This window comes from Lepus europaeus, chromosome 18 (assembly GCF_033115175.1).
Source record: "Lepus europaeus isolate LE1 chromosome 18, mLepTim1.pri, whole genome shotgun sequence".
NCBI classification, from domain to species: Eukaryota; Metazoa; Chordata; class Mammalia; order Lagomorpha; family Leporidae; genus Lepus; species Lepus europaeus.
In genome coordinates, this window is record NC_084844.1 from 71,372,226 (window position 1) to 71,516,404 (window position 144,179).

Below are 144,179 nucleotides of genomic sequence, written 5' to 3' on the forward strand. Positions count from 1 at the left end.
ATAACATATCATTTGATTTTATCCTTTTATTAGTGTATGTTTTATACTCTATGACATCTACTTTGGTAAGTGTTCTATGGTTACTTGAGAGTAGTGTTTTGAATTGGATATTCTTACTGAATTTCTTGTTTCTTGTTCTGTCATTTGCTGAATGACAAGTACTGGAATCTCAAATGATGTTTCTAAATTTTTAAACTATCTTATTGTATAGCATGCATTTGACTTTATTAGATGCATAAATCTTTAGAATCATATCTTCTTGGGTAATTGAACTCATAATTTTGAAATGAATTTTTAATTGCTTATGGGAGTATGGCTATGAAATTAACCTTGGTAAGGCTTGTGTTCCTCACTTTTCAGTTTTTAAGTGTTATTGTACTTACATATTATTGTAGTTCACCTTATCTGTCATCAAACTGGTTTAATTTCACAGTTTATTATTTGATTCTGCTTTATTTTAGATTAATAAATTATTTTATGATTTAGTTGTATATATATTTCAGGAGGAATTATTAACTGCAACTCTTTGTTTTGCTATGATACAGCTGCTTTACCAATGATAGTATATGATTTTAATTCATTAGAGTCCATCTGGAAGTAACTATACTACATTATTTGTGATACAATACAAATAGAATATACTTTAAGTCTAGGAAAAATTGCCATTTTTCCTTCATAACTTTCCTATGTCTCCATTTGGCGGGCTATCTGTTATTCACTTGAAGTGTTATCAAAGATCGACACAGTCACAAACTTATGCATTTTTTGTGATATATAATTTACATTAATGCCTATCCAGTACAGTGACAATTTCTGACACTTTAATTTATGTATTTATGAGTGTTAAGATAGTTTTAAAAAATATCTTCCACACTTCTACTTATCATTTTTGAGATTTACTTTTTGATCAGTTAAGCACCTTAAATACAGCTTGATCTTTTCTAGTCTTGCTTTCATGATTTGTTGTGTGGATCAGAACCATGCTCAGCCTATGTCTAAATTCCTAGTCCTAAGGCAAAAACTTTTCTCATTACTCTAATCATTGTCCCATGACTTGGGAGTTTTTCAGTCTGGCTGCTGAGAATGGATGTTTAATCTCAGCTCTCTATGGGCACAAGGAAGAATTTCCTCTAATCTTTATAGATGTCACACCCACAGTCTTAATTTTTTTTTTTTGGTGGGCATGCACTGTTTATTACTTCACCAAACATCCAAACAAGGCCCTCCAAATGTCTCCAGTGTTCTTTCTCATTACTCTGTTCCTCTCCAGATTTCCCTATGACAGCTCACTGACATGATGTTCCAGAATACCCAGCTTCATCACATCAATGCGGGAGTCTGTACACTCTACCTCAGTTCCCTCTCCCTGTGACAGGCCATGGGATCTCTCTGCTAGGAGCTGCAGAATTTGAGAGTTTACTTTATTTTTCTTTTATCTTTCATATATTGTGTTCTTTGCCGCAGGCCTTTTAGTATGAACATCGGTGATAAATGCTGGTTTTCTCTTTAGTGTCTGATTGTCTCATGTAAGGAGTTAAAGAACAATTTTTACTTCATCTTGGCTACAAGTAAATTTAAGCTGAGCTTCAGCATGTGGTATACACTGGTTGGAATACTCTTCATTCTTTTCTTAACTGCTATGTTTTAATCCTTTATGTCTCAGTGTACTCATGTTATTGTCAAGAAAATGTTCCCTAGACCCAGTGTGGATTGAATTTTATTATGTGATCATTAAATTGTTATCTTACTAAATCCATCTAAATTCAGAGTTTAATTTTATTTTAATTTCCTCTCCACTAGACTCTAATCCAAATAAGAACAGAAAATTTGTTTTATTTGCAGAGCCTAGTACAATAATGTCTTACACAGTGTGGGTTTTCAATATGTATTTGTACACTGCATGAATTAGTGGGAAAAAGAACATGTTTATATAAAATATTCATATATATTTCTCTCACTTTATTCTTCATATTATTTCAGAATATTGAAAATCCAGGCTGCATTTTTTCATATGCAATATTATTATAACTTTCTTAAAAATTGCTATAGAGTGCTTACTGAGAAACTTAAATTTATGAAAAATTAGAGAAATACAAAAATCTCTACAATAAGATAAATGAAATTACTTAGGCCATCAATAGTTAGGTGGGATCAAGAATGCTATATTTTGAGGTATTATCTCTTTACATTTCCTAAAATATCCTGGAACAGAGTGACAGAAATGTAGACACACACACACACACAGAGAGACAGAGAGAAAGAGAGAGAGAGAGGGAGAGAGAGAGCACTTATCCACTGATAAACTCCCCTAAATACCTGATGCCTACAAAATGTTGGGGAAAAGCAGTAGGAGATGGCCTAAGGGTATGGACCCCTGCCGCCAATGTGGGAGATCCAGGTGAAACTCCTGGCTTCATCCCAGCCCAGTCCTGGCCACTGCTGCCATTTGCAAAGTAAATCAGCAGATAGAAGATCTCTCTCTCTCTTTTTCTGTATCTCCCTCTCTCTCTCTGTAACTGCCTTTCAAATTCATAAGAAAATCTTTTAAAAAATACAGTGTAACTAGATTTTCCTCCTTCAGTGTAATTCTGAAACAAAATGGACTTATAAATTACATTTAAGCAAAGTGAGAAATATGGCCCTTTTGATGGCACCAAAACAAAGAAGCTCCTGCCTCTCCCTAAGTGGATGTTAAGACAAGTGTTTAGAAGAACAAGAAAACAGCACTGAAAGGTATCCACAGCCACCCGTGATGGAGAGACAAGGAGAGAGGGAGAGAGAAGGGGAGAGAGAGGGGGAGAGAGAGAGAGGGAGGGAGGAAGGGAGAAGGAGAAATAGTAGTAGTGGTGGTGGTGGTGGTAGAAGTAGAAGAGGACAAAGAGGAAGTGGAGGAAAAGGGAGAGGAGGAAAAGAAAAAAAGTAGGGAGAGAAGAAGGAAGGAAGGGATGAAGAAAAACAAACAAAACAGTGTAACTCCAGAGGAAGCTCAAAGATCCCTGAAAGTGCACCTCCAGGAGAAACAAGTTTGATCAGCATGCCTACATTCCCCCTGACAACAGAGCCTGCCATGAGGAAGACAGAAGGCCACACACAGTTATGTTTGTCGAGATGTCAAGGCCAGCTATCACCAGATCAGACAAGCTGTGAAGCAACTCTGACTTAGAGGTGGCCAAGGTGAATATCCTGATCAGGCTGATGGAGAGAAGAAAGCCTGTAATCAAACGGCTCTGGATTATGATTCTCGGATGTTGACAGCAAAATTGGGATCATCTAAACTTGGTCCAGAGGACTAATTGGAAATACCCAATTTCATCATTAACCAAAAGCAATAAAAATACAGCAAAGAGTAAGTTTGAGAATGTCTTCTAGATCATGGTAAAGGATTTATATTTAGTTCTGAGATAATGACAATCAGAAGATTTTTTTTTTTTTTTTTTTTTTTTTTGGCCAGGCAGAGTAGATAGTGAGAGAGAGAGACAAAGAGAAAGGTCTTCCTTTTTTCTGTTGGTTCACGCTCCAATGGCCACTGCAGCTGGTGCATCTCGCTGATCCGAAGCTGGGAGCCAGGTGCTTCTCCTGGTCTCCCATGTGGGTGCAGGGCCCAAGCACTTGGGCCATCCTCCACTGCCTTCCCGGGCCATAGCAGAGAGCTGGCCTGGAAGAGGGGCAACTGGGATAGAATCCGGCACCCCGACCGGGACTAGAACCCGGTGTGCAGGCGCCGCAAGGTGGAGGATTAGCCTGTTAAGCCACGGCACTGGCCCAATCAGAAGATTCTGTAAGTAGAATGACAGGTTTTAATTTCATCTGAAAGTAAATTACTCTATTTTCTATAATGATAATAAAACCAGATAGAGATAATTGAAAGACAGAAAACTATGCAATTGAAGTAAAGACAATAACCAATAATAAAAAAGGTGATTACACAGACCAGAGTGTTAGGAAAGGAGAGGGTCAAAAATTGTCATATATGGGAAGTATTTCAAAGACAGCAACAAGGAGGCATTATGTATTAATTAGTTTATGTGAAAGGAAGAGAGAGAGAAGGTGGTTGATGAGTTGATGAGGATTGCTATGATTGTTTTGAAATGAACAATTGAAAATTGAAATTCTCAGCTATTGAGATGAATGTCAGATTAGAGAATGTTCTTATTAAACATTTAAATGTGTTATTGTACAGCAGATTAATAGAGGTGAGTAAAAAGAAGAGGTCCAGATAAATATATAAATTTAGGATTTATTGGTACATAGCTAATTTTTGTTTAATTTTATTATTTTAAGTATTTATTTATATATTCACTTATTTGAAATGTAGAGTGACAGAGAAAGAGACAGAAAATGAGTGAGTGAGAGAGAGCTCTTTTTTTAAAAAAAAAGATTTATTTATTTATTTATTTGAAAGTCAGAGTTACCCAGAGAGAGAGGAGATAGAGACAGAGAGATAAAGAGGTTTTCCATCTGCTGGTTCACTCCCCAATTGGCTGCAATGGCCAGAGCAGTGCTGATCTGAAGCCAGGAGCCAGGAGATTCTTCCGGTCTCCCAAATGGGTGCAGGGGTCCAAGGACTTGGGCCATCTTCTACTGCTTTCCCTGGTCATAGCAGAGAGCTGGATCAGAAGTGGAGCAGCTGGGACTTGAACCAGTGCCCATATGGCAAGCCAGCACTGCAGGCAGCAGCTTTACCTGCTACACCATAGTGCTGGCCCTTAGAAAGGTCTTTAATCTGCTGATTTACTCCCCAAATAGCCATAAGAGTTAGGTCTGGGCTAGGCTGAAGCCAGGAGCCAGGAATTCCATTGTCCCACATGCTTAGTGGGGGCCCAAGCATTTGGGCCATTTTCCATTGTCTACACAGGTGCATTAGAAGGGAGATGTATTCGAAGCAGAGCAGCAGGGATTCAGATCAGCACTCCAACATAGGCTGATGGCATTGCCAGTAGCAGCTTACCATATTGTGTCACAACACAACACTGGCCCCTATTTTCATTATTGAAAAAAAAATAAGCTTAAATAAAAATTGTAAGTATGTATCAGATATCACATTTATTTCAACATATGCATATATTATTTACTGTCCAATCAGGGTAAATGTATCTGTCTTTTTAAGCATTGTCATTTACTTATGATAGAAACATTTAAAATAATTTCTTATAGTGTTTTTATAGAAAAACGTACAGTATATAATCATTACCTATGGTGACCTTGCTGTGCGATAGAATACCAGAACTTATTCATCCTATCTCTGTCATTGCATCCATTAAATAACCTTTCCTCACCCATAGATATTATTTTAAAAATGTGTTTATTTGAAAGAGACATAAAGAGAGCACATGAGAGAGTGTGTCTATCTCTTGGTTCACTCACAAATGCCCACAATAGCATTGTTAAGCCAGGAAAAAGTCAGAAATCAAGAGCTTCTGCCTGGGCTGGACGTGCAGTGGGAGGGGGCTCAGGGCACGAGTGCCCGACTTTCCACAGAGGCTGGTCCTGCAGGGAAACAGGATGGAGCCTGGGGCACAGGTGCCAGCACTGAGCCCCTTCCCAGAGAGGAGCCCACCTGTGAGATGGCCGGTCACACACAGCACCCCCGCGGGGCCGGCCGTGGGCTGCAGCCCTTGGCCTCAGGAGGGGCGTCCTGCCTCACTGCATCCCCTGAGGCCACACTCTCCTATCAAGAGCTCCTGTTCCACCCAGCAGGGGTCAGCCTTGCCACCACCGCCAGCAGGAGGAGGCTGTCCACCATCAGGGCATCCGGGCAGTCTTCAGCTCTCTCGTGCCCTGGGGAGGAACCGCACACATTGGCCCCAGAGCCTCATCAGCAACAAGGAGTGGGCTGGGGACCACTGGACTGCCTGGGATTCCTGACCCAGCCCCAAGGAAGAGACGAGACCCCCAGGCCCAGGCTGCTGCGATGGAGCCAGTGAGGCAGTGGGAGATCCACCTGCTGCTGGACAGTGAGGAGGCCATGCAGCACGAGCTGGCTGTCCAGGAGGAGTGAGTGCCTGGCCCCAGGCGGGGGGTGGGGCCCCACTCGGCTGTGCCCTCCTTGGCCTGGCCCCAGGCCCACGCCCCCTCACCAGTGAGGTGTGGGAGGTGAGGCAGGGCCCTGTGTGTCGTCCTGTGCTCCAGGACGAGGCTGCAGGCCTGGATGGGGCCTGGTGCTCACCTCGGGGATGTCTCTGCCGTCACAGCCCGGGTTTCCTTCCCTGAAGACAGATGCGACCCCTGCAGGAGGGCGGCCAGCTGTCTGGCTCCCGGGGTCCTCTGAGAGGGCGGGGAGCTGGAGCCATGGGCTGCTCTGGGCTCCGTTCCTTCAAACCCTCAGATCCTCGGGACCAGAGGGGAGGCTGTTGCAGTGAAGAAACACAAACCCCAGGGCACCGGAGCTGACCGGGCCTGGGACAGACGTGGCACCCTGGGCTTTGTGCTGAGGGAGGGGCGTGCAGGGCCCAGCTGCTGTGCCCAGCGTGGACTTGGAGCCGGGGCCTGGCTCCGTGACGGATGTGAGGAAGAGGAGACGGCCCCCTGGAGCCCCAGAGTCGCCTCCCACTTGTTCTTGTGAGGATCCACGACTCCCCTGCTCACTGAAAGGGCTGCCATTTGCTTTCTGCAGATGAGAGAGAGAGGTTCCAGGCCGGGCTGGCTGCTTCCTGCAACCCCGCTCCGTGTGTCTGCACGTGGGCTGGCTCCTCTGGGGCACAGGGTCAAGGCCGATGGCATAGTGGAGTCATAGGGCAACCCCACGGGAAACCTCAGCCTGGACTGAGAAACAGGCACCAAATCCCTCTGCGCAGGTCCCAGCCCAAGAGCCCCTCTCTAGGGAAATTCCCACCCCCTCCACACAGTGCCAGCTAGGGGCAGTGGCGAGCGAGGCCGCACCCCTAGGGCTGAGTCCCTCTCTGGTTGGCGGCTCCAGAGGCCATGGATGTCCCTCCAGTGCCTGGGCTGTCTGCTGTGTCGTGGGAACCCTCACAGCTCCAAGTTCTCCCTGCACAACTGTTCACTTTCTTCTCTTTTGTAACAGTTATGAATTGTCAAGTTACAAAACTGATGTATTAAAACGGTAAATTTGCTTTTCAAATGAGATTTAAAGTATAAAGTAGCAGAAAAACTGTAAGTGCATAACAGAGGTGCAGACGTCAAAGTAATTCTTCCCAATCCTTATTAAAAATAAAACTTCTCATGAGAACTGTTTCCAAAAAAAAAAAAAAAAAGTCAGAAATCAAAAATTCCATCAAGGTTCCCACATGTGTAGCAGGAGCCCAAATACTGGGTTGTTACCTGCAACTTCACAGGCACAAAGCCAGAAAGCTGAGTCAAACGTGTGAAATAGCCTGAATTTAAACCAGGCACTTCAATATTGGGTGCAGACATCCCAAGTGATGGCATAATCCACTTTACCACAATGTCTACCCTTATAGATGACATATAAAACCACGAGAATTGAAGATAGTATTCATGCACTGAATTAAGTACAAAGAAAAAAAATGAAAATAAACGCAGGAATATTTCAAGGGAAACAGAAATTAGAAGATGAGATTGGAGATAACTAAAGATAGAGAAAAATTAAGTAAATATGGATATTCCAGATGTTAGGTTTAGAGTATATTTGGGGGAGGCTATAATTACTAGCTCATTTCACTGCTAGTAACAGGCTGAAAAAGGAGAGCTGATAATTGCCAATTTGACTCTGCAATGGTTATGTAGATCATTGGTGACCTGGAATAGAACAATTTTGGTAGGATGACTGAGAAGCACATGATGTGAGTACATGCAAAGAAAGTGGTGAGAGGGAAAATCAAATCCAGCAAGTTAAAACATTTCCAGCTACTCTGTTGTTAAGGAATTAGAGAAATGCGATTAGTAAAAGAAGGTGTTAATGAATGTTGTGGACAAATTTTTAAAGAGACCCTCATGACACACAGTTCCTGGTATTTATGCCACTATATAAACCTCTCCTAATGCTTGTGAATTGCTTCAAACTTATAGTTATGATAAAAGTGAAGGGTTGTCGCTCACCTTATTACCTAATATTATAAAAGATTCTATTGCTTACAGATTCTTTTTAAAGTTACCTAAATACCCGAGTAGGCTTTTAAACAGGCTGATCCAAGGTGAGCACTTAGATGAGAACCCTGCCATGTCTAGCTTCTTGATTGCTGCTTTGCAAATGGCCAGCTCCCTCATACCCTGATCTGCTGACACAAAGAGTTTGTGAAATAACAAATTTATAAAACGTAAGCTTCTGAGTTTGTGATAATTTGTGTATTTCATAGAAAAATGAAAAAATAAGGTTGAGAGTTTTTTCATTTTCCCTTTTAGCATGAGATGAATTACTAGAAAATCACATCTATCAAAATAACAATATTATTATGAAAGAAAGGAAATCCAGGAGTATAGTGAAAAGTCAGAACAACTGCAAAAATCTACTGTTAATCTATAGAAACTAGGAGAGGAAATCAGAGTATATATTTTGATATTTTGTTATGTGATGACAGGAGTGTGAATTTTTCCTTATACATAATTTTCTTTTCTTTTCTTTTCTTTTCTTTTTTTTTTTTTTTGGTCAGTGTCTCCATGAAGTCTCATGTTTTCTCAAAGCATCATATAGGTGCAATGGATGCCTCATCTATTCTGTCCCCATATGTTGTGCCTCCAAAATTCACATGGCCCTTTATTCCATGCCCTTTATACTTTCTATCCCAAGTCATCCAACTGCCTGGATCCTCCTGCTAAACAGCATTAAAAAAACAGTAAAAATGCTCTAAAATAGCAGACATGATAGAGAAAAATATTGAACTTCTTCAAGTAGAACACCATAGGACAGGAAAAGGAGTCTAGGACTTTTCAGGTATGATGAGATGCTATTGAAGAGTTTTGAATATCTTTTCTTGAATATCAAGATATGTTTATATTAAATCATATCAGGCTGCTTGCTATTATTGAACAGGATAGATGTGTTGGACAACAATTCTACTGTTTATGGTCTTTATGGCCTCTGTATTTTCTTGGAATAACAGAGAAATTAAGCACCCATAATGTATAAAAGAGTAGATAATGTCCAAAAATATAGGAACATGGGAGAACTGAGTGTATTGAGGACAAATAGACAAAAACCTGAAACTTTGAGGCAAGACAAATAATAAAAAAATCTGGGTTTGCATCTGACTTTATTTATTTTGATTTTGAAGAAGGAAAAGGAGGAGAAAGTTATGAAAATTTCTGATAAAGCAGTAAAGAATATATTAAGTATGAGTGGTTGTAACTGATCATAATATAATGAAGAAAAGTTAATTAATGAAATATCTGCACATTCTAAAGTATAAATTATATAGAATAAAGAACAGCATTGACAAGAATAGATAGAATTAGTATCAAAATGGCATGTATTGGCTGTTTTTTATTATATTCTGTAAGACTAAAAGGTGACATTATTGCTGTACATTTCATGACTTTTAAAGGCATTAATTACTGTGCTGGCTAGTTTTTCATAAGGAGATGCACCTTACTAATTAATGTTTTTCAGCAAATATAGTATCGAAATTTAAGCTTTTAAAAAATGTGACAGCATAGGAAAGAAGATAGAATCCTTGTTTTGGCTATGACATGTATGAGCTTAAAAATTGACATTCCATGGGGCCAGTGCTGTGGTGCAGCGGGTTAATGCCCTGGCCTGAAGCACTAGCACCCCATATGGGTGCAGGTTCTAGTCCCAGCTGCTCCTTTTCCAATCCAGCTCTCTACTATGGCCAGGGAAAGTGGTGGAAGATGGCCCAAATCCTTGGGCAGCTGCACCTGTGTGGGAGACCCAGAAGAAGCTCCTGGCTGCTGGCATCAGATCAGTACAGCTCCAGCCATTGCAGCCAATTGGAGTGTGAACCAGTGGATGAAAGACCTCTCTCTTTCTCTCTGTCTCTCTCTCTGCCTCTCCTTGCTCTGTAACTCCTTCAAATAAATAAATTATCTTTTTAAAAAATTGACATTCTTGATTTTCTGAGAAGAGAGATTTGGAATAAATTGAAAACCAACAACTTTTCTCATAACCATCAGAGAACAGAGATCACAGGACAAATGTGCTTCTCGAAATCTAAAGAGACAGAGCATACTGAAAACAACCACTGAGATCAGTTTATCTGTGGAAGAAGATACTGGAGGTTTACACTGATAAGGACACGTTATGACAATTTTGGTGAATTGATGGAAGCTAAGTGTAGATTGGCTTGAGACTGAAAACTCCTTTGAGCCACAGTCTTGGGGTACTCCCCATTTTTGTGAATTTCAGTTCCAGGAACCACATCAGTTTCTCACAGTAAAGAGATGAGAAAGGTCTTATTCAAGCAGCAGGAAGGGGGAAACAACCATTTTGAAATATGCTACAAAGTTTCTTCATGACAAGCTCCTCCTTCCCAAGAGAAAATAAGTTTATCAGGACCTCACGAACCTGGAGGATGGCAATGAATTAATTCCAAATCGCTTTAGTCTTATTGTGTCACCCATAAAGATAAACAAAAAAATCCAACAATTGCAAAGATCAAATCCCCAGAATTCAATAACATCATGGAAAACTTTGCTCAGCCATATTTTATGTCACATCAACAGGACTCCTCTGGTAGAGCAATAATGAGTAAAAATGAAAAGAACTATGAAACAGAGACAGTATTTAAGAAAAAATTCTTGGGATAAAAAAAAGGATTAATCAGAAAAAAGACTAATGAAATCAATGAATAATATAAAGTAGAAGAAACAAATTTACACATTAGTTCCACATATTAAAAAAAATACTATAAGTCATATTAAAAGCCAAGAGAAATCTTAGTTTAAAAAGATAAAGTAAGAAATAGGACGAGATCTAAACAGGATATGTTTTTGGAAATTATTAGATAAGAAATACGTAATAAATAAAACTACATGTTAAGGACTGAAATGAAAACATGTTTGCAAATGCAAAGACAGTGGGTAACGTAAGCAGAGACATGATGATGTTAACAAAGAATCAGCAGAAAATACTGGACATCTAAATCACTGTACACAAATTTTTTAAAAATGCCTTGTTTTAGGCTTATAAGTAGACTGCACTCAGTCAAGTGGTGAAAAATATCAGTGAGTTTGAGACATGCCAACAGAAATATCCAAAAGACTGAAGATGGGTGAAGTTTTCCCAAATTAAAGACAGATTCTGAACTATGGATCCAGGAAGCTTACAGAACACCAATCAGGATAAAAGGTCTGCAAATTGACACAAGGTCAAATCATATTAAACTGTAGAAAACCCTAAATAAAGTGAAAATCTTTAAATAAATTGGAAGAAATGATTACATTAACCTTAAAGGAGGCCGGGGGGAACGGAATGTATTGGATTTCTCTTCAGAAGCCATGTAAGCAAGGAGTGAAATATTTAAACTATTGAAAGAAAAAGATTTAGAAATTTATGGATAATGAAATTATTCTTCAGAAAGTAGAAAAAAAGACATTATATGGCAAGAAAGTAGAGGAGGTTTATCATTAAATAAGTTATCCATAGAAAAGAAAACTAGTATAGGCATAAAACAAAGATTTACATAAATGAACAGTCAAGGAGGAAATGAATGAAAGTAAAAACAAATTTTTATTTCTTCTATCCTTAATTGACCTAAATGATAACACTTCAAATTATAATAGAAGAAACAGGTGATTTTAGTATATACAGAAATGAAATGAATGACATTAATATTCTCAGAGAAATGAGAGATGATAATATTGATAATATCTTGATATGTGGCATTTAGACTATCCAGGATATAGCATAGTGTTATTTAAAAGTGCACTTAGACTAGGCATTTTTGCATATCAAAAATTCTAGGGCAATCCCTAAAAATAATTTTTAAAGAAGTGTATTTGTTAAAATAGAAGAAAGAAAATATACTCACAAAATAAACAAAACCTGAGAAAGCAGAAATGAGATAAAGACAGAAAAGGGAAACAGCGAACAATAATAATGAATAGAAAAGAATCACAAACAGACAGGAATTAAACAATGCCAATAATCACTATAAATGTGACTATTCTATCAGCTTAAAGACATGGACAACCACAGGATAAGGAGACAGAAAAACAAGGTCCTCCTACATGTTGTCTCTAACAAAAGCCCTTTAAATATAAGGACACAGATGAAGAGAAAGAGCACAATAACACTAACCTAAAAACCACAACACTGGAATATCTATGCTAATTTCAAACAAAGGATATTTCAAGGCCAGGTAAATTATCAGATATGTTAAATAATGATAAAGGGGTTATGTCCTATAAGACAAAAGTCTCTTTAGTATGTCGGTAGCTTATATCAGAGCATCAAAATACATGAGGCCAAAACTGAGAGAACTGCAAGGAAGAATAGACATCATATTATATTTGGAGACTTCCAAACATGTATTTTAGTAATTTATAGATCCCGCAGGTTCAAACTCAGAAAGTATATTTGAAATGAACAGGATAATTAATCAAAAAGATTGAATTGACATTCATATAATATTTCATCCACCGACAGCAGAACATTCATTCTCAACTTCACATGAATAATGGAAAAAGATAAACCAAATTTTGGTGAATAAAATATACCTTAATAAATTAATGAGACAGAAATTATTCAGTTTACAGTTGATGGTGATTTAAACTTGTAATCAACATTTGAAATACAGTCTGAAAAATCTCAGTATATGTGGAGATTAACAACACATTTCTAAATAATACTTCTACATGGGTTAAAAAGTATTAGGGACAGGCCAGCACTGTGGCATAATGGATAAAAACCACCACCTGCAACACTGGCATCCCATTTATGTGCCAGTTTAACTCCTGGCTACTTCACTTCCGATCCAGATTCCTGCTAATGTGCCTTGGAAATGAGCAAAAAATAGCCCAGTCCTTGGGCCCCTCCACCCACATGGGAATCCCAAATGAAGCCCCCAGCTCCTGGCCCAGTTCTGGCCATTGCAGCCATTAACGGATTGAACCAGAGGATGGATGGTCTCTCTCTCTCTCTTTCTCTCCCTGTCTCCCTCTCTCTCTGCCTCTCCCTCTCTATAACTCTTTTTTTTTTTATTTTTGACAGGCAGAGTGGACAGTGAGAGAGAGAGACAGAGAGAAAGGTCTTCCTTTGCTGTTGGTTCACCCTCCAATGGCCACCGTGGCTGGCGCACTGCACTGATCCAAAGGCAGGAGCCAGGTACTTATCCAAGGACTTGGGCCATCCTCCACTACACTCCCGGGCCATAGCAGAGAGCTGGCCTGGAAGAGGAACAACCGGGACTCTATAACTTTCAAATAAAAATTAAAAAAAAAAGAATTAAGGAAACAAAAAAGCAGTCACAAAAGTAACAAATATAATAAAATACTCAGTAATATTATTAACCAAATAGGTGAAACATTTTTATACTGACAATTTCAAAATATTAATGATAAAATTAGATACACAAATAGGAGATCATCCTCTGATCATGATTTGGAAGAATTATTATTATTAAAAGCAAAATGCCATATAAACTGATCTATGCAATCCCTACAAGATTCAGATCCTTTATATAAATACAGAAAACAATTCTAAAATTCGTATGGAACCACAATATGATATAATAAGCACACAAACTTGAGTAAACACTGGAGGGAGATATAATTCTTCTTGATTTAAAAATGAATTACAAGGGTGGGCACTTGATGTAGTGGGGTAAGCCTGTGGTGCCAACACCTGATCTCATCCCTGCTGATCCTCTTCAAATCCAGCTCTGTGCTGTTGCCTCAGAAAGCGGTGGAAGATGGCCCAAGTGCTTGGGGCCCTGCACCCACATGGGAGACTCAAAAAAATGGAATGTCTCCTGGCTGTGGATCAACACATATATGGCCATTATGGCCACAGTGCCAGCCCCAGGACTAAGGTTTAAACAGCAGTTTTCCACCCACCCCTCCCCTACTCCTGTTCATTCTGCAAGTGCCAGAGGGAACTTCAGATTCAACATTGTGCACACAAGCCAGATCTGGCAGTAGGAGGTCATGTGATCCAGGCAGACTCCAGAGGTAAGCAGAGCAGTTGGGGTCTGAGCAGGGATGCTATCTGCTTCTGTCTGTCCCCTGGGGGGCTGTGACTGCACAGAGCTGGGAGCACAGGGATGGGGGTACCAGCCAGAGGAAGCTACAGGGACAGGATGTGTCTGGGACACTGGCTGAGAGGCTACAGGCAACTTTCACCAAAACAGGGTTGGGTGGGGGCTGGGTGCCATTCTGTATTTCCACATGGATCTGGGTGTGAGCTTCTCCCATCTACACCACAGCCTCTGGCCCAGAGCTGGCTTGGGGCCCCAGGCTTTTGGGAGGGGCATTCAGCTTTGTGAGGCAGCGTCCTTCCCTGACCCCTCTGGTGAGACCCTGGCTGCAGTGAGGTCGGAAAATCAAGGCAGGCCTCTCTCAATGATCTGATTTTCCAGCTGTCTGAATGACAGGTCCTGGCCCCGGACAACTGCACAGCCCTCATTGCTCCCACTTCTCAGGAGCTTCCTTGGATGTTCTGACACACCCTGTTAAGGCAGCTCGTGTGGATTCTGGCTAAGCCTGACCTTCCTCTGAACCAGCTTGCCCGAAAAAAGCCCCACCCAGCCTCATTTGGGCCCAAGTGGCTTTCTCTGAAGAGCCCTGCTCTCACAACAGGAATTGCTGGCTGTCCTGGCAGTAAACAGGAAACATCATTCTGTTGGGGAAAAATAACCCTCTCAGCACATAGTAATAAATAAGTGGCTAGCTTATATCCCATGCTAAACTGACCCGAGGCTGACTCTGCCGTGTCTGAGCAGAGCCTCAGGGGTGGACTGGCCAGGACCCTCCAGTGAGTGTCCCTGGTGTTTGGGAGGCAGGAGCAGCCCAGTGGGGAAGGGGAAGAGGGCAGAGGACACCTGGGTGGTCACATGGCAGGGGAAGGAGGAGATGCAGTGAAGTTTCTGGTCACAGCCAGAGTGGTGTCAGACACTGGGCCACCTCACTAAATGTGATGAAATGCAGCTTTCCACTCACATCAGGACCTGGGTCTCTGTGTCCAGCAGGTACAGTCCCATGAGTCCCCCTCAGATGGTTGCAGTGGAGGCCAGCAGGATGGGGAGGCCTTGGTGATGCCCACTAGGGAGCTGGAGACCAGGTTCCCTGGCACAGCTGCCCCCTTGCAGAGTGTGTTCAGGGAGACGAAGCCTGTTGCCCTGCAAGGAAAGAGACACGGACAAGGTTGAGAGGACACGATCAGCAGGGTCAGTCATGGTCACTGTCACTGACCCTCGCATAGGTCTTGTTGCACACACGGTTTTTCATAACACATTTCCATGGATGGTTTGAAGTCCTCTAAGCTTGGATTTCAAACATTTTCTGTGCCCAGGTAAACCCATCTTTTGATTCCATTTTCTATAGACTTGCTGCCATCTCCTTGGGTATCGCTGCAGCAAACAGAAATGGCTGTCAGAAAAGATGGCAGGGAAGCCAGGCTGCCAGAACCGCTCCCTCATCCTCTGCTGTTTTTCTCACTACCTCTGCCAGTTCATGTTCTGCCCAAAGCTTCAGATCTATCATGACTGGAGAAGAAAGGGAATTTTAGGAGTAAAAAGTCTTGGGGCTAGTGTTGTAGACAGCGGGTTGAGCCACCACCTGAAACACTGGTATCCCATATGGGAGTGCCAGTTGGAGTCCAGGCCGCTGTACTGCTGAGCCAGTTCCCAGCTTGTGCACATGGGAAGGCAGCAGAAGATGGCCCAAGTATTTAGGCCCCTGGAACTGACATAGGAGACCCAGATGGAGTTCCAGGTTCTTGGCTTCCTTTGGCCTGGCCATTTGGAGAGTGAATCGTGGATGGAAGAGCTCTTTCTCTCTGTTACTCTGCCTTTCAAACAAATAAAACAGAATCTTAAAGAAAAAATAAGAATCCTTTGGCACACTGATGTTGGAAGAAAGGGATCTTTCTCGAAGTTGGCGAACCCTAAAAGCTTCCATAGCCTTGGCAACTCATGACTAGAGCCTAGGGAGATTCCATAATCAAGAGTGTCAAATTGTTAAATCAACAATAAGAGTCACTGTGTACTTATGTCTCATGTGGGATCTGTCCTTAATGTGTTGTCCAATGTGAAGTAATGCTATAACTAGTACTGAAACAGTATTTTTACATTTTGTGTTTCTGTGTGGGTGCAAACTGATGAAATCTTTATTTTGTATATACTGAATCGATCTTCTGTATATAAAGATAATTGAAAATGAAAAAAAAACTTGGTTTTAAATTGGAAATTGCATAGAATCAATTTTTAAAATAATCAATTTTTAAAAAAATATCATGTAGGATCTCTGTCCTTAATGTATAGTACATTGTGATTTAATGCTATAACTTGTACACCTACAGTATTTTTCACTTTGTGTTGCTATGTGGGTGCAAACTGTTGAAATCTTTATTTAATATATACTAAACTGATCTTCTGTATATAAAGAGAATTGAAAATGAATCTTGATGTGAATGGAATGGGAGAGGGAGCAGGAGAGGGGAGGGTTGTGGGTGGGAGGGAAGTTATGGGGTGGGGGGAAGCCATCGTAATCCATAAGCTGTACTTTGGGAATTTATATTCATTAAATAAAAGTTTAAAAAAAGAAATGGATCTTTCAATTAAAACTAATTGTAACTGACCTAGAATCTCCTCTCAGGACAGAAGCAGGCATGGAGCAGGGCTCAGGCTGGAGAGGCTGGTCAGTCCCTGCTCAGATGCAGGTGTTGGGCCACCTCCCTCTGACTGAGGGAATTAGGACACCTCCCTCTGACCTAGGCCAGGGAGGGGGGAATGTGGAGTAGCTTCCTATCCTGGTCTCCTTACACGAGTGACCTGTGATTTTCCATTGTCAGTTTCCACAATTTCAGAAACATCCATGCATAAAAGGAGACTTAACTTTCACCCACAGTTAAAAAAAAAGATGTACAATGGTGACAATAATGTTAAAGCTTCTCTTGCTTTATTCCTCTTATTAGAGGAATTGATGTGCTAGGCTTCAAGTAATTAGGGCCCATGAAATTTTTTGAGAAACTGGCAGGCATGGAGTCTCAGCTCTCATCTCCAGGGGGCCCTGCCTTCCTCAAATGTTTTCAGCAGCAGGGACTGAGCACTGGGCAGAGATTCCCCACTGAGTTCTGGTGCCAGGTCTCAGCCTCCCCCCCCCCCCCCCAGAGCTCCCTGTCACGGTGAAGGGCATGGAGCCCAAGAACACCTTACAGGGAGACCAGACTGGGGCCTCTGTGCTGGAATGACAGTGAGACAGCCTTCGCTTATGGCAAAGGAAAGGGAAGGAAAGCTCATCCAGTCTTCAGCGGATGTGGATTGCGTGATTTTATTGATGATTTTGAGTCAGTAAAGTAAGCTTTGTGTGTGAGAGCACACAGACCACCACACCCATGGAGTGTGAGATCCCCTAATTCAATTCCAGTCACAGGGTGTCCATGTGTTAAAGGCACAATGAGCCCAGGTAACCTGTGGACACCTAAATCCCAAGCAGAAAGTGTCTTGCATGCTGCATCAGGGAGCATTTGGTTCTCATCTGTCTTTGATCCATAAATGCACTGGTGTCCTGAGGCCTGCTCCTCACTGCCTGTGCTGTTCCCAGCTGCCTTGCCCACAGGAGTCATCCCCGTATTCAGTGATGTCTGCTGTCTGCTGCGGTCATCACTCAGCCTCCCCCCCACCACATACACACACACACACACACACAACACAGGGAAGGACACAGTCTCCTCTAATGACATGAACTTGTTCAAGTGTGGCTGCTGGCCTAGACCACACCCAAAGCAGGACAGTGAGCCATGCTGTCCTCTGACTGAGACACCTGCAGAGAACAGGGAGTCTGTGGAGTGGTGAGGCTGCCACAATTGGGCATGGTGCAGAGGGAAATGGACACTCCGAATGGAGGAAATTTGAGCTCCATGGGGTGAGCTGGCCACATGGAGAGCCCTGGAACAGCAGCCCCGCTGGCTGCTTCCATAGGAATTGCTGGAGGCTATGTTTCACTCCTGAAGGAGCTCATGTGGAATGGCAGCATCACCAGCAATGTGCACCTGACACCCTGGGCTCAACAGACTCAACAGGCTTCATTATGTTGTTCTTTGAAATTAACAAACTTCCCCAGCAACTTCCAGAGGCTTAAAAATTGAGTAAAAAGGGGTGTTTGCACCTGCCCAGTTTCCCAGTTGTCTTGATTAAGAGTGTACGCTTGCTGCTGCTGCTGCTGCTGCTGCTAAGCCAGCACCCAGACCTGATAATGGCCATCTCCATGGTCCATCTGCACATCCTGCTTGGTGCTGCATGCCCTATCAGCTTTGAAAAGCAAGCAGCAACAGGTGTACTCATACAGGACCACAGAGGAGGATGGCATCACTGATCTGGGCACCCCCTGGGCTCTGCCAGTGCAACCCTGGAAACTCCTGGTCTTTTCCAGTCTCCATGACTTCACCTGTTCCACATGTGCTATGGTGGACATTATGTAGAGGGTACCCTTACACACCAGCTTCTCTCACCTTTTAAAAATTAGACTCTAGGGTTTTTCACTAGGCCTGAGGTGCCAGCATCCTGTATGGGTACAAGTTTGAGTCCCAGCTGCTCCAATTCCAACCCAGCTCCCTGCTGATGGCCTGGTAAAGCAGTAGAAGATGGCCCAAGTGCTTGGGCTCCTGCACCCACATAGGAGTCCTGGAAGAAGCTCCTGGTTCCTGGCTTTGAATCAGCTCAACCCAGCCATTGCGGTCATTTGGGGAGTAAACCTGTGGATGGAAGACCTTTATCTCTGTCACTCCCTCTCATGGTCTGCAACTCTACCTCTCAAATAAATAAATAAAATCTTTCAAAAAAAGAAAATTTACAGAATTTTCATCCAGTTGATGAAGACACAATGAAAAAGTTAACCATATTGGGCTTTTGTTCTCTGTACTAAGATTGGCTTACACTACAACATCATTGATGTATATATGACATAGAAATAAAAGATAAACAATGGAGGGCTGGCACTGTGGCATAGCAGGTAAAGCTGCATTCTGCAATGGCTGTGGCTGGGCCAGGCAAGCTTCTTGCAGGTCTGCTACTTGGGTGGCAGTGGCCCAAGGACTTGGGCTGCCTTCTCAGGCACATTATCAAGGAGCTGGATCAGAAGTGAAACAGCCAGGTCATGAATCGGCACTCATTAGGGATGTTCACACTTCAAGTGGCAGTGAAACCTTTTATGCCACAGCACTGGTCCTGGTTTTCTTTATTTAGAATTGTTTAATTTTATAATTATTTTATCAATCGTTTCTTTTTTCAATTTTTGATATATATTGTTCTCATTTTCAATTCATTTTTATCTAGTATGTATTCCCATTTAGTTTCATAAAATTTAACATGAGAATGATTTAGCAGTGTGCATTGTTTCTGTAACTTTTAAATTTTCATGAAACTTTAAGAAATTATAAGAATAGTATCAAGTGTTCTTGGTTACCCATTACCTAGATTTACAAGTTAATCCCTGAAATTGCTTGTTCTCTCTACATGCGCATCACACACAAACACACACTATACTTGTTTTATCTCTATTGTTTGGAAGTGAATTGCAAAGTTTTTGCCACTTTCCCCTTCAACTGTTCACTATATAATATTTTCTAAGAATGAGAGTATTCTCAATTCATAATACAGTAATTAAGAAACTATAACAGTTTGATAATAGTGTTACTTATCCCCAAACTCTATATCTGAGTTTTCCACTCATTCCAGTAATGTCCTTTACAGCAGTTTACTCTCTTCTATGTACCACTCCTGTTCCCATTTAGCATCACACATTGAATTTAGTTACCAAGAATTGTTGTCTTTCTTTTTCTTTCATTAACTGGATAAGCCAGTTAACTTGGATTTGCCTTATGATTCTCCACACCACATTCAGGTTGTGATTTTGTGTCAGAACTACCCCATAAGTGATATTGTGTCCTTCTCAGCACATTGGATCAGGAGATACATGATGTTGACTTGCTCTTTCTTTGGAGATGTTAATTTCATAATTTCTTAAGGTGATACCTATCATGTTTCTCTACTGTGGAATTGGTAGTTGTCTATTTGTAATAAATAGTGGTGAAATACTTTGAAACTGTAATTAAATTATTAGGAAAATTTCAGCCATCCATTTTAGTATTTATTGATAATTATTGTCTGGCTCTGTTATTACTAGCATGTTTTCTAACTGGCTGTTTTTACAGTTCCCATTATTTTGTTAGTATTAATTGGTTGTTATTATAATTTATTTTTTTAAAGATTGATTTACCTTATCTAAAAGTAAGTGGAGTCTTCCAACTGCTGCTTCACTCTTCAAATGGCCACAAAAGCCAGGGCTGAGTGAGGCCATAACCAGAAGCCAGGAGCTTCATCTGGGTCTGTCACATGAGTGCAGAGGCCCATGTAGATGGCCATTCCACTGCATTCCCAGGCACACCATTAGGGAGCTTGATTAGAAGTGGAGCAGCCAAGATTTCCATCTGTATTCATATGGGATGCTGCATTGCAGGCAGCAGTTTAACCTGATAACAGTGGTAGTCTTACTTTAATAAAAGTGTTCCCTTCTCCTCCAACTATTTATTCACTTTTATAACAATAGAAGCTAATAGCATTTTATTTTACTCAACAAATTAAAATGTGCTACTATTTAAATACTTGACTCCTGTATTTGACCATTGGTAGCCATTCAAGCTGGTTTCTGTATCCTTTTGAATTCTCTCCATTAATCTAATCATTTCCGTATTTATGGCATGATTAAATGTTCCAATGTCATTTCTAAATACTAGTCTCTTTCTTCAGTCTGGAAGAAATCATTGCACTATAAACCTGTTTCCTTGCAATGAAGAATCCAGAAAATAAGATGTAGGTGAAAGGATTACAGCATTTATTTTAGTCTAAATCATATTTAATCTTAATCCTATAATTCCTTCAATTCTAGAATATATAAGCATGTAGATTTAGGATGCAACATAAAACAGTGACGAGAGGTCACAGTTATATGAAGAGTGACACTGGAGCAAACACATGGGGTTTCCGGCACAGGAAAGAAGACATATGAAGCCTGGTATGGTTGCAGGCTCATGGGGATGGAGACACTGGGGCAGACAGGGTCTAAACTTACAGGGTTTGCAAATATATGAGAAAATTAAGGGGATATGGATACAGTGCTTAGAGAAAATTCAAATCCTTAAGTGAATATGTTAGGACACTGAAATCTCAGCTACTTCTCAAGAATTAAAGAGGAAAAATGCTGAAAGAATATTTAAATAAAGGCAGGACACAGATACAACAGACATCAATGAAATGTTTCTAGTCACAAAAGTACTACAGAAACATGTAAGGAAAACCATATTTTAAAAGTTAAGAAAATTATTAAGCCAATAACCAATTTCAGGAAATTAACACAGGGCCATTCTTTATAGAACATACAGAACTTAGCAAGACACTAAGAGGATATTGTTAAATTCTTAGAAGTAAAAATTTTACTCCAGAGTTCAAAATCTGTTACATTTTGAAAATCAGTCTCCCAAATCACAAATATAGCATGAAACAGAAAAACTTCTACATACTTAAATAAGATGATCAAATTTTTGAAAAGCCAACCAACCAAAAGTCCCACAAGTAAAATTTTGGGCCCAAACATATGGAATATTCTAAACCTTTAAGAAAGAAAAAAAATTAAATTTCCCAAATTCTTTCCAAGTAGAAAAAAACAGAGAATATATTTGAATTACTTTTGGGAAGTCAGTGTTTTATATATATATAATGCCAACAACATCAGGTTATGAAATTAATGAGCTTCTGTTTCATAAACAGGTGATATCTTGAGCAAAAAATTATATGAATTCAAGCATATAGAAAAATATTGTAGGTCAATAACAAGTGAGACATATTAAAAAGTAAAGGGCATTCAACACTGTCAAACAAACCTTGTAAATCATCCAGGTAGGTTGAAAATGTGAGATAATTACATGATCATTTAGATTAAGTGTTAAAGCATTTAACAAAATTCAGTATCCAGATGGAAAAAAAAAATCAACTTCTGGCAAAACTTCAAAAAAGAGAGACTTCCTGTATGAGATCAAGATAGTTTAAAATGGACCTACAGCAAACTACTTAACACAAGATCAGTGAAAGCTTTTCCCCTGGGAACAGACCTAGCCATGCCTGCCTTCTCCCCCATCTCTCTTAACAGGGAAATCCAACAACAAAAAAGAGCAAGCACCAACCCTAAATAAACCAGGAACTCTGTCAATGTACCCAGATGACACCATTACATACAACAATACAATGTCATCCCGAACTACATACAACTGACAAGTGAGGGTATCGAGATGACTGGGCAAAATGTCATGACCGGGGCATCGCATGTGGGCGCCGGTTCGAGTCCCAGCTGCTCCACTCTGACCCAGCTCTCTGCTGTGGCCTGGGAAAGCAGTGGAGGATGGCCCAAGTCCTTGGGCCCCTGCTCCTGCGTGGGGACCTGGAAGAAGCTCCTGGCTTCTGGCTTCAGATTGATGCAGCTCTGACCTTTGTGGCCATCTGGAGAGTGAACCAGCAGATGGAAGACCGTTCTCTTTTTCCCTATCTCTCTCTCTCTGTAACTCTGCCTTTCAAATATAAGCCTTTTTAAAATATTATTAACAGCAAGAAACACATAGGAAATATTAAAAAGACAAAAGACAGACTAGAAAACACGTTATCTACAAGAGAAATGGACCAAGAGGATTAATCACGCAATATCTTTAAACATTGTTCAAAGAAACATCACAGAAACTTCCCAAAGGAGAAATCGTTCGGGATATGAAGAAACACAGGATCAGAAGTCGATGAGTTAGCAGTGACTCACCTTGAGCAGCTTCTGCAGCTCAGGAACTCTGCAAGTCCTGAGAGCCCTGAGGCCACAGTGACCCTGCCTGGAAATCAGGCACCCAAACCAGTCCAGCACTCCGGTTGCTTGGCAACAACCTCCCCACGCCCACTGAGCCAGCGAGCGTGCTGATTGGCTATGGTCTTTGTGACGCCCCTCATGCCCGTTGGGTTTGCAGCTGTCCAATCAGGGGCCCCCCGGTGAGGGCGGTGGAGCACTTCATCATCTCGCGAGATCCCTGTGTCCTAGTGGTGTCCAGAGTACAGCGGGAAGAGCGTCTCCGTGGTGGCTCGGCCTTCTCTGCTCTGAGAAGAGGAAGCCGGAGACCTCGCGAGCGGGAAGTGGTGAGTGTGTGGGGCCAGGTTTCCCAGAAGGGGCGGTGGGCGGATGGATCCTGTCAGAACCAGCTACAGAGGGACCTGGACTTCCCCCCAGTGAGCTCTTCCATCCGCGGACCCACCGCTTAGGGCTGGGCCGGCTCCGGACACGGGCGACAGGCCCCATACCTGCACCAGCGGCCTTGGCTCCCTCCAGAGCCTCCCTACGTCTCCGTGCACGCAGTCCGCCTCCCCCCAGGTCGTGTGGAGAAAAACAATGAAAAGAAACACGATCATTATTCCAGTCAAGTCTTTCTGATTTAGAAAATATTTTGGGGCTGGTGCTGTGGTGCAGCGGGTCAAAGCCCTGGCCTGAAGCGCTGGCATCCCATATGGGTGCCAGTTCTAGTCCCGGCTGCTCCTCTTCCAATCCAGCTCTCTGCTATGGCCTGAGATAGCAGTAGTAGATGGCGCAAGTCCTTGGGCCCCTGCACCCATGTGGGAGACCCGCAGGAAGCTCTTTGCTCCTGGCTTCGGATCAGCGCAGCTCTGGCTGTTGCAGTCATCTGGGAGTGAACCAGTGAATGGAAGACCTCTTTCTCTGTCTGTACCTTCTCTGTAACTCTTTCAAATAAATAAAATAAACATTTTAGGAGTCACTGTGTACTTATGTCTCATGTGGGATCCGTCCTTAATTTGTTGTCCAATGTGAAGTGATGCTATAACTAGTACTAAAACAGTATTTTTACACTTTGTGTGTCTGTGTGGGTGCAAACTGATGAAATCTTTACTTATCATATACTGAATCGATCTTCTGTATATAAAGATAATTGAAAATGAAAAAAAAACTTGGTGTTAAATTGGAAATTGTATACAAAATTAATCAATTTTTAAAAAATATCATGTAGGATCTCTGTCTTTAATGTGCTGTACACTGTTATTTCATGGTATAACTTGTACTCCAACAGTATTTTTTCACTTTGTGTTGCTATGTGGGGGCAAACTGTTGAAATCTTTACTTAATATATACTAAACTGATCTTCTGTATATAAAGAGAATTGAAAATGAATCTTGATGTGAATGGAACGGGAGAGGGACCGGGAAAGGGGAGGGTTGTGGGTGGGAGGGAAGTTATGGGGAGTGGAAGCCATTGTAATCCATAAGCTGTACTTTGGAAATTTATATTTATTAAATAAAAGTTAAAAAAAAGATAGTATGTTGTTAATGCTAATTTGGCAACATTTCCCATGCACCAGACTGTAAACACAAATTGCATGGAATTGAGCAAAAATAACCCAGGTGCTGAGGGCTCTAGGTATAGACTTATAAAACAAAATCTTGAAATCTGGTGCCTCTTTTTTTGACAAAAGAATAGGAAACAAATGCTATCAGTTGTGTCTGGGGAAGACAAGTACTTTGAGGGGAAGTAAATGATGGCTTCTGTGCTTATAAGGAAGGCGGGGGTGTCAGAAATATGGCATTGATCACATATTTCCCTTTCTAAAACATCTTCCCTACAGGTCCAGAAACTGCTCAGGTGTGGATGTAGGTTGTTGAGCAACAGACATTCCTGCCTTCTTGATTCTTCACGAAGAAACAGGTACAGTTCATCTTCATGTTTGCATTGGTAAAGAGTTTCAGGGTATACAGTGCAAGATCTTGATTTTGAATGTGTTTTCTGTGTTTCTGTATGCATGCAAAAAGTTTTCGAAGTTCTCTTTTTTTCTGGTGTTAACATTTCAGCCATTTGAAATAGGTTTGCTGTTATTTCTACACAAAAACTTCATTGCCAACTGTAATGCATTCAGAACACTTTCCCCAGGCCTTTCGTTTACTGCTAACGTCTTGGGTCTTGTAAAACCTTTTGGGTTCTAGACTCTGGATGTATAAATTCTGTTCTCCCTGAGCTGTTCTTTGTGAAATGCCAATCTTATATTGCTAATGCTTGCATGTTACTGTAAGACTCCATTTACCTGGGCCACAATAACAAATGAGAAACAGAATGTTAGAGCTGTGACAAGGGAATGAGATATGTTCTTTTGATCAGGGGGCCCTTGCATAGGATTGTATACTTAGACGTCTGAGTAACTTTACAAGCTTGGATTTATTGGACACTTTTTTGTGAGTACTTTGTTGTTATTCCTACTTAGGTTTTGATTAATGCTTAGATAACTTGCTGGCAAGGCATGTTGTAGGGAAAATTTCATCTCCCAAAGGAGAGCACCTACTCACCACATTGCTAACTAGTCTTCACCTGATGAGCCATTAATCATGGAAAGGGGCAAGGAGCAACTTCGATAACTTCAGAGCAAACTCTAGAAGACAATCAGATATGTTCTAATTGCACTCAGCTTCCTCTCCCATGGGTTGAATGGAGGACATGGGAGAGGGAAATGCACCTTCCTCTACAACACCCAGACTGGACTCTCACTCCTTCACTGGAGCTGTGATTCCCAAGCTTCCTACAAATACAGACACTATTTCTTTCTCCTTCCCCTCTCTCCCTTCCATTCTCATTCTAACAAAAGCAGACATGATTTTACTGGAAACATTGATCTATCCTTAAACTTTTCATTATAAAAAATGAATTGACTGAACCCATTCAATCATATCTTATTCATACTTAGATTGGATTACCATATAACTATGCATACAACAACAAACCTAAATTATCTGTCTACCATCTTCTCTATTTCATGTTACATGGATTTGGCCTTTTATGAAAAAGTTATTTTTATGTTTCCAAGCCATATGATCATAAAAGTTAGCTGCCTTACCTCTCCAAGGAAGATGAGCACATTTAGATTAAGCTGTTTTGCATATTTTTTAGGCTGTTTGTTATTTTGTCTGAGCATCCCTCTGGTTTATTGGAGCCTCAACTACTTGCCAAGACATGTTCTTTGTATCAGAACACAAAAGAATAAGGTTGAGAAACATTTTCTCAGGTAGTGACAAGAACATCACAGTGCTGTGACCTACAAGACTTGTTACAGAAAAGTCAAATTTATAAACAAATGTTGAGTTTAGAAAGGAATGCCTGAAGCAACTAGCTAAATGCAGCTCTCAAACACATAAGCAGGGCTGCTACATAGAGTGGTTTAAGGACTTGTCAAGGGTCACACAGCTGATAATTGGTACAGGAGGAATTCAAGCTCCATTCCTCCTGATCCTGATAAACTAGTTCTTTTTTTTTTTTTTAAGATTTATTTCATTTGTTTCAAAGGCAGAGGCAGAGAGAGAGGTATTACATTTAATGGTTCACTCCTCACATGGCCACAATGTCCAGAGCTTCATCTAGGTCTCCCACATTGGTGCAGGGACCCAAGGACTTGCGCTGTCTTCTACTGCTTTCTCAGGCCATAGCAGAGAGCTGGATTGGAAGTGGAGCAGACAGGACTCAAACTGCTGTTCTTATGGGATGCCGGCACTGCAGGCGGTGGTTTTACCCACTATGCCACAGTGCTAGCCTGAAACTAGTTCTTTAACTACAAGGATAGTAATTTCAAAGATTCGCTGAGTGCTTCCTGTGAACCAGGTGCAGCTTCATAGGCAGTGACTTGGCAACCATGGCTTCATAGTGAAAGTACCCAGATTTTGTGTGTCTATACAGTATGTTAGCTCAGTTACAGCATAAATGGATGCTTGATGATCCTAAAGGACATGATGAGATTTTGACAGAGGACTGGGGACTGAGTGTTGGGCTGAGTGGAGATTTTTAAAGAGAACACCTGCCCTGTATGGATACTACCTCCATTCCACATCACTGGGCTCATCCTCTGCAGGGGCAGCAGAAGCTAGATACTTCCTCCCCATCTCCCATAACAGATTCCTTGATTTTTTTCTGTTGGGCACATCTGCTGCCATGATGTGTGACTCCCAGGAAATGTATTTTAAAAATTTTATTTATTTGAGAGGCAAAGAGAAGGAGACAGGTAGACATGGAGAAAGCTCCCATCTGCTGGTTCACTTTTCAAGTGTCTACAAGGGCTGGGATGGGACTAGTCCTAAATCAGGAGCAAATAACCCAATCCATTTCTCCCATGGGGATGAAAGGGACCCAATTACTTGAATCATCACTGCCAACTCCCTGGGTGAACATTACCAGGAAGGTGGAATTGGCAGCTGCAGCCAGGAGTCAAAGCTAGCCACTCTGATATGGGAAAGGTGCATCTTATCTGCGAGGTGAAATGCCTGACCCAAGGAAATATTCTATTGTCCTTCTGGATGGGATGGAGAGCAGGTGACTGGAGCTGCAGGAACCATTTGGTCCCATGAGGGAACCTTATGGATGAGGCAACAAGGCAAAGGAGCCCCTCCTGGAATGAATATCTTTGAATCCTTATATGTGAGAGAAGTGTTAAGCTACAGGTGGTTTTATTTTTTAGACATTATTTATTTAAAAGGCAGAGTTACAGAGAAAGAAAAGTCAGAGAGAGGTATCCTCCATCTGCTGGTTCACTCCTCAAATAGCTGCAGCCACTAGGACTTAGGCTGAAACCGTGAGCTAGCAGCTTCATCCAGGCCTCCCACCTGGGTGCAGGGACCTGAGTACTTGGGTTCTGCACTGCTTTCCCAGGTGTATTAGCAGGGAGCTCCAGCAGAAGTGGAGCAGCCAAGACTAGAACTGTCACCCTATGGGATGCCTATCATAGGCTGTGATTTAACCCACTATACCACAATGCTGGCCCCTAAGCTACACTTTTAAATATTTACTTTGTGTGCTACTCATAGCTGGAATAAACTCTAAAACACATGAGTCATTTTATTCCTTTGATACCGACAATAACCCTCTAAACAAGCACTGTGATACTCTCCATGGGCAGGTGAGAAAGTGGAGCCCATAGAATCTAAATACCTTTCTCAGGGCCACACAGCTGAGTGGGAAAACTGAGGTTCCTGCACCCCTTTTTAGGCACTGTAGTAAATTCCTCAAATGTAAGACGAATCAAACAGAGGAAATCCTGGTGGCTTTGTCCTCAGTTAGGACACCTTGTACTAAGACAAAATTATGAGTCCAACTCTTTAGTGGCCCATTAGGTGACCGTGGATAGTTTAGTTCAAAATCCTTCTCACAAACATCTTGTAGAGAGTACATGGTGTTTTCACTGGGATGTTTTTGAGTTCAGGTCACTAAAAGCCCATCTCCAACCAGCTTGAACAATGAGGAGAGTCAGACACAGTGGTCCTGGGCTCGACAAATTCCATGGCTGGAGATGTCAGTGAGAACATGGGCTCCTTTCACCTCTGCTCTGTGACTCACAGCACTATCATTATCTGAAGTTGATTCTCTTTGTGGCAAAAGGAATTAGGCTTGGAGCAAGCAATTGAGATTATCCATACTCTTATTTATGGGTAATAGAAAGAGAATGGAATCCCTTGTCTTTCTTTAAAAACTGAGGTGGGGGGTGAGTGCTTGGCCCAGTGGTTAAGACGGCTCTTGAGAAACTCATCCCAAATTAAAGTGCCTGGCACAAGTCTTGGCACACTTGCAATTCCAACTTCCTGCTAATGTGCAACCTGGGAGGCAGCAGATGTGGGGAGACCAGATTGAGTTCTCTGATCGCAGCCTCAGTGTGGCCCAAACCTAAAGATTTCAGGCCTTTGGAGAGTGAAATGGCAGATAGAAGGTCTCTTTCTGTGTCTCAAATAAATAAGCATATAAATATGTAAATAAATAAATAATATCAAAGTAGAGGGTGTTATGGTACAGTGGTAAGCTGCCACTTGGGATGCCCACAGCCAATATTGGAGGACCTGAAATCAGGTCCCACCTCTGCTTCCAGTTGAGCTTCTTGCTAACGCACCTGGGAAGCAATGGTGATAACCTAAGTATGTGAGCTCCTGACACCCGTGTCAGGGAACAGGATGGAATTCCTAGCTTCAGCCTAGCCCAGCCCTGGCTTTGCAGACATTTGGGGAATGAGCCAGTGATTGGAAGTCCTCTCTAATACATAAATCTTTTAAAACTGTAGGTTGAATTTTCTTGCCAATCACCTCCTGTCCAATAGCAAAGGTTGGAGGTATCATCTGAAGTGGGACATTAATAGACAAATGACCATCAAGGCCAGGGGAGTGGGTGCAGACAGGACTGTAATGTTTTAAGAGGAATGCTCCCTCTGGACCAACTACTCAGAGATCTTCCCTGCAACCTTCCCTCCCTGCCCCAAGACACTGCTTTCAGAGCTGTCTGTGGCCACAGAGAAGAGGTGGTCTGGAGAGTGGTCACTGAGGAGAGAGGAAGGGCGGGGAACCCCAGGGTCCCCTTTCTCCTGGTCTGGAGCCCCTTCCCTACATCACAGCTCTGCAGCAGAGCATGCCTGTCACCTCCCTCAGCCTGTGACACAATCTATTAGCATTTCCCATGGTTATGTTAGACTTGGGGACCACAGTGTGCTGTCCACTATGCCAACTTGAACTTCTAGGTTGGGGCTGGCACTGTGGGGTCATGGATAAAGCCACTGCCTGCAGTGCCAGCATCACATATGGGTGGCAGTTCTAGTCCTGGCTGTTCCACTTCTGATCCAGCTCTCTGCTGTGGCCTGGGAAAGCAGTAGAAGATGGCCCAAGTCCTTGGGCCCCTGCACCTGTGTGGGAAGACCCAGAGGAAGCTTCTGGCTCCTGGCTTTGGATTGGCACAGCTCCAGCCATTGCAACCAACTGGGGAGTGAAACAGCAGATGGAAGGCCTCTCCCTCTCTCCCTCTCCCTCTTTCTGCCTTTCCTTCTCTCTGTGTGTAACTCTTTAAAAGAAATAAATAAATCTTAAAAAAAATAACTCCTAGGTTTTCCATGAAAGTGACATCTGAGTGTATCTCTCCCAGGCAGCAAGGTTGGGAAGAGCTTGTCAGCTACAAAGACTAGGGAGGTGAGACCAGAGAGCTGCTAGCTGGTGAGAGCCTTATGACCTGACCTGTGTTTGGTGGGGGGGTGTAGCCTGTCCCCATTCCCTCCATCTGAGTGGGAACTGTTCCCCCAGCACAGTTCTAGAGGAAGTTGCTGTGTTTAGCTCCTGGCCCAATCACTGTTGTCTGGAAGGATTCACCAATTAAGCCTCTGCAGTGTATGTGTGTTGGGGGGGATGGTAAGGGTTTTGCTGTCCCCATTAAAATGCAGTAGTGGGGAAACTGTCCCCAGGCACTGCCAGGTGAGCTCCATACCTGCTCTGCCCTCTCTTCTGGAGATTCAGCCTCCCAAGATGCACCACTTCCATAGGCCCCTCCAACTCTTCCTTTATGTGGGGAGAGGGTGGGTGGCAGAAGGCTGCAGGCTCTGCCTGTTGCTAAGGGGAAGTAATGGCAGAGGACCAAAAGGACCATTCCCAGGAACACCAGGGTTCTGTGCCTGTTCCTATTACTATGCTACTCAGGCAGTTTTTCTCTGTTTCCATTTGTGCACCATGTGTCTATCATCTAAAGACTGGGAGTCCTACATCAGCTTCACAACACTTTGCTCAGGGCTCACTGGTTCAGGTGTTCTGCATTCCCCCGCAGCCTCCATGCTGCCCCAGGGAGTCCTACACATGTTATTTTGATAAGTATATCTCTAAAGCCATTTAAAATAATTTCTGTGTTTAGAAATGAAACAAGGTCATCATTACTGGCTGACTAGATGCCTGTCTAAATGACTAACTGTACCTTGACTTAATTACTGATCTCCCAGTTAGAAGTTAATACATAATTTAAGTTTTTTTTTTTTTTTTTTTTTTTAAGGATTTATTTTATTTGAAAGGCAGAGTTACAGAGAAGCAGAGAGAAAAAGACAGAGGTCTTCTGTCCACTAGCTCATTTCCTAAATGGTCACAATGGTCAGAGCTGGGCTGATCCAAAGCTAGGAGCCAGGAGATTTTTCCAGGTCTCCCATTTGGATGCAGGTGCCCAAAGACTTGGACCATCTTCTACTGCCTTCCTAGGCCTCAGTAGAGAGCTGGATTGGAAGCAGAGCAGCCAGGCCTCAAACCAGTGCTTATATGGGATGCTGGCACTGCTGGCCTTACTTACCCTCTAGGCCACAGCACCAGCCCCAATATGTAATTTTTAAACCAAAACTATCTATTAAACTCTAACACACCACTGCCTGCATTCTACATAAAAGCCTCTTAAGTGACCTTTCCAAACCACTACTTCTTTACCAAGGCATCCCTGATACCAGCACTTCTTGCACCTGAATCAGCATTTGCTGAACAAGTAACCGTGCACTTGGATTGCAAGAGGTCTTTTAAGTGCACAAGGATGTTTTTTAAAGATTTATTTATTTGAAAGTCACAGTTACAGAGAGATTTCCATTTGCTGATTCAGTCCCCAAATGGCCAGGCTGGAGCCAGGAGCTTCTTCTGAGTTTCCCACATGGTATAGGGGCCCAAGCGCTTGGACTGTCTTCCACTGCTTTCCCAGGCACATTAACAGGGAGCTGGATCAGAAGTGGAGCCAGGACTCAAACTGCTACCCATATAGGATGCTTGCCCTGCAAAAGGTGGCTTAACCCTCAAGAATTTATTTTGAATGACCATCTTTGTGACACAGCAGGGTAAGCTGCCACATGTGAGGCCAGCATCCCATATTTGAGTGCCAGTTGCAGTCCTGGCTATTTTGCTTCCTACTAATGCTCCTGGCAGAAGAGCCCCTACCACCCCTGTGAGAGACTCAGATGGACTTCTGGTTCCCATCTTCAGCCTGGGCCAGTCCTGGCTCTTGTGGTCATTTTGGGAGAACCAGAAAATGAAAGATCTGTATCTCCCCTTTTCACCCCCTGTAACTGTCTTTTGTAAAAATAAGCAAATAGTTAATTTTCCACCTGCAGTGTTGGCATCCCATATGGGTGCCAGTTCTAGTCCCAGCTGCCCCTCTTCCAATCCAGCTCTCTTCTATGGCCTGGGAAAGCAGTAGAAAATGGTCCAAGTACTTGGGCGCCAGCACCCACATGGAAAACTGGGAAGAAGCACCTGGCTCCTGGCTTCAATTTGGCACAGCTACAGCCGTTGCGGCCATCTGGGGAGTGAAACAGCAGAAGGAAGACCTTTCTCTCTGTCTCTCCCTCTCACTCTGTAACTCTACCTCTCAAATAAATAAAAAATTAAATATATTTTCTTTAAAAATTATTTTGAAATCATGTACCATTTTTTATAATAGGCATTTTCCATGAACTTTTTGAAGACCATTCACATGCATAGATTTCAAAATTTGTTGAATAAGCTAATCTTTTAATTTCATTTTCCACAAACTTTTTGAAACGCTCTCATATTTGCTTTTATTTCTATTTTTCTATACACAGTACATATATTTGATTTGAGGTCTTGCAAAACATGGATTACAATTCCTTCCTCATGCTATCATTCTAGTTTTTGTTTCCTCTTTTCTGTACTTGTAATCTGTCTTGCAGTTTCTTCTAATCTCTGTCTATCCTATGTGATCAGATCAGACTCCTTGGAGAACAGTTTTCATCTTGGTACTCTCTTGTACAAAAGTGGTTAAAAAAAAACACACATCCTCACACTTAAGAATGATATATGCCTCCTAATAGTGGTTTAACCTGCTGACCACGATGCTCATCCCTGACATTTTATTTGATGTTTCCCTGGCATTTTGAATTTTTTTACCTAATTTTTTTACCTAATTTCATTTGTTGGAGCCAGTGTTGTGATGCATTAGGATAATCCATTGCCCGTGATGCTACTTCCCATCCAGCTCTCTGCAGTGCATCTGAGAAGCAGCAGACAACCCAAATTCTTGAGTCCCTGCCACCATGAGGGAGACTTGGATGGAGTTCCAGATCCGAGCTTTGATCTGACCCAGTCCCAGCCATTGTGACCATTTGGTGAGTGAATCTGCAGATGGGAGATCTCTCCCTCCCCCATCCCTGTCTCACCTTCTTTATAACTCTGTCTTCCAAATAAATAAACAAATCTTTTTAACATATTTGTTTTTCAACCTTTTTTCTCCCTACCTTCTAGCATACTCCCTTGGTGCTGCTGCTCTCTGTGGACTCGCCCTCCTCAGCCTCTGACTAGAGCACAGCCACCTCTCCAGTGCTGACATCCTCTGACACACGTTTCACTCTGCTGTTCTCCCTAAACTGCAGACTCTGCTTGGGCAACCCAACTAACTCTCATGCATAGACACACACACCTGAGGACTCCAGAGCCTTTGATTTCAGGTCCAAATTAACTTTCATTTTCAGATGACTCATGAAAAAACAAGTCTGGAAGCCAGGGTGTAGCCTTGTGGTTTAGATACCTGTGTCCCATTTTGGAGTTTCTGGGTTTGATTCCCAGTTCCAGCCCCTGACTCCAACTCCCTGGAAATGCAAACCCTGAGAGCTAGCAAGTGATGGCTCAGATGATGGGGTTCCCTGCTCCTGGGCCAGCCCGGGCCACTGTGGACATTTGAGCAGTGAACTAGAGGGTGAATACCACTTCTCTGTCTACTTGTTTGTCTCTTTGCATCTCCAATTAAAAAAACAAAACAAAAAAGGATGTCTATATCTTTCATTAAAATAAATTCCTCAATGGCTAAAAATAGTTTCATTGTTAAAGTTAGCAAAAAATAATGCTTCTTGGTTGTAAATGATATTAGAATAATTTACAACTGTAAATCAGACTTCCATAGTGGATAAGGAAGAGAAAGATGAGAGCAATAATTTTTACTTCTGGCTTTGGTGCTTCTTTGTCATGTAACCTTGGAAAATTCATTTAAACTCAAGGAGCCCAAGATGAGTGTCTTTAAAATTGCAGGCTCATCTAGTTGAGGCAAGTGGCATAAAGCTGAGACCCTTCCTTGTTTCTGTACCAAAAGAGCTAAGTGACATTAGCAACTTATTTTACCCCTCTAGTTCTTCCTCCGCTGTGAAATAAGATTGTCTTTATATTTAAAGGATTTATTCTACACAGTACTAGGTTGTGGTAAGGTTTGCATGACTGTCAGGTCTTCTACAACTCTACTGTATTATTAGCAGTTGGCACTGAAGACAAAATGCTAAACAACATAGAACTGCTAGGACTGGGGCCCACACTGTGGCACAGTAGTTAACGCCCTGGCCTGAAGTGCCAGCATCCCATATGAGTGCCGGTTCAAGACCTGGCTGCTCCACTTCCAATCCAGCTCTCAGCTACGGCCTGGGAAAGCAGTAGAAGATGGTCCAAGTCCTTGGGCCCTGCACCTGCATGGGAGACCAGGAGGAAACACCCAGCTCCTGGCTTTGGATTGGTATAGTGCTGGCCATAGCGGCCATTTGGGGGTGAACCAATGGAAGGAAGATCTTTCTCTCTGTCTCTCTCACTGTCTACCTCTCCCTGTCAAAAAAAAAAAAGAATCAATATAGTTATTAAAATTTTTAATTATAATCACTGAGTATTGGTAATTACTTTTAAAAAAGATTTTATTTATTTATTTGGCAGGTAGAGTTAGAGAAAGGTCTTCCTTCCATTGGTTCACTCCCCAAATGGCCACAATGGCTGGAGCTGCACTGATCCAAAGCCAGAAGCCAGGTGCTTCTTCCCAGTCTCCCATGTGGATGCAGGGGCCCAAGCACTTGGGCCATCCTCCACTGCCCTCCTAGGCCACAGCAGAGAGCTGGACCAGAAGAGGAGCAACCAGGACTAGAACCTGGCACCCATATGGGATGCCAGCACTGCAGGTAGAGGATTAACCTGTGCACTGCAGCCCCCACCTCAGTAGTGTAATTACTGATAGTATACTCCTAGTATTGTATATTTTAGTTTACACAATACTTAGATTAGATAAAAATATAGGTAGTGATAGTTATTGCTTCTCTTACTGGATTGGATCATAGCACATGTCAATAAACTTTATTTTTTTAAAGGCTTATTTTTGAAGGAGTTACAGAGAGACACACATCAAGAGATATTCCATCTGCTGGTTTACTCCCAAGTGCCTGCAAAAAGCTAGAGCTGGGCTGATCCAAAGCCAGGAGCTTCTTTCAGGTCTCCCACATGGATTCAGGAGCCAAGTATTTGGGCCATCTTCTGCTGTTTTCCAAGGCACATTAGCAGGGAGCTAGATTAGAAGTGGAGCAGCTAGGACATGCACCAGTGCCCATATGGGATGCCAGCACTGCAGGTGGTGACTTTACCCAATATGCCATGGTACCAGCTTCAGCCTTTTCAATTTAATAACTAGAGATTATGCACTATTCAACATCCTGGCTTTGGCTTGGCCCAGCCTCCACTGTTGTGGACATTTGGGGAGTGAACCAGAGGTTGAAAGATCTCTCTTCTTCTGCCTCTCCCTCTCTAACTCTGCCTTTCAAATAAATGAGTCTTTGAAATATATACATATATGGGTCCCACACTGTAGCACAGTGGGTAAAGCCACTGCCATATAGGCACTGATTCAAGTCCTGGCTGATCCACTTCAATCCAGCTCCCTGCTAATGTGCCTGGGAAAGCATCAGAGGACTGCCCAAGTGCTTGAGCCCCTGCATTCCTGTGGGAGACCTGAAAGAAGCTCCTGGCTCCTGGCTTTGGATCGGCTCAGCTCAGGCCATTGTGATCATTTGGGGAGTGAACCAGTAGATGGAAGGTCTGTCTCTACACCCTCTCTGTTACTCTGCCTTTCAAATAAATGTTATAAATATGAGGGAGAAAAGTGCACTTCTGTTGCCTTCCTCATTACCTAAAGTAACATAATCAAAATCTGTTAGGCAAGTGAAGGCAAATGAATAAGGGAAATTCTGAGATCTGTGTTGACCACGAAGAGAACAGTTTCCATGTATGTCTTCTGGAAGCCCATGTGAGTTGGAACCAAAGAAAAGAGGACAAAAAAGGGGGAGGCCCATATTCCCCATTTGTCTTCTTCCTTCATTGGTGCAGTGGAGAGTTGAGTAATGTAACATTGGTGTTTGTCTCCATACAGTTCACTTCTATTTAGTTGTTTCTTAATCCTCAAAAAGGGATTTAGGTCAATGTTCTATTCTCATCAAAGACCCTGATGTTTAATAAAAGATTCTGTTAGTAATTTTTACCCTGGGTGGGTCTAAGGATGTGCTGTGACTTAGGTTTAGAAAAGAGCATCTTCCTTGCCACCCTCATCTCAACTCTGGGGCTGTCAGTTCTCCCTGCACAGACACAGTAATGCACACTTCTTCTCTACTACAAAGATCTTCCCCTTATGTTGGTCATAATTCTAGTTATCAACATCAAATCAGCTCACACCTGGACTGTAAGTATTCAATGACATTATTTATTGAAATAAATGTATTCAAATATTCAAAGACCACTTCAAAGCTTAACTGCCTTCAAGAGTTTTTGGCACTTGTAATAGACACTGTGGTTTTCTACACACAAGCACTCACTATTTTATATACCGTTTAACAATTCAAACGTCGTTTCAGGTTCAGCAATACACAAGAATAGCATGCATGAGATGGAGTCACAAGAACTTTAGTACTCTTCTACATAGTCAACATGTTACATTAGTTGGGACTCAAAACCACTATGTGGTAACATGAACTGATTTAGTGAAAGATATACAGCTAGGTAGTTAAGGCCACAGAATCCCAGACCTATTGATTTTAAATGAGTTTAGATCAACAGCATTCCATTGCATTATCTTCTATCTCACAGTCCTGCTTTTCCAACAAGACCCACCCCACTCAGATCACATATTTCCTGCCTGTGTCTGTACAGTGGTGGAAGCTGTTCTGATACAAGCATCTCCTGGACAGTCACCAGCTTCCTGACTCACTACCTAGCTTGGAATCAATAGTTCTGAGAGAACTCAATTGAATGGCAGTCTCTTTGGCAGTCACAGACTTCTGCCTTAGGAAACAGAACATGTCCTCTACTCTGGGGCTCCCTTTTTCTCATCAACCATGGTGTCTGTGGTGATCTCTGGTTTTTCACTCAAGCCCTAGTAGAACTCTGATTCCAAAAAACAGGGATAAGTGTTCTACCTGGGGCTGGTGCTGTGGCATAGCAAGTTACACTGATGCCTGCAGCACTAGCATCCCATATGGATGCCAGTTTGAGTCCCAGCTACTGCAGTTCTTACCCACTCCCTGCTGGGAAAAGCAGCATAAGATGGCCCAAGTGCTTGGTCCTCTGCCCCTACATGGGAGACCTGGAGGAAGCTCCTGGCTTCAGCCTGACCCAGCCCTGACCACTGTGGCCATTTAGGGAGTGAACTAGCAGATGGAAGACCTCTCTCTGCAACTCTGCCTTTCAAATAAGTAAAACATCATGTTGTACACCCTTTTCCAGGCAGTTGTACAGCTGGGGGTTGTAGCTTCTTGTATATTTTGGATAATAAGAGTTTTGGTTTGAAAGCAAGCTCATCTGAAACAAAGATCACTCATTATCCTTCGTTAGAGAAGGGAGCTCTGCTCTTTGAAAATGAAAATCAGAAGCTGTAACGTGTGATGAGCTCCACCTGCCAGGTCTGGGGATACTTAGTTGAAAGCCAGGACACCAGGAAAGGAAGCTTTTCAGATTCCCTGGCCCTTGCTTTAGTCTTATATCTTTACTTCCTTTGTTGCTTCTTGGTGCCAAGGGTGTACACTTTATGCTGAAATGAGGAATTTGGTCTTACCTCTTTGGGGGTTTTTTCTATGAAGACTGTATATATTTACCGTGGTTTTAAGGATAGCTTCTGGGGTGGGTGGATTTTTCAGAAGTTTTCACAAGCCAGCCAAAAGCCTATATTTTCTTAACAGAATTCAGTTTTTAAAAAAGCCTTCAATACAGCCAGACCATCTGTAGGAAGGGAAAAGTAGAAAAAAAAGCATGTGAAATTGAAGAACCGAATGATCAAATAATCCCTTGTGCTTTTCTAGTACTAGGATTAGCTATTTTCTAGTTTTTACTCAATCCTGTAGTCCTGAGGATTTAGCTCTTTAAAGACAAAGATGCCAGTAGGCAAAATACTTAAGTTGGTGCCATACTACTAAAACATAAATACTTCAGTTTGTTTTTAATGCCAAAATGTATTTGTAGGAGAGGCACAAATCGTCAGGGAACTAAGTCTCTTGCAAACACTGCCTGCAATGAAAAGCATCCTCAGCCTCTACCAAGAGCACTGCCATTGCAGAACTGAAGGGTGATTTATCTCCCCCACCTGGGGTGAATATGCTGAGAAATAAAGGGAGATAAACAGGCCTTCTAGGTTAAGTCTCATTCCCCTTGCGGAGCTGCTCATGTGTGTTTGAGGACACAACATTTCTGCACTCTTGAGGTACTTGCAATAGATTAAATTCAAGACTAATTCACATTTGCAGGCCAGCAGCTCCTGGAATGCTTCTGACCACAGCAGTGCTTCCTTCGGGGAAGGTCTGCAAGAGCAGTTCTGTAGTGAGTTGTGCTCAGAGCAGTTCCCCTCCCAGCTCAGCAGTGAGCTGTTCAGATTGCAAACACAGGAATCTCAACTTACTTGATGAAAGTTTGCTACGTGCTTTTCTTGCCAACTGTGGCCTTCCCAGGAGTGGTGGAGTTTTGAGGTAGCTCAATCGTGTCTTCCAATCTTTTACTCTTAAAAAAAAAGTACATTTCACTAAATGACCATCCTTGAGTACACTACTGACCTGAATGCATTTTTACCAAATAAAGTCGTCCAATAGCTACAAACAAACCAAAAGCCAAGAGCAGGCTTACCAACCTAATATTAAACTCAGCACCGAATTACTGAGCAGTTTCATGTGTCCCTCATAAAGTAAGTGCTGCTGTGAGGACTAAAGATAGGACTGCCCCAATTTTAATTTTCAATACACTGCACAGCTAATAAAGCAGATGCTGTCTCTGGCCCACAAAAGGGGACAGTTTCCCTGCAAGGTTAACCGCAATCGGGAGACATTTCACACCTGATGGAACCCGCAGCGGGACTACCTTGAGCCAGCTCCTCTGCTTCCCTTTCCACCTTCGGTCCTGGACGGGCCAGAGACCACGCACAGGAGGTGCCACCGGCTCACCCGTGCCCCCCTGTAACCCACAACGCTCCTGGGAGGCAGATGCCACAGAATAGTGATTTGTTCCATGGTTGTCACTGCGTGAGATCAGCCCATCATGAGAAAACGTCCGAAATTGAGCTCAATGGCCAAGAACGTAACACCACCCACGTCACCCGCACACACCGCAACTACCAGCTGCCCGCCAATGACCTTTATAGCCGGCCAGGCATGGGGCAAGTCTGGCAGCGCCGGTCCTGTCCCAGGACAGGGAGGATTGGTCCGAGGCCCCTGGCCGGGCGGAGCCTGAGCCGCCCTGCAGCAGATTCTGGAAGCAAGGGAGCTGCTGATAGCTGAGGCCAGGCTCAGAGCACACTCAGGGAGACGCCACGCCTGGCAGGGGCGCTGGGGCCCTGGACTTTCCCAGGCTGCAGTCCTGGGGCAGAGGCTGGCTTAGCCCTTCTTCCCCAGCCCTGCACTCAAGTGGAGCAGGGTTCCCATGGGGGCAGCTTCCTTCACGGGAGGGCCTCGATTCAGGGTGCTGGCCTGCAGCCTTCCGGGAGGGAGTAGGAGACAGCGACTTTGTCAGGAGGCGACACCCGAGCTGGGCCTGCTTTTTGGGACAGCTCTGGATGCATGTCCGCGTGTGCCTGGACCTGCAGGGCTGCCTCTCGCCTCCTGGAGGATCTGGGAGCCGGGTGTCCTGGTGGCGGGGGCGGGAGGGCGATGAACTGAGCTCACCCTGGGTGCACCAGGCTCTTTGGAGCCTTTGAGAGTCGAGGTCACCTCCTGAGTCACTCCTGGTCCGTTTGGGATTTGCCAGAACCCTGAATTAGGGGTGTGGTGGAGGTGGTAGTGGTTGACTTCAATGCACTTTATTTGTGAATTCTTCAAACACAGTTTCTCCCTACTCCTGCAGGCTTTAAGGTGATTGACGAGGACAGAGTCCCTAAGCTGCAAAGAGACTGAATTTTGGAAACTACGTCCAGAACTCCACAGTGTGTATTTAGGTGCTCTTCCCTCAGGCCTGCAGGCGGACAGCAAGAGCAACAGTAAGATATTAATTACTGTAGATACTCCCCGTTCTTTACAGTAGACCCACCAAAAGAGAATGGGGGATGTGTGCTTGAACAGTAGAACCAGTCAGCATGCTAGGGTGAGCTGCCCAAGCGCTTGTACCCCTGCACCCACATGGGAGACCCAGAGGAAGCTCCTGATTTCCTGGCTTCAGATCGGCCCAATCTCTGGCCATTGCAGCCATTTAGGGAATGAACCAGCAGATGGAAGACCCCTTTTCTCTCTCTGCCTCTCTCTCTGTAACTCTACCTCTCAAATAAATAAATAAAATCTTTTAAAAAATGTAATTGAATGTTAAGTAATGTGAGGATAGGGCAATACAGAGATTCCCAAATTTTAGTTTAATACTTTTGACAAATACTCCCCAGTTACTTAAAGGAAGAGCAACTCCTTGTGTGCCTGCTGCAACCTTGCCACCATTTGAAGGGGAAGAGCTCATTGCCTGCCCTGAGGGGCAGTGCTGCATCCCCCTCAGGTGTGTTCACATGACTGTCAGACTGTCACTTCCCTAATGAGAGGATTAGAGCTGGCAGAGGGCCCAAAACAATTCTTTATATTTATTTCCTACAGTCAGATTCGTTAAACCTATTTAAGTGCTATAGTAGTTACTATGCATAACCAGAGCAGCCATTCTCCCAGCCTCTTATTTGTGACAAGTTCAATAGTTTGTAGTGATTCCCCCCACCATGGAAATCATTTTGTATTTATTTCTGTGAAGGATATCAAAACCAGGGTGCACTGTCCTCAAGGGACTTATGGATCTACAAATCTTCAAAATGGGTTTATAAATAATAAAATAGGAAAAAATTTGAGGACAGTTTTTACAGCATCAATCTTCAATTGTTAAACAAAGATATTTTTGTGTAAACAGAACAAAATTATATGGACATTCACAGTTACATTTTTTTTTTTTGACAGGCAGAGTTAGAGAGGGAGAGACAGAGAAAGGTCTTCCCTCCATTGGTTCACCCCCAAATGGCTGCTATGGCTGGCACCTGTGCCGATCCGAAGCCAGGAGCCAGATACTTCCTCCTGGTCTCCCATGCAGGTGCAGGGCCCAAGCACCTGGGCCATCATCCACTGCCTTCCTGGACCACAGCAGAGAGCTGAACTGGAAAAGGAGCAACCGGGATGGAATCGGTGCCCCAACTGGTACTAGAACCCAGTGTGCCAGCACCGCAGGCAGAGGATTAGCCTAGTGAGCCACAGCACTGACCACATTCACAGTTACATTAACAACAAAGATGTATGGGATTTGCTCACCCTGTCACCATCCGCCTACTTGTTGGCCCCCGAGGACTGCTGAGGCTCTCTTCTGTACTGGGAGATAGCATTCCAGAGTCTGCCACTATGAAAGCAACAAGAGAGGTGTCAGGAACCTTTTGGCAAAAGTGACTTCAAAAAGTTTGTGGAAAAATAAAAAAATGTAGGGGCATCTGTTCATAGTGGGTCAGGCTTGTGCACCTGGGAGGCAGCAGATGATAGCTTAAAGGCTTGGAGTTCCTGGCTGGGCCAGCCCCAGCTGTTATGCACATCTGGAAAATAAAGCAGTGGATGGAGGTTCTCAGTTGCTGTCTTTCAAGTTTTTTTTTTAAGGTGTTAAGTTCAAAAATAACTAAATAAATTGTGAGAGCTACACATAATTCATACTATGTATATTCCATATGCATGGCTTTCAGTTTCTTTGTACCTTTTTTTTTAAGATGGCAGAGAGAGGTAGGGAGATAGATCTTCTATCTGATGGCTCACTCGCCAGGTGCATGCAATAGCTGGGGCAGCTGGTCCAGGTAGAAGTCATGAGCCAAGAATGCCCTCTGAGTCTCCCACATGGGTGGCAGGGGCCCAAGCACATAAGTCAACATCTGCTGCATTAGCAGGAAGCTGAAGCAGAGCAACCAGGACTGAGCTGGACCTCCCCTATGGGATGTCCACATCGCAAAAAGTGGCTAAACCTGCTGCTTGACAATGCTGGCCCTTACACCTATCTTTGAATTCCATGTTCCACAAACTCTTTGTATAATAGAAATGTTCTCTGCATGTTTGGAGGTGGCTCTTGGGTGCCAGTGGTGGAGGAAGTGGTCTACAGGAAGGTAGCACAGTGCTGCAGGAGAACAAGGGTGCAGGTACTGCCTGCTGGCATCTCATGCTTTGCCTTCCTTAGAGCAAGGTGTGGATGGCAGGAGGCTGAACCATTTACCTTCCTGCTTCAGACTTTGCCCATCTGTCCCGCAATTCCAGCCACATCTTGGCAATCCTGGCAAAATGCCTGACTGGTGGGGAGGTGGAGAAGCTCATCTGACCAAGCTCCAGCAAAGGGAATTAATTTAGAAAGTTATCAGTGTGCTTTCTACTGCTTTAAGGCATATTCACACAGAAAAAGTAACATTCTATTGTACAAATCATTCTGTGGCTCTTTCTATAGTGAATATATCTTAGATCCTCATCAGTGAAATCTTTAGGAATGTCAGAAAGCCTGTAACCTTCTTCAGTGACCTGAACCAGACGAGATCTGTAAGGGCAGAACTGCTCAGCAGCCACACTGCAGGGATAGGTATCTTTCCGATGATATCTTCATCTGCCCCTTGTGGTTGAAGCCATTGTATGAGCTCTTGATCTGTTTTCTGCCCTGGGAGGGCCTAGGGTGCTCTATATCATCTGTAAAGATTCAAAATTTTTTGTATATTAATGTCTAATCATAAAATTTCCAAAGTGACAAGCTGGATGTAATAAACTATGCCAGACTGCAAAAAAAATACAAACATGGTATATTGTCTATAAAGTACAGAGGTAAATCTGTATTATAGAGATACACATCTCTACACATATCTCTATTTCTTTCACCTCTGAAAGTCTACATTAAGCTCTCGATGGAATGATTAATTAGGAATAGATTTCATATACTTAATTTTGTAATCAGTGAACTAGAAATAATTATTGTAGTATTGAGGATTGTACTGACTAAAACAGTATGTTTATTCCATGTTAAATACCATCATCGTATCTTTGGATTCCTTTTGTCCTACTACTTAGATATTCACAGGAGAGGGGAGGTGGGAGGAAAACCCAAGATCCATCAGGGTGGAGGGGGAATATCAGAGGCTGTGGTTCTATTGTACTGCAGCATTTGTTCTGGAAGAACACATTAATGGACCCAGATTTTTCTAAGGTAACTGAGTGCCTATTTTCTCCTGTACACTTGTCTGTAGTATTACATTTTCATTTATGTAAAAGTTTATTTTCTTCAAATAAAATATTAATTTGGATGAAAATGAAGATATTAAGGAATTTTCAGAATGGGTCTGTGGCAGCCCTCCTTGGCTTTGTTTTTAGGCACTTATATCAGAAAAGAAAAGATAGAAAAGTACATTTTGGGTTCTTTTCCTCTCTACCATGACAGTCTTTGGTTAAGATTTGTCATTTTGTCATATTTGATTATCTAGACTCCCTGAAAAATGCCTTACTTCATTAGATGGAGTCATTGTCTCACCATGGCATTGAAAAGTTTAAAATGTTCCAGCTTTGCATTGAGCTAGGTCATGGACACATGCCATGGCTCTTGCCAGCCAAGTGTATCAGGGACATCATCTCAATCGGACTTACTCGCATTAAAAAAAAGGAGCTGCAGATCCTTCCAGTGAAAGTGGAGAGGAGCAGGAGCTGCAGAACATTGCCAGGAGTGGGTGTGCCGTGGGATGTCATGTTGTGGCTGGTGTCTGGGGTACTGGTTCTGCAGAAGACAGGGTTTATGGGGGCCAGTGCTGTGGCGTAGCGGGTAAGGCTGCCGCCTGCAGTGCCAGCATCCCATATGGGCACCAGTTCGAGCCCCGGCTGCTCCACTTCCGATTCAGCTGTGCTATGGTCTGAGAAAGCAGTAGAAGATGGCCCAAGTCCTTGGACCCCTGAACCCATGTGGGAGACCTGAAAGAAGCTCCTGGCTTCTGGCTTTGGTTCAGCTCAGCTCCAGCCATTGTGGCCAATTGGGGAGTAAAGCAGCAGATGGAAGATCTTTCTCTCTCTCTCTCTCTCTCTGCCTCTCCTCTCTCTGTGCAACTCTGACTTTCAAATAAATAAATAAATCTTTTAAAAAAAAGAGTTTATGCTTACTGGTAGTGGTCATGGAAAATATATGGGATATTTTGCAGCAAGATTTGGGATTAATTTTCCAAACCCTGAACCTCCTAGAGATTAGAATACATTTCTAATGCATAACTTCCTCTTATGCTTAATTAGGTTTTTGTTTTGAATTGTTTTTGATGAAACAGCAAGGAATTCTGAGTTATAGACTTCCTATTTCAGAGACAGGAAAACATTAAATGCCTGCATTATAATTAAATAATGCCTATCACCCTTTCTTAAGCAACAAATGATCATAGATTCTCTCTTTGCTAATAATTAATGAGCATGGAGATTCTTTCCACTGTAACCACTCTCCCACCTACACTCCCTCCCCTCTTCCTCCTTCCTCTCCTATTGACATGGAATGCCTTACATAGCTAGGGTGAACATTTAACCCGCTTGGCCCTAGATGTTTATACACTTCAACTCTGTGTCATTATTAATATGCCCTTTTTATGACCAAGCTTATGTCAGAACAACAAATTATATATTCACCTAATACTGACAGTCATCAAATCAAATTTTATTTTCTTCTCTATTAGGCAGTTCTTGAGGGGCAGAAATATTTATTTTGTATATCATTTATTCATTCAACTAAAAGACTGACTGTCAAGATGCTGAGTTTTAGTGTCAAAGCAAGTGTTTCTAGACCCCATGAAGTTCACAGTCTTCAAGAAAGAGCAATCTACCCAAAGAATATTGTCTTTCATAGTGAATGGTGGTGTGAAGTCAGTGGATAAAGATTTAAGCATTCTTAATCCAGCACCAACTCTAATCCCATGATCTCTAATTGAGAGAAGTAATCAGAGATATAGAACCCCATGTTACCCAGTTATCTCTTTGAATTTCTGCTTAAAAATAAAACATATCAAACAACACACAAATACCTAGCACTGCAAATTTACATACTATCTTGATATTAAAAATAAGAAAAAATTACCATGAAATAATAGAAACTTTGAATCTCCTTTGTTTTCTTTTTTTATTTATTTATTTTTTGACAGGCAGAGTGGACAGTGAGAGAGAGAGAGACAGAGAGAAAGGTCTTCCTTTTTGCCGTTGGTTCATGCTCCAATGGCCGCCGCGGCCGGCGCACTGCACCAATCAGATGGCAGGAGCCAGGTGCCTATCCTGGTCTCCCATGGGGTGCAGGGCCCAAGGACCTGGGCCATCCTCCACTGCACTCCCTGGCCACAGCAGAGAGCTGGCCTGGAAGAGGGGCAACCGGGACAGAATCCGGCATCCCGACCGGGACTAAAACCTGGTGTGCTAGCGCCGCAATGCGGAGGATTAGCCTGTTGAGCCACGGCGCTAGCCAAATCTCCTTTGTTTTCTAGACAAGTTATAATCCTCTGTGGTTCTTTACAGTTTAAATTATTTTTGTAGGTACTCTTTGTATCTCTCACATTTTTTCCCTATGAGAAATCAGATTTTAAAAACTGAGACCCAAGACAAAAGAAAGATTTTTAAAACTAGTATTATATGTTGATTAGCTCTTTAAAAAAGATTTATTTATTTATTTGAAAGTCGGAGTTACACAGAGTAGAAGGGGAGAGAGAGAGAGAGACATCTTCCATCTTTTGGTTCACTCACCAATTGGTCACAATGGCTGGAGCTGTACTGATCTGATGCCAGCAGCCAGGAGCTTCTTCTGGGTCTCCCACACAGGTGCAGCTGCCCAAGGATTTGGGCCATCTTCCACCACTTTCCCTGGCCATAGTAGAGAGCTGGATTGAAAGCAGAGTAGCCGGGACTCAACCTCCACCCATATGGAATGTCAATGCTGGTGGCAGCTTTACCTGCTATGCCACAGCGCTGGCCCCTTGATTGGCCTTTAACTTAGACTTTTTAATGATATTAAAAAACACCATGTTTTTCCAAGCTCTTTCCACTCAGTTTCTCCTTTGTAAACTCCAGATAATACTGTCCCCAGAATTAATTGAAGGTATAAATGATATAAGGCATTTAACCCCTTAACCTGTCTTCTTGAATATTCAGCTATGTTAGCTCTGTGTCCATTCCTCTGTTTGTCTCCGTACTAGATGAATAAAAAGACAGTGTAAAATGATTTGAAAAGAACTGTAAGGGGTCAGTGCTGTGGCACTGCTGCCAATTGGGGAGTGAACTAGCCGACGGAAAACCTCTCTCTCTCTCGCTGCCTCTCCTCTGTAACTCTGGCTTCCAAATAAATAAATAAATCTTAAAAGAACTGTAAACACAAATAAAAATTGTATTCTCAAAACTGGATGTTAAACCATGCCTTCTACACCTCTCTTAAAAGTTACATTCTACCATAGTCATTTATGATTTCTAGGGCCAAAGCAGTAAATAAGATTTTTCTGGAAGAGACAGAGGTTACGAGGGAGCCAGGATTTGGGGTCAGTAGCAGCAGTGGGTGTCACTCTTTAAGATTTTGATTCAGGAAAGGAAGAACAGCAACTGATCCTTGAGATGTTGGGGTGGGAAGGAAAGGAAGGAGGGACTTAACAAAAGCAAATGCCCTCTGGTTGTGGGCACCCACCCCAGCCTGCACCCCTTGGGGAGGGCCAGCTGGTGTCTGTAGGGATGCTGTGGCCTGGACTCCATTTCCCAGAGTCCCCAGGAGCTCCGATGTAATCTGCCTTCCGAATGCCTGTGGGCATGCGCGTGCTAGTGCCCGCCCAAGGGTTGGACCAGAGGGAGTTCATTCCCTGGTGGAGGTCTGCCCTGGGGGCTGTGTTACTCCTCCTGCATTTACTGCATCTCCTGCTCTGCACGTGCGATCCCAGGCAGTTTCCGAGTGCTCACCCAGAGCCTGCCTCCTGCTGCTGCTTCCCTCTTCATTGTCCGCCTGTGGGTCCCACGTGCCAGGGACTCTTTCTGCCGCACTCTCCCCGCTTCGCTCCCTGTGGTTCCGGAAGAAAGGGTACCTACTCCTGGGACTTTCTGAAGCAGGTTTGAGGTACAGGAACGGGTGGGGAGGCGTGTGGGACAAGGGTGGGTGCCAGGGTGGCTGGAGGCCCCCAGTGAGGCTCATTTACTTCTCAGCGATCATGGCAGCTTTCCCGAGGTCAAGGGCTGGGACCCGGGCTGTTCTGTCTCCCACCTAGGCTTCCCAGGCTCCCAGCGCCTGGCCTGTCCCTAATGTGCTTTATTTAGTGGTTACAGGAGAGGGCAGCGTTCTGGGAAACTGCACACGCAGGGCAGCTGAGAGCACAGGGAAGGAAGGCGGGGAGACTCCCCCTCTCCAGTTAAATAAGCCGGGTTCCCACCATGGGTGGTCTCAGAATGCAGTCTGGCAGGGCCTCCTGCTGTTTCCTGGGCTGGTTCCTGCAGGGTGGGGCTGGATGGTCTTCAGCAGAGAGCCTGGGGCAGCAGAGGGGTGGGAAGGAGGATCTGACTAGGATCTGCCCCACTGCTCTCATCCTGCACCTCATCTTCCTGGTGGGGTCCCCACGGACACACCTGCTGGGTGTGGCCCTGAGTGTTCAGCTTTTTCCCAGAGGGAGCAGTGTGCAGCCTGTGTAGCAGCTTTGTGCATTGATCCCTTTCCCATATTTGATTATCAGATTTTTCCAATCTGGAATTTGAAGCTGTTACAGAAACCTGGTGTGGGAAAACTCCCTTCTTTCAAACAGGCAGAGAGACAGGGGAGGATCCAAGGAGTTTATATTAATGGCCCTAGGCTCAGCTGGAATGATTTCCTGAGAATTGAGCATTAAATTCAAGTTTCTTAGAATATGTATAGGATCACCAGCATCATACCTCAGCTGTTATAGTACTGGTGGGTTTAAATGCAGCCTACATGACTTAGGACCACATTTCCAACTATCAGTGGGTCCAGTATGTTTGTAAAAGAGATGCCAGGGACAGATTTACGAGGACAGATTTATGATTGGAGTTTTCAGAAGCAGAACTTAGGGCATCTTCACTCCCTAGACAAGATATCAGTGGGCAGCTGCTTCACTCATTAATTGTGAGCATCCACTTTTCAAGGTTTGTGTTGGATGGGGTCCATTTCTCTTTCTTTGTCTCAGGTTGTAGCTGTATTTCTTCTACAAGGCCATGGAATCATAGCTGATGATTTATTTGGCTGCTTTTCATTTTCTGTCTTCAGCTATTTCTTCTCCGGTTAGCAAGGTTGTCAACTGTTTTTACCTGCCGCTGATCCCTTTGCAAAGTGAAAAGTGAACTAAAATTAATGCAAGTCTACTGTGTTGTCAATAACTGGAGTTTTTTTTTTTTTTTTTTTTTTTTTTTTTTTTTTTAAGATTTATTTATTGGCCGGCGCCACATCTCAATAGGCTAATCCTCCACCTGTGGTGCCAACACACCTGGTTCTAGCCCCGGTCGGGGTGCCAAATTCTGTCCCGGTTGCCCCTCTCCAGGCCAGCTCTTTGCTATGGCCTGGGCATGCAGTGGAGGATGTCCCAAGTGCTTGGGCCTTGCACCCACATTGGAAAGCAGGAGAAGCACCTGGCTCCTGGTTTCAGATCAGTGCAGTGTGCTGGCTGCAGCATGCTGGCCATGGCAGCCATTGGAAGGTGAACCAATGGCAAAGGGAGACCTTTCTCTCTGTCTCTCTCTCACTATCCACTCTGCCTGTCAAAAAAAAAAAAAAAAGATTTATTTATTCATTTGAAACTCAGAGATACAAAGAGAGAGGCAGGCAGAGAGAGAGAGAGAGAGAGAGAGATATCTTCCATCCAATGGTTCACTCCCCACTTGGCAGCAGCAGCTGGAGCTGTGCTGATCTGAAGCCAGTAGCCAGGAGCTTCTTCTGCATTGAAGCTGTTTGTTAAAATAATTATTTGTTTATTTGAAAGGCAGAGTTACAGAGTGGCATAAGCAGAGATAGATGGCCTAAGCTGTTTTGATACAAAACCAGGAGCCAGGAGATTTGTCCAGGTCTCCTAGGTGGGTGCAGGAGATGAGGGATTTGGGCCATCTTCTACTGTTTTCCCAGGCCACAGCAGAGAGCTGGATGGGAAGTGGAGCAGCCAGGATCCCAACTGGCACCCATATGGGATGCTGACACTGCAGGAAGTAGCTCAACCCACTATGCAACAGTGCTGCCCACTAACTGGAGCTCTTTTAATCTGAGTTTGCATAAAGTGGAGAATTACAGCATCATAAATACAGATAAGTAAGAGTTTTTCTCTGCCTAGTACTTTACAGTTACCCAGTGATCCACTGAGACTCTTATATTCCACACTGTGTAATTAAGAAGGGCAGTTATTTGTCTTATTTTGGGTTCTGTGTTTAAACCCGTGACATTTTTGACATGGGAGGAAATTAGTTCTACATTTTCATAGAGACTGGTCTGTGGAAGCATCTATAGAAGTTATAACTGTGAGAGTGGTAAGAAAGAAGAGGGGAAGAAATAAGTGCCCCTTGCCCCCCACAGAGATGTCCACATAGTGGAGTAGAAGATGTGCCCTGGAAAACTATGGCTGACTTTCTGTGACAAACTGTGTTTGAGTGCTTCACATGTTCTGATAGAAAGGTGTTGCCACCAGGTTACTACTATATTTATTTAGTTAGTTTTTAAAGATTATTTATTTGGAAATCAGAGTTACACAGACAGAGAAGGAGAGGCAGAGAGAGGAAGAAAGAGAGGTCTTCCATTGGGTTCATTCCCTCAATGGCTTCATCATTGTGAACCTTGCTCAGTTCCTGGCCTATACCTTTCCTTTAACCTAGTACTTTGCCATGTAGTAGCCCATGCAAACTGCAGACTGCATAAATGAATGAATACTTTGATGGTTGTGATTTCTTAGAAGAATATCATAAGGGACAGAAGGAATAAAAACAAAAAAAAAGTATCCTCAGTTTATAGAAGGTATACTATTTTTGCAAGCGACAGAGAGAGGAAGAAGAAGGAAAGTGGTGAGACTGGAAAGTTGTGGCAAATATAGTAGGCACTGGTCAAATTTAACAGGCCCATTAGAAAACATTAAGGTTTCCTTACTTCCATGTAGACTCTGCCCTCTAGAGGTGAACAGGGTCCTCTAAAGCCACTTGTTGCACAAATGAAAACCCAAGCATTGTGTTCTCCCACATATGGAGTCTGCTATTGGTTTTGATTTACGTTTCCCTAATGGTGAGTGATATTGGGCATGTTCATATATGTCTTGACCATTTAGATTTCTTCTTCTGAGAAACATCTATTCTGATCAATGCCCATTTCTTTTTTTTTTTTTTTTTTTTTCTGACAGGCAGCATGGACAGTGAGAGAGAGAGACAAAGGTCTTCCTTGTGCCGTTGGTTCACCCTCCAATGGCCGCCGCGGCCGGTGCACTGTGGCTGGTGCACCACGCTGTTCCAAAGGCAGGAGCCAGGTGCTTCTCCTGGTCTCCCATGGGGTGCAGGGCCCAAGCACTTGGGCAATCCTCCACTGCACTCCCGGGCCATAGCAGAGAGCTGGCCTGGAAGAGGGGCAGCCGGGGCAGAATCTGGTGCCCCAACTGGGACTAGAACCCAGTGTGCTGGCACCGCAAGGCAGAGGATTAGCTTGTTGAGCCACGGCACTGGCTTTGCCCATTTCTTAACTGTACATTTTGCTTCTTGTTTAGAGTTTTTCCAGTTCTATATATGTATGTTCTGGCTATCAATCTTTTGTCATATGTAGAGTTTTCAATGTTTTCTGCCATTCTGTTTGTTAATCTTCACTCTGATGATTACTTTGTTGTGAAGATGTATCTTAATTTGATACACTCAAATTCATATGTTTTATTTTTGTTACTTGTGCTTTTGGAATCTTACCCAAAACTGTTCTCTAGCTAATGTTTCATAGTTTCCTCTATCTTTACTTAGTTTTTGGTTTTGTATTTAGATTTTTAATTCATCCTGAGTTACTTTTACATAGTGTATGAGGTGTTGGGGTATATTTTCAGGCTTCTACATATGGATAATCACTTTCCTCTAGGCCATTTGCTAAAAGGAATCTTCTTTCTCCTGTTTGTTTTAGTTTCTTTGTTAAATATGAGTTGCCTGTAGAAAAGTCGATTTATTTCAGCTGCCTATTCTTTTCCATTGAACTATGTGTCTGCTTTTCCAACAGTGCTAACACTGCCTCTATTTTTTTAGGTTTTTTTTTTTTGAAAGGCCAGACACTTCTTCCAAGTCTTTCATGTGGGTGCTAGCACCCAGGAACATGGGCCATCTTCCACCGATTTCCCAGGTGCATTAGTAGGCAGCTGGATTGGAAGTAGAGTAGCTGGTCTCATAGCAGCAACATATGGGATGCAAGGTCAAGGCTCTAACCCATTGCACCACAGCACCAGCCCTTTATTTATTTATTTCTGCAGTGATCTTTCATTATTCACTTTTTCTACTGCCCTGCAACTTGATTCATTCTTGTTTTTCTCTGGGTACTGGAGGATGGTAGTAAGTTGCTTCTGGGATATCTTTTTTGTGTTTGTAGATAGTTGGTCATCTATAGTCATAGTTTTAATTTTTATATTTCTCTGCCAATCATGAGAACCTTCTAGATGACTGCATGAAATGTTGGCAGAAATGAGGATGTATTAATTTGCTAAGAAAATACCACAGAGAATATGATTTAAATCATGGGATTTTACTTCTCAGAGTTGTGGAGGTTGAAAATATAAGATCAAAGTCCTAAAAGGCTCAATTTTTCCAGAAGCCTTTCTCCCAATGAGACAGACACATATATCATTTGACCTGCTTAAAAGCATTTTCTTCAGGTAGAGTCATGTTGGTGGTTAGCACTTCAGTGTTTGAGCTTTAGGGAGACACATTTCAGTCCATAACATCAAAAGGGGCCCTGTGGTCTGCTTCAATGACAGCCATTTCTAGGGAGGACAGAAAGTTTGAAATCAGTGTTAGGATTTCTCACAGTATTATTGTCAGTGCTATCTCCATACAATGTGCATTCATGTACACACAAACAAAAATACCTGTACATATAAACGCATTCTACAGTGGAAATGTCTGTTGGTTGTGTACAGGTAACATCAATATAATAATCCATAAGATGGCCTGTAAGCAGACATTAAAAAGAGGATTAGAAAGAATGACAACAAAATCTGCAGTTACCTATATTTAGGTATATATGTATGATATTCAATACTTATAGTTGCTAAAAGATGAATGCTGATGTGTGAGAAATAAAAGCTAAACCTTACCTTACAATATTGCAGCCTATTCTACATGAAAGGTGTCTTCCTAAAACCAATCACTGGGCCCACTCTGTGGCATAGTAGGTTAAGCTTCCACCTGCAGTACCAGCATCCCATATGGGCACTAGTTTGAGTCCCTGCTTCTGCACTTCCAATCCAGCTCTTTGCTAATGGCCTAGGAAAGCAGTGGAATATGATATCAATGCTTGGGCCCCTGCACTCATGTGGGAGACCTGGAGGAAGCTGCTGATTCCTGGCTTCTGGCACCTGGCTTCAGATTGGCCCAGCTCCAGCCCTTCTGGCCATTTGGGGGTGAACCAGTGGATAGAAGATCTCTCTTTCACTTCCTCTCTATATCTGTAACTCTGCCTCACAATAAATAAATACATTTTTTAAAAACCTTTCACATTTTATATTTCTTAATTTTTAAAGATTTATTTTTTTGAAAGTCAGAGTTACAAAGAGGGAGGAGAGCCAGAGAGAGAGGTCTTCCATCTTATGTTTACTCCCTAATTGGTTGCAACTGCTGGAGCTGTGCTGTTCTGAAGCCAGGAACAAGGAGCTAGTTCTGGATCTCCCACATGGGTGCAGGGGCACAAGGACTTGGGCCATCTTCTACTACTTTCCTAGGCCATAGCAGAGAGCAGGATCAGAAGTGGAGTAGCTGGGTATTGAATTGGCCCCCATATGGGATACTGGCACTTCAGGCCATGGTGTTAACCTGCTCCACCACAGCACCAGTCCATCATTTAAAATTTCTGATACTCTAAAGTAGCACAGGACTACATTACATATAAGAAAGATGCATTCAAATATTATAAATCTAGTGCATTTTAGCAGACATTTTAACAAATACTTCTGCTTTTCTCAGCATTATGTATTAAATTAATGACATAATGAGTCATTGTCAGGTTTTTAGCTCTTTGACAGCCACTTATAATACTTAACAGCTTTTTCAAATTTATTGCTAGTGTATTTTTTTCAACACATGCACTGGATTTTACCAGTTTAGTGAACATGGCATTGCCTATTCTAGGATTTGCATCATGGCTCACATAATCAACATCTGCAAAGCCTCTAAAAGACATAAATAATAACATGAATCAGGTTTTTTTTTTTTTTAAAGATTTATTTATTTGAAAGTCAGAGTTGCACAAATAGAGGAGAGGTACAGAGAGACAGAGACAGAGAGGTCTTCCATCTGCTGATTGTGGCCCAGTTGGCCACAGTGGCTGGTCTGCATCGATCCAAAGCCAGGACCCAGGAGCTTCTTCTGGGTCTCCCATGTGTGTGCTGGGCCCCAAGGACTTGAGACATCTTCTACTGCTTTTGCAGGCAATTGCAGAGAGCTGGTTCAGAAATGGAGCAGCCGGGACTTGAACAGGCACCCATATGGGTTGCCAGCACTGTAGGCAGCAGCTTTACCTGCTATGCCACAGCACCAGCCCCACATTGCATCTTTTTAAGATGATATGGATTTAAGTTCATGAGAAATTATTAGCATAGTGGGAACTGATAGATATGGATGATTCAGGATGGGCTTGTTAGGGATGGTAATGTTAATTTTCTTATAAAATAAAAATAAAATATGATCAGACATAAATGAAGACTAAATTTTATTAGTGGTGATCCAGAAAACACTGATCTCAGGTCTTTTTCTTCTAGTGTTAAGTTTATGTTTTAAAACTCATATTAAGTGAACAAGTTTCATGTAATTTATATATACAGATTTAAGAGCAAACTGATACATCCTACCCTATCTTCCCTTTGTCTCATACTTCCAACTCCCTCCTTCTTGTTTTATTTTCTTTCAACTTTTACAACTCCATGCTTTGATTTTATTTTAGAATCACAAGCTTTAACCCTCTACAAAATAAAGAATTCAAGTAGTAGCAGAAATATCGATGAGTATATTTTCTATACTCTATCAAAGAGTACAGAAAAGCGCTGTGAACAATAATCAAATCTCAAAATGTCAATTTAACTCATGCTACATTTTGTTGTCTATATATTAATTACCATCAATCAGAGAAAATATATGGTATTTGTCTTGTGGGGACTGGCTTTTTTCACAAAGCATAATTGTTTCCAGTTGCATCCATTTGGTTACAAAAGATAGGATTTCATTCTCAATTATGGCTGAATAGTATTTTAGACTGTATATATAGCTCATATTCTTTTTCCAGTCACCAGTTGATGGACATCTGGGTTGATTCCATGTTAACTATTGTGAATTGAGCTGTTATAAACATGAGGGTACAGATAACTCGTGCATATGCATATTCTATTTCATTTCATTTGGATAAATTCCCAGGAGTGGGATGGCAGGATCATATGGTATATCTGTTTTCAGATGTCTGAGGAACTTTTATACTGCCTTCCATAATGGCTGTACTAGCTTCATTCCCACCAACAGTGGGTTAGGGTACCTTTTTCTCTACCTCTCCACCAGCCTTTACTTTTTGTTGACTTTTTCAAAAGAATTCTTTATTTGAAAGGTGGAGTTACAGAGAGGGAGAGGCAGAGGCATAGAGACATAGATATTTTATCTGCTAGTTTATTCTCCATATGACCCAACAGGTGGTGCTGGTCCAATCTGAAGCCAGAGTTAGAAGCATCTCCCTGGTCACCCAAGTGGGTGCAGGGGCCCAGGTACTTGGGCCATCTTCTGCTGCCTTCCCAAGCACATTAGCAGGGAGCTGGATCAGAAGTGGAGCAGCCTGAACTCAAAATCGCAATCATGTGGGGTTCTAGCACTGCAGGCAGCAGCTTAACCTGCTACACAAAACCTCCATCTCCTGACTTTTGGTTTCTGTATGAGAGCCATTCTAACTGGGTGAGGCAAAAGGTCATTGTGGCTTTTATTTGCAGTTCTCTGATGGCTATTGTTCCTGAGCATGTTTTCATGTGTCTGCTTGCTAATTGAAATCCATCCTTGGAAAAATGCCAATTTATATCCTGTGCCCATTTCTTGACTGGATTGTTTGTTTTTTGTTGTTGAGTTTTTTGAGCTCTTTCTAGATTCTGGATATTTTACTTTTTCAGTTGCCTAGTTTGCAAATATTTTCTTCCATTCTGTCAGGTGCTTCATCTTGTTGAATGTTTACTTTGCAGTTCAGAAGGTTCTTAGCTTGATGTAATCCCATTTGAGTATTTATACCTTCATTGATTGTGCTTCTTGGAGCCTTTTCTAAGAAGGCTTTGCCGATGCCAGTATCTTGCAGAGTTTCTCTGATGTTTCCCTCTAGGAATTTGATGGTATCACATCATAGATTTAGATCATCGATCCATTTGTACTGTATTTTTGTATAAGTTGTAAGGTAGAGATCTTGTTTCATTTTTCTGCATGAGAAGGTCAAATTTTTCCAGCACCATTTTTGAAGACTGTTCTTTGTCCATGGATTTATTTTAGATCATTTGTCACAAATTAGTTGGTTGTAGATTTGTGGATTAATTTTTGGGGATTCTACTCCACTTCATTCATCCACATGACTTTTTGGTGCCAGTACCAGGCTGTTTTGATTATAACTGTCTTGTAATAGGTCTTGAATTTTGGTATTATGAGGCTTCCAACTTTGTTTTTGTTGTTTAAGATTCCTTTAACTATTTGGGGTCTCTTGCATTTCCATGCAAATTTTAACATTATTTTCTCTAGATCTCAGAAGGATGTTGTTGGTATTTTGATTGGGATCATATTGAATCTGTGATTGCTTTTAGGGGGCTAGTGCTGTGGTATACTAGATTGAGCCTCTGCCACCCACACTGGCATATCACATGGGCATCAGTTTGTATCCTGGGTGCTGCTCTAATGATCCAGCTCTCTGCGAATGGGCAGGGAAGTCAGTGGAAAATGGTTCAAGTACTTTGGCCCCTGCACTCATGTGGGAAACCCTGGAGAAACTCCTGGCTCCTTGCTTCAGATCAGCCCAGCTCCAGGCATTGTGGTCATTTGGACTCAATTACGTATTTCTTTTATGAGGATTTTTGCATCTATATTCATCACAGATATGTTTCTTTCTTTTTAAAATTTTTTAACTCTACTTACAGGTAGAGTTATAGAAAGTGAAAAAGAAACAGGGAGAAAGATCCTCTCTTCACTGCCTCACTCACCAAATGGCCGCAATGGCCAGATCTGTTCTGACCTGAAGTCAGGAGCCAGATGCCTCTTCCTGGTCTCTCATGCAGGTGTAGGGGCCCAGGCACTTGGGCCATCCTCCACTGCCCTCTCAGGCCAGAGCAGAGAGCTGAACTGGAAGAGGAGTAACTGGGACCAGAACCAGCACCCACATGGGATGCCAGATCTGCAGGTGGAGGATCAACCCAGTGTGCCATGGCACCGGCCCTCATCAGGGATATTTTTCTATAGTTTTCTTTTTCCACTGTGTCTTTTTCTAGTTTAAGAATCAAGGTGATGCAGGCTTAATAGAAGGAGTTTGAGAGGATTGTCTCTCTTTCAATTGTTTTGAATAGTTTGAGAAGAAATGGAATTAGTTCTTCTTTAAAAGTCCGGAAGAATTCAATAATGAGGCTGTCTGATCCTGGACTTTTCTTTGTTGGGAGGGTCTTTATTACTCATCCAATTTCTGTCTTGGTTTTTGATTTATTTAGCTTTTCTATGTGTCTTTATGACTAAATTTTGGTATATTGTGTATGTCCAGGAATCTGTTCATTTTTTTCCTCTAGGTTTTCCAATTTGTTAGCCATCACAACAGATGCCCACATCCTATATTGCAGTGCTAATCTGAGTTTTGGTTATCCCACTTCCAAATCTGTTTCATGTTAATATCCCCAGGAAGCAATGGATGATGGCTCAAATTCTTTGATTCCTGTCATCTAATTTGGAGAACTGTAACCTAAATGGGGACTTGAGAACCTGGTCTTGCATAGTTGTTGTAGCCATGTAGAAAGTGAACCAGCAGATGGGAGATCTCTATGTTTCTCTTTCCCTCTTTCTTTGTCTCTGCCTTTTTTATCATATTAACATATTTAATTATTTATTTGAAAGAGTTACAGAGAGAGGGAGAGACAGAAATCTTCCATCACCTGATTCATTTTTGAGATGACTTCAATAGCCAGAGTGTGGCCAGGTTGAAGCCAGGAGCTTCTCCTCCAATGTGTGTGGCAGCAGCCCGGCACTTGGCCCATCTTCCACTGTTTTTTCAGTCCATTGGCAGGGAGCTGGATCAGAAGTGGAATAGCTGATACTTGAACTGGTGCACATACAGGATTGCCAGTGTAACAGATAGCAGCTTTGTCCACTGCACTACACCACCAGCTCCTCTTTCTGCCTTTTGAATAAATAAATCTTTTGAAAAAGAACTTCGGGTAGTAAAAGTCATCATGACTGAGCAATGGCAAATTGATTGAAGTGATCTACTTTTTTAAAGATTTATTTATATATTTGAAAGGCAGCACTACAAAGAGAGAGTGGGAGAGATTGATCTTCCTCCTCAAATGACTGCAATGACTGTGGCTAGGCCAGACTGATGTCAGGAGCCAGGGGCTTCTTTCAGTCTCTTACACGGGTACAGGAGCCCCAATATTTGAGTCATCCTGTGCTGCTTTTCCAGACACACTAGCAGGGAACTGGATCAGTTTGGAGCATTAATGTCTATGATACTCTCCTTGCAGTTAAAGAATTTGGAATCCATTTTGATTATGGGTGGGCCAAGTACAACAGCTTCCAGTTGTCCAAGGTTTGGACTAGATGGGTTCTGAGAAATTTTGTTAAAAGAGTTATTAATCATAACTCTCAGTTTAAGCTTTTCTTACCAAATTTTCATGTTTGCTGATGTTAACATCTATGGGAAAATTGGGTCTCTGGATTGCAACCAATGAAAGCATCCAGACTAACAGTAAATAAGGTCAATAGTCAGCAGAATGGTGTCCAGCTGAACTTAAATAGCTTTTCTTGTTTGGTAGAGGGGTAACCTCCTGCATTATACTGACATACTGACATAGAGAGTAGATATTGGAGCCTGTCCCTTTTGCCAAATGGAGAATGCCATGTTTTGGTTCATTATATATATATATATATATATATATATATATATACACACACACATAGACATATATACATATATATATATATATACACACACACATACATACACACAGATTTTATTTATTTATTTGACAGGTGTAGTTACAGATAGTGAGAGAAAGAGACAGAGAGAAAGGTCTTCCATATGCTCGTTTACTCCCCTAATGACTGCAATGGCTAGAGTTGGGCCAATCCAAGCTAGGAGCTTCCAGGTCTCCCACATTTTTGCAGGGACCGAAGCACTTGGACCATCTTCTACTGCTTTCCCAGGCTACTGCAGAGAGCTGCATGGGAAGAGGAGAAATGGGGACTAGAACTGGTGCACATATTGGGTGCTGGCACTGCAGGTAAAGGATTACACCACTGCACCACAGTGCTGGCCCCAGTCTATCCTTAATTAAGGACACCTCAGTAACCATACTCAGGTTTTACTGTCCTATATTCATGGCCAAAGTCCTAGCAGACAACATAGTTTGGAGAATCGTAAGCACAAGTTGTGTAGGAGACTTCATTTCTCATACAACACAGTTAATAACAAGGTTCCAAGAGGGGAAATTACTTGCATCATAGTCTTTGACAACTAATGGACATCACAGGTGATCTAGAGAATTTAGGTTTGTGAGCCCCTAGAGTGAAAAAGTCACTGAGAACACAAGGACAGTGCCTAGAGTTTATTTTGATGGATTTTAGCCCCTTTCATTGGAGGGAGGCCCAAAGAAGCTGGACTGATTTGTATACCTCAGAAGTGTCTTTTCAAGGTGAAGGCAAACTGAGACTGAGGGGCTTTTGGAAAAACTTTGAACAAAACACATTTGCCATACTTGGTTAAGACACAGCATTTATCTATTGAGATGCATCAGATGTGTTAACATTAGGTATAAGGTACAGTGGACATGGTGGATGGCATATAGCAATATGATTTTAGTAATCTATCATGAGGTGCTATTTTTTTACTGGATTTAGCAGGTATAATTGGGCTACCTAATGGGGTATAGCTTGAATAATCACCTTTCTGTTAAATAAATCTGAGGTAGTAAATGTTAGTATAGGAAGACATTGAGTTTTCTTTTATTGGGCCTTCTTGGTTATTTTAATCTGGGATCTGCAAATTCTCATTTTCTCTAGCCAAGTTGTAACTTAAAAACTTTATTTTATTACACATCATGTTGGACTAACTTTGCCACTTCTGGGATTTTTTTTAGTACATCTGACAACTGGAAATTTAGACAATAGTATAGTACCAAGTAAAGTACTTATTTTTCTTCTGATACATATTTTGAAATTCTTCTAAAATTCCTATTGAGTACTCTTGTTAAATTTAGTTGCACCCCTGGTTAAGACTTATTGGAGTCACTCTACTGATTACATCTATGAAACTTTGTTAATAAATGCATATAGAACCTGGGAAAGTTGATTTATATCTTATGCTGTAGAGACATAAGACAGAACATCTTTTTTATCTTTTTCAATTATATAATTTAAAAATGAATTTTAGATTTTCAATAGGATCAAATTGTGTACTTTTCAGAAATGTATACATGCAGACAACTATAATTTATGCATTTTACATTTTCCTTCTTTAGATTTTTAAAAAGCTTTACTGAGATTGCTGCTGTGATATAGCAGGTCAAGCCCAGCTCTGGCCATTGCGGCCAGTTGGGAGTGAACCAGTGGGTGGAAGGCATCTCTGTCAATGCTTCTCCCTATCTATAACTCTTACTCTCGGATAAATAAAGAAATCCTGTAAATATTTAAAAATAAAAAATAAGGAAGACTGACCTCCCTCGAGTTGCAGAATAAAGTCACTGAAAGGTAATTACCAGCTCAGAGATGATACAGGAATTTGAACAGCACAGTTCAGACATTATATCTAGTAAAAATTGACCAATAGCTGTGGGCCAAAAGTCAGTGCCCCATGACACTACCACTCAAATCATAATTTCATGTCCATTCTCACTTATACAGGAAAAGGAGTAAAAGCAGGAAGTCCATGGCATCCCTTTATCTGTCTCTGGGCCTAATTTGTGGGAGAAACCACAAATTAAGTTCAGATCTCAAAAAAATAAAGTTTTGTTAAATACTTAACTAAATGGAGTGATTCATAGATGAATTTCAGGAACTTTTGGGTAAAGAATTACCAGGTAGTGCAATTTCAATTATTCATGAACATTTTAGAAGGCACTCAACCCAATTTCCAGCCATTTTAATACACTGAATAGATTCAAATAATTTTCCTCACTGCAAAATATGATGCATTGATGGGTGAAAAAATGTTTTAGTAGGTAAGATCAAGCATCATTTTAAAAGATTAAAAATGGGTTGTTGAGGAACATTAGTTTCTTCGAATATTTTAAGTTAAAAAAATTCTTGGAGTCTTTTCCTGAGTATCTGTAAGAAGTATATATTTAGGGGGCTGGTGCTTTGGTGCAGCAGGTAAAAGCCCTGGCCTGCAGTGCTGGCATCCCATATCGGCCCTGATTCCAATCCCAGCTGCTCCACTTCTGAACCAGCTCTCTGGTATGGCCTGGGAAAGCAGTGGAAGATGGCTCATGTCCATGGGCCCCTGCAGCTGCACAGGAGACCAAGTAGAAGTTTCCATTCCTGGCTTTGGATAGCTCAGCTCTGGTTGTTGCAGCCATTTGGGGGGTGAATTAGCAGGTGGAAGACCTCTCTCTCTTGCTCTACCTCTCTCTGTATCTCTGTCTTTCAAATAGATAAAATAAGTCATAAAATTATGTGAGGTTTTTAGAACCATATTTTAATTATGAGATTTAAAAATAACAATAAATTTAATGACAATTGCCAAGAATTCTTTCCATATTTGAATTTCTCCACTTATACTATGTTTCTTTCAGATGTAAAAATGTCAAACCAAGAATTACTGAGGAATTTGATAATTATGTGGGTATCTCATGTGGTCAGGAAAGTTCTGATATATCCCCTCTGTGTCCCAGGAGGCTGATTTTCCAGCTGATATATGGATCATCTTCATTTCTTCCTAATGCAGGCATGCATTGGTATCTGGGAATCTAGTGTCATCTGCCCATGATGTCAGCAGGTCAGGACCATAGGAAATCTCCTCTGGCCTCCTTCTCAGCATGTGCCATTCCAACCACTCCCACCATCTTCACAGAATTCTTGACCCCTGGGGCTTTCCTCATATGCTCCAGAGCTGTGTGGTTGGTTTCTGTGTCTGTGGGTGTTAGTGTGAGGGTGAAAGGAACCTTGGAGAGCAGGACAGGTGTCTGTCTCTTGGTGGCATAGGTGACAGCCATAGATCTGAGGTGTTAAGTCAGGTATTCAGGTGCACCCTGTGGATCTTGGCTGGTCGAGGAAGAGACACCAGTGGCACAGCCTCAGTTCTGGAGCTGGAGAAAGGGTGAATTTTTATTAACATATTTTAGAAAGTTGAAATTTTAAGGAATTTTTTGTCAGAAAATGCTGCACTGAAAGAAGACTGGAGAAAAGGTGAATAAGGTTGAGATTTTAAGGATTTTTTTGGTCAGAACTCCAGGTGTACAGAGTACAGTTCTAAAAATTCTGTAGAAAGTCTGTCTCATCCAAGACGGCAATGGGATGGAGCTGGGGGTTCAGGCCATTTGGGATGAAATGTGTGTGGGTGAATGTCTATTGCACCTCTGTCACTATTTACCTATCTGTAAGATTAGTGCTACTAGTGAAATGTCCCTGCATTCCCTGAGAAATCCTCGTGAGGTGTGTGCAGGCTGACTTACACTATGTGGCAATTGCAATTTTGGGGTTTCATGGTATATCATCTTCTAGTAAAATTTCTGTTTTCCTGCATTGTGTAGCCTGCCTTGCACTACTCTTTCAAGGTTACAGAACTTTATACAAGACCTAGTTTGCAAAAATGTGGAAGTTTGGATACTCTGTGACAATCCCGTTTGCAGAGAGAGAGATGTCTTCCATTTGCTGATTTACTCTCCAACTGGCCACAATGGCCAGAGCTGCACCAATCCAAAGCCAGGATCCAAGAGCTTCTTCCAGGTCTCCCAAGCAGGTGCAGAGGCCAAAGGACTTGGGCCAACTTTTACTGTTTACCCAGGCCATAGCAGAGAACTGGAACTGAAGTAGAACAGCTGGGATTTGAACTTGCACCCATATGGGATACAGGCAGCTGCTTTACCTTTTAAGCCACAGTGCCAGTCCCCAAAATAACTTTCATTAGTGTAAATTTTACTGAACATAGTTTATTTGAACAATAACTAAGTTGTATTGTTTTTTGTTGTTACATTGTCATTTAATAAAATTTTGGCAATGCTTTCATTAAAGCAATGATAACTTCTGGTTAATCTCTGCCACTTAATAGAGGTGGGGGCACTTGCCTATATATTTCCATGTTTAAACGTTTATTCCTCCATGGTGAAGTTGACATTTTCTCTATTTATATATTCAAGATTCTTTATTCATTTTACCATTCCTTTTTCTACAGTGTAATGTAGAAGGAAAGATGAGAAATTTTCTTTTAAATCCTTGCATTCACGTTTTCTTCCAGGTATGGTTCAGGGCACCTCCTGATATTTCAAAAAGCAAAGAAAATTAATACATCACCTGCAAATTGTGTACTTTTTAAAACATATTTATTTTATACATTTGAAAGACAGAGTCACAGAGAGTGATAGAGAAAGAGAGCAAGAGAGAGACAGAGAGAATCTTTTATCTGCTGGTTCATTCCCCAAAAGGCCACAATGGTCAGAGCTGAGACAATCTAAACCCAAGAGGCAGGAGATTCTTCTGTGTTTCCCACATAGTTGCAGGGGTCCATGCACTTGAGTCATCCTCCAGTACTTTCCCAGTCATATTAGCAGGAGCTGTATCTGAGGTAGAGAAGCTGGGACTCAAACTGGCACTCACATGGGATGCTGGCTCTGCGGGCTGGGGCTTTAACCCACTGGGCGATCACACTGGCCCCTGTAAGTGGTTTTTTTATTCCCCAACTTGCTGTCAGTTTTCTTTTTAGATTAATAATAATTTATTAATGGAAATGGATAAAGGAAGATGAATTTTATTCTCAGGGAATATATAAAAACAAGATGAATGGTGAATATGTCATGGCTATGAAGCATTGCAGTTATCCAAGATAAGGCAGTTTTGTCGCTCACCTTTCTGTTGCCATAGCAAAATATATATTTGTTATATGATTTCAGTTGAAGCTTCAAGGACAATATTCTAAATTTTGGGGTCATGATGTCCAATAGAGTCTTTAGTGTTATACAGATGATGTAGTGGGCAGTGTTTTAGTGCCACCCTGGAAGTAAACACTTAACATTCTGCAAGGGAAAGAGTTACCTAGGGCTAAAACACAAATCAGTTGCATTTATTTTTAATTGTTAGAGCAATGCAGTCCTTAATAGTTTGAGGAGATGAACTTGATCCTGAGCTAGGACGATGTCGGGAAAATAATCTACTGCAGGTTCTTTTATGTTTTAAGATTTTTTAAAAAGATTTATTTATTTATTTATTTGAAAATCAGAGTTACACAGGGAGAGGAGAGGCAGAGAGAAAGAGGGAGAAGAGAGATCTTTCATTCAACAGTTCACTCTCCAATTGGTTGCAATGGCTGGGCTGCACTGATCTAAAGCCAGGAGCCAGGAGCTTCTTCTGGGTCTCCCACATGGGTTCAAGGGCCCAAGGATTTGGGCCTTCTTCTACTGCTTTCCCAGGTCATAGCAGAGAGCTGGATCAGAAGTAGAACAGCTGGGTCTCACAACGGTGCTCATATGGGATGCCGGTTTTTTAAGCCAGGGCATTAACCTACTGTGCCACAGTGCCAGCCCCAAGATTTATTTATTAACTTATTTGAAAGGCAGAGTAATAGAGATAGGGAGATATGGGTAGTGAGAAAGAGATATCTTCCATCTACTGGTTCATTCAACAAATGGACACAATGGTTGGCCAGGCCAAAGCCAGGAGTCTGGAACTCTATCTGGGTCTCCCATAACCATGGAAGTGGCCCAAATACTCAGGCCATCTTTCACTGCTCTTTCAGGCACTTTAGCAGGGAACTCAATTGGAAGTGGAGCACCAAGGACTCAAATTGTTTGTTCACATGGGTTGCCTGAATTGCAGGTGGAGACTTACCTGCTGCACCACAATGCTGGTGCCTACTGCAGGTTCTCAAACAAATCTCTCTGTATTCCCCTCAGTCACAAATGCAGATTATACTGCAGAATTTCTCAGGTTCTGTTCTTGGGTAAATAACTCCACTGCTTTTACTTTAATTTGTTATAATGTTATTTCAGTTCTTTAAATGTTTATGAGTAGAATAATTATAGAAAAAGCCAAAGCTGCTTTCTATTCTTTCTTGAATCTCCTCCCTTATTTTCAAATATTTATGAGCTTGGTAGAGAAAGAAGTTGATGGTGTGAGAGAAAGCTAGAGAGCTCCCATGTACTTCTTCACTGCCTAAATAATCATATCAAGCAGGGATGGGGCACAACTGAAGCCAAGAGTCAGGAATGGAATCTAGGCCTCCTTCTTGGTTGGCATCACCATTGCTTCCCCTGTTCTGCATTAGCCGGGAGCTGGAAACCAGAGCTGGCACTGAAATCCAACTTTGGAAATTTGATGTAGAGAGAATATCTGAGCTGGCATCATAAACACTAAGTTAAAGTCCTACTGTCTCTTTTAAAATATTTTTTTCTCTGCCATAATTGCATTGACTGTGTATAGTATTTTCCTGGAAATTCTTCACTGTTCAATCCCTTCATAACTTCCCTGATGGTTTCTTGTCTTTTTCCCTGAATACTTCTACATTCTTCTGAACATTGCTCATTCCAGAGTGACTTTTGTCCCCCTTTCAGCCTACTGTGCAAATACCCTTGACATAGTCTGGCCTTTGTGAACAGAAATTCCTGTTTCCCTCCAGCTTGGGCATTTTTCACAGCCTTTATACCATAGGTTTGATCCCCTGCTGAATGCTTCTGTGAGGCTGTCCAAATGCTCAACCAATCTAAAATGAAATGGCATTCTTGCTTCTTCTTCCTCCATACCCATGTAGAAGATATACAACTGCCATTGTTTGTTATATGACAGAGTAGACATGTTAACCAGGAGTGTTCTATCCCAGGTGATGATAGCATTTGAAGACCTGGCTGTGTTCTTTACCTGGGAGGAATGGCAGAACATGAACCAAGCTCAGAAAATCCTGTACAGGGATGTGATGCTGGAGACCTACAGCAGCCTGTTCTCCCTGGGTAAGTGTCACTCTTCACATGCCCAATGGTAACATTTTCTCGCTATTTGACAAATAAGTGAGCACTATTCATAAAGTTTAATGAGGGACAGGTATAGAATTTGAGTCCATGAAGAATCTGAATATCTACCACCTGGGAAGGATTTCAAATTGGAACATTTGTTGCATAGCTTCTGGACCAAGCTGTACTTCTTTAATTAACCCAAGATAGTGATTTCACAAAGTCTACATTGTTTCCATTAATAGGGTACTGCATGACCAAACCTGACTTGATCTTCAAGTTGGAGCAAGGAGCAGAGCCCTGGATGGGGGAAGAATGCCTACATCAGAGCCTTCCAGGTCAGTCTGCACATAACGGGCAGGGAGGCCAAAGTAGAAGCAGTGCAGCAGATATTGACTGGTGTTCTTTCCATGATTTTTTCCCAAGTCTTACTCCTGAAGACAGCTGGTCTTGTGATTCAGACACAGACATTCTACAGTATCTATGGAGATCAGTATCTCTGGTAAAGGCAAAGGAAATGAAGTTTTATGTGAAAATCAACAACTGATGAAAAACCTCCAGAAACTCAAATTATCACAGAGGAGTGTTTACAGAAAGAAACAAGAGGAGGTAACCAGGGCTGACGTCTGCACAATGAGTTAGAAATCAATTTTCAATAATTGAGCAGACTCTGGATTGCAGAAACAAATTATTTAAACTGGTGGGAATGTATAGCCAAGGTGGTATATTGGGACTTTCTGTAACTGTTGCAGTTCAAAGAAGCTGAGGATGTCAGGTTTCCTTAGAAATATGGGGAAACTGTAAGAGTGCAGATAAAACAGAGAATTTCATTAGAAAAATTTCACAAATGCTGTTTCCCTGGGAAGACAGAACATGAGACAACCACATATTCAGATCTTGTCCCATGAATGTGATCCTTCTTAGAGTATAGACACATTTCACTCTTTACCTTCAAGGAAATGATCTAGTAAAACTCCCATATTTATGGTTGAAATATCACAGAAGTATAAAACCCACAATTTTTCTAAAATTGAAAAAGGGGCTTGCACTGTGGCTCACTTGGTTAATCCTCCCCCTGCAGTGCCGGCATCCCATATGGGCCCTGGGTTCTAGTCCCAGTTGCTCCTCTTCCAGTCCAGCTTTCTGCTGTGGCCCAGGAGGGCAGTGGAGGATGGCCCAAATGCTTGGGCCCCTGCACCTACAAAGGAGATAAGGAGGAAGCAACTGGCTCCTGGCTTTGGATTGGCATAGTTCCAACCGTATTTGCCATTTGAGGGGTGAGCCAATGGAAGGAAGATCTTTGTCTCTGTCTCTGTCTAACTCTGACAAATAAATAAATAAATAAAAATACATTTAAAAATGGACAGGGAAAAATTGGTTTCTAGATTACAGATGAATAAATTTATTAAATATTAGTCCATTCTGTGAAGTCTTATTCATTTTTGTGAAAGTAGAAAGAGGGAGAAACAGTGAGAAATATATTTTCTATTTAACTCCCCAAATACTAGCAACAGTTATGACTAATCTGAAGCCAGAAGCCTGGAATTTCACCTACTCATCTCTATCACAGGGTCCCAAGCACATGAACCATTATCTGCTGCTTCCCAGTATATATTATCCCAGAGCTGTATTGGAAGCAGAGTAGCCTCGGCTTAAACTGGCACTGTTTTGAGATACAGGCATCTCAAGCAGTGACTTAAGAGATCTTACCACAAAAACCACTCAATCATACTTGAAAAAAATTCTGTTAGTAAACAGGATCATGGATGAACATTGGAAAATCTATGGATACAATTTAATATATTAATGTATTATGGAGAAAACCTGTATATTCATAAATATGTATCTTCTAATCATTTTGTTAAAATTTTATGATGGAATGAGCATATGAGCCTGAGCCATTCTCCCTCATTGCTCAAAGGATATAAACTTTGGAATGTATTCCTTGCCCTTGAAACTCAGTTGGGTCTCACAGCCTATTGCCTTCATACCCCACCCTGCATTATTTTCCAGGTTCCCAAGGCCCCCCACCCAGTTCCTGGAATTCCCCTCCACTGCTGCCCCCTATCCCCATGCCCAGCCTTAGCCCTCCTTATAAAGGTCTAGCCCCTGGGAGTTGGGGCCTTCTGCCACCTGCTCCATCTTGTACACACAGCCAGTTAGTCACCCACCTCTGTGGATTAATTTCCTCTGAATAAATTCTGTCTGGCTGTAAATTGATATACTGTCTCCTCTATTCTACAACTCTTTTCCTAACTTTTTGGTGCCCTATGTGAGGAGGCACCAATGCAGAACTTTTCCTAACATCTTATCCCTCTTAAATACAAGTAACTTCATTCCTTTTACATGAGTATGCTAGGAGAAGCAATTATATTTGATTTAGTGACATTTTTTTTTTCTCACTTCAGTTGCCATGAAACTGGATGAACTGATTAAGACCAACCAGAAAAGTCTGGAGGAAAATCTGAATCAGAATGTTATGAAAAATAATAACACATTAACTCCCAAGAGAGTTGAATTCAGAAAAACACTTCATTTAAGTATAAGCCATATTCCAAAACTGAGTATCAAAAAGAGAAACTATTCAGGAATAAAACCTGAAGAATGTAGTATATGTCAGAATGTGTATCCCCATTGTGGGCCTGATCAGCTACAAGCTGGAGAGAAATTTGATGCTACTACGGTACCTGGGAACACTCTCCAGTTCTGTGAGCCTCTTAATGAACAGCACAAAATTCAGACCATGGAGCAGGCACTTGAACAAATTGGACAAGGGAAAGTCTTCAAAAGGAAGAATATATTCTATGGATCTGAGAAGCTTTTTATGGTAGAAACCTGTAATAAGCCAACTGCCACTATTGGCAAGACAACTCAAATACTACAAGATTTCCATAAAAAGTCTAACCTCAGTATACATCAACAAAGTCCCAAAAGAGAGAACGTTTATAAATATATTGGGCCTGTGGAACCTGTCATTTACCAATCATATGTTAGAATGAATCATAGACCAAATATAGAGAAGAAATCGTATGCATGTAACACTTGTGGGAAGTCATTCAGTAATAAATTCTGCCATCCCCTCCATCACAGCACTCATATAGTGGAAAACCCTCATGTGTGTAATGATTGTAGAGAAACCACTCACCAGAAGTCAGCTCTCATTAGACATCAGAGAATTCACACAAGGTTGAAATCTTATAAATGTAATGACTGTGGGAAGTTCTTTGGCCAGAAGAAATACCTCATACATCATCAGAGAATTCACACAGGGGAGAAACCTTATGAATGCAATGACTGTGGAAAAGCCTTTGGCCAGAAGTCAAACCTCAGAAAGCATCAGAGAAGTCACACAGGGGATAAGCCTTATGAATGCAATGGCTGTGGAAAAGCCTTTGGCCGGAAGTCAATCCTCATAAATCATCAGAGAAGTCACACAGGGGAGAGGCCTTATGAGTGCAATGACTGTGGAAAAGCCTTTGGCCAGAAGTCACACCTCAGAAAGCATCAGAGAAGTCACACAGGGGATAAGCCTTATGAGTGCAATGACTGTGGAAAAGCCTTTGGCCGGAAGTCACACCTCAGAAAGCATCAGAGAAGTCACACAGGGGAGAAGCCTTATGAATGCAATGACTGTGGAAAAGCCTTTGGCCAGAAGATAAACCTCATAAATCATCAGAGAATTCACACAGGGGAGAAACCTTATGAATGCAATGACTGTGGAAATGCCTTTAGCCAGAAATCAGCACTCACAAATCATCAGAGAATTCACACAGGGGAGAAACCTTATGAATGCAGTGACTGTGGGAAAATCTTTGGCCAGAAGTCAAACCTCAAAACGCATCAGAGAATTCACACAGGGGAGAAACCTTATGAATGCAGTGACTGTGGGAAAACCTTTGGCCAGAAGATAAACCTCATAAATCATCAGAGAATTCACACACGGGATAAGCCTTATGAATGCAATGACTGTGGAAAAACCTTTGGCCAGAAGCCACACCTCAAAATGCATCAGAGAATTCACACACGGGATAAGCCTTATGAATGCAATGACTGTGGAAAAACCTTTGGCCAGAAGTCACAACTCAAAATGCATCAGAGAAGTCACACCATGGAGAAAGCTTATAAATGAAATGACTGTGGAAAAGCCTTTGGTCCCATCCTTGCATACCAAGGATAAATCCCACTTGGTCTGGGTGGATGATCTTTCTGATGCATTGTTAGATTCAGTTGGCCAGAATTTTGTTGCGGATCTTTGCATGTATGTTCACCAGGGAAATTGGTCTATAATTACTTTCTCTGTTGTATTTTTTTCAGGTTTAGGAATGAAGGTGATGCTGGCTTCATAGAAAGAATTTGGGAGAATCACCTCTCTCTCAATTGTTTTGAATAACTTGAGAAGAATTGCAGTTAGTTCTTCTTTTTTTTTTTAACTTTTATTTAATGAATATAAATTTCCAGTGTACAGCTTATGGATTACAATGGCTTCCCCCCCCCCATAACTTCCCTCCCACCCGCAACCCTCCCCTCTCCCGCTCCCTCTCCCCCTCCATTTGCATCAAGATTCATTTTCAATTCTCTTTATATACAGAAGATCAATTCAGTATAAAGATTTCAACAGTTTGCACCCACATAGAAACACAAAGTGAAACATACTGTTTGAGTACTAGTTATAGCATTAAATCACAATGTACAGCACATTAAGGACAGAGATCCCACATGAGGAGCAAGTGCACAGTGGCTCCTGTTGTTGACCCAACAAATTGACACTCTAGTTTATGGCGCCAGTAACCATCCTAGGCTGTCGTCATGAGTTGCCAAGGCTATGGAAGCCTTCCAAGGCTTCCATATTTAGACAAGGTCATAAAAGACAGAGTGAGGATAGTAACCAATGATCCTAAGAGTGGCATTTACCAGGTTTGAACAATTATACAGCATTAAGTGGGGAAGAGGACCATCAGTACACACAGGTTGGGAGTAGAGCCATTGGTGGTAGAGTAGAGGGTATGATTACAAAGGAATGAGGCCCAAGTGCACTAGACAGGGCCTAGAACAAAGGACAGAGTCATTATTAGAGGAGCTAAGAAAGGTGCTGTCTAAGTTGCAATTAAGTTTTCTGATTGAGAGGCAAATAGAACCTGATAGAAGGGGCTTGATAATAATCTGGTGGGCTTTAGGCCTTGTAAATTCAGAGGCCCAGACCTATCTATCTCTTCACATGGGGTATATCCTAAGGGAGGTGTGAACCTCCTAGGGGAAGGCACTCTGTTGACTCTCATTACTTGGCTGGCCTGGGAGGAGAGCTGGCCAGGTAAAGGCAGGGGGCATCTCTAACAAGAAATTTACAGTTCTGCATGCAATGTTGCTGACCCTACTTGACCATCCCCTCAGCTGCAGTGGTCACTTTGGAAGTTGGGCTGAGTGAAGGGCTTTTCAGCTTAGAGCCAATAAGATCTGTGGCTCTGACCTGGGCATCCTTCGACTCCAGGGCAGGTCCATTTCCAGTGATCCAACTCTTGGCAGAGCTGCCAGGGCTCTTTCACAAGTTGACTTCTGCTGAAGCCCAGGCTTACCACATTGAAAGCCACTGCAGTGGACTGGCCTGTTGGGTCTCCTTGAGGGCAGATCACTGTACAGATCAGCCATTAATAGGCCTGCCACCCATTGCTTCTGATGCCGAGCTTTCTTTTCCTCCTGGTTTGTGTTAAAGCAGACCAGAGGATGCAAGTCAAGGGAGTGCCCGTTTCCCATCTCTAATCCTCGGTGGCCTGAACTACAAGTCTATAGTCACAGGCATGTTCTGTAGTAGTTTTTCTAAGGTAGACAATGCCCATGAGGAAAATTATATTCTCACTTTAAAACTTTCTTTCCCTTTGGTCTGAAAGGGAGGTTTTTTCTACTTACTGCTTACTTCGCTGATGGCGAAGTGAATCTAGCTATGAGATTATTATTTGAGTTCTTATTTTGGCTATGCTATTACAGAAAAATGTTAGCCATAACTTTTATAAGGTCTAAAGATTAAATTGTGCATCCTACAGATTCCTTCATAATAGCATTAGTTTCCTACCTTGAAGAGACTAGAGAAATGAAAGAACAAGTTGGGCTTAGAATAGAGAAATGAGGGAGCAAGTCCTAGATCGCTTGCTGACAATAGCAATATCACATGAATACTTAGCAAACCGTTTCAACCATTAGATAACAACTTAAGAAAGCATTTACCAGAAGGTCCAATGCCTTCTATAAATTTTAAGAATCATGTATTTGAAAACACCTCTTAAATATCTAACATGGTGTAGTTTGTTTAGCCAGTAAACTTAAGCACAACCATCTAAAATGTTTTTAGTTTCTTTCTACCAACAAGTCTAAAACATATGATACACAGATTCAGGTCCCACAAATTAAAATGTATCTTTGATTGATTTTAGCAGCTTAAATTATGGACAATCTTATCTATAAGCCATTTAAAATAAAACTCTTAATAAAATTTCCCCATGTGGACATACAATATGTACACACATATAATATAGCATAATAGACCAATATAGCAATTTTAATAATAGCTTTTAAAATCTTTAACTCTTTTTGTAGATTGCCAATTGATTTGAATTGCTTTTTGTTTTTAGTAACCTCAGTTAACCATACTTTCTCTCAGTTGGTACTGTTAACACATTATTGGCTTCATCTGTTTACAGAGCCATCCCAAAGTACTGAATACAATAAAGGTGGCTGGAAAAAGTCCATAGGAACCTATAGGAGGACAGCTAAACTCAGAACCAACAACGCTTTAGTTTTATGAGCAGCAGATCATATATAACTGTGGATGACAAAAGACTTTAAGTCGCCATGTTTAAAATTATAAACTCATCAACCAACAAGAGGCACTTGCTTACTTCACAGTATTTTTGAAAGCACCTGTAGGATTTTACAAGTATTTAACCCTTTAAGTCTCTGGGGCTTTCTCATTAAGATAACTATCATGTCTAGTAACACAAGATCATTAGACTTTTTAATTCTCAAACATTTGTATTAATAGCATTTTCCATTATAGAAACTTAAAGTCTGGTACCACATCACATCTTGACAGTCCTTCTAATATACTCCAAATAGACTGATTAGTTGGTGTCTCTATAAGATGAGAGACATAGGTCCTTCGATTTTTTCAGTTGGGCCCAAACTGGAAAAACCAAAGTCCAGGATTTACTGGAAATTTTAGAGACCAGATTGTTTGAAACTTTGATTTTTTGAATGCCTGTCAAGAATGCCAAGAAGGCTCAAAATCCAAAATATCTGGTTGAAATAAGATTTCTTAAAATCATGACATAACATAGACCAAATTTGATCATTGTTACAAGGTGATTATTCAAATCTTTGAAAATAAGCACATATTTAAATAACCCATAGCTCTTAATAAAAATTCAGCTGTTTTTGAACAATTAGAATTTAACAGACATCAAGAGAACATAATAGATTACTTTAACACATTGCTTTAACAGAGCATCAGAGTTTAATTCTATGTCAAAGAGAAATTGAGCTTCCTGTGATCTTTTGCTGTGAGGTTTCCTTCCTTTACCTTCTTTCATATTGGTGACCATGTTTCTGTGTTTCTGTGTGTAAGACATCTTTAAGCATCTTTTGCAGGGCAGGATGAGTGGCAACAAATTCTTTCAGTTTCTGTTTGCTATGAAAAGCCTTAATTTCACCTTCATTCACAAATGAGAGCTTTGCAGGATATAGTATTCTGGGCTGGCAGTTTTTCTCTCTTAGTACCTGGGCTATGTCTCGCGATTCCCTTCTAGCTTGTAGGGTTTCTGATGAGAAGTCTGCTGTGAGTCTAATTGGAGATCCTCTAAGAGTGATCTGACGTTTCTCTCTTGCACCTTTTAGGATCTTTTCTTTATGTTTCACTGTGGTGAGTTTGATTACAACATGTCGTGGTGAGGATCTCTTTTGGTCATGTTTATTAGGGGTTCTATAAGCTTCCTGTACTAAGATGCCTCTGTCCTTCTCCAAACCTGGGAAATTTTCTGCTAGTATCTCGCTGAAAATGCCTTCTAATCCTTTCCCCTTCTCCATGCCTTCAGGAACTCCTAGAACCCGAATGTTGGGTTTTTTAATAGTATCCTGTAGATTCCCGACAATATTTTTTAGATTTCTAATTTCTTCTTCTTTTCTTTGGTTTGCCTGTTTCCTTTCATGTTCTCTGTCTTCTAAGTCTGATATTCTTTCTTCTGCTTCGCCCATTCTGTTTTTAAGGCTCTCTAATGTGTTTGTCAGTTGATCTATTGAACTCTTCATTTCATTATGATTTCTAGTCACTATCAGAGTTTTTTGTTCCACTAGTTGTTTCATTTCATTTTGATTCCTCCTTAATATTTCATTTTCATGAGAGAGATTTTCTATCTTGTCCATGAAGGATTTCTGTAGTTCAAGAATTTGTTTTTGAGAACTTCTTAATGTTCTTATCAATTTTTTTGAGATCCGCTTCTTGCATTTCTTTGATCTCATCATCTTCATAATCTTGAATTGGGGTGTCTTTTTCATTTGGGGGCGTCATAGTTTCTTCCTTGTTCTTGTTAGCTTGGTTTTTGCGTTTGTTGTTTGGCATGTTGGAGATATTTGGTTTCTTCACTGTGGTGTTTTTTCTTGTTACACTATGGCTCTATATTAAGTGGACTGCCTGCTTTCAGTGGAGCCTTAGAGGCTTGAGATGAGTGTGGCCTAAGAGCTGTGTTTGGTTCCTCAGGGTTGAGGGTGTGTCCAGGATGACACTCCCAGGTTAGGTGTGGTAAATCTCTCTTTCTTTTTTTGATTTAAAAGGGAAGTAATTCCGCACAGCTGAACGTAATTGGAGGTAGTTAGCAGGCAAATGATATACCCACAGGAGCCAGAGATCAGAAGCTCTTTCCCAAGGACCACACAGGGAATCTCTGCTGCCCTCAGTGTGGGCTCCAATTCTCCTGCAGTCTCCCACTGGGTTGCCAAGTTAGATACTAATCTCCTGTTATTTCACCCCTCCCCACAGAGTCAGGTTTTTCTGCTAGGCTCAGGGCTGGTGCAGACCTGAGGTCGCCCTGCTTATGACGTATGTCCAAAATGGCGCCTGCTCTGTCTTGCTCGCCTTTGAGAGGTGAGCGGAGAGAGAGAAACTTGTGTCCGTATCAGTCACTTTTTTTATTTTTTTCTCTCTCTTCTAGTTAGCCTGGTGAACTTTTCCCCACGGAGTTTCAAGCCTCGTTCCCTCTAGCCTCCTCTTTCCGCTTGCCTGCTGGTATCTCAGGCTATGTAGGTTCGGCTCACCTCGCGTTCCAGCGCTGGTGCGTTGAGTCTGCCGCTGGTGTCCCGAACTTGGGCTCCCACGCTCTCCACGCAGGTCCACTGTGAATCACTAGTTCCGGAAGAGTTTCCTCTGCTGTTTCATCCGCTACTCTTCCTTGACCCTGCAGTATCTCCACTTATATTGAACTTTCTCTGCCCCCGGACTAAGTGTGCTCCCTGCCTATTCCGCCATCTTGCCGCCTCCACCCATAGTTAGTTCTTCTTTAAATGTCTGTCAGAATTCAGCAGTGAAGCCATCCAGTCCTGGAATTTTCTTTGTGGCGAGGGTCTTTATTACTGATATCATTTCCATCTGGTTGTGGGTGTGTTTAGTTTTCCTATATCTGTGTTGCTCAATTTAGGAAGGTTTTATGGATGTAAGGAAGGTGGAGAGCCTTTTTGCTGTAATTCATAACTCATAAGATATCAGAGAATTCACACAGGGAATTTTCTATATGACCTTTTTGTACAAGTTATATCTCATGAAATATTAGAGAATTCACCAAGGGGAGAAATGCATGAATGTAATAAATGTGAATAAGCCTTTGTGGTGCAAATCAGACCTCATCAAACATAAAAGAATTCTCATGGGGAGAAATTTTATGAATGTAATGACTCAGAGCCTTTTACCATAATTCAGCCCTCACTGTACATCATCAAATTCATATAGGGAAAAACCCCTTTGAAAGTAAAATCCCTTTAATTAGAAGCCATACCTCATAAGACAACAGGGAATTCACATGGGAGAGAAACATTATGGGTGTAATGAGTGTTGGAAAGCTCTGCCCAAATCTCTCCTTAGAATGCACAACATATATATCTAATGAATGAAATAAATGTGAGAAAGCCATTTCACATAAGTAATGCCTCATAATCCATCATGGAGTTTGAACAAGGGAGAGACCTTAACAATATAATGAAGGTGGAAGAGCTTTTCCCCAAAATTCATGTAAGTATTGTGACAAAACCTTTTGCTGGAAATCACATCCTATCTAACAGACTCATGTAAGTGAGAAAGCTTATAAATATTATTAGTGTGAAAATATTGTCAGAAGTCAATGGTACATCAGAGAATTGACACAGGTGGTTTCTTAGGAGTATAATGATTGTGTAAAAACCTTTTCTTTATTTCAGGCTTGTATAGATATAGAATTCACAAAAGGTAATATTCTTTGCATGCTGTAAATATGATAAAACCTCTAGCCAGAAATTAGACATCAACAGACTTCAGAGGATTCATAAGGAACAAAATTCCATGCAATGACTTTGGAAAAAGTATTTCTGCTGTAAATCAGTCTTAAATTCCCATGAACAGACTCACAAATTAGAAAACATGCATGCATAGAAAAGTTTTGTACCATAAATTATCTCTAGATGGTACACTAATAATTCACACAAAAGAAAAATCATGAGTGTAATGGAATTGGGAAACCCTTTGCTGTAAGGCAGATTTCCAGGAAGCTTAGCAAGATTACACAAAAGTCTCTGAAAATGTAACATGTCTGAAAGAATTGTTAGCATCACAAAGTGGAGGATAGCTCAAGTGCATGTGTTTTTGTGACCTGTCATCCAAATTGGTATCTCTTTTTCTTTGATGAATTCCTTGTTTATTTATTGAACAGATTTAGAGACAAAGTGTTCCTGTCCATTAGTTTACTATTACATGCCCACAATTGCCATGGTAAGGTCTATGGCAAAAGCTGAGTGCTGAGGGCTGTGAATCTGATTCATCACTGATAATGCTGAAGACATTGGATCCTGGTTCTTATGCTGTTATGCATGGAAATGTTTTTCTAATTTCATTTTCAAATAGTTCATTGTTAATATAAAGAAATGCTTCTGGTTTTTAAAATTTTATTTAAATAATTTGTGATCAGTGTGTACTAGTCAGACATTATTACAGGGTGTAGTGCAGTATTTGCACACATTTACACAGTAGATACTGATCAAGCTAAGCAACTACAGTTTTATCAATTTTTTTAAAGATTTATTTATTTGAAAGACAGAGTTACAGAGAGAAGTAGCAGCAGAGAGAGAGAGAGGTCTTCCTCTGCTGGTTCACTCCCCAGATGGCTGCAATGGCTGGAGCTGTGCCAATCTGATGCCAGGAACCAGGAGCTTCTTCCAGGTCTCCTACTTGGGTTCAGGGACCCAAGGACTTGGGCCATCTTCTACTGCTTTCCCAGGCCATAGCAGAGAGTTGGATTGGAAGAGGAGCTGCCAGGACTAGAACTGGTGCCCACGTGGGATGCTGGTGCTTCAGGCCAGGGTGTTAGCCCACTGTGCCACAATGCTGGCCCCCAAGCAACTACAGTTTAATTCTTCTCCATGATTTGAGACTACCAGCTCCTCTCTTCCAGTTCTTTACACAGAACCTAATACGGTTGAATGTAGTCATCTCATTATATTATGGAACACCAGAAGTTCCTTCTGCCTCTTTGTATTTTGTTACCTATTATCCAATCCCATTCTATCTCTAGCTGCTTCCCTTCTCAGCCTCTAATAATCACAGTTCTGTGTTCAGATCCATTATTTTCTTTCACTTCCACATGTGACAAGGACTATGTGACATTTGTGTTCCTGTTTCTGGCTTATTTCAATTAATTTAATAATATTTTGTTCTTTTTTGTATCTAAATGATGTTCCCCTGTCCATTTTTTTTCATTGATGGACAGCTAGATTGGTTTCAAATCATGGCTGCAGTGAACTGTGTTATGGGAAAATTGCTGTATCTTTGATATGCTCTTCTCATTTCCTTCTAATAAAATTTCCTTCTTATATATAGCCAAGAGCAAGATAACTGTCAAACGGTATGTCAATTTTTATCTTTATTTTAAATTTTTGTTATTTATTTGAAAGAGTTACAGATAGAGGTAGAGACACAGAGAGGTCCTCCATTAGCTGGTTCACTCTACAGATGACTACAAAGGCCGGAGCTGTTCCATTCTGAAGCCTGGAGACAGGAGCTTCCTCCGGGTCTCCCACATGGGTGCATGGGCCCAAGGACTTGGGCCATCTTCTTCTGCTATCCCAGGACATAGCAGAGAGCTGGATTGGAAGAAGAGCAGCTGGAACTAGAACTGGCACCCAAATGGGATGCTGGCCCTTCAGGCCAGGGCTTTAACCCACTGCACCACAGCGCTGGCCCAAATTTTTATCTTTTTTTAAGGAGTGACCATGCTGTTCTCCATAACAACTGTACTAATTTGTGTTTTCACTGACCATATATGAAGGTTTTCTTTTCCCATATGCTCTCTAGCATTTGTTATTTTTTATCATTTTGGCATAAAGATGATATAATATTGTTCATGTTTTTGTGTATTTTGAAATCAGTTATTTTGTTTATTAAATATTTGTCTATTTCAAAGGTGGATTTAGAGAGAGAGGGGGATAGACAGAGATAGCTTTCGTCTGCTGGCTCACACCCCAGAGAGTTTTAATAGTTGAGCCTGGGGCATGCTGAAGTCAAGAGCTTCATCTAAGTCTCCCACATGAGTGGCAGGGACCCAAGTCCTTCATCCATCTTCTACTGGTTTCCCAGGTGCTTTAGCAGTGAGCTAAATTGGAAGTGGAGAATCCTAAACTCAAATTGAAACTCACATGATATGCTGGCCTCACAGATTGCAGCTTACCCCACTTAGCCACAATGCCAGCCTCTCTATCAATTTAATTCCTCAAAAATAGGTCAGTAATGTTGGCATCTATCTCATTTTGTTTTCTCTCTGTTATTATTCAACTTATTGATGTCTTATTTTTGTTCCCATTATTCCTCTCAATTGTTCTACCCATGGTCAGTAGCAGCTGCTGTGTTGCTTAAACGCAGTGTATGCTTTAGATTCCTCATTTACTGAGTGCATGTCATTCTCATAGCACTTCCCTGAAATTCTACTATGTCCCAAATCCTCTTCTAGGCACAGAATTCAGGCCACTTTTCTGTTAGGCCTAGATCTTGCCTTTAACATACTACTTGGAATTCAGTAGCTCATGAAATCTGCAGACTGCATAAATGAATGAATATTTTGAGGGCTGTGATTTTGTGGGGGAACTTCATAAGAGACCGAAGGAATAAAATAAATCAAAAGTATCCATAGTATATAAAATGTATACTATTTAACAAGTCACAGAGAAGAGGAAGAAGAAGGAAAGTAGTGAGACTAGAAAGTTTGTGGCAAGACTAACAGGCACTGGTTGAGAACTTAATAAGCCCATTAGGAAAGCAGTAAGGTTTCTTTATCTCCCTGTAGACTCTGCTCTCCAGAGGCGAACAGGGTCCTCTAAACCCACTTGCTGCACACACAAAAACCTGAGCGTTGTATTCTCCCACAGATGTTGGAGACTGATATTGTGTTCTGATTTATATTTACATAATGGCCAGTGACATTGGGCATAGTCACATGTTTTGACCATTTACATTTCTTCTGAGAAATGTCTATTCAGATCCTTGCCTGTTTCTTCACTGTAGTTTTTGCAGTTTTTCCAATATATATATATATAAGTTCTGGAAATCTGTAAACATTCAGAGTTTAAATTTTTTCTGCCATTCTGTTCATTGTATCTACACTCTGATGTTTACTTTGTTTTGTAGAAGTATCTTAGTTTGATATACTCAAGTGTCTGTTTTTATTTTTGTTACTATTGCTATTGGAATCTTACCCAAAACTATTGTCTGTTGACAATATTTAGAGTTTCCCTATGTTTACTTAGGTTTTGGTCTTATGATTAGATTTTTAGTTCACTGTGAGTTCACTTTCACATAGTGTAAGAGATGTTGGAGTCTATTTTCAGGCTTCTACATATGGGTAATCAGGTTCCTCTGCACCACTTGTGAAAGAGATTCTTCTTTCTCCAGTTCATTTTAGTTCCTTTGTTAAATATGAGTTGCCGGTAGAAATTTGGGTTTATTTCTGTGCTACCTATTCTTTTCCATTGAACTATGTGTCTGTTATTATGTCAGTGCTAACACTTCTTCTTTTTGTTTTTTTACAGTTTATTTATTTATTTGAAAGGCAGAGTTACAGAGAAGTAGAGGCAGAGAGAGAGAGGTCTTCCACCCACTGGTTTACTCCCCAAATGGCCACAATGGCCAGAGCTGTGTTGATCTGAATCCAAGTGTTAGGAGCTTCTTCCAGGTCTCTACGCAGGTTCAGGGGCCCAAAGACTTTGGCCATTTTCTACTTTTTTCTCAGGCTATAACAGAGAGGGGTATAAGAAGTGGAGCAGCTGGAAAACATACTGGCATCCACATGAGATGGTGGCACTGCAGACGGTGACTTTACCTGCTTTGTCATAGTGCTGACCCCTGTAATATGTCTTAAAATATGGTATGATGTCTCCAGCTTTTTTTGTTTTATAATATTGCTTTAGACGTTAAGCATCTCTCATGTTTCTATATGAATTTTAGCATCATTTTTTCTAGCTCTGAGAAGAATATCGTTGGTATGTTGATTGGGATTGCATTGAATCTGTAAATTGCTTTTGGTAGTATGGACATTTTGATATTATTCTTCCCATTCACAAACATAAGTTTTCTGTGAGACTGTCAAAAAGCCTTGACAAAAATTGGACTTTATTACACAAAAATTGATCACTTTTTGTGATCATTTAAATCCATATTTTTGCACTAATATTTGATAAATAATGAAAGACTCTGAGCATTTTCGTAGGAGAAATTAAAAATATTTATTTTACCAATTTCTTCAAATATTGTTTAGATTTGATATTCAAATATTGTTTAGAGCCATTGTAGTCCCTCTAAATTAGGATCATTTTGCTTTTTGCCTGTTAAACTAGTCCCTTGATTCAACAACCCTTTTTAATGTAATGTATACTTAAAATGTCATTTCATAAGCTAAAAAAATGACAAAGAAGGAAAAAGAAGGGAGGGAGGTTGAGTATATAATTATGTTCTTTGATTTGTTTCTATAAACCATATTGAATCTTTTAAAAGCTAATTAAATTAAAACTCTAAATTGGACCATTATGGCCAATATTTAAAACAAGTGATTAAAACCTGTAGATTTCTTCAATTTTGATTATTTCTTATTTAGAATATCTAAAAGAAATCCGGTTTCTCACTTTAAAGTATACCAATGTACTAGAATTCAGTATTAAATGACTTTGTTTAAAAGTGTTATTTAATCTATTGCTTTAAGTGGTAATACTATGGCCATTGAAAAACAAAATCCTTATCATTTTTCATAAAACAGAAAGGGCCTTTAAAACATCATCACTAAAAATATTAAGAGACCTAAAGTATAGCATTCTTAAAACCCAAATGATACCACTCAAGATTTTCAAACATGCAGGGATAGTTCATGTCAAGTAACTAAATAATTGTTAAGTGTATATATGTAATAGCTTCTATAAATTCTTTTGGCAAGGGCTGGTACTGTGGCATAGTGGGTGAGGCTGCCAGCTGCAGTGCTGGTATTCCATAGGGGCATCAGTTCAAGACCTGACTGCTCCACTTCCTATCCAACTCTCTGCTATGGCCTGGGAAAGCACTATAAAATGGTCCAAGTCCTTGGGCCCCTGCACCTGCATAGGAGACCAGGAAGAGGCTCCTGACTCCTGGCTTCTGGTTGGCACAGCTCCAGCCATGGAGGCCAACTGTGGAGTGAACCAGTGAATAGAAGACCACTCTCTCTGCCTCTCCTTCTCTCTGTAATTCTGACTTTCAAATAATATAAATAAATCTTTAAAAAATTCTTTTGGCAAATAGATGAAGCTATTATACATTTCAAATAGCAAACATACTAAAAAAATATATTGAATAACATTTAAGCAACTCATAAGTATACACAGAAATTTCTCACCATAACAACACAGCAACCACTAAATTTCCAAACTTAATTTTCCACAACTTATAATCTTTAACTCCAGAAGGAGTACTAAATTGACAGAACAGTGGCCTATGTATCAGGATACCTAATTCTTTTTTTTTAATTAAACTTTTATTTAATGAATATAAATTTCCAAAGTACAGCTTATGGGTTACAATGGCTTCCCCCCTCCCGTAACTACCCTCCCGCCCGCAACCCTCCCCTCTCCCACTCCCTCTCCCCTTCCATTCATGTAAGGATTCATTTTCAATTCTCTTTGTATACAGAAGATCAGCTTAGTATATATTAGGTAAGGTTTTCAACATTTTGCCCATATAGCAATACAAAGTGAAAAGACTACCATTGGATTACTAATTATAGCATCAAATAGCAATGTACAGCACATTAAAGACAGAGAACCCACATGATTTTTTTTCAAATTAATTAACTTTCTATGCCATTTCCCCTTCAACACCAAGTTGTTTTTTTTTTTTCATTTCCAATTCTCTTTATATACAGAAGATCACTTCAGTATATCATTAGTAAAGAGCTCATCAGTTTGTGCCCACACAGAAACGCAAAGTATAAGGATAAAGTATTACATTGTATATCTAGAGTCAGGACCTAAGCTGATCAGGTCATTGTTTCTTATAGTGTCCATTTCATTTCAGCAGGTTTCCCCTTTGGTGCTCAGTTAGTTGTCGCCGATCAGGGAAAACAAATGATGTTTGTCTCTTTGGGACTGGCTTAATTCACTCAGCATGATGTTTTCCAGATCCCTCCATCTTGTTTCAAATGACTGGGTTTCATTGTTCCTTACTGCTGTATAGTATTCTATGGAGTACATGTCCCATAATTTCTTTATCCAGTCTACTGTTGATGGGCAGGATACCTAATTCTAATACAGAATTATCCCTGCTACAACTTACCTATGTGACCTTGATCAATTCACTTTACTTCTCTGGGCCTTGGCATTGAGCATCCTCATGTGATAAAGGAGGTTTGGGTAAGATCAGTTGTACTCAAGATCGACTTCAATGATCACTGTTTCCAAACAGGCACCTTAAGGGAAAGTAAAGCTTTAGATCAAAGCTTACATTTTTAAATATAAATATGTTTTAAACTCTTTCTACAACTAGTACAAAACAACACATTCAAATGTGTACCATGCCACTTTTCAATATTTGGGACTAATTAATACATCATTTTAGAGCGTTGTCTTGAGGCCAGCACTGTGGTGTCACCGGTAAAGCCACTGTATGCAGTGTGGGCATCCCATATGGAGGCTGGTTCAAGTTCCGGCTGCTCCACTTTCCATCCAGCTCTCTGCTATAGCCTGGGAGAGCAGTAGAAGTTGGCCCAAGTCCTTGGGCCCCTGAATCTGCATGGGAGACCCCGAAGAGGTCCTGGCTCCAGGCTTCAGATTGGCATATCTCTGACCTTTTAGGCCATCTGGGGAGTGAACCAGCACATGGAGGACCCCCCCCCCTCTCTCTCTCTTCCTCTTGTTCATTATCTGTGTAACTCTGACTTCCAAATAAATAAATAAATCTTTTAAAAAATCAAAAGAATATTGTCTTGCACACAGTGAACCACTAAGTACAAGACATTGTTAGTAATATTAGATTGAAATATTGAAATAAACTAGGCAATAAGCCTTAAGATGCAAATTAATACCGAGAAATATAATCTCAAATTTCTGTGTTCAACAAGGTAGTCTCTTTTTCACTACTAACTTTATACTGAATAAGATATTTTGATATTTTGTTAAGAATAAATTTATCGGGGGCCAACACCGTGGCTCACTTGGTTAATTCTCCACCTGTGGTGCTGGTATCCCATATGGGCACTGGGTTCTAGTCCTGGTTGCCCTCTTTCTGTCCAGCTCACTGCTATGGCCCAGGAAGGCAGTGGAGGATGGCCCAACTGCTTGGGCCCTGCACCTGCATGGGAGGCCAGGAGAAAGCACCTGACTCCCGGCTTCCAACGGGTGCAACTCCAACTGTGGCGGCCATTTGGGGAGTGAACCAATGGCAGGAAGACCTTTCTGTCTCTCTCACTGTCTATAACTGCCTGTCAAATGAAAAAAATTACTAGTTTTTCATGAAATCTGCAGTTTTGAAAAGATTCTAAAATCCTTCCAATTCTAAATGTCTATGACTCCTAACTCATTAGCATGTATTGCATTCTTTACATCTAAGTAATCCTAATTCACTTTTAAATGATTAACAGATCTGCTGTTATATATAAATACATGCTTTTCCAAAAATCATACAATAAGCAGGCTACATACCTTACTTCAAGTAAAACTGCCATATCCAGTCCTATAAATTGTAAATAAGACAGTTTCAATTGTTCAGCATTATCAATTATAAATTCCAATAGCATAGCAATAGTCATAAGAATAAAGGGGCCTATGCTGGGGCGTAGCAAGTAAAGCTGTGGCTTGCAGTGCCGACATCCCACATGGGTGCCAGTTCAATTCCTGGCTACTCAAATTACTATCCAGCAGTAGAAGATGGCCTGGGCCCTTGGGCTCCTGCACCTGTGTAGGAGACCAAAAAGAAGCTGCTGGCTCCTGGCTTTGGATAGGCACACAGCCACTGTGGCCAAATGGGGAGTGAACCAGCAGTTGGAAGATGGCTCTCTCTCTCCTTCTCTCTGTGTGTAACTCTGAATTTCAAGTAAAATAAATCTTTTTTACAAAGGAATAAATGAAAAGGAAGATGAAGATTACAAAATTGTTGAACTTTTATTTAATAAATATAAATTTCCAAAGTACAGCCTTTGGATTACAGTGGCTTCCCCCCCCCATAATTTCCCTCCCACCCATAACCCTCCTATTTCCTGCTCCCTCTCCCATCCCAGAATATTACAAAATTGTATGAAGGACATTTGTATGGTAAACAAATACACTGATTTCTAATGTAATATTTGAATACTTGAAGCAGGAAAGCTAAGTACTTCTTTGCCAAAATAACATGTTTTGTCCAGTGTAAAACCCATTTTCCATCCCAATACACAAAGGGATTTGGGACAATAAGGAAAAAAGAAGCCCACACATGCAGAAATTTTAAGCAAAACAAAATAGAGAATGTGTATTTAGTTTCATGTAAATCACATGAGAATTAATAGTATTCCACCAATTTCCAACAAATATTTTTAACTTTAATTAATGAATGAATTTTCATTTACATAGCAGAAAACTTATACTTTCTCCCATAAAACTGAAACAGAAACTTTTTAAAAGTAAAAACTGATGAAAGAATTTTGCAATACATGCTAATGTTAAGTAGCCCAGCAGAGTTTATTTAGAAATACAAACACACACACAGAAAATAAATACATTAAAATCTTACTTAATAGTTCATGGTAATACAGGATCCAATATAGTGTGCAAAAGATTCTGGATTTCCCAGTCACTTTGTATAAGAAATGATTTGCTTTGCTATGTAGCATGTAACTTCAGATTCCTGAACACCTCCACTTTGCTTCTTACTTACCCTGAGTCCCAGCAAATACAGGAACACAGGTGCTGAATCATTCATTTTCCAGGTTTGGGAGTATCAAAGAATTAATGAGTATAGAAAGTTGTACAGCAGAGACCAAGAATATCCAAGGGAGGTCAGGAAAATCAATTGAACAAGTCAAAATACTATGAATGTATACTGAATGCTCTGTTTTTAATATGTCTTACTTGCCTAAAAAGACATGAGGGCTATTGCTCTCTCTCTTAATACAACTAAGGAGAAGATATCACCAATGCTGGAGAAAAATGAATAGACAGCAGAGCTAATACAAAATCCCCAAAATCCAAAAGAGAAAAACTGGATATGCACTTACACACATCCTGAAGTGGCAATGAAGTAGAACAAATCTAAAATTAGAAAAAATTCTTTTTTAAAGATTTATTTATTTATTTGAAAGCAGAGTTACACAGACAGAGGCAGAGAAGAGAGAGGGGTCTTCCATCCACTGGTTCACTCCCCAGTTGGCTGCAATGGCCAGAGTTGCGCTGACCCAAAGCCATGAGCCAGGAGCTTCTTCCAGGTCTCCCACATGGGTGCAGGGGCCCAGGACTTGGGCCATCTTCTACTGCTTTCCCAGGCCATAGCAGAGATCTGGAAAGGAAGTGGATCAGCCGTGACTCCAACCAGCATCCATATGAGATGCCAGCACTGCAGGTGGTGGCTCTACCCACTACGCCACAGCGCTGGCCCCAAAAATTCTTGTCAAATTAAGAACATTTAACCTTTGTTTTAGAATGAATTATTGAAATATCTAAACTGGGGGAATGCATAATTTCTTTCTTTAGAAATCAGAAGAGAAAAAGAACACTTAAAGGCTACTGTGACACCACACAGAAGGAATGGAGAATCATGACCTCAATTAGCCTAGGGACAGAATAAAAGGGAGGGAAATAGGAACAACAGAATTAAGATGAATAAGCTTTGACAGCTGAGAGAATTTGAATGTAAAGAAAAGGCATGCAGTTAACTGAAACAATAGAGGAAAGTCTGAGAGGAAAAATCATTGTTAAGACATATTAATGGGGCCAGTGCTGTGGCTTAGTAAAGTCAACACTTGCAGTTCTGGTATTCTGCATGGTCACTGTTTTGAGTCCCTGCTGTTCTACTTCTGATCCAGATCTCTGCTGATGGCCTAGGGAAAGAGTAGAATATGGTCCAAGTGCTTGGACCCCTTCACCTGGGTGTGAGTGCTTAGAGGAGGCTCCTGGCCCCTGGCTTTGGATCAGCACAGCTCTGCCCACTGTGGCCATTTGGGGAGTGAACCAGCAGATGGGGGAACTCTCTCTCTCTCTCTCTCTCTCTCTCTCTCTCTCTGTGCTTCTGCCTCTCTGTAACTCTGCCTTTCAAATAAATAAATCTTTTTTTGAAAAAGACATATTAATGAAATAATTACATAGAAATTCCAGCAAGCAATAGAAAAATGGTAGTTAAAACCATAGTTATAGCCATATCAGGACAAGGATAACAACCTTCTACCTTCACACTCTCACCCTTGAAATTCCCATATGTTTGACATCATTCTCATTATTTGAGATTTCACAGCATTTCTCTTTTTTTGTTTTTAAGATTTATTTATTTGAAAGAGTTAACAGAGAGAGGAGAGGCATAGAGAGACAGGTCTTCCATCTGATGGTTGGCTTTCCAAATGGCTACAATGTCTGGAGCTGTGCCAATCTGAAGCCAGGGGCCAGGAGCTTCCTCTGGGTCTCCCATGTGGGTGCAGGGGCTCAAGGTCTTGGGCCAACTTCTACTTCCTTCCCAGGCCACAGATGGGAAGTGGAGCAACCGGGTCTCAAATCGGCACCCATATGGGATGAGGGTGCTTCAAGCCAGGGCGTTAACCCACTGTGCCACAGCGCCAGCCCCCACGGCATTTCAATGCAAATTAACGGTATTTCCAGTGCTGGCGCTGTGGCATCACAGGTAAAGCCATGCAGAAGTGAGACGCATGTGCACCAATCCAGGCCTCCCACCCTGCTCATGCACTCCTGGGCCTGGCACACGGCACCTCCCCCTGCGAGTGTCACAGTGCCCGAGTTTCTCTCTCTGCTGGGATTGGCTGCCGCCCCAGAAGACCCGCCCTTCGTTGACAGGCCTCTTATGGATTAAGTGAGCCGTTGCCACCCGCTGGGCGTCCAGGTGGAGCTCCGGGTCCATCCCAGGCCGGCAGCTGCTCCCTGGAGCCAGGCGCAGTCAGCAGCTCTGCGGGCACTGGAATGAGCTCGCTCAAAAGCCAGTCCCAGATGCTCCTTGGCTTCCCACAGGCAGGGTGCAGGGCTGGAGGGCCTGGCTGTTGCTGTGCTCACCTTGGGTGCACAGCAGGGTGCGGATTCAGGGTCCGCTCCCGAGTCCTTCAACAGTTGGAAAGGAGAACACAGACGTCCGCTCAAGAGTCCACGCTTGCCCCGACTGAGGACTGATTTCAGCTCGAGGCTCCAGGAACCTGTGCGGCCCAGGTGGCTCAGCCGTTTACTCAGCCGCTCCATCACCGGGCTCACACGTGGTGCAGTTCTGAGAGGACAGCGGACAGGAGCAGCCCGAGTGCCCAGACTTGAGAAGTGTAGATGCAGTGAGGAACCTGGAGAGCTTGTTGTTGAGGGGTTCCTGTGTCAGATGGGGAGGGGCTGGGGGACAAACCGCTGCTCTAATCCCCGAGATCGCCTCGTGTGTGGGGGCATCTGGGGACTCATGCGGGCTATTCGGGATTTTATTCATACTATTGTTTTAATGGTGAAGATTTTCTGGACTCACAAAATGTAAAATGATGATTTCTTGAAAATGATAATGGCAGCACTCATATGTCAGCGAATCCTGTACATTTATTTGTGTTTTAAGTGATTTTGTTGTGATAGTAGTAGAGATATTTATTTTTTATCCCTAAGTATGAACAAATCCCTATGTTAATTTTTCTGCGTTATGCTATACGTAATTCCAGGGACCACCAGTCATCCCTCAGCTTACTTCAGTAAGTGCAGTTAGGTCAGTTCAAGTTGAGGTGCCTCAGCTGCCTACCTCCGCTTCCCAAACCAAAGGCTTCACTTCCCACATGATTCACTGAAGTCCCACATCCTCCAAGAAGCTTTTTCTGTTGTTATTCTCACTGTTTGAATCAAATGAACCCTCTCTTCCTCAGGTAAGGGCAGCAGATATATTTATACTGTAATTGAAAAAATATTTCAGGTGGTGTGATAGTACAAAGGGAAAACAATAAAAGCTATCCAAGACATACTAACAAGAGGAGTGGGCATTCAGCCTAGTAGTTAAGTGAATGCTTGGGATGTGCACACTTCACATCTGAGTTCCAGAGTGTTTTTTAGGGGTCAAAGTAGGTCCAGGCTGCTCACCACTAGACAGGCCATTCACCAGTAATGAGTCAGTGAAGGGAAACAGGTTTCTTGAAGAAGCCAGCATTCTTGGGATAGAGAGCGTTTGGGATCAAAGAGGTCTGCTCTTACTCCAAGAATGCTGGCTTAAATAAACCTGTCTAGTTGCATCAACTCTTTTCTCGGTGAATTGGCTGTTCAGGGCTGACCTGCTTAGGCCTGATTTTGACTGGCAACAAATGGCAGCCAGGAGTGGGCATCTAGTCCTCACATGTTACTGGGGAGAGGCGTGCACTGCTTGTGTCCACCAGATTGCTCTTGGTGAGCTGACCCCAAGGCTGGGATTTCAGGGCTACCCTCCTTAGCTGCTGAGTCCATTTGCATGGACGCCTTAGCTCTTGTCCTTACTGTGACATCAGCCCCTGTAAACACTTTGTTGGTACAGGGAAACAGTACTTTTGAAGTCCTGGAGCTCCAAGACTCGGTACATTGAACTCAGTGCACACTGGAAATCCTGTTTCTGTGCCATTTGCTTGGGCTCCTGCAAGTTGAACCTCACTTAGGTCATTGGTTCCAGTTCTGGTTGGTGTGAGACAAGAATCTAAGACTCTAATCCCAATCCCTCTGCAAGGAGGGTTTGGTTTGGGTGAGTACACTGTGTGAGAATTAATCTTTGGTAAAATATTGGCAACTCACATTCCATCCAAAAGCCCTCTAAGCCTTATCCTAGCTGATTAGGGTAACGTATAGTTGTGGTTCAATGACAGAGAACAAAATTGGAAATACTGCATGGCTTTATTGTATGTATTAGATTCCAAAGAATGAGGTCTAGGGACTCCCCTTGTTCTCTCAAAGCCAGTTGGAGCTTTCCCCAGAAGCCCCTGGTACAGTTGCCAGTGGGGAACAAGAATCATAAGAATAATGCCATTATCTGCTGCCTTCCAGTCACATTAGCAGGGAGCTGGATCAAAAGCAGAGTAGGGACCACCATTATGGTGGCAGGGATGAAGCTAATACCTATCATAGCCACATGCAGTATGGGTGTCAGCTTGAGTCTCAGCTACTCCACTTCCAATTCAGCTCCCTGTTGATATGCTTGGAAAAGCAGCAGAAGATGACCCAAGTCCTTGGGCTCCTGTGCCCACATGGGAGACCTGGAGGAAGCTCCTGGCCTTGGCTTCAGCCTGGCATAGAGCTGGCTGTTTTGGCCATTTGGGGAGTGAACCAGTGAATGAAAGAGTCTTCTCTCTGTCTAACTGATGCTTTCAAATACATTTTTTTTAGAAAGCAGTACATCCAGGACAGCATCAGGCAATTCTTTATGTGATGCTGGCATTGCAAGTGTTGGCTTGACCTGCTGTACCACAGCATCAATCCCCGTTTTATACTTTTGATGCTACTGTGAATGGATTTTCTTAATTTACTTTTCAGTTTGTTTTCAATGTATAGAAATACAAATGACTTTTGTGTGTTGATTTTGTATCCTACAAGTTTACTGAACTTATTTATAAGTTCTAATTTTTTTGATAGAGTCCTTTGAATTTTCTACACACTAAATGGATACACCTGTACAAAGAAACAATTTTACTTTACACATGGAAAGGCTGTATATGGGCTGTACCATGAAATTATAAAACAACCAAGATGCAGAAAGGGCAAATAATTGGACAAGGATACCCAATATTGTAAGATTATCACTTTTGTCTGAATTAGTCTATGAATGGAATATAGTCCCCATTTAAGTCCCAATAATTTACACTTTAATGAAAATGTTTAAATATCCTAATAATACTTCAAAAATTTAAAACACAGCGTTCAAAAACATGGGATAATACACCTGTAGAATATTCATGACTATTAAAAGGAAACAGAATAGTAATTCATAATCATCCTGCCTATGTATGACATCATCTAGAACTACAAAAGCTACAACAGTAAATTGTCACCACAGGAAAGAACAAGCAAATCATGTCATTTGCCGAATACCCTGTGAAGGGTGCCGCAGGAATTGTTTACACTGTGATGTTTTCATGTTAAAGGTGATGGGTTAAGGATGGAGACTAATCCAATTGTGGTCGATAGGAGGAGGGGCCAGTCTTTGGGTCATTGTGGGAGCACACTTTGAGGGTGGTTCTCAAGAGAGGTTTGATCATTTGAGTTCAGGTTCTGCCTAATTGTTGTTGCCTCCACATCAACCATGAGCAACATCCATCTCTGTGAGAGTATGGGACCACCAAAACCTGTTACCTCCAACTATGAGCTGCATCCAACATTTTCTTTCCCAAAGAAGCATCTCAGTTATTGTAGTTAAAGTAATGGAAAGTACAGTAATACATATCCTTAATTATTTGGATTTATTTTTAGAACAGAATTAAACTCTAAAAGGGATAGAATCCCCACAACTACATGAGAGAAACAGATATATAAAAAGGGTTATATGACATATCAGTTAAAATCAATTTTTCAACAAAAGATACTGAAGTAACTGGCTGTTTGAGAGTATTTGGTTGGTTCTTTCAGATTTCCACCCACAAAATTAGATTTCCTCCCATAAAATATTAGGGATTTCCCAAAGGGAAAGTGCCCAACATTTGGAATAGTTAAGGTAATACACATTAAAACAATTCTGCACTTTCCATTCATGATATTAGAAAGACTGGAACACAACAAAATTGTATGTAGTGTGAATGAGAGTAGTAAATTGAAAAACTCTGACCAACAATTTGGGAATGTCATGTGAAGTTGCTAATATGCACAGTTAAGCCCTAACAACTTTACCATTTTACAGATTTTAGAAAACTGCTGTTTTGACATCATAGGTCATAGAGTATCCAGATTAAGTGTTATTTCTTGGCGTGTCTGTGAGGTTGTTCCTGGATGGGATTAGACTAAAGCAGCAGAATTCAAAGTACATTGCTCAGAGTGGTTGGGCATGATCCAACCCATGGAGGTTCTGAATAGATAAAATGCAGAGGAAGGAGAAATTCATCCCTTTTGCTTCTTGCCTTCTTGTCTGAGCTGAGAGGTAATTTCCCTCTCCCTTTGGGCTGGGATTAACACCACTGGCCCTCTGGTTCTCAGGCTTTGATTTCAGATTATCAGCTGTCTTGGGTCTCCAGCTTCTGATAGCAGATGTGGGATGTCTTGGATTCCATAGTTGTATGAGTCAATTCCTTATAACGAATCTTTCTATATGTATCCTATTCATAGTGTTTATCCAGAGAACTCTAATACTCCCTCACATATATATGCACTATCAGGCACACAGAAATATATTTTAAAAAAGATTTGTTGGAGCCAGCATTGTGGTGTAGTGGGTAAAGCCACCACCTGCAGTCCCAGCATCCCATATGGGCATTGGTGAAAGTTCTGGCTGCTCTAGCTCTCTGCTATGGCCGGAGTAGCTCTGTTACAAGGGTAGACTCTAGGATTTTTTTAAATTCTGATCATCAGTTGCCTTTGGATCGTTTTGCTTCTGTAATTCCAGGTCTTGACCCCAGCAGGCGGCTTCCAGTTCTGATCTCTTGGGGTGATCACTTCTCATTTGCCCTGTGTTGGGATACTGCTAGAATATGACAGGTGTTGGGGTGACTCTCACATGCTTGCACTTCACAGATATTTAGTCAGTGGGAAGCTTTTGCCAGACATTCTCCTGTGAGGGGGGAGGCTAGTTATAGTCGAGAGGCCTTCCAGCACAGAACTTATATTTTGGTGGGTGAGCGTTAACATTTACCTTACTGAATACTGGGTAATGTGAATGCATGAATGGTTAATGTGGTTTAAAGCAGGTAGATTTCACAATAGCCCTTTGAATGTGCTGTTATATTAAGATGCTCTTTAATATTATTTTGATTTGTGTGTGCTGTTTGTTTCCAGATGTGAATAAAGTTGCATTGCGTAAAGCATAAGGAGTAGGCCATCATTGTATTCATAGTTACCTATTCATGTTCTAAACCAATTAATGGCCCTGTGACATTTGTGGCATTGTGTAAATAAGATGTTTCTAACTACTTCCTCTTCAGAACACTTTCAGGTACTTTAAAAAGTTTAAAAGTCAGACCTGGATTGATAAGCATCCCTCTTTTGGTTGCTGTCACTAAGATATCTTTGCTTGCTCTTTAGAGAATTCATTTTAATAACATTGGAATTCTCAGAAATCATAATGCTGATTCCTAATTTCTTTTTTTTAAGTTTTTTTTTATTTACTTACTTGGGAGGCATAGTTATAGATGACAGCGAGAGAGGTCTTCCATCCACTGGTTCACTCAGAAAATGGCCCCAATTGCCAGAGCCAGGACAATCTGAAGCCAGGAGCCAGGAGCTTCTTCCAGCTCTGCTCCATGGGTGCATGGGCCCAAGCACTTAGGTCATCTGCTGCTTTCCCAGGTCTTCAGCAGGGAGACAGATTGAAAGTGAAGCAGCCAGAACTTAGACTGGCACCCATATGGGATGTCGATGCTTAACCTACTGCACCACAGTGAAGTCCTTGTTACTAATTTTTAAAGTGGTACGATACACGTCAAGATTTAAAAGTGTTCTTGTAGTGCAGTGTCATTACATAGCAGGTTAAACTTCTCCTTGTGATGCCAGCATCCCATATCCGATCACCAAGTTCAGTCTTGGCCACCCTTTTTAGATCTAGCTACCTACTAATGTTTGTGGGAAGGCAGCATTGGAAGTGTCTGAGGCCCTGCCACCCATGTAGGACACACAATGATAGAGTTCTTGGCTCCTGTCTTCATCATGGCCCAACATTGGATGTCACAGGTATTTCAGAAGTAAGCAAGTGAATTGAAGATCTGTCTCTCTGATGCTCTGCATTTGTGATAAATGAAAATAAATATTAAAAAATCATGACAGTCATTCTGTATAAGCCAATATTTGCATTTTTGTTTTTATTTTCCTTTTTAATATTTTTATTATTTTTTTGACAGACAGAGTGGACAGTGAGAAAGAGACAGAGAGAAAGGTCTTTCTTTTTCCATTGGTTCACTCCCCCCAGTGGCCACTGCAGCCAGCGCGCTGCAACTGGCACACTGTGTTGATCCGAAGCATGAGCCAGGTGCTTCTGGTATCCCATGCAGGTGCAGGGCCCAAGTCTTTGGGCCATCCTCCACTGCACTCCCTGGCCACAGCAGAGAGCTGTACTGGAAGAGGAGCAATCAGGACAGAATCCAGCGCCCTGACCGGGACTAGAATCCAGGGTGCCAGCACCACAGGTGGAGGATTAGCCTATTGAGCTGTGGCACCGGTCCTTTTTATTCTTTTTTAGAAATTCTATGCAACCCTGTTCCATTCTTTCTGTGTACCCTTTCCAAATGGATGCTTCCACCTGAAGCACTAGTGCCTTAGCATCACGGTTACCTGGCAGATCCTGCCGACTTTCCTAAAGCAAGACTTGAACTCACCAGGAAGTATCAATGTATTTTAATGGATATCACTAAAGACGAACTCTTCTAATGGTTCAGCACTCCAAATGATTCAAGGATTCAAGATTTTATTTCATTGTGCCCTTGGATTGGTGGTAAATATCACATGTAAAAAAATCCTGAAACCTTCAGATGAGAATGTCCTTAATTATTATAATTTTTCAATTCCATTCCAAAAAAACAGAATGAGGAAACAGTCCCAGAAAAGGAACCAAATCATACAGTTTCTCAATGCATTATCCAAATGTATTATTCTCCAGAGGTCAATGTCAGTTTTCAGTGCAATAATCTTTTCTTTTACATCTAAAAATAAACCTGCAGGAAGCAAGGACTGCATGGAGGAACTGAGGCTATGTGTTCTATCTCTGTTGAAGGCAGACTGTAACCACTTTAGGCCATAAGACTGTATGACCATTACCCCCTGACCTCCTCTTGTTATTGTTGCAAGTCAGGATGAAGCTGCAGTAGAATGGGGCTGATCTGTAACCTCAGCCAACATTGGAGCAGATGCTCATGAGCTGATCAGCAGCCTTGGGGAAACTCTGTTTCCTGGTGTCAGGCTGGGAAACCCTCAACCATGAGAGGAAGCTTTCGGGATGTTAGTAGCTTCCATGTACCACAACTACAAGAAAGATGGGGGTTAGAGAAGCAAATTCCAAATGAATTCAGTTTCTTATCTTTGATTAGACAATAATGATCAAATCAGTGAATTTTTTCTTGGAAAAAGATGGAGATGGATTCAAACTGATCTAAGTTTGCTTGTGTCAGATGTTTTAGACCTTTGCATTCCAGTCATTTCAAATGATTTTGGAAAATTGTTTCACAATTATAAAATAACAATTATATGAGAACAATTATATAAGAACAACTGGTAATGTGAAAATTAAGTTTAGTTAATATAAAAGATGCAGCAGCTATTAATCTTAATTAAAGATTGTTCTTGAATAAATCATAATTCTACCACAGTAGAAATACAATGATTCTTGTTTTTTTATTTTTTTAAAAATAAAAATATCAAAACCCTACAAAGGAGTAAGTATTTAGCCTAGCTTTTAAGATGTCTGCATCTCATATGGGATTCGCTGGGATTGACACCCAGCAAAAGCTCTTCATTCCAGCTTCCTGTGACTCATGCATTTAGGTCTCTGCCATCTAGCTGTGAGACCTTGCTTGAGTTTGTGGCTCCTGGTTTTGGCCCAGCCAGTCATGGCAATTGTGGGGATTTGGTGAGAGAACGAACGGAAAGGAGTTTTTTCTCTCTCTCTCTCTCTTTGATCTCAAATAAATAGAAAGTCTATGTATTGGTGAATTGTTTTGAGGTTAAGTCTACCATTCTGGAGTGCTACATTCAACAAGTTAAATACTAGCCCAAAATTTGGATGAGTCTCACCCTTGATATGCAAAATGTTCTTATACCAGTGTGGTGATATAGCACCAGAAACTGAAAGAATCATGGCTAGCCTCCTGTTCCCCACCTCCCCAATCTAGAGATGAGTCTGAGGATGTGAGAAAAGTCAAGAAGGATGAGGACCACTATTGTGGCATAGCAGGTAAACCTGCCACCTGCCACAGCAGCACCTGGCTTGTGGCTTGGGCCTGGCTCAGCCTTGGCCATTTTGGCCATCTTGGGCTTGAACTAGCAGATGGATTTTCTTTCTTTCTGTCGCTCCCTCTTTTTCTAACTCTTTCAAATAAGTAAGTAATTTTTAAAAAGCTCAGAACAACTATTTTTTTTAAAAAAGTCAATAGCTGGGTGCTGTGAAGGATGTTGATGTCATGTACTAGTCCTTGTAATCAAAGTGTTTCTGTGCTGTTGTGACTGATTTAGATAATGAGAATTTTACACATCTTGTGGAAAGTTTCATGCATTTTCCATTGTGTCTGTTGAGTCTCCATTGCAACTTTTTCACAATTAACCAATGAAAGCTGTCCCTCCCTCTTGCCCAGTCAAGAATTTCCCCTTTACAGCATATAGAAACCCTAGAAAATCACCCATAAATGCATAAATGGATCTCTGCTTCATGAAGATTTTTTGTTTTGCTTTCTCTCTCTCTCTCTCACTCTATCTCTCATTCTCTATCATTTTCTCTTTTTTTACAATAACTTAACTTATGGTTTACACATTCTTTGTCCATATTCCTAATTTTTTGTGATCAGAAGACATAAACCCAAGTAATTACAACTATAGACTCCTGAAAGAAAACCCCCTGACAACAGGCAAATATTTTTTTCTGTGGTTGATTTCTTTTTTACTATTTTTACAAAGATTCTCTTTATTATTTGAAATGCAGAGTTACAGAGAGAGGAGAAGGGAGAGAGAGGGAAAGAGAGAGAGAGATCTTCCATTCACTGGTTCATTCCACAAATGGCCACAAAAGCCCGGGCTGACCAGGGTGAAGCCAGCATCCTGAATCTACTTCTGGTTCTCCCACATGGGTGCAGGGGCACAAGCACTTAAGACATACCCTTCTGCTTTTTCAGGTGCATTAGTAGGGAGCTAGGTCTTAAGTGAAGCAGCCAGGTCTGGAACCAGTGTCCATTTGGCATGCCAGAATTGCAAGTGGGGAGTTACCTAGTACACCAAAATGTTGTCCCCTGTGCTTGCTTTTTCTAAATATTTTGACCCTAAAAGTAGCTTAGGCTTCCTCTGTTAAAAAGCGATCTTTGAATATAGTATGGAGGAAGAGAGATGATAACATGCAAAGATGGTTGCAAAGAAAAATGCCAACATATAAAAAATGTGTTTTTCAATTGCTCACCCCTGGGCCAGGAGTAGAATATATTTCTTTAGGGGACAATGCTGTGGCACAGAAGATTAATATCCTGGTCTAAGCACCGGCATCCCATATGGGCACTGGTTCAAAACCAGGCTGTTCCACTTCTGAGTCAGCACTCTGTTATGGCCTGAAAAAGGAAAGCAGTAGAAGATGGTCCAGGTGCTTGAGCCCCTGCACCTGCATGGGATACCCAGAGGAAGCTCCTGGCTCCTGGCTTCAGATAGGCACAGCTCTGGCTATTGCAGCCAACTGGGGAGTGAACCATCAAAAGGAAGACCTCTCTCTCTCTCTCTCTCTCTCTCTCTCTCTCTCTCTCTCTCCCTGCCTCTCCTCTCTCTGTGTAACTTTGACTTTCAGATAAACAAATAAATCTTAAAAAAAAAAAGAATGCAGGGCCAGCATTGTGGCTCACTTGGTTAATCCTCCGCCTGCAGTGCCAGCATCCCATATGGGCACCAGGTTCTAGTCCCAGTTGCTCCTCTTCCAATCCAGCTCTCTTCTGTGGCCCAGGAGGGCAGTGGAGGATGGCCCAAGTGCTTGGGCCCCTGTACCTGCATGGAAGACTGGAAGGAAGCACCCAGCTCCTGGCTTCAGATCAGCATAGCTCCAGCTGTAGTGGCCATTTTGGGGGGTAAACCAACAGAAGGAAGACCTTTTTCCTGGTTTCTCTCTCTCACTGTCTAACTCTGTCAAATTAAAAAAAGAAAAAAATAAACAAATAAAAAAAGAATGCATTTCTTATAAAACCACTGCTAAACAGTGTCACCCAAAACTTGCTATCAATACAAAAGGAGTCATAATTATTTTGGACAATTATGTGATCTTGAAATACTAATATAGCTGTTATTAATTAATGATGGTTGTAAAAAGTAAAACAACAGTTCAAAGAAGACAGACTATGTATATTGTTCTGATGTGGAAAATTGTATCAAAAATAGTTCAATGACTATTTTTTGACTAGTTTCTATTGGCATGTTTGAACTATTCTCCCTCTTTCTAAGCCCTTTGAAATGGAAGGCACTCCATCATTCTTAAACAGTAAACAGTTCAGTGGCAATCTCTGTCGCCTACAAGGCTACCTAAGTTGACCTCTGAATTCTCTTCCAGACAATGGTAATGTCTTGATGATAAAGATGTTTTCTTGAACAGAAGAACACTTCTTTGGCCTAAGCTTATGTGCACAGAAATGAGCTTCCTTAAATGTGAACAATCTTGTTCTGGGTATGGATCTGTAGTACTGGAACAATCTGTAGAGGGAAAGTTTTTGTGTGCCACCATTATCCTTATGTTACTGTGCTGCCTTATCTGTGCTCCCCTTTGTGAGTCAGTACTTTTAGAGGAGCTGGTACTACCTCTACAGCAAAGTTACTTCATCAGAATTTAGAGATCCTGCTTATGCATCCAGGAAAGCAGTGGCAGATGGTCCATGTACTTGGATCCTTGCCGCCCTGTAGGAGACCAGTCCTGGCCATTTTGGGTACTAGGGGAGTAAATCAGAAAATGGAAGATCTGTCTGTTGCTCTGTCTCTGTAATTCAATTTACATACAGGAAATCATCTTGTCATGATTACAAGTAAACATACTCATAAAAATGTTCTAGGAGAGGTTCATCCACTGTAGCTTTTACAAGGTAACATATGAAGTATAAATGGCTGATGTCTTCACTCTCCACCCTCCCCCTACACATTCAGTGCTTAGCACAATGATGTTGATATGGAAGACTCTGAGTTGTGTATCTTGGCTGCTTAATTCTTTTTTTTTTAAAGTCTGGAATTTTATTTTTTTAATTTAATGAATATAAATTTCCAAAGTACAGTTTATGGATTACAAAGGCTTCCGCCTGACAACTTCCCCCCACCCACAACCCTCCTCTTTCCCACTCCCTCTCCTCTTCCATTCTCATCAAGATTCATTTTCAATTCTCTTTATATACAGAAGATCAGTTTAGTATATATAAAGATTTTAACAGTTTGCCCTCACATAGCAACACAAAGTGAAAAAATACTGTTGGAGTACTAGTTATAGCACTAAATAACAGTGTACATCACATTAATGACAGAGATCCTGCAAGATATTTTTTAAAAAAGATTGATTTTTTTTCTATGTAATTTCCAATTTAACACCAAGGTTTTTTTTTTCATTTTCAATTATCTTTATATACAGAAGATCGATTCAGTATATACTAAGTAAAGATTTCATCAGTTTGCACCCACACATAACCACAAAGTGTAAAAATACTGTTTCAGTACTGGCTATATCATTACTTCACCTTGGACAACCTATTAAGGACAGATCCTACATGGGACGTAAGTACACAGTGACTCCTGATGTTGATTTTACAATTTAACACTCTTGTTTATGGCGTCAGTAATCTCCCTAGGCTCTAGCCATGAGTTGCCAAGGCTATGGAAGCCTTTAGGGTTCACCAACTTCGATCCTATTCCGACAGGGCCATAGTCAAAGTGGAAGTTCTCTCCTCCCTTCAGAGAAAGATACCTCCTTCTTTGATGGCCCTGTTCTTTCCACTGGGATCACACTCACTGAGATCCTTCATTTAGGTCTTCTTCTTCTTCATCTTTTTTTTGTCCCAGAGTATCTTGGCTTTCCATGCCTAAAATACTCTCATGGGCCCTTCAGCCAGATCCAAATGCCTTAAGGGCTGATTCTGAGGTCAGAGTGCTATTTAGGACATCTGTCATTCTATGAGTCTACTGTGTCTCCCCCTTCCAATGTTGGATCCTTCTCTCCCTTTTTTATCAGTTAGTATTAGACATTAATCTTGTTTGTGTGATCCCTTTGATTCTTAGATCTATCAGTGTGATCAGTTGTGAACTGAAATTGATCACCTGAACTGGTGAGATGGCATTGGTACATGCCACCTTGATGGGATTGTATTGGAATCCCCTGGCACTTTTCTAACTCCATCATTTGAGGCAAGTCTGATTGAACATGTCCCCAATTGTACATCTTCTCCCTCTCTTTTTCTCATTCTTATATTTAACCGGGATCACTTTTCAGTTAAGATTTAGACACCTAAGAATAATTGTGTGTTAATTACACAGTTCACAAAAAATACTAAAATGGATAAAGTATTACATTGTACATCAACAGTCAGCACCATAGCTGATCAAGTCACTATTTCTCATAGTGTCCATTACACTTCCACAGGTTTCCCTTTGGTGCTCAGTTAGTTGTCGCCGATCAGGGAAAACAAATGATATTTGTCTCTTTGGGACTGGCTTAATTCACTCAGCATGATGTTTTCCAGATTCTCCATCTTGTTGCAAATGACTAGGTTTCATTGTTTTTGACTGCTGTATAGTATTCCATAGAGTACATGTCTCATAGATTTTTTATCCAGTCTACTGGTGATGGGCATTAGGGTTGGTTCCAGGTCTTAGCTATTGTGAATTGAGCTGCAATAAACATTAATGTGCAGATGGCTTTTTTGTTTGCCAATTTAATTTCCTTTGGGTAAATTCCAAGGAGTGGATGGCTGGGTTGAATGGTAGGGTTATATTCAGGTTTCTGAGGAATCTCCAGACTGACTTCCAGAGTGGCTTAACCAGTTTGCATTCCCACCAACAGTGGGTTAGTGTCCCTTTTTCCCCACATCCTCTCCAGCATCTGTTGTTGGTTGATTTCTGAATGTGGGCCATTCTAACCGGGGTGAGGTGAAACCTCATTGTGGTTTTGATTTGCATTTCTCTGATTGCTAGTGATCTTGAACATTTTTTCATGTGTCTGTTGGCCATTTAGATTTCCTCTTTGGAAAGATGTCTATTGAGGTCCTTGGCCCATCTCTTAGGTGGATTGTTTATTTTGATATTGTGGAGTTTCTTGATTTTTTGTAGATTCTGGTTATCAACCCTTTATCTGTTGCATAGTTTGCAAATATTTTTTCCCATTCTGTTGGTTTCTCTTCACTTTGCTGACTGTTTCTTTTGAAGTACAGAAACTTCTCAATTTGATGCAATCCCAATAGTTAATTTTGGCTTTGACTGCCTGTGCTCCTGGGGTATTTTCCAAGAAGTCTTTACCTGCACCTATATCTTGCAGGGTTTTTCCAATGCTCTCTAATAATTTGACAGTGCCTGGTCATAGATTTAAATTTTTTATTCATGTTGAGTGAATTTTTGTGTAAGGTGAAAGGACGGGATCTTGCTTCATGATTCTGCACATGGAAATCCAGTTTTCCCAGCACCATTTATTGAATAGACTGTCCTTATTCCAGGGCTTGGTTTTGGATCCTTGATCAAATATGAGTTGGCTGTAGATGTTTGGGTTGATTTCTGGTATTTCTACTCTGCTCCATTGGTCTATCCATCTGTTTCTGTACCAGTACCATGCTGTTTTGATAACTACTGCCCTGTAGTATGTCCTGAAATCTGGTATTGTGATGCCTCCGGCTTTGTTTTTGTTGTATAAGATTGCTTTGGCTATTCGAGGTCTCCTGTGTCTCCATGAATTTCAGCATCATTTTTTCCAGATATGAGAAGAATGCCTTTGGTATCTTGATTGGTATTGCATTGAATGTATAAATTGCTTTTGGGAGAATAGACATTTTGATGATATTGATTCTTCCAATCCATGAGCATGGAAGATTTCTCCATTGTTTGGTATGCTCTTCTATTTCTTTCTTTAAGGTTTTGTAATTTTCATCGTAGAGATCTTTAACGTCTTTGGTTAAGTTTATTCCAAGGTATTTGATTGTTTTTGTAGCTATTGAGAATGGGATTGATCTTAGAAGTTTTTTTTTTCTCAGCCATGGCATTTCCTTTGTATACAAAGGCTGTTGATTTTTGCTTATTGATTTTATATCCTGCTACTTTGCCAAACTCTTTGATGAATTCCAATAGTCTCTTAGTCAAGTTCTTTGGGTCCCCTGAATAAAGAATCATATCATCTGCAAAGAGGGATAGTTTGAGTTCTTCCTTCCCAATTTGTATCCCTTTTATTTCTTTTTCTTGCCTAATAGCTCAGGCTAAGACTTCCAGAACTATATTGAATAGCAGTGGTGAGAGTGGGCATCCCTGTCTGGTACCAGATCTCAGTGGAAATGCTTCCAATTTATCACCGTTCAATAGGATACTGGCCATAGGTTTTTCATAAATTGCTTTGATTGTATTGAGGAATGTTCCTTCCATACCCAGTTTGCTTAGGGTTTTCATCATGAAAGGGTGTTGTATTTTATCAAATGATTTCTCTGTGTCTATTGAGAGAATCATATGGTTTTTCTTCTGCAGTCTGTTAATGTGGTGTATCATGTTGATTGTTTTGTGAATGTTGAACCATCCCTGCATACCAGGGATAAATCCCACTTGGTCTGGGTGGATGATCTTTCTGATGTGTTGTTGCATTCTATTGGCCAGAATTTTATTGAGGATTTTTGCATCTATGTTCATCAGGGATATTGGTCTGTAATTCTCTTTCAATGCTGCATCTTTTTCTGGCTTAGGAATAAAGGTGATGGTGGCTTCATAGAAAGAATTTGGGAGGATTCCCTCTTTTTCGATTGTTCTGAATAGTTTGAGGAGAATTGGGGTTAATTCTTCTTTAAATGTCTGGTAGAACTCAGCAGTGAATCCATCTGGTCCTGGGCTTTTCTTTGTTTGGGGGGGCTTTATTACTGTTTCAATTTCTGTGTCAGTTATGGGTCTGTTTAGGTTTTCTATGTCTTCCTGGTTCAATGTAGGTAGGTTATATGTGTCCAGGAATCTATCCATTTCTGATAGATTTCCCTGTTTGCTGACATACAAGTCCTTGTAGTAATTTCTGATGACTGTTTTTATTTCTGTGGTGTCTGTTGTTACATTTCCTTTTTCATCTCTGATTGTATTGATTTGGGTCTGGTTTGCTGCTGATTTTCTAGATTCTTGAGATGACTGGAAAGCTCATCTATTTGGTGCCTTTTTCAATTTCTTCATGTAGGCACCTATTGATATAAATTTTCCTCTTAACACTGATTTTGCTGTATCCCATAGGTTTTGGTATGATGTGCTGTTATCCTCATTTTCTTCCAGAAAATTTTTGATTTCTCTTTTGATTTCCTCTATGACCCATTGTTCATTTAGGAGCATGTTATTCAGTCTCTATGTGTTTGCATTTGCTCTAGGGATTACCGAGTTGCTAATTTCCAACTTCATTCCTTTATGGTCTGAGAAGCTGCATGGTATGATTCTAATTCTTTTGAATTTGCTGAGACTTGCTTTATGGCCTAGTATGTGGTCAATCCTAGAGAAGGTTCCATGTACTGCTAAGAAGAATGTAAATTCTTTCTGTGTAGGATAAAAAGTTCTGTAGATATCTGTTAGGTCCATTTGAGCTATAGTATCATTTAAGTCTACTGTCTCCTTGTTGGTCTTCTGTCCTGATGATCTGTCTACCTCTGAGAGTAGAGTATTGAAGTCCCCCAGTACTATTGTATTGGGGTCTAAGTCTCCCTTTAATTCCCTTAACAAGTCTTTTAAATAAACCGGTGCCCTGTAATAGGTGCATATACATTGATAATCGTTATATCTTCCTGTTGAATGGATCCCTTAATCATTAAATAGTGCCCCTCTTTGTCTCTCCTAACAGTTTTTGCGGTAAAATTTATGTTATCTGATATTAAGATGGCTACGCCCATTCTTTTTTCATTTCTTTTGGCATGGTGTATATTTTTCCAGCCTTTCACTTTCAGTCTGTATGCATCTTTGTTAGAAAGATGTGTTTCTTGTAAGCAGCAGATAGATGGGTTTTGTTCCTTAACCCAATCAGCCAATCGGTATCTTTTAACTGGATTGTTCAGGCCTTTAACATTTAATGTGACTATCGATAAGTAGTAACTTTGTCCTATCATTTTTGTGTTCCCTGTGATCTTTTGCTGTGAGGTTTCCTTCCTTTACCTTCTTTCTTATCGGTGACTGTGTTTCTGTGTTTCTGCGTGTATCACATCTTTAAGCATCTTTTGCAGGACTGGACGAGTGGCGACAAATTCTTTCAATTTCTGTTTGCTGTGAAAGGTCTTTCTTTCACCTTCATTCACAAATGAGAGCTTTGCAGGATATAATATTCTGGGCTGGTAGTTTTTCTCTCTTAGTACCTGGGCTATGTCTCGCCATTCCCTTCTGGCTTGTAGGGTTTCTGATGAGAAGTCAGCTGTGAGTCTAATTGGAGATCCCCTGAGAGTAATCTGACGTTTCTCTCTTGCACATTTTAAGATCTTTTCTTTATGTTTCACTGTGGTGAGTTTAATTACAATGTGTCGTGGCGAGGATCTCTTTTGTTCATGTTTATTAGGGGTTCTATGAGATCCTGTACTAAGATGTCTCTGTCCTTCTCCAAACCTGGGAAATTTTCTACTAGTATCTCACTAAAAAGGCCTTCTAATCCTTTCTCCCTCTCCATGCCTTCAGGAACTCCTAGGACCTGAATGTTCAGTTTTTTAATAGTATCCTGTAGATTCCCGACAATATTTTTTAGATTTCTAATTTCCTCTTCTTTTCTTTGGTTTGCCTGTTTCCTTTCCTGTTCTCTGTCTTCTAATTCCAATATTCTCTCTTCTGCTTCACCCATTCTGTTTTTAAGGCTTTCTAATGTGTTTGTCATTTGATCTATTGAATTCTTCATTTCATTATGGTTTCTCGTCACTATCACAGTTTCTTGTTCTACTAGTTGTTTCATTTCATTTTGATTCCTCCTTAATATTACATTTTCACAAGAGAGATTTTCTATCTTGTCCATTAAGGATTTCTGTAGTTCAAGAATTTGTTTTTGAGAGCTTCTTAATGATCTTATCAATTTTTTGAGATCTGCTTCTTGCATTTCTTCTATCTCATCATCTTCATAATCTTGAATTGGGGTGTCTTTTTCATTTGGGGGCATTATAGTGTCTTCCTTGCTCTTGTTACCTTGGTTTCTACATTTGTTTGGTATCTTGGAAGTGTGGCCAAAGAGCTCTGTTTGGTTCTTCAGGGTTGCCTAGGCTCAGGAGTTTCTTTTACATATGTAAAGCGGCCCCTGCTCTTTGTCTTGCTGGGCTTTGTAAGGAGAGTGCAGAGAGAGGCTAGTGTCCCTGCTGGTTCCCCCCTTTTTTTTTCTCCTCCAGTCAGCCTGGTGTAGTTCCTCCCCCACCCCGCATGAGCTCAGACCACACTCTAACCTTCCCAGACAATGTCTTGGGTTACCTTTCCTTCCAGTGCCGGGGCTCAAATTCTGCAGCTGCCCTTCTGTGGCTGGGCTCGCTCTTTTCCCCACTCTCGCAGCTCCCGTGTCCGCGGCACGGCTCAGTGTGGGTCGGCATGGCTCGGCGCTGCTAGACGCGGCTCGGTGCGGCTTGGCGCGGCTCGGCGCAGCTCGGCAGGGCAGTGGGCCACCCTGCTCTCCCCGTAGGTCCTCTGTGTCACATCCACTAGATCCGGAAGTTTCCTCTGCAGTTTTTTTTTCTGAGTCTCTTTCTGAGGGTACAGTAACTCCACTTTTGTTAAACTTTCTTTTCCCGAACTGTTGTGTGTGCCCTCACTCTTCTGCCATCTTGGCTCCGCCCCCCCCTTGGCTGTTTAATTCTAACTTCTTTTGAAAAATAATTCAACTTTGAATGTCCACCTATATCTGTTATACATTTCTTTCCTGTTTCTAAGAAAAAGAGAGGTGATTAACTAAAATCATTCATGTAGGTAAAAATACCCCATTTTGGTATCATATTTGACCTTTTATTTTCATGGGTAGAAGCTAATTTGATTGGTTTCAAACGTATCAACATTTGATGCCTCAATAAAGTCACAAGAATGTTGTTTTGATAAAACCAAAAGGAACAGAAATTTTGGGAGATTATCAAAGGTTTAATGTAACAGTGTATTGGGTACATTGGATGAAACTGAAATGCCTTTAGTGACATACATACTAGAAACAATAGGTTTGTCTAGAATGGATACTGGAAAAGGCAGAAAGAACCAATCGATTGAGGATGTCTTCAGGTGAGAGAGACATGGGAGACATTTTAAAGAAATTCTATAGAGACAAAATTTGTATAAGAATCAGAACCAAAGGTCCCCAAGTAATCCAGGATCCACCCAGTGATGATTAGAAAAAGGAGGCAAGAAGCTGAGTCAATAAACAGAGCATTCTTAATCCAAGAAGATATTTGCTCTCCAGTTAGAAGTTTCAGATACTAACAAACCCTCTGGGAGAGGGGAGAATGTTCTGGAAGGCAGATATTAAGTGAGCTAAAAAATTGTGTCATCTAGGCCTGCACCGCGGCTCACTAGGCTAATCCTCCACCTTGCGGTGCCAGCACACTGGGTTCTAGTCCCGGTCAGGGCACCAATCCTGTCCCGGTTGCCCCTCTTCCAGGCCAGCTCTCTGCTGTGGCCAGGGAGTGCAGTGGAGGATGGCCCAAGTGCTTGGGCCCTGCACCCCATGGGAGACCAGGAGAAGCACCTGGCTCCTGCCATCGGAACAGCGCAGCGAGCCAGCCATAGCACGCCTACCATGGCAGCCATTGGAGGGTGAACCAACGGCAAAAAGGAAGACCTTTCTCTCTGTCTCCCTCTACTGTCCACTCCGCCTGTCAAAAATAAAAAAATTAAAAAAAATAAAAAAAATTGTGTCATCTGATATTAACAATTTTCATTCATGATTCACTATTCCACAAAATAATCAACTCAATCTATAAGTTTTATTGTATGGTTTTGCAACTCTGCTCAATCATCCACAATAAAATGACACTTGTCATTAAGCAAATGAATTGGAGTGAATCTAATTAAATTTATTAGAATATTAAAAAAATTTGGGGCTTACATTTGGTTTCTATAGAAGAACAATATGTACTTTTCAATTTTTTAACTTACCAGTTAAAATACGAAGAAATTGTATAGGATCAAAATGGACATCTTATGATTTGATTGTAGTTTTTAGCTCTTGTTTATACTCCTGTGGAACTGTGATCTTTATACTTTTGACTTCTTCAATATTATGGTTAGTGGTGCCTTAGCCCTACAATTATAGAGTGCACTGAAATTATGTTTTTGTGAAAGTTAAAGGAGAAGAAGTAATGGAGGAGGGAGAATGATGGAGTAAAAAGAGGGAGGGAGGGAAGTATGGTTATCTTCTTAGAATTATACCTATGATGATCACTGATGTCATAAATAAGAGTGTCAGTTGTTAAATCAACAACGGGAATCACTGTGCACTTGCTCCCCATGTAGGACCTCTGTCCTTAATGTGTTGTACTATGAGAATTAATGGTAAAACTAGTCTTCAAAGGGTTCCTTATACTTCGTGTGTCTGTGTGAGTGCAAACTGTTGAAATCTTTACTTAGTATTGAGTTGAACTTCTATATATAATGATCATTTAAAAATGAATTTTTTTTTATTTTTTGACAGGCAGAGTGGACAGTGAGAGAGATAGAGAGAAAGGTCTTCCTTTTTGCCATTGGTTCACCCTCCAATGGCCGCTGCGGTAGGGGCGCTGCTGCCAGCGCACCGCGCTGATCCGGAGGCAGGAGCCAGGTGCTTCTCCTGGTCTCCCATGGGGTGCAGGGCCCAAGCACTTGGACCATCCTCCACTGCACTCCCTGGCCACAGCAGAGAGCTGGCCTGGAAGAGGGGCAACCGGGACAGGATCAGTGCCCTGACCGGGACTAGAACCCAGTGTGCTGGCGCTGCAAGGCGGAGGATTAGCCTATTGAGCTGCGGCGCTGGCAAAAAATGAATCTTAATGAAGAATGGGATGGGAGAGGTAGTAGGAGGTGGGATGGTTTGGGGGTGGGAAAGTGGGTATTGGGGAAAGAACTGCTATAATTCCAAAGTTGTACTTATGAAATTTATATTGACTAAATAAAAGCTTTCTATAAAAAGAATTATACCTATGAAAAACATGAAATATACCAGCTTCATATTAATAATAATTAAAAAGAAATAAAAAATTAAAAATCATTTTAAGGTCTCAATAGGATATATGCCCAGAACTGACAAGTAAAGTTGCAGAGAATGGCTAATACAGCCTTATCAGTTTCATTTGTCATCCTAATCCCTTCCCCTATGGTCACATTACTTCATTTCTACCACTTCTATTTCTTATATGAAATATATCTTAATGCATTTATTCTTAAACTGAAATAATAGGCTTTTACTCTGTTTTTTAGAAGAGCATAATTGAGGAGCCATGTTGATCTATGTTTTACTTGGAATATTTAGTAATTCTGAAGTATATATGATCTTTTTTGTTTTGACTAAATTGAAACACCAATAAAAACACAGGGTCTCTGTGATGTTGAGGGGGCATACTTTATGGTGTAACACATGATAGGGATTTGTAAAGGTTTGAGGAGTGCTGGAGAAGAATGTGAATATTACTGAATGGTTCAAATGCTGTGTATTTTATGTGTATGTACACAGTAATTATGTGAATTTATTTGTTTTTTATTTGGTTCTAAGTTGTGCATAAGGCTTATCAGTAGAGATCTGCAATAAAGTTTCCCATTATAGATTTACTTATTTCTTGCAGTAGCTTAGTTCTTTAATTGATTTAAATATTTTCAGGTAACTTGGAGCATAAATTTGAGATCCTATCTTCCTAGTGACTAAAAGTTTTGCCATTATGCGTTATTTTTTCCCAAAAATATTTGTTTTCCTTAAAGTCTGTTTTGTCTGATATAGTGATTGTGAGTTTCTTTTTAAAATATTTTCCTGAAATATATTTTCAATCCTTTACTTCACTATTTTCACAACCATTTTTGTTTTCACTTTGTATTTTAATGGCTTTTTAAAAAAACTGTTCAGTTTTGTCTAATGAACCCATTTGGGTGATTTTGAGAAAATTTTACCTACTTATATTTAGTATGATCATTAATATATTTAGATTTATTCCCACTTAATTAAGAATTTTAGTTTTCTTGGCCTGAGACCATTTTTCCTATTGTTATTTTAGCAATTATTTTGTTACTTAGTGTATGGAATTTTTCTCCTTTCCTTTTTGGGGATGCATATTTGCTGTTTCTATTACTAGTCATTATCTTGGAACATTTACCATACAGATTTTTCTAAATAAAGTAAAAGTTTAAATTATTTGTACTTCTTTCCTCAGGACTGTAGGGATTGTTAGAACACTTAAAATGTAATCACTGCTTTTCTGATTTGGAGTTGCTTTTATTCAGAATTTTAGTTCTTTTTTTTTCAGCCCCTCAAATTAGCCATAAGGTTTATTATTTCAAACAGATGATGATGCAATTTGCAGTTTATTTACTACTCACCATTCATTTTTGCCTCTCATTCTTCTGAAATCATGACCTGCCTCTTAGGAAGATATCTTGGTTTCATTTCACTGTCAATAATGACAGCTCATCTTTCTGGATAAGTGCAGGGCAGTAGTGACTGTGTTCAGTACTTCAAAGATGGTATTCAAGGCTCTTTGTTTTCTCTTTTTCATCTATTAGTGCAGTTATTCATTATTAAATCATCTTTTTCCCATGGAAGTTTTATAATCATATCTGTTTTCCATTAAGAAGTCATACCTTATACTCTGTATGTAGATTTCTTGTCACTCACTCTTCTTGGCACACATTGTACATGCTGTTTCTCGCATTGGGCTAGAGGGATTGGAGAAGCAGAGTCACTATACTTTCATATAAAGTATCTCCTACATGCTCCTAAGACGTGCGGTTTGATAGGTTTTCTCATTCTGTGCTCCATATCTCTTAAATTTTTTTTATTTTTTTTTTTTTTTTGTTTTTGACAGGCAGAGTGGACAGTGAGAGAGAGAGAGAGAAAGGTCTTCCTTTTGCCGTTGGTTCACCCTCCAATGGCCGCCACGGCCAGAGCGCTGCGGCCAGCGCACCGCGCTGATCCAATGGCAGGAGCCAGGTGCTTCTCCTGGTCTCCCATGGGGTGCAGGGCCCAAGCACTTGGGCCATCCTCCACTGCACTCCCTGGCCACAGCAGACAGCTGGCCTGGAAGAGGGGCAACTGCGACAGAATCCGGAGCCCCAACGGGGACTAGAACCCGGTGTGCCGGCGCCGCAAGGCGGAGGATTAGCCTGTTGAGCCACGGCGCCGGCCACATATCTCTTAATTTTAAAAATATTTCAACTTCGAATGGAAGAGGTGTCGCCGGGGCGACGACCCCAACTCCTCCAGCGCGGTCCCGCAGCTTCCGGCAGGGCGGGGGGGCTGCGGGCCGGAGACGCCTTGGGTGGCTGGCAGCGCAGAGGGGGCACCGCTCGCGGTTCGGCCCTGCTTCTGCCCAGACCCTGGCGCCACCCCAGCCGCTGCAACGCCCTTCCGGCCCTGCCTCCGCCTCCAGCCTCGGCGCCGCGCCCCGCGTCGTCCCCGCCGCCCCCAGGCCCTGGGCCCGCACCCGCGCTGCCGGCTGAGCGCCTCAGCCTCGTTCGCCTCGGGGAGCCGCCGGCCACGCCCGCGGGGCTGGTGCCGGGGCGACCGCGTCTGCTTCAACCTGGGCGGCGAGCTGAACTTCTACCCGGGCCGCCGCCGCGGGAGTCAGCGGTCTATCGACCTCAAGAAGCCCACCGACAAGTGGATCTACAAGGGCACGCAGCCCACCTGCCAGGACTTCAGCCAGTTCGCCGCCGCCACGGAGACCATCTCCCTGCTGGTGGGCTTCCCAGCCGGCCAGGTGCAGTGCCTGGACCTCAAGGACACCAGCAAGCTCTTCAACGGGGTGCGGCTGATCGACAAGACCAAGGTGACATATCTGAAGTGGCTGCCCGAGTCGGAGAGCCTGTTCCTGGCCTCACACGCCAGCGGCCACCTGTACCTGTGCACGTCGGCCATCGTGTGCCTCGGCGCCGGCGGTACAGACTGCTGAGGCAGGGCGAGGGCTTCGCCGCCTATGCCGCCGAGAGCAACCCGCTGGCCAAGTGGGCGGTGGGCGAGGGGCCCCTCAACAAGTTTGCCTTCTCGCCCGACAGCCGGCACCTGGCCTGCGTCAGCCAGGATGGCTGCCAGCGCGTTTTCCACTTGGACTCCGTGCTCCTGCGCGGGCTCATGAAGAGCTACTTGGGCGGGCTGCTGTGTGTATGCTGGAGCCCGGACGGCCGCTACATGGTGACAGGCGGCGAAGCAGACCTGGTCACCGTGTGGTCCTTCACCAAGGGCTGCGTGGTGGCCAGTGGCCACGGCCACAAGTCCTGAGTCAACGCTGTAGCCTTTAACCCCTACACCACGCGGGTGGAGGAGGCAGCAGCCGGCGGTTGTTGGGGAGGGGGCCGGCGAGAAGGAGGGGTGCGAGGAGGAGGGGGAGGCCACGGCTGGGCGCGCCCAGGCTTTGCCGGACGCATCCCACTCTTCCCACTGCCCAAGGCCGGCTCCGTCACCTACCGCTTCGGCTAGGCCCGCCAGAACACGCACTTCTGCCTCTGGGACCTCACCAAAGACGTGCTGTACCCACACCCACCCCTGGGCCATACCCGCACCCTCCCTGGCATCCCTGGCACCACGTCACCTGCCGCTGGCAGCTCACAGGCTGGCGAGCATGGCCCGGGGCCCCTGCCCCACTCGCAGTCCCGCTCCAACAGCCTCCCACACCTGGCAGGTGGTGGCAAGGCAGGTGGCCCAGGCAAGGTGGCGGCAGAGCCCGACACGCCATTCAGCATCAGCCGCTTCTCCACGCTCACGCTGCAGGAGTGGCGAGACTGGGGGGCCGAGAAAGAGCACAAGCGCTACCACAGCCTGGGCAACATCAGCCATGGGGGTGGCGGCGGCGGGGGGGACAAGCCCAGTGGTCCCGCGCCGTGCAGCCGCCTGGACCCTGCCAAGGTGCTAGGCACCACGCTGTGCCCTCGGATCCACGAGGTGCTGCTGGTGGAGCCTTTGGTGTGCAAGAAGTTCGCTCAGGTGCGGCTCACGGTGCTGCTCTTCCTGGAGGACTGCATCATCACCGCCTGCCAGGAGGGCCTCCTCTGCACTTGGGCCCGGCCGGACAGGGCGAAGGGGACCCGTTTCCCCTTCTCCTCTCCACCTGCCACTTCCCCATCATCTGTGTCAGAGCTCACCAGAAGCGCCAGCCGCCGGGCCGGAAGCTAGCTGAGATGACATCTCCTCCCAACCAGGCAACTCCCCAAGTGGCACAGTGGTGTGAAGCTGTGGATGCTGGGGTCCCTGCACTGTGCCCCAGCCTCCTGGCCTCAATCCTTCCCACTGACCCCACGGATTCCCACATTAACAAGACTAACCAGGACAAATAAAAAAGTCACCTTCATTTCTTCAGCTATCCTCAGATTTCCTATGTCAATGATTCTCTCTTCAACCTAGAAAGATAGAGATCCAATGATCAAAGTGTTTGTGGATTCTTCACTGACTTCTGAAATACTGATATGATAAGGGTGTTCTCATCCCTCTAAATGCCTCTTAACTTTGTTAAAATTTTTCTTTTTTTAAGTTTTATACTTTTATTGAAATGTTCAGTTTCAATGGACCTTTGGCCATCAATGGAAATACACTAGCAGTAAAAAAAAAACATTGGCAGTGGAATGTGACAACTGTCCCCTGGGGATTAAAGCAGAACACAGGGTGATAAGGAAGTGAGCAATCCAAGACCTAAGAGCAGTAGTCTGGCCAAAGATCCCCAAAAGGTCTGAGCTCCCTGAACAATGATAGCCCCCAGGTATTGAGAAGTAACTCAAGGGCTTGTGGATGTGGGGCAATCCAAGATACTGGTCCCACAGGAAAATCTCTCTCATGCCTAATCAACTCTACTTTGGTAAAACTAGGCTTACCTGACAGGACAGTCTGAGGGAGGAAACATAAGTGCTAACAGTAAGAGTCCAGTGAACACTTAGTACTGGCTTCATGGCACAGAAAGAAAAGCCAGAGCCAAGGACAAGCTGGCCAGACACTTAACCCCACTGTAATGACTGGAGTTCTTGCTCCTGTTTCCAGACTGTGTCACTCAACTTCTCAGGTCTGTCAGGTTTTCAACTTCCACTTATCTCCTAAGCCAGGTCCCTGTCTGTGTGGCCTCAACCTAGCTTCCCTCTATTTGGTGACTATGACACAAGACCCCTACCCTTCTCTCAGTGATGCATCAAGCAAAGGAGAATCTCTGAGAGGGCAGGAAAATAAGAGAGGCCCACTTGTTTCTCCCACTCTAATGAGCTAGAAGAGACCCCTGCAGTACTCCACTCTACAGATGATCTGGGTCATAGCATCTGAGAAGCTATCTTGGTGACAGTCCTTGAAGCCAAGCTGAAGAACTATATAGTGGTGGCGTTCTTCCAGAAGGCCTCAGCCAGCACCTTCAGGTGGGTGCACACCTGAATGAAACCATCAAGCTTAATGGTGGGATTTGCAGGCAACAGAGGGAGACCAGGTGCTGTGTGAACTGGGGTTTCAGGGTGTAGCCCATTTGAGACAAATCTGTGCAGCTTGATGGAGCCTGAGTATTCTGGTGATACTGTGGAAATATGTTCTTCCAGTGCTGAATGAATTTCCCAAAGGTTGAGAAATCAGAGACATTGATGTGGCCTGACTTGGTCTTGTCAAACATGTTTATCATCATGAGGCATATCTTGTCATTGAACAAGGAACAATTGACAGAGCCTGCTTTAGCTCCTTGGTGGGAATATAACTGGTATGATCTGAGTCCAAAACTGGAACATGAGTAGGCATCAGGATCCACACCAGAAGAGGTGCCAGCCTGTCCATAAGGCCTAGGCTGATGAATACCATAGGCATTTAGGTGTGGTGGATGAACGGAGCTTCTGGTGCTGCATCATTTTATGGTCCTCCTGGAGTTGGAGCCTCTGCAGGGTTGGAGTGTCCATAGCCCCCCAACCATCTTTAGTACATAAGGACATTCTATTTTTAGTAGAATTTTTTGGATTTTGTATTTATAGAACCATCATTTTTTTAAAAAAAGGGATAATCTGACATCCTCCTTTTCAATATGTAGCCCTCTGATTTATTTATTGCCTAATGGCTCTGGCTAAAACTTCCAGGACAATACCAAATAGCAATGGTGAATGAAGGCATCTTGTTGGTTCTGGATATTAGGGAGAATGCTTCCCACTTTTCTCAGTTCAATAAAATGTAGGCCATAGGTTTGCCATAAAATGCCTTAGTTATGTTGAGGAATGTTCTTTCTGTACCCAATTTGCTTAATTTTTCAACATGAAATTATGTTGTATGTAATCAAATGCTTTTCTCTATTGAGATAATCTCATGGTTTTTGTTTTTCAGTTTGTTTATGTGATGAATCACATTTATTGATTTGTGAATGCTAAACCCTCCCTGCATATCAGAGGAAAATCCTACATGGTCCAGGTGAATGATCTTTCTGATGTGTTGTTGGATTTGATTAGCTAATATTTTGTTGAAGATTTTGGCATCTATGTTCATTAGGGATATTGGTCTATGGTAAACTTTCTGTTGTATCTCTTTCATGTTTAGGAATTAAGGTAATGCAGGCTTCACAGAAAGAGCTTGGGAGGATTCTCTCCCTTTTAATTGTTTCCCTCCCTTTTAACTGTTAGAATAGCTTGAGAAAAATTGGAGGCCGGCACCGTGGCTCACTAGGCTAGTCCTCCGCCTAGCGGCACCACAACACCGGGTTCTAGTCCCGGTCAGGGCACCAGATTCTGTCCCGCTTGCCCCTCTTCCAGGCCAGCTGTCTGCTGTGGCCAGGGAGTGCAGTGGAGGATGGCCCAAGTGCTTGGGCCCTGCACCCCATGGGAGACCAGGAGAAGCACCTGGCTCCTGCCATCGGATCGGCGCAGGGCGCCAGCCGCAGTGCACCAGCCGCGGCGGCCATTGGAGGGTGAACCAATGGCAAAGGAAGACCTTTCTCTCTGTCTCTCTCTCACTGTCCACTCTGCCTGTCAAAAAAAATGGAATTAATTATTTTTAAATGTCTTATAGGAATGCTTATTGAGCCATGTCATTTTACACATCCACAGTAACCTTGAATGCAAATGACCTCAACTGTAAAGTTGAAAGATAGACTAGGTGAATGGATTAGAAAACAAAACCCATTTACTTACTCCCTAAAAGAAACATATCTCACCAGCAAAGAACCCACACACTGAAAGTAAAGGATGGAAAAAGATATTTCATGCTAATGGATAGTAAAAAAAGACAGGTGGTGCCATGCTCATATCAAACAAAATATATTTTAACACAAAAACTCTTAGAAGAGATGGAGAAGGGCACTATGTAAAATGATTAAGGGATCAATTCAAATAAAGATGTGACTATAATAAATGTAAATAGTTTTATATATAATTATAATTATATAAAATATATATAAATATAATATGTAATTTATATATACATATAATATAAATTTACATTTTATTATAAAATTATTTATTATACATGTATTAATGTATTTATAACAATAAATAAATGTATTTATAACAAGAAATGTATAAACAAATAATAAAAAGTGCTTCTACCTAAAGAAATGGTAATAGATCTAAGGGAGACATATTCTCCAATACAACAGTAACAGGGGACTTCAACATCCCACTTTCAACAATGGACAGATCAACTAGACAGAAAAATCAACAATGAAACAAGAGAGCTATTTGACACTCTTAACAAAATGGATCTAACTGATATCTACTGAATTTTTGTCTCACAGTTTAGAATACACATTCTTCTCAAGAGTGCATAGAACTTTTTCTAAGATAGACCATAGGCTAGGCCACAAAGCAAGTTTCTGAACATTCAAAAAATGGAAATCATATCAGGCATCTTCTCTAACAACAATGGAATGAAGCTGGAAATTAACAACTCAATAATCTGTAGATGACATGCAAACACATTGAGACTGAACAACATACTTCTGAATGAACACTGAGTCATAAAAGATCAGAATAGAAATAAATTCTGGAAATGAATGAGGACATCAATACATCATATCAAAATTTGTGGGATACAACAAAAGGAGTGTTAAGAGGGAAGTTTATAGCAATTGGTGTCTACCTAAAGAAATTGGAAAGTCATCAAATAAATGAACTATCAATTCATCTAGAGGACCTAGATAAACAAACCAAGCCCAAAATAAGTAGCAGAAAAGAAATAATTGAAATTAGAGAATAAACCAAATTTAAACAAAAATAATACAAACAATTATTGAAATGAAGAACTGGATTTTTGAATAAAAATAACAAAGTTGATACACCGTTGGCCCAAGTAACCAATAAAAAATAGGGAGAAGATACAAATCAATAAAATCAGAAATGAAAAAGGAAATGTAACAACAGATACCACAGAAACCAAAAGAATGATCAGGAATTACTATACAGAGCTGTATGCCATCAAATTGGGAAACCTAGAAGAAATGGATAGATTCCTGAACACAGTCTACCAAAATTGAATCATGAAGCCATAGAATACCTAGACAGACTGATAACCAATATGGAGATTGAATCTTATTTTGCTTAACATAATGTCCTCCCAGACACATCCTCATTGTTGAAAATGTCATTTTATCTTTTTTCATGGATGAATAATATTACACTATGTATATGTACCACAATTGTCTTTATTTATTAACCAGTTGATGAATGTGTAGATGGTTTCAATTTCATGGCTATTGTGAGTGTTCTGCAATAAATGGGAATTTAGATGTCTCTTGAACATAGTGTTTTTATTTACTTTGGAGATCTATCTATCCATCCATTCATTAGTGGTATTACTAGATCATATGACAGTTCTACTTTCAATTTTTGAGTAACCCCATATTGTTTTCCATATAGTAACTTGTGTTTGGAGTAACAATGTGTAAGGACTCCCTTTTCTCTATATTCTTAGTAGCATTTGTTTTTGTCTGTCTTTTTTATAACAGCCAACCTAACTGCAATGGTGTAACATCTCACTGTGTTTTGATTTGCATTTATCTGATGATTAGTGATGCCAAAGTTGCTCTCATACACATACTGGACATTTGTCTTTTATGAAAAATGTTTATCTAGGTCTATGGATCTGTTTAAATCATCCCCATTATCATCTTCCCTTATATAGTCTGGGTCCCCACCCCTTATCAAATATACAGTTTATAAATACATTCTGCCATTCAGTGGGTCACCTCATCATTCAGGCATTGTTTCTTTGTTGTACAGAAGCTTCCTAATTTAATGAAATCCCATTTATACATGGTTTTATTTTGCTTCCTGTATTTTTGGATCTTATCCAAAAAATCTTGCCCATTCCATTGTTCTTAAGCATTTGCATTCTTTTCTTGAGGAATTTCAGAGTTTCAGGTTGCACAGTCAAGTATTTAATACATTCTGAGTAAATTTTGTATATTGAGAGATGGAGGTCTAGTTTCATTGTTCTGCAGTGGATCTTCAGTTTTTCTAGTGCCATTTAATGAGACCGTGCTTTCTCCAATTCATGCTCTTAGCACCTTTGTCAAAGGTCGACTAGCTGTCTATAGATGTATGAGTTTACCTCTAGGGCTTTGTTCTGTTCTGTTTGTGTATATGGATGTGTCTGTTTTTATGCCCATATCATGTTGATTTGATCACTATAGCTTGGTAGTATGCTCTGAAGCCAAACAGTATATCACTGTACTTACCCCTATTTATTAGGTTATCACGCTTCTTGTGATGGCCCATTTTTCTCTCTTAATCCAACCCTGAACTGCAAGTTAAGTATTCTCTTTTATTGTCATGGTAAATGTGGAGGCAGTTTCCTGGAGATACATTGAGAAAACATCATGTGTGTCAATGCAGTGTGTGTGGCAGGGTCTCCCTAGAGACTGAAATTAGGGTCTGCACACATTTTATGTAAACCCTGTCAGATAAAGATCCTCAAAGAAAGGCAGTAGTCATAGAGTGTGATCTGAACATAACTAACTTTTCCTCCCAGAAAATAAGCTGTTATGTTTTTCAATCACTGAGAGTTTGAGGTGATTATTCCTATTATTCCTGAATATTCCTATTAGCCAGGGGACAGTCATTATTCTTCCTACTGGACAAGTGAGGCTACACTGTTAGGTTGAATTACTCCTTCAAGGCTTGTATGCACCATGACAATGACTAGATATTCTTACACATGATGTTCTCATTAAACCTAAATTTCAAGCTATATATTTTGTACCTCCTCATTGGGGTTGGTATTGCTACTTCAAAGGAGATGCCCTGAGGATATAGAGGATATTGATAAGGCATTGGTAAGAAGACAGCACCTACACAGACAAGTGTTGGTGATCTATGTATTAAGTATTGATAAGTTGTGAATAACAATCTTCACCTAGGATTTAACTATCTGAATTTTACTTGGAATTGTTCAACCAATAGAGATGTATTAACCCAAATATTATCCTATTAAGAAAAAATTAATTTGGGCAAAATAGTAAAAGATCATTTTTATATCAAAAAGGATATTGTGTAAGTGTCATACTTAATGTGTTAATAAATATTTGGATAATGATATCAATGTTCTTGATTTTTTGTCCTTGTTGACTGTGCATTTGGTCTTTTGGAGTTTTCAGATGTTTTTGTTCTACATTCTTCATGATCCCGATTTTAAACATGATAAACATATAGGAGATTTAGTGGCCCCATATAAGCTCAGGATTACTCCAAATAAATAAAATTTCTATACATTTCAGAGAAATAAATTAATGCTGATTTCCACCTAGTTTATCTTTGTTTACCCTATACAGAAATTCTGTTGTGCTGCTTCTAAGTGTTCTTAAACTTGAATTCCACAGATGCAGTCCTTTAAAATTTTAAAAGATATTTTCATACTCTTTCCATTCTATTCTCCATGGGTGTCCTTTTTTTGGTAGATATGTGTGCAACTTGCTTTTTATTTATTTTTTATATTTTTTAACTTTTATTTAATGAATATAAATTTTACAATGGCTTCCCCCCATAACTTCCCTCTCACCCACAACCCTCCCCTTTCCTGCTCCCTCTCCCCTTCCATTCACATCAAGATTCATTTTCAATTCCCTTTATATACAGAAGATCAGTTTAGTATATATCAAATAAAGATTTCAACAGTTTGCACCCACACAGAAACACAAAGTGAAAAATACTGTTGGAGTACTAGTTATAGCAGTAAATCACAATGTACAGCACATTAAGGACAGAGATCCTACATGAGGAGTAAGTGCATAGTGACTCCTGTTGTTGACTTTACAAATTGACAATCTTGTTTATGGCATCAGTAATCACCCTAGGCTCTTGTCATGAGTTGCCAAGGCTATGGAAGCCGTTTGAGTTTGCTGACTCCGATCTTATTTAGACAAGGTGATAGTCAAAGTGGAAGTTCTCTCCTCCCTTCAGAGAAAGGTACCTCATTCTTTGATGGCCCGTTCTTGGTTAATTCTCCACCTGTGGTGCTGGCATCCCATATGGGTGCTGGTTCAATCCTGGTTGCTCCTCTTCCAGTCCAGCTCTCTGCTGTGGCCTTGGAAGGCAGTGGAGGATGGCCCAAGTGCTTGGGCCACTGCACCCACATGGGAGACCAGAAGGAATCACCTGGCTCCTGGCTTTGGATTGGTGCAGCACTGGCCATGGCAGCCATTTGAGGAGTGAATCAATGGAAGGAAGGCCTTTCTTTCTGTCTCTTTCTCTCTCACTGTCTACAACTCTACCTGTCAAATAAAAAAAGTCACACAAGACCCATATATTTGCTGTCTCCAAGAAAAACAACTCACCAACAAAGATTCAAACTGAAAGGGAAAGGATGGGTAAAGATATTATGCTCTAACAGAAAGCAATAGAGCAGGATTAGCCATCAAAACATCAGACAAAATTGACTTTAACACAAAAATGGTTAAAAGAGACAACCAACTGCAGTACATAGTGATTAAAGGGTCAATTCAGCAGAAAGATGTGACTGGAGTAAATATATCATGCACTCAGTGCCAGGGTGCCAACGTAAATATTAATGGACCTAAAGGGAGATGTGGACTCAAACACAATAATAATGTGGGACTGCAGCACCCTACTTGCATCAATAGAGAAGAATTAGGCAAAAATATCAACATATAAATAGAGCTACTCTACTCTGTGGACCAAATGGACATAAATGATATCTACAAAACCTTTCATCCTATAATTATGGAATACAGATTCTCTTCATCTGTGCATTTAACTTAGTCTAGGCAAAAACATACCCTATCCTATAAACCAAATCTCAGAAAATTACAAGAAAATTTAAATCATACCATGTATCATTTCTGACCACAACAGAATAAAGCTGGGAAGTAACTAAAGAATCTATAGATAATGTGCAACATGGATAGACTGAATAACACACTCCTGAATGAACAATGATTGATAGAAGAAATAAAAAATCTGTAAACAAATTAAGATGACAACATAATATATCAAACATTATGGGATATAGCAGAAATAGTGTTAAGATAGAAGTTTATTGCAATTAGTGTCTACATCAAGATATTGGAAAAACATAAAATAAATGAGCTCTCAGTGCATCTCAAGGACCAAGGAAAACAGCAAAATAAACTCCAAATGAGTAATAGGAAACAAGTAGTTAAAATTACAGAACAAACAAAATTGAAACCAAATAAATGTAAATGGTTAGTGAAATGAACAGCTTGTAATTTGAAAAAGTAAACAAAATTGATGAATTATTGGCACACTAGTAAAAAAAAGATGAAGTCCCAAATATATAAAATTGGAGTTTAAAAAGGAGATGTAACAATAGATACCACAGAATTAAAAAGAATCACCAAGAATGAATACAAACAGCTATATGCCAACAAATAAGAAAATATAGAATGGATAGATTTCTGAATACATATAATCTACCAAAATTAAGGTACAACAACATTGAAAACCTAAACAGACAAATAAACAAGATGCAGATTGAATCAGTAATAAAAGACCTCCCAACAAAAAAGTAGGACCAGATGGCTTAACTATTGAATCTTAAAAGACTTTGAAGAATTAATTCTCATTGTGCTGATACTATTTTAAAAAAAAAAAGAGAGGGAATCCTCCATATCTCCTTCTATGAGGCCAGCATCAACTTACTTTCATAATCAGAAAAAGGCACAACAAAGAAAGATAACTATATACCAATATCACTGATGAACGTAGAAGCATAAATTCTCAACAAAATACTAGCTAATTTAATCTGATAGCACATCACGAAGATCATTCATCTGGACCAAGTGGGGTGGCTAAACATTCTCATATCAATAAATGTGATATATCACATTTACAAAGAATGAAAACCATATGATTATCTCAATAGATACAGAGAAAGTAGTTGATAAAATACAACATCCTGGGGCCAGCACAATGGTGTAGCAGGTTAAACCTCAACCTGTGGTGCCAACATTCCATATGGGTGCCAGTTTGATCCCAGCTGATCCACATCTGACCCAGCTATCTGCTAATACACCTGGGAAAACAAAAGAAGATGGCCCAAGTGTTTGGGCCCCTGCACTCACATGGGAGATCCAGAAGAAACTCCTGTCTCCTCACTTTCTATTGGCTCAGCTCTGACCAAAGCAGCCATTTTGGGAGTTTAATGGTAGATGGAAGAACTCTCTCTCTCTCCCCCTCTCTCTGTTTGTGAATATGCCTATCAAATAAAATATATTTTTAAAAAATCCTGTCATGATGAAATCATTAAGCAAATTGGGTAGGGAAAAACATTCTTCAAAACAATCAAGACAATAATAGCAAACTCACAGCCAGCGTCATACTGAATGTGGAGATGTTGAAAGCATTTACACTAAGATGCAGAACCAAAGATACTCACTTTCACCACTGCCATTCAAAATACTCTCAGAAATGTTAGCCATAGCCATTAGGAAAAAAAAAAATCAAAGGGATACAAACTGAAAAGTGGGAAGTCAAATTATCACTGTTTGCACACAGCATGTATCTATGTATAGGGGAACCAAAATACTCCACTAAGAGACTATTGGAACCCATTAGAGTTTGGTGAAGTTGAAGGATATAAAATTAACACAGAAAAACCAATAGCTTTTCTATACAGACACAATGCCATGATTGAGAAAGAACTTGTTTTTTTGTTGTTTTGTTTTTTAAGATTTATTTATTTATTTGAAAGTCAGAGTTACACAGAGAGAGGAGAGGCAGAGAGAGAGAGAGCGGTCTTCTGTATGATGGTTCACTCCCCTGATGGCCACAACAGCTGGAGCTGTGCCAATCCAAAGCCAGGAACCAGGAGCTTCCTCTGGGTCTCCCACATGGGTGCGGGGACCCAAGGACCTGGGCCATCTTCTACTGCTTTCCCAGGCCATAGCAGAGAGCTAGATTGGAAGTGGAGCAGCCAAGTCTCGAACCAGCACCCATATGGGATGCCAGCGCTTCAGGCCAAGGTGTTAACCCACTGCACCACAGCACTGGCCCCGAGAAAGAACTTGTAAGATCAGTCCCAATCACAATAGCCACAAAACGCTTAAAACAACTTGAAATAAATTTAACTATGCAGGTGAAAGGTGTCTATGAAAAAATTATGAAGCATGAAAGAAAGAAAAAAGTAGAATAAAAAAATGGAAAAATCTTCCATATTCTTGGATTGGAAAAACTAATATCAGCACATATATACAATGAACTAATCTTTCACAAATGAGCTAAAATAAATTCTCAGAGAATGGGCAGTGTCTTCAATGAATGAAGCTGGGAAAATTAGGTCTATACATACAAAAATATGACACAAGATCCCTACCTTACACTTTAAACAATAATCAACCCAAAATGGATCAAAGATCTAAATCTATGACATGATAAAATCAAATCATGAGAGGTAAATAAATGTTGGTGAAACTCTGCAAGACATCAGCATAATCAAAGATTTCTTGGAAAAGAACCCAGACACACAGGCAATAAAAGCAAAAAGTAGACAAGTGGGATTACATTAAGCCAAGAAGTTTCTTAACTGCAAAGGAAACACTTAAATAAGTGAAGAGGCAATCAACAGAATGAGAAAAATTATTTGTGAACTATATGTGAATGAAGGAATATTATTGAGAATTTATTAAGAGCTCAAGAAATTCAGCAATAAAGTAAACAATTCAGTTAAAAAATGGGCATAGGACATGAACAGGAATTTTTCAAAGGATGGAATTCAGGTGGCCAACAATGAAAAAAATGCTGGGGTCAATAGCCATCTGGGAAATGCAAATAAAAACCACAATGAGGGCCTGGCACTATGGCACAGGGGATTAAAGCCATGGCCTGAAGCGTCAGCATCCCATGTGGGCGCCAGTTGAGAACCGGCTGCTCCACTTCCAATCCAGCTCTCTGTTATGACCTGGGAAAGCAGTGGAAGATAGTCCAAGTCCTTGGGCCCCTGCACCCACATGGGAGACCAGGAAGAAGCTCCTGGCTCCTGGCTTCAGATCGGTGTAGCTCTGGCTGTTGCAGCCAGTTGGGGAATTAACCATCAAACGGAGGACCTCTCTTTCTCTCTCTCTCTCTCTCTCTCTCTCTCTCTCTCTCTCTCTCTCTCCCTCTCTCTCCCTCTCTCTCTCTCTCTCTCTCTCCCCCTTCTCTCTTCCTCTCTCTTACTCTCTCTTTCTCCCTCTCCCTCTGCCTCTCCTCTCTGTGTAACTCTGACTTGCAAATAAATAAACAAAATCTTTAAAAAACACCCACAATGAGAGGTTGGTGCTGTGGTGTAACATGTAAAGCCACTGTATGCACTGTTAGCATCCCTGTGGATGCCAATTTGGGTCCTGGATAATCCACTTCTGATCCAGATCTCTGCTAATGCAACTGGAAAAGCAATAGAAAATCACCAAAGTCCTGGACTTCTCCACCATGTGGGAGGTCCAGATGAAGCTCCTAGCCCCTGCCCTTGGCCTGGAAAAGCCCTGATGATTGCAGCTATTTGGGGAGTGAACCACTGGATGGAAGATTCTCTCTCTGCCTCTGCCTCTCCTTTTTGTAATCCTTTCAATTAAATAAATAAATCTTAAAAAATAACCACAATAGGATGGCATCTCATCCCAGTTATAACAGCTATAAACCAATATTTAAAAACTAAATTTTGCCTAGGATGTGTGGCAAAGGGTACTCTAATACACTGTCAATGGGAATGTAAACTAGTACAACCAATATTTAAAAAGACAGTCTGGAGATTTCTCAGAAATCTGACAATTTATCTACTACATGACCCAGACATCCCACTCCTGGGAATTTCACTAAAGGAAATGAAATCAGCATATGAAAATGTTATATTTATCTCCATGTCTATTGCAGCTCAGTTCAAAATAGCTAAAATGTTGAATTGACACAGATGTCAGTAGTCTGTTGACTGGATAAAGGAAATACACACACACACAGTATGGAATACTACTCAGTCATAAAAATAATGAAATCATGTCTCTTGCAATAAAATGAATGGAACTGCACCAGCACCGCAGCTCACTAGGCTAATCCTCTGCCTTGCGGCGCCGGAACACCGGGTTCTAGTCCCAGTCGGGGCACCGATCCTGTCCCGGTAGCTCCTCTTCCAGGCCAGCTCTCTGCTGTGGCCTGGGAGTGCAGTGGAGGATGGCCCAAGTGCTTGGGCCCTGCACCCCATGGGAGACCAGGAGAAGCACTGGCTCCTGCCATCAGATCAGCGTGGTGCGCCGGCCACAGCACGCCTACCATGGCGGCCATTGGAGGGTGAACCAACGGCAAAAAGGAAGACCTTTCTCTTTATCTCTCTCTCTCACTGTCCACTCTGCCTGTCAAAAAATTTAAAAAAAAATGAATGGAACTGGAAACCATTATATTTAGTGAAATAAATCAGTCTCCAAATAGACAGATATCCTGTATTTTCACTGATGTATGGTAACTAATATACAGAGTACAAAAATGTAATATAAATGAATGAAATTGGCATTTTGAGAACTGATTTTTTGTATAGTCCTTGTCTATACTCTTAAGAAACAGTGGTATTTCCGACTGAGTATTTGTTGAATTCTTTACTTAGTAGAGGGTTAAGCTTGGGATTATAGCATAAACTGAAAGTATGTTGTTGTGAAATTTGAAAGAAAAAATAAGAAAGGAGGAATAAGGGGGGTTGGAAATATGGGTAGGAGAGAGGGCAGAGTGGGAAGTATCACTCAGCTCCTAAATCTGTATATATGAAATACATAAATTTGCTTGCCTTATAGAAGTAAAATATTTTTAAAAATAAAAATAAATTGAATGGAAATAGAGAACAATTGAATTTTCAATAGTATCAAAAGGAATAAAGTACTTAGGAATAAAATTAACCAAGGAAATAAAATATCTAAACACTGAAACTTACAAATAAATGATCATGAAACAAATGGAAATAGGGGCCAGCGCTGTGGTACAGCACATTAAAGCCCTGGCCTGCAGCACTGGCATCCCATATGGGTGCTGATTCTGGTCCCATCTGCTCCACTTCCAACCCAGCTCTCTGCTGTGGCCTGGGAAGGCAGTGGAAGATGACTCAAGTCCTTGGGCCTCTACACCCATGGGGGAGACCTGGAAGAAGCTTCTGGCTCCTGGCTTCAGATGGGCACAGCTCTGGCCATTGCGGCCATATAGAGAGTGAACCAGTGCACGGAAGATCTCACTCTCTGTCTCTAACTCTCTCTGTAACTTTCAAATAAAAAAAACTTTTTAAAAAGCAAATGAATAGGCCGGCGCCATGGCTCACTAGGCTAATCCTCCACCTGTGGCACTGGCACACCAGGTTCTAGTCCCGGTTGGGGTGCTGGATTCTGTCCCGGTTGCTCCTCTTCCAGTCCAGCTCTCTTCTGTGGCCCAGGAATGCATTGGAAGATGGCCCAAGTTCTTGGGCCCTGCACCTGCATGGGAGACCAGAAGGAGGCACCTGGCTCCTGGCTTTGGATTGGCACAGCACCAGCCATGGTGGCCACTTGGGGGGTGAACCAATGGAAAAGGTAGACCTTTCTCTCTGTCTCTCTTTCACTGTCTAACTCTGCCTGTCCATTAAAAAAAAGAATGGAAATATGTCCTGAGTTCATATATTGTTACATATATATGTATGTATGTAAGCATATGTACATATATATATGAAGTTCAGAAGATTGTAAGTGACCTATAGATTCAAATGTTTCCTTATAACACCATAATAGTTACCTTTTTAAAAGTGTAGAGAAAATTCATATGGAATCTCAAAGTATCCAAATACTCAAAATATTCTTGAAAATAAGATCAAAACTGGAGGATTCACATTTCCTTAGTTCAGAAGGAAAAGTAACCAAGAAGTGTCATATTAGTATGAAAACAAATCCATAGACCAAAGGAGTGGAACAGACAGGTTAGGAGTGGGCACTTGGCCTCTCAGTCGAGATTCTGGTTACGATGCAGACAACCCATTTGACAGTGCTCGGCTTCAATTCTCTGCTCTGGCTCCTGACCCCAGCTTTCTGTCAATACAGAGTATGGGAGGCAGTGGTGATGGGACAAGTAGCTGGGGTCCCTGAAACCCACAAGGAGGCAAGGACTGTGTTTGCACCTCTGGCTTCTGGCTCCAATTCCAGTTGCAGGCCAGACCTGGTCATTGCAGACATTTGGCGAGTGAACCAGTAGATAGCAGCTCACTCACTCGATTTTTTTCTCTCCTCTCAAGTTAAAAAATAGTAATATTAAGGTTAAATATATAATAAAATAAGCTATGCTAATAAAAAAATATCAAGATTTGATAATTTCACTGATATAGAAAAACTGACTAAATTCAGCTTGTGATTAAAACCCTAAACTAACTATTCCTGATGAGAATCTCCACCACAGGAAGGGCACCTATGGAAAATCTACAGTAAATTCCTATAAAATGTGAACGAGGCATTGATAATACTTTTAACACTTCCATTCAACAGTGGAGCAGAGGGCTATGCAAAGGAAATCATAAACAAACAAAAAACCTCCAAATTGTACACAAAAGCACAAACATGACTTGTAATGCCTAAAACATATCCTGTAAGCAAAAAACATCCTGAGTATTCACTAAAAACCCAAAGTAAAATTCAGTGTGTTCAGAGTATAAAATAGATATAAGCATGAATTATATTCCTGTATACTAGCAATGAACATTATGAAAATCCAATTAACATTAACATTCAAGGTAGCAAGAAAGTGAAAATACCATTAACAAATTTAAGAAAACAAAAACCTTGGATTGTATAGTGGTAAAATATAAAATATAAGAACATATAATTGTGGGCAGGGCTGTACTGTGATATAGCAGGTAAAGCTGCTGCCTGCAGCGCTGGCATCCCATATGGGCACCAGTTCAAGACGCAGGTGCTCCACTTCTGAGCCAGCTCTCTGCTACAGTCTGGGAAAGCAGTGGAAGATCTCCCTGCACTCACATGGAGATGCAGAAGCAGCTCCTGGCTGCTGGCTTCAGATTGGCCCAGCTCGGGCCATTGTAGCAATTTGGGGAGTCGAACAGAGGATGGAAGACCTCTCTCTCTCTGCCTTTCTGTAACTCAGCCTTTTAAATAAAAGGTCTTGCTTTTTTCCAGTGGTTCACCCTCCAAATGGCCACTACAGCCGGTGCACTGTGCTGATCCGAAGTCAGGAGCCAGGTGCTTCCTCCCAGTCTCCCATGTGGGTGCAGGGCCCAAGCACTTGGGATATCCTCCACTGCATTCTCGGGCTATAGCAGAGAGCTGGACTGGAGAGGAGCAACCTGGACAGAATCCAGCAGCCCAATCAGAAGTAGAACCTGGGGTGCTGGCGCTGCAGGCAAAAGATTAGCCAAATGAACCGCGGCACCGGCCACAGCAATGGTATTTATTATTATGCATTTGATTAAATCACAGTTGTTGCTTTATGATGATTCAATGGTTGGTATCTGGCATCACTTATCAGTTTATAGCATCACAATGGATTACCACAATGATGTTTTATGACATCAATTGATTACAATTTCACTGTGGTAGATTTATGATGACAAAATGTATTTTATGACTTCATGATTAATCATGACATCACAATTATAATTTAATAATAATGATGTTTTATCACATCACAGGTTAATCACAACATAGTTTTTTTTTACGATGTTACAGTGTTAGGTTATTGCATCACAATGGCAGATCTATTACCTCAACAATTGATTATGACAAAACAGCTTGCTTTCTGACACAATAGATTTACCTCACAATGTTTTCTATGATAACACAATGACAGGCTTATGACATCACAATTCATTATGACAAAACAACAGTTGGTTTATGACATCTTAATTGATGTTTACATCACAAAGTTTTATGACATCAAACTTGATTGTTAACACAACCGTTAGGTTGTGACATTGCAATTAATGTTACTACTGTTTGCATTGGATTTTCTTTGTAATTTTACTTGGAGATTTTCTGCCTTCACATTCTTTCCCTATTATGTCATCTTAATTGTCCCTATTATGTGGTGAATTTCTACAGAAATCATGTTTTTTTAGCACATAAAACATGGGTCAACAGGTTCCTCCCCACTGGCTTTTTGCTGCCTCCACAACTCAGTGCTAACCCTGTAAGTGCACCAAAGGGTATCCTCACAAAATGAGAATGGGAAAGCTCCCCAAGCTCCAAATTCTATGTTAAGAACAATAATAGCATAGCAATGCTTCTAAACACAAATGCATGGTGTGCCTCCAGCTGAATGTTTTATGACATCATAATTTATTACACAATGGTGTATTTACAATATCACAGTGATGTTTTATGACACCATAATTGATTATGTAAACACAATGTTTTAAAACATCACAATAGTTGGTTTATGGCATGACAATATTTGTTTCTGATATCAATGGTTTTTGTGACAACACACTTATGACCTGATAATGCTGTTTTATGTTATCACAATTGATTATGAGGTCATAATGGTAGGTTTAAGATATCACAGTGTTTTTTATGACTTCATAATTGATTATGATATCACAATACAGATTTAGAGTATCACAATCATTTTAAATGACATTATAATTGATGTTGATATCACAATGTCTTAATGATAATGACATCACAATGCTGTTTTTGGCATAATGTTAGTTTTAATTATGTCACAATTAGGCCATCACAATCATTTTTAGGACCTCACAATTTATTATGACATCACAGTTTTGGCTTATCCCATCACAATCATGATTTATGATAACACAATTATGACAAAACAATAGTTGATTTACAACACCACAATGGTTGATTTATGATATAACAATGGTGGTTTATGATATGACAACTAATTTGGCATCACAGTTGATGTCACAATTGGTCATCTTGGAACAATGACAGGTTAATGAAAGAATTGATTATGACATCACTATTGTAGGTTTATAATTTCACAATGGTGGGTTTATCATGAACCAATTGACTGTAACATCATAATAATTGTATATTATTGTATATTGTATATATATACATATAAATTTTATATTGTATATATATAGTACATATCATAATAATCATAATTGTTTTAATAAAACAATGGTTTATATCACAATTTATTATGACATTACAGTTCTGACCTCACAATTGATTATGGAAAACAATGGTTTATGACATGACGGTTATGATATCACAGGTGATTATAACATCACATGGTAGCCTTATTAAATATCTATTAATTTACTTGAAAGACAGTTACAAAGAGAGAAGGGGGAAACAGAGAGACAGAGCTTCCATCTGCTGGTGCTGTCCCCAAACTGCTGCAACAGCTATTGCTGGGCCAGTCCAAATACTGAGGAGTTAAGAGTTTAAGTGAGTCTCCCACATGAGCACAGGGGCCCAATTAATTGGGCTATTTTCTGCTTTCCCAGGTTCATTAGCAATGAGCTAGAACAGAAAGGAGCAGCTGATAGTTGGACTGGCATCCACATGGGATATTGTCACAGGCAGTTATTTAACCCTCTATGGCATAATACTAGACAAATAGCAATATATTTATTAAAAACTATTTATGTGAAAGGCAGAGTAACAGAAAGGCAGAGGAAGAGAGACAGAGATAGGTCTTATATCCATTGGTTCATTTCCCAGATGGCCACAATGGCCAGAGCTGGGCCAATCCAAAGCCAGAAACCTGGAGCTTCCTCTAGGACTCCCATGCAGGTGCAGGGGCTCAAGCATTTGGGCCATCTTCCACTGTCTTCCCAGGCCATAGCAGAGATCTGGACTGGGAGTGAGGTAGCCAGGACTTGAACTGGCACCCATATGAGGCCTGCACTGCAGGCAGCAGCTTTATCCACTATGGCCCAGAATAGGCCCCAATAGATTTTTGACCTCACAAATGATTATAATAAAGCAATGGTCTATGACATCACAAAGATAGTTTTATGGCATAGCAATATTTATGACATCAAAATTAAATGATATCATAATGGTGGTTTATGACATCATGATTTATTATGATTTGCAATAGTAGGTTTATGATGTGTTATTTTATAACTTCTCACTATGACTCCACAATGTTTGGTATATGGCATGGTAGTATTGGTGTATGGCATCAAATGGCTTTAATGATATCACAATCATAATATAATAATGGTGGTTTATGATACCACACTTGAATATAGCATCATAATGGTAGTAGTTTATGACACCACAATTGTTTACAATATTGTTTATGATGTCACATTGGTTTTTAAAAAATTACACTTGATTGTGACAACACAATGGTTGCCTTAAGATATTACAATGGTAGGTTTATGGCATCATACTACTAATTAATGGCATCACAATGGTTTGAATGACATCACAATAGATGATACCAAAATGTTGGCTTATGACATCACTGGTTATGATGTCACAGTTGTGGAATTATCAATTCCAATTGATTATGACATCGTGTTTTCTATGACACCACAATGTAGGCTTATGACATCAGCATTTCAGGTTTATGACATTACAATTGCAGTTTAGGACATCACAATAGATTTTGAAAAAACAACTATTTTATATCATAATTATTTTCATGACCTCCATATATGACATCACAAAGGTAAATTTGTGACATAACAATGATTTTTTAAAATAATTTTAAAATGATTTCATTTATTCATTGGAAAAGTTGAGTTACAAAGAGAGGGAGAGACAAAGACAGAGGTCTTCCATCTGCTTGTTCACTCCCCAGAAGGCTGCAATGGGTGGAGTTGAGCCAATCCAAAGCCAGAAGCCAGGATCTGCTTCCAGGTCTCCCAAGTGGGTGCAGGGGCCCAAGCAGTTGGACCTTCTTCTACTACTTTCCCAGGCCATAGGTAGAGAACTTGATTCAGAAGAGGAGCAGCTGGGATACAAAATGGCACCCATATAGGATGCTGGCCCTGATGTGGAGGCTAAGCCCATTATGCAACAGTGCCAGCCCCATAACAATTATTCTTATGACTTCACAATTGATTATGACAGCACACTGCATTTTTATGATATCACAATGGTGGTTTATCACATCACAATTGATTATGACAAAATGATCATCGCAATCTTACCTTATTACATCACAATATTTAAGGCATCACAATGGCTTTTGGAAAAATAAAATTGACTATGACATCACAATAATTTTTAGGACATCACAATTATTTAAAACATCACAATGATGGTTTATGACATCATAGTAGATTATGACAAAAATGGTTGATTTAAGACATCAAAATTGTTAGTGTGTGTCCTCCTAATTATTTATGGCATCACAATGGTTTTATGACTTATTGATTATGAAATCACAATGGTTTTTGGCATATCATGATTCATTATGGCATCACAATATTTAAGACGTCACAGTGGTGGTTTATGACATCACAATTGAGTATGTCAAAACAATGGTTGGTTTATGCTACAAATACTCTTCTCACTGTCCACCACATCATGTCCCTGTTTAGAGTTAACTCTGTGGTCAGGCAAAAGTCTGGGTTAACAGTTAAGATATCTATTCTCATATAACTATGAGGCCACTTCATATTGATGAAATAAACTTTTTTCATAAAGAAACTCCTCTAGTGGGGTAATTCAGAAAATTGGTGCCAAGAAGTTGGGTTATTATAATTAACTGTACATGAAGATGTGGAGGAACCTCTGAAATTGCTTTGATGGGAAAGGGTGGAAGAGATTGGAGAAGGCTAGAGAAAGGATAGAGAAAGCATAGCTGTCTGATAGGGCCTCAGAAGCCCAGGATGCTGGAAGAAATGTGGACAGTAAAGGCCATACTGATGAGATTTCAGATGGAAATGAGATTCCAATGGGGAACCTAACTGGAGACTACCCATGTTACATGGTGGCAAAGAACTTCACTATACTGGGTGTCCTGAGATTGTGTGAGGCTGCCTTAAAGACTGTGGACTGATCTTTTTGGCAGAGGAGACTTCAAAGCAGTAAAATATTCAAAAAGTGGCATGGGTGTTAATGACCATTCTTTGTATATTTTACTGTAAGAATCAGTATCCTAAGGGAACAGAGCAGAAAAATTTGGAAAATTTCAAGGTTGGCCAAAGAAGGAAATAGAAAGCACTGTTCTGTTTGAGACACGAAAAGGCAAATGAGAAAATTCTTGCTAAAGATGTGAATTTAGACAAAAGGAAATAATGTGTTAATAAGCAAGACAATGGAGAAAGACCCAGAAAGCACCCCAGAGACCTTTGAGGTCACCTTTTCCATCACTGCCACATCAAAGTCACAAAAGTGAAGATTTGTTTCAAAAATCTTCCAAGACAGAGTAATTTTATGAAGGAGTTGCAGGTGTGTCATCTGTTGGTGTCAGATCTTGGCATTGCCCATGTAGTGCTGGTTTTGGATGCATACAGAGCTGAAGAGATAGGGGGTCACAGAAACTTCCACTGAGACTTCAAAGGGGAGCCTGCAAGGCCAGGTAGAACTGTGCTTCATGGCAGGAGCCTCTCAGTGGAGCAATGCACAGTGAGTCCATAATAACGGAGTTGTAGAGGAAATCACAAAACAGTAGAGGTGTCAGCAGTGCGAGACATATGTTGAGAAAATCTACAAGCAGTGCATCAGGGTAGTCTGGACAATGACATCAGCTTGCAGCCTTGGAGTGCTCTCATTTAGTGAAGTTCAACAAATTCATGAATATACAGAGGCTTCCACTTAGATTTCAAAGGATGGACTGGATAATCAGGGTGCCCAGTTCCAGGGCCATAGTCACTACAAGCAGATTCCACTAGTATAGTTCCTAGTGCAGCTGTATAGAGGAGACTCACATCTGTGACAATGAAGCATGAACAGCAAAACCTGAAGCTGTAATTACGGGTGAGGCTACCCAAGCGTTGAGAACCCAGCCCCCAACCAAATGCACAGAATAACAGAAACAAGTTTGGAACTTCATGTATTTCCTGCAGGATTTTCATCTGCCTTGGTCCAATTAATCCCATTTTCTTTTCTACCATTTGGAGTGAAAATGTATATCTTTCTTATCTCCATATTGTATCTTGGGATTACATGACTAGTTTTATTTTTTTTAATTTTGAAGATCCATAGTCTCAGATGAGACTATGAACTATAGAATTTTAGAATGTTGCATTGAGTCAAGACTTTGGAATTTGACAGATGGGATCAAAGATGGCCACACTGATTTCAGCTGCAGAAGGATGTGAGAAAAATAAAGGAACATGTTTCCAAGGGACTGACTGATGTTTCCAGTAGAGAAATGACAAGACAGAAGAGAGATTCCATGGAACATCATGGGGACCAAGGACTGAGACACTTCTGCAGCTAGTTGTGTGGTGTGGCCAGCTGCCAGCTGAGGATTGCCATCTTCCCATGGTAAGAATTTCTCTGTGCCCCATTGGTGTTAACTTCATCCCGAGTGCCAACTGGGGTCTGAGCAATAGTTTGGCTCTAAGAAGCCACCTCACCTCCTTTGCTTCCCCTACATCTGCAAAAGACCAGATTCAGCTTTACAGGGCCATGCAGCTGATCTCTGTTCTGCAGCTACCAAAAGTGACAAGAGCCAGAACCAGGGCAACTTGCAAGGTGCAGAACAGATGTCTTGCCTCCTGCAATGTAGGAGTTTTGGGCATAAGCCCAAAAGCTATGTTCACCCACCTATATGATCCAGAGGAGCTCCCCCTCAGCTACTTGGGGACAGCAACAGCAGCAGCACTTAACATATCTGGATCTGACATCAGGAAGTGTCCTCAGCACCTCTGAGATCATTGTGCTGAGAGATATGGGTACAAGTTAAAAAAAAACATTCATGTCTTGTGAGAACTGAGGGCAGTTTCTTCTGTGCCTTGCAGAACTGGGGTGGCTGATGTTTCTATTTTAAACTTTGGAGAAATTTGCCCTTGTAACATCTGGAGTTCTCTGTTTACATCACTGTGCTTCAGACAGGTGGCTACCACTGTCCTCAAAACCTGACTTGCATACTTCATGGTATCTGGCAACTCTAGAGCTGTAAAAAGTAGTATTAATTTCCTCAAATCAGCTAGAATCAGCCCTGTAGAACCTAAGGAAGTACGGCCTGCATTCTACTTTGAACCCACACCTGCCATTGCAATATATCTGTATATCTTGTATTCATTCTGTAGGACTGGACCTGGTTCAGTTCACATCCCCCAGTCAAGGGACTAGGAATGTTGGTGTTGTAAGCATGGTCACTAGTTGCACTCTCTCAGCAGGACCTCAGGAAGGACCACACATATCACACAGTCCTCACATAGAACCAAAGACAAAACAAGTCAAAGGATAACCTACATTCCATCTAAACCTACTCCATAGAGAAGAGATTATTACATCAGATGCACATGTATCAATGTAGGGACAAAGTAAAAGTGAAACAACATAACATGACACCTCCAAACGAACACAAGAGTTTTCCAGAATTAGATTCTCATCTAAGGAAAATCAATGAAATGTTAGAACTAGAACTCAAAGTAGAGATTGTAAGGAAGCTCCATGTGATGCAAGAGAAATGAACAGAACAATTCATGACATGAATGAAAATTTCATGAAAGAGGTAGAAATCATTAAGAAGAACAAAATAGAAATACTGGAAATGAAAAACTTCAATCGGTGAAATAAAAATATGATTGAGAGTTTCAAAAGCAGAATACATCAAGGAGGAAAGGATTTCTTATCTGGCCAAGACTTTGGAAGTAGCCCAAACACACAAAAATAGAGAAAATAATTTAAAATTATGAAAAATGTTTTTCTGATACACAGGTTTAACGGTTTAAATGACCAGATATTCATATGATAATGATTCCTGAATGAGGAGTAAAAGACACTGAGAAACTATAAAATGGAATAGTAGTTGCAAATTTCCCAGGTCTTGAAATAGACATGGATATCAGGATACAGGAAGAAGAAAAGTCCCTACGGAGATTAACCCAAAATGATCTTCGCCAAGGAATATTGAAGTCAAATTGTAAAAATATAAGGACAAGTAGAGAATCCTTAAAACAGTAAAGTATCAAATTATGTAAAAAGAAAAACCAGTTAGACTAACATAAAACTTAGCCAAAACACTACAGGCCAGAAGAGAGTGGCAGGATGTATTCAATGTCTGAAAAAAATCTTACAGTTGAGAATATAACCAGAAAAGCTATCCTTAAGAAGCAAATAAGAAATAAGGGATTTCTCAGATAAGCAAAAAAAGAATTCACCAGCACCAGATCAGCCTTTCAAGAAATTCTGGATTCCAAGAGGGTAGAATAGGGGAAGGACAAGCTATTCTAGGCTATGGGAAAATAGTAAAAATAGGGGCTGGTTTTGGGGTACCAAATTCTGTTCTGGTTTCACCTCTTCCAGTCCAGCTCTCTGCTGTGGCCCAGGAGTGCAGCGGAGGATGACCAAGGTCATTGAGGCCTACACCCACATGGGAGATCAGGGGGAAGCACTTGGCTCCTGGCTTCAGATCAGCGCAGCGTGTCGGCTGTAGCAGCCACTTGGAGGGTGAACCAATGGAAAAAAGACCTTTCTCTCTGTCTCTGTCTCTCTCTCTGTCTAACTCTGCCTGCAAAAAATAAAAATAAAAATAAATAGGGGATGGCACTGTGGCTCACTTGGTTAATCCTCTGCCTGTGTCACTGGTGTCCCATATGGGTGCTGGGTTCTAGTCCTGGTTGCTTCTCTTCCAGTCCAGTTCTCTGCTGTGGCCCAGGAGGGCAGTGGAGAATGGCCCAAGTGCTTGGGTGCCTGCACCCATGTGGGAGAACAGGAAGAAGCACCTGGCTCCTGGCTTCAGATCAGTGCAGTGCCAGCCAAAGAGGCCATTTGAGGAGTGAACCAATTGAGGGAGTACCTTTCGCTCGGCCTCTCACTGTCTATAACTCTACCTGTCAAATAAACAAAACAAAAAGAAAAGAAAAGAAAATAGTAAAAAGAGAGAAAGTGTATACCCAATGGAAAGTTGGAGGAAAAACTGCATTGAAGATTCTGCAGAAGAGACTTTTTGGACCTGCATGGAAGGTGCAGATATGCAGCAATGAGCATGGACAAAACACATGACCCCAGCAGCAGAGAAAAATGCCAGAGAAAGTGCCATCTTGGAGAGCAAGAGAAAGTGCCAGCTTGGAGAGCAAGGTGAGATAGACTACAGCGGACTGTGACGCTGGTGGTTTAGAATGAGGGACAGCCTAGAGGGCTATACTGTCATTGAGTTCAGTCTAGAGCCCTGAGGGGAATAGGAAGCCTGCTCACTCAATTGAAGAAAAGGGACACTTCTCTCCCCCATTCCCCACCCTGGTACCTGGCAACCAGATGAGAAAGGGAGGGCATGCTTTTGGACAAAAGTAGTTAGCAGCTGTGGTGTCTCTTGTGCTCATACCTCATGACTGTGGGAGTCTTGTGTGCTGAGAGGGTGCAGGAGGTAACTGGTTCTTAGGGCAATCATGTTGTGCAGTTTCACATGCTCAGAGCTCCCTGCCTGGCTGGGGTGGGTCACTGCGGTGGTATATGTGCTCACATTGAGGACTGCACAGTTTGTTTTTGCAGTTCATGTGAAAATGTGGATGAGCACTGCACCCACTGAGGGCTAACACCTGGGCATTGGTCACATTGAAAAGGAGGAAATGAGGGTGTGATTATAGAGATAAGAATACCCCCTGCTTCTGTTAACAAGAGGAGATCTACAATGCCCAAATTGATAGTCACCCTGGATACTCCACCCACCCTTAACACTGACTCCCTGGACACACCCAGCACACATCCCCTGGATACTCACTGAAACAGCAGAAACCCCACTAAACCACAGAGGCATAGTTCAAAGCTAAAAACAGAGGTAAAACCAACAATTATCTTCACAAATGCCTAAAAATAAGTGCAGAAATTAAAGAAACAAGAATAAGGAAGTTGGCACCAGTTCTGTAGCATAGTAGACTAATCCTCCACCAGTGGACCATATGGGCACCAGTTTATGCCCCCGCTACTCTTCTGATCCAGGTCGCTGCTTGTAGCCTAGAAAAACAGTGTGAGATGGCCCAAGAGTTTGGACCCATGCACCTGTATAACAGACCTGGAAGAGGCGCCTGGTTCCTGGCTTTGGATTGGCTCAGTATTGACCATTGTAGCCATTCACATAGTGAACCAACAGATGAAAACCATTTCTATCTGCCTTCCCCTCTTTCTGTCTGTAGTTGTACCTCTCAAATAAATAAAATCTTTAAAAAAAGAATAAGGAAGACAACATGACTCCCCAAAGGATCGCAACACTTTTATATTAGAATGTGAAGATGAAGAGATTGATAAAATGCCTGAAACAGAATATGAAAGATTAATCACAGGAATACTCCAAAGTATTCAGAAGCAAATTCACAAATTAAAGAAATATATGCATGGCAGGAATAAAAAGTTTTCCCATGAAATTGAGATGTAGAAGAGAAATCAAAATGAAATATTACAAGTTAAGAATTAAATATATCAAATAAAAAGTACAGTGGAAAGCATTAACAGAGCTGGTGAGGCAGAAGAAAGAATATCCAATTTAGAATAAAAACCTTTGGAAATTTTTTAGTAACATTAGAAACAAAAAGAAAGAGGAATTTAGAAAAATTATAAACAGTGTTGGAGATTTATGGAATGCTATCAAATGACCCATTGTACAGGTCTTAGGAGTTCCTGAAGGTGAGTAGAGAGAAAAGATTAGAAGGACTATTTCCTTACATAATTAAAGAAAATTTCATACTTTGGATAAAGAAAGGGATGTCCAAATACAGAAAGCACATAGAACACCGAATTGACATGACCAGGAAAGGTTTTCACAATGACACATTGCAGTCAAACTTTCCATAGTAAAACATAAACAAAAGGTTCAAAAATGTGAATGAGAGAAACACCAGATTACTTTCAGAGGATCTCCAACTAGTATCAGCTGAATTTTCATCAGACTCCACAGGATATGAGAGAAAAGACATAGTACAAGTAATAGGAAAAGAAACACTTAGGAAAAAAAATACCAGAATACTGTACACTGCAAAGCTCTCATATATGAATGAAGGTGAATAAAAGACCTTCTATAACAAACAGAAATTGAAAGAATTTGTCATCACTCATCCAGCTTTACAAAACATGCTTAAGGGTGTGCTACACACAGAAACACAGATAGTCATCATTATGAAAGAATATGAAGGCAGAACTTCCCCCAGTAAAAGTACAAAAGAAATAGAAAGCAAACAACAGGAATATTTATGGAAAACTAGCAGGGCCAAGTTGTTATTTAGCATTAGGAACCTTAAATGTAAATGGCCTAAATTCTCAAATTAAAACATATAAACTGGTTAAATGGATTTAAAAAAAGGCCTATTTGCTGCCTATTGGAAACACACCTCACCAACAAATATACACACCGACTGAAAGTGAAAAGAAGGAAAAATATATTCCAAATTAAAATAATGCAAAAAAGAGAAGGTATAGCTATCCTAATATCAGACAAAATAGAACTTTTTTTTTGACAGGCAGAGTGGACAGTGAGAGATGGAGACAGAGAGAAAGGTCTTCCTTTTCTGTTGGTTCAACCCCCAATGGCCACTGAGGCCAATGCGCTGTGGCTGTTGCACCGTGCTGATCTGAAGACAGGAGCCAGGTGCTTCCTCCTGATCTCCCATGCGGGTGCAGGGCCCAAGCACTTGGGCCATCCTCCACTGCACTCCTGGGCCTTAGCAGAGAGCTGGACTGGAAGAGGGGCAACCGTGACAGAATCTGGCACCCCGATCAGGACTAGTACCCGCTGTGCCAGCACTGCAGGTGGAGGATTAGCCTATTGAGCCACGGCGCCAGCCCAAAATAGACCCTAACACAAAAATTGTTAAAAGAGACAAAGAAGGGCACAAAGTAATGAATAAAGATCAAAACAACAGTAAGATGTGACTATAATAAAACTTCAACATTTTAGTAAAACTTCAGATAATCAAAGATTTCTATGCAAATATAGTACATAATTAGTCAATCATAAATCAAGATGGGGAGTCTGGAGAATTTCTCATTTCCTAGATTTTCCAGAAAGCTATCATTACAGCCTTCAAGGTTTTCTCCTCTATTTTAATCTTACCAGTTCCAAAGACAAGAAGAAGGAGTGAAATACATACACACAACACATGCAGACACATGCACACATAGGACAGAAGCAGAGAATCTAATTCCTTTTTCTCATCACCTAAGTTTTCCTTTATTCAATAAAAGAAACCTGCAGATATCTTCATTGATTTCCCTTTTTCTAAAGATTTGTATAAGCTTAATTGCTGCCATCATTATTTTTTTGGGGGGGATGTTTAACATAATGAAATTCAAAAGCAGCTTCATAGTCAGAACACCTAAATACCTGTGTAACTGCAGGGGCACCTAGGTAAGAGTAGCTGCCAAATTTAGTGATCAAACTTTTTGAGTTCCACAATGAGCTATGGCTCACGTGACATTCAGGATCATTTTTCAGACCATTAAAATTAGCAGTTACAATACAGAGAGGGGAAGACATGATGTAAAAGATTAACTACTTGATTTTGTTAACATGTTTACCAATTCAAGTCACAAAATATTCCTCATTATTACTTATTCAGGAAAATGAGAAAGATAGTGCAGAAATTAAACTAAAAATTATTCCTTCCCTTCCTCCCACTCTCTTGTACTCTACAAAATGTCTTCCCTGGGACTAGGCCTTGAAGAGAGCACTACATATGACCATGACATGCATTACTGCCTGCAATTTAAAAAGCTCAATTTGTCATGATTGTAATTACACTATAAAAATGTCCACATGAATAAGTCTATAAAAGGTTGAAAACTACAGTAAATCTACACTTGACCACTGTTTTGTGTTATGTAGAACTTATAGATTTGGTAAGGCATTGTGACAATTTAGGAAGGCATCTAAATCTTTAAATTCTGGATGAATTTTATGTTTTTTTTTTATTAAACTTTTAATTAATGAATATAAATTTCCAAAGTATAGCTTATGGGTTACAATGGCTTCCCCCCTCCCATAACTTCCCTCCCACCCACAACCCTCCCCTTTCCCGCTCCCTCTTCCCTTCCATTCATGTAAAGATTCATTTTCAATTCTCTTTATATACAGAAGATCAGTTTAGTATATATTAGGTAAAGATTTCAACATTTTGCCCATATAGCAACATAAAGTGAAAAAACTACCATTGGATTACTAATTATAGCAATGTACAGCACATTAAAGACAGAGATCCTACATAATTTTTTTCAAATTAATTAGTTTTCTATGCCATTTCCATTTTAACACCAGGTTGTTTTTTTTTTTTTCATTTCCAATTCTCTTTATATACAGAAGATCAATTCAGTATATAATTAGTAAAGACCTCATCAGTTTGTGCCCACACAGAAACGCAAAGTATAAAAATACTGTTTCAGTGCTTGTTATAGCATCACTTCGCTTTAGATGACACATTAGGGACAGATCCCACATGGGGTGTAAGTACACAGTGACTCCTGTTGCTGATTTAACAATTTGACACTCCTGTTCATGGCGTCAATAATCTCCCTAGGCTCTAGTCATGAGTTGCCAGGGCTATGGAAGCCTTTAGAGTTCGCTGACTCTGATCTTATTCCGATAGGGTCATAGTCAAAGTGGAGGTTCTCTCCTCCCTTCGGAGAAGGGTACCTCCTTCTTTGATGGCCCCGTTCTTTCCACTGGGATCTCACTCACAGAGATCATTCATTTAGGTCTTTTTTTTTTCCATATCTTGGCTTTCCATGCCTGCTATACTCTCATGGGCTCTTCAGCCAGATCCGAATGCCTTGAGGGCTGGTTCTGAGGCCAGAGTGTTGTTTAGGACATCTGCCATTCTATGAGTCTGCTGTGTATCCCACTTCCCATGTTGGATCTTTCTCTCCCTTTTTGATTCTATCAGTATTAGCAGATACTTGTCTTGTTTGTGTGATCTCTTTGACTCTTAGACCTATCAGAGCTATCAATTGTGAGCTGAAATTGATCACTTGGACTAGTGCGATGGCATTGGTACATGCCATCTTGATGGGATTGTGTTGGAATCCCCTGGCACATTTCTAACTCCACCATTTGCGGCCAGTCCGATTGAGCATGTTCCAAATTGTTCATCTCCTCCCTCTCTTTTTCCACTCTTAGATTTAACAGGGATCACTTTTCAGTTAAAATTTAAACACCTAAGAATAATTGTGTGTTAATTACAAAATTGCATGAAGGCTTACTTCAGAGACCTCCTATCATTCTAAAATTCCTCAAGCTTGGCAAATCACTTTTAATATAGTTCATTATGAACATCACCCTTCAAAGGCACATCTAATTGTTTGCTCTACATTTTATGATGTTAAATTACATAGGGCTGATCTTAATTATTCATGAATAACAAACACAATAGGAAGACAAACCTGAGAGAAACATTAACAATACAATATCATAATTTTTTAAATTCATCAGTAACATTATTCTCTTTTTAAAAAGGATTTATTTATTTATTTGAAATCAGAGTCACACAGAGAGAGGAGAGAGAGAGAGAGAGAGAGAGAGAGAGAGAGAGAGAAGTCTTCCATCCGATGATTCACTCCTAAATTGGCCATCATGGCCACAGCTGTGCCTATCTGAAGCCAGGAGCCAGACACTTCTTCCAGGTCTCCCACATGGATGCAGGGGCCCAAGGACTTGGGCCATCTTCTACTGCTTTCCCAGGACACCTCAGAGAGCAGGATCAGAAGTGGAGTAGCTGGGTCTGGAGCTGGAACCCATATGGGATGCCAGTGCTTCAGGCCAGGGCATTAACCTGCTGTGCCACAGCAGCGGCCCCAACATTATTCTCTTAAAAAAAAAACCTCCTCAAGTCATTCTTCTCTTCATTTACCAATGGATTATGGAAAAATGTGCAATTTTATCTTCACATGAAAATATTTCAATGTATGATCTTGCTTGGTGAACTCTCATCCAACTCTTTTCCAACCTATTGTAAAGGTTAAAAAAAGCAGCAAACTAGGATGGAATGAGCTTGTTACCAATCATAATGTCTGAAGACTTTCAGGATATGTTGGTTTTTCCCTCCTTCTATCTCTACTTTGTTCTTCCAGTTCACAATATGTAGGCTGGTGTGTTGTTAACAGTTGTTTGTAGGAATAGTTTTTCCCCTGACTAAAGTCCTATCTCTCCATAGGTTGTTTCTCTATGTAGTATCTGCCTGGCTCAGTTCCTGCCTGATTGTATTGATAAGTTCTTCTTTTAGCTTTGCTAATTCTTTTCTCATTTCATCTAAAATATCCTGCTTCAGTCTGTTATAGTAAAGTCCTTTTGTCTGGACTCCATCGGCACTGGGATGTGATGAGGGTGTGGATTTTGGTCTTGAAATGACAGGTGACTTGCTGCCATTCATGGTATTTGTTCTTTCCTGAGGTTTTCTTGTTGGTTCAGGTTTCTTGTTGATGAGGCCTTAGAAATTACAGGCTTTCCCACTCCAGCTCCTTTTGTCTTTGCTGTTCTTGTAGTTACCTTCTTTGAATTTCCATTTCTTCTTGGGATAAGCCATTCTGAACTTGGGCAGGTAGCTGTGAATTTTGTCTAGGCAATTTTGGCCCTATTTCTTGTGCATTTAATGATTCTAAGCCATACATCATGGCACTTGCGAAGCTATTGGCATCCTCTTTGCTGCCAAAGTTGAGATCATACACCTGTCTAGTATCTCACCACTGGTGGAAGGTCTGTGTAGCTTGATTGTATTTCAACCCTTTAGAAATGGCACAATTTATCACAACTTGATGGTTCTGAATGTGCTATTGCCTGCATGGTGATAGATGTGAAATCTGCTAAACCCAGCACAGTCACCAGCTTCTTATTGGAATTATCATAAACCATCACAGCAGCACTTGAGAGATTGCTTGAGAGATGCTCTATTAACTCATGGTGCCAGCAGTGCCAAGGCTTCCCCAGCAGCTGGGAGATGCAGGAGGCATGAGCTGAGGGAGTTTCTGCTCCAGGGGTAGAGGATGCAGCTAGGAGCCATGAAAAAGTGTCCAGCTCCTCCTTCAGCATGCTGGGGGCTACACCATCTCCTCACACAAAGCTGAGGCACTGGCCATAATGTGAGAAGGTGGCAAGAGAAAGGCTGGGGGAGGGGTGAGAGGCTGAGGCATGGAGTGGGTCCCCAGCTTTCACTGCCTCCCACCTTCTCCTCCTTGTCTTCATCCTCTTCCTCCCCTCCTCTCAGAACTTCCTCATCTGCCTGCAGAGGGGTGCCCACCAGGGCTGTGTACCAAGGCCGTGTGCAACCCCAAATCATTTCTTATAGTCACCTTGCATGTAAATGGACTCAACCATCCAGTTAAAAGATTACATCAAATTGAGAAGTTTCTGTACTGCAAAAGAAATACTCAGCATAGTGAAGAGGCAACCAACAGAATGGGAGAAACAATTTTCATACTCTACAACTGATAAAGGATTAATAACCAGACTATATAGAGATCAAGAAGCTCAACAACAACAAAACAAACTACACAGTTAAAGGATGTGTCAAGGTTTAAACAGACATTTTTTCAAAATGGAAATCCAAATGGCCAACAGACACATGAAAAAATGTACAGGATCACTAGCCATCAGGGAAATGCAAATCAAAACCACAATGAGGTTTCACCTCACCCCCTTCAGAATGGCTTTCATACAGAAATCAACAAACAGCAAATGTTGGTGAGGATGTGGGAGAAAAGGCATCCTAATCCACTGTTGGTGGGAATGTAAACTGGCAAAACCACTATGGAAGACAGTATGGAGATACCTCAGAAATCTGAATATAGACCCACCATATGACACAGCCAGCCCACTCCTGGGAATTTACCCAAAGGAAAGGAAATCAGCATATGAAAGTTATTTGCACCCCTATGTTTATTGTGTTCAATTACAACAGCTATGGCACTGAATCAATAAAAATGCCCATCAACTGAAGACTGGATAAAGAAATTATGTGATATGTACACCATGGA

At 41.3% G+C, this 144,179-nt stretch overlaps 1 protein-coding gene and 2 pseudogenes across 7 annotated transcripts; 2 read left to right on the forward strand and 1 right to left on the reverse strand.

Moving 5' to 3' along the window:
• Positions 1–23,153: 23,153 nt before the first annotated feature.
• LOC133777123 (zinc finger protein OZF-like) lies at positions 23,154–70,900 on the forward strand. Of its 7 annotated transcripts, none has more exons than XM_062216570.1 (8): positions 23,154–23,255; positions 24,749–24,828; positions 32,908–33,037; positions 40,035–40,667; positions 65,565–65,691; positions 65,937–66,029; positions 66,118–66,300; positions 68,100–70,900. In XM_062216570.1, the coding sequence occupies exon 8, from the start codon at positions 68,105–68,107 to the stop codon at positions 69,818–69,820; it is 1,716 nt and encodes a 571-aa protein (XP_062072554.1). In that variant the 5' UTR covers positions 23,154–23,255; positions 24,749–24,828; positions 32,908–33,037; positions 40,035–40,667; positions 65,565–65,691; positions 65,937–66,029; positions 66,118–66,300; positions 68,100–68,104; the 3' UTR covers positions 69,821–70,900. The 7 variants fall into 7 exon arrangements, 6 of the variants coding, with proteins under 6 accessions (XP_062072554.1, XP_062072550.1, XP_062072552.1 ...); XM_062216566.1 differs by lacking the exon at positions 66,118–66,300 and having other exon boundaries at positions 40,035–40,167; positions 40,571–40,667; XM_062216568.1 differs by lacking the exon at positions 66,118–66,300 and having other exon boundaries at positions 32,856–33,037.
• Positions 37,021–42,436, reverse strand: LOC133746992 (regulator of G-protein signaling 2-like; annotated as a pseudogene).
• A 4,983-nt stretch (positions 70,901–75,883) lies between the features above and the next one.
• LOC133746993 (dystrophia myotonica WD repeat-containing protein-like) lies at positions 75,884–112,267 on the forward strand (annotated as a pseudogene).
• Positions 112,268–144,179: the final 31,912 nt, after the last annotated feature.

Coding starts and splice junctions, on each gene's coding strand:
- LOC133777123 (XM_062216568.1), top strand. CDS start 65,568: ATGATAGCATTTGAAGACCTGGCTGTGTTCTTTACCTGGGAGGAATGG. Junction 65,692..65,936: donor CAGCAGCCTGTTCTCCCTGG/GTAAGTGTCACT, acceptor TTCCATTAATAG/GGTACTGCATGACCAAACCT. Junction 66,030..68,099: donor CCTACATCAGAGCCTTCCAG/GTCAGTCTGCAC, acceptor TTCTCACTTCAG/TTGCCATGAAACTGGATGAA.